Genomic DNA, 144,179 nt, shown 5'->3' with positions numbered 1-144,179 from the left:
TTTCCTACCAAACAACCTACTATAAAAGGCAGTTATGCTTTTTTTTATTTTACTCCCAGGTGTTTGATACCACAGCCCCCGCCCCCCCATTCCTCTAGTATCTCAATACCCCCCAAACAGTAAAAAAATAATCTTCTCCACAACTCATTCAACAACACAACACTGCTAGCCATAAGTTACAGATACAGAAACAGGAGACATAGAAGTCTAGGTCCAAACTGTCCCAAGTACTCTTTAGTTCCACACACCTGATGTAAGTTTTAGGGTTCAATTTTTCAGGACACTCAGGACTCTTAACAGTAAACAGCTGACTTTCACATGGTTTTAGCTCTACTGGTCATGTCAGAACACTGGAAAATTTGGCTACATGTGTCTCACAAATGTTAAAAAATGAACAGCCATCTATGAACCCTTGACCTATATTACCTACCCAGCATAAAATAGTCATTTAGCATCCAAGATGGGCAGAAACTAGTCCTCCAAGGTGGCATTCAACTTCCCTAAGCTGACGTCATTCTTTGTCTTCCTGCATTCCTCTGCACCCATTCTCCACTCTACTGCAGACAACTCCTACTGATAAATCCCCAAAGACTTTACAAATGTGCAGTGAATAAGGGGGTGCTGGGAAGAAAGCATTTTAAGAACAGTACTGAAGAGCACTACAATGGATAAATTATGGTCACACCAACAGCCTAAAATAAGAAATGTCCTAACATTTTAGTCCTTTAGCCTTAAAATAGCTACATTAGAACAGTCTAATTTTTATACTTAACCATGCCCAAAACGCAGAAATTCTACTGCAGAGTCAGTATGACTGTGCAGTGTGAGTTGTCAGCAGTTTGACTTCTGCACCTACCAAACAGACCTCACATGTAGGAATAAACAGAATCAATACCAAACCAGCAAGCACTGAAGGGAAGAGACGTTCTCTGCCTGTTGTTCTGTCTGCTATTTGCTGACAGCAGAGGAAAGAAGAGGCTTAGAAGTATGCTCTCTACTGGTTTTGGACCCCCTACCCTCCCCCAAGCAGGGGAACCTTCCAGATCACTCAACATACATCTCCACATTCCCCTACGCATAGGCCTTCCTAAGGGCTTTCTAACTTCCTTTACCCTCTGGTACTTGCAACAGAAGCCATTTGCAATTCTCACTCTGCAGAGCAGTCACCTCTTTCTCCTTCATGATGCCTTGTGCTTCTAACAGCCAAAGCAGAGCTAATCTCCTCCTTTTTAATACTTGTATTGGAGTCCACCTTGGGATTCAAGGAGGAACGATGACAGGGAAAGTTCTACTCAACCACTTGGCTGCGGATGCTGCCTTTGGAAAATGTTGCTGCCAAACTCTCACCAGCCTTTTCTAAGAACATACATAAACTTAGATTTTTTTTTTCCAAAGGCTTATACTTAGATCAAACACTGTTCTATTTTCACAAGAACAGGAAAAAATACATTCATAATACTAGGGCAATAATTAATCCAAATTTGAAGTCCTGGCTTAATGAAAAAGTTACAAAAATTTGTTTAACTGGGCAAAATAACAACTTTTCCCTAATCTTGTTCTTGGAATTATTTAATAACTGACAATTTTATATGCAATTCAAGGCAAGGTCTATGGCAATTTAACTATAGTAAGTACAAGCAGTACTTGTGGTTAGGCTTTCCTCTATCTACTGGCATATTCCATATTGGCATAAAGTCATATGGCTCAACTGAAGTTTAAGTTAAAGCAGTTTTCATCAGCTAAGGTAAAAGTTCTAAATTATTTGTATTTTTATGGATTCTACCTTGGATTCATGAGACCCAAGACACTTCCTTTGAAAACATACTGTAAAAATGACATGGTAAGCAGCTATCATGACTGGTAGGAAATATAGGAAATTTCTTTTCAGTCAGCACATTACTTGTCAATGTTATCACATACTACCCCCCAAAAGACGGAAACTGTAAATCCAAAGGCCCAATGTTCAGCAGATCTTTGCAAATATTCTTTATATATCACAGGTGCTTGAGAAATCTAGCTATAGGACAGCCAGATGAGGGAAACAGGGAGGGTTCTCCATTGCCAAGAAAGAAGTCAGATGTAGAATCTGCACCTAGTAGTCCAGAACCAGAGAACATCAAACTTGCCCCAGAAACTCATGTCCATGTGACCCAAACCACTTCTAGTGCAGCAGCCTAGTTAGTATGCAAGAAAGGAAGACCAGAGATTACCTTAAGTAAATATTAAGAACTGTTTTCTTAAGGTACACTGTTCTACTCATGCTATTCTTCTGTCAAGGTAATTACACACATATTAACAAGACTCCTAGGTGCCAGAATGAATTCCATGAGAATATTTTTCATCAGAAAATGCCACCTCTCACTTCTCAGTCCTGATCACCAAGTCAAACCTGGAAAGGAGGATTCACAGATCTTCTAGATATCAAAAATGATACACTTACTGGAGATACTGTCTCTACTGCATGACACTCCAGCTAAAGCCTTCGGTGTTCTGGTCGTAATGACCCTTTTTCTTTCTGCCCATAATGCAGCACTACCTCACAATTTCTCCCTATGCTAATATCCCCTTTGTTTTACAGGTGGTAACCACACTTTTCCCTTAGATTAGCTACTTGATTGCCACAATTACAATAAACTCAAAGCAACTATTCCCAACTTGTCCTAAATCTACAGTTAACTGAACAGCAGAGCTGATCTAATAGACCAGTTGTAGCAAAAAAGGGAAGCACCGCTCTGGACCTTGCCGATCCATCTGTAAGTCCATTTAACACACTAGCCCAGCAGAAAACTTGTTTTTATTAGTTTCTTGCTGGGTTAAACTTAATGTTTTGGGGGGTTCAATGACTGCCAGGGCTCAGACAGCATAAGAGATAGTAGCAGCACTTCCCTCATTCAACAGCAGTGTCTATAGATGTCTTCTGAAACCGCACCCTTAGTTTGAGGTTTGCTGCTATTGTTTGAGACCTGATGAAGGGCTTGTGTGCCCGATAGTTGGTGTGTTTTTCCCTGTTGCATTAGTTGATGTAGAAAGAGCTATTATAACTTGAGAAGCCAGATGTTATAGGAAAGCTCCGCTGTTACAAGTTTGTCACTGGTTTTATCCAGATTCACACTGCATTCACTGGAAAAGCTCCTCTGCAATTAATGGAAATTTTGAATTGTAGATTAATCCCGTGTAAATTTACATTCTAAATTTTCAGCAATGAATACACAAAAGTTACACATCGACAGTAGATTTTAAACATTTGCTGTGTGAGGCACAAACTGTCACTGAGTACATTATTTCAAATAAATCCATTTGCATTCTGTGATCACTGTCCGCACAAAACACTTGCAAATTTTGGTAAATATGTATTTGGGATGAAAGCATGAAAATTTACTTTAACTATGATATATCAAAGGAGTTACAATGGAAAGCTGAAAAATATTGGTTTGATTAAGCAGCTCTTCAAAAACACTTTGTATGCAGGGAAATTCTACAGCCAGAATCAACCAAGAGTACTTAGTCAAAATATCATTTATATCATATAAAGGATCTTTTGTCTCTGCAGCTAGTACTGATGATTATTCAAAAAAGTAAATAACAATTTTATAAAACCATGAAAGAAAGAAACATCTTTAACTTCATTCAATCCACACATTGGCTATTTAAGAGCTGATCTTCCATCTGAAAAAAGAACTGTGTTTTCATTACGAAATTAATCAAGAGCCTGGTTTCTTACATATTACATTCTTCTTCTTGAGGGAGGAAATAAATATAATTGCACTCACGTTAATTAGTGGTAATGCTTCTCTAAGAATCACTCAAGACTTTTATCTCAAGATCAACTACTTTTTTGTGGCAGAGAGAATTTATCTGTCTGTCAGATCTGATCAGTAGTAACTAGCACTGAATTCTATCTTCAGAATATTTAATTTTTGGATTCTATTACTTTAGTGTGCTTTGTTAGTACACAAAGATCTTAACAGATATAACATAATGCAAAAAGTAATCTGGAAAATTCTATCTAAGAAATTTAGGTAAACAGATAATCCCAGCATATTTTACACCCCAAAGAAAAGTGTTGATTTATCTTTTGGGGACCTTGAACACATACTGGAATAATCTAATAAACAGACTTTCCAATCCAAATTAAATTAATAAGGCAACAATATTTTTACTAGTACCGTTAAAATGAAGAACCAGAACTAGGAAGCACAATGCAAAGTCTTCTGCTATTGCAAGGAACTCCAGTGCTTTTTCTTTCTTCTATGCAAAGCTTAAGATTCAGGAAATTAATATCTTGTTATAGGTCATGTCATCAGTTTTACATTGTATTATTACATCAGCAACTGCTGAGAAGACTCAGTGTTAAGCCTTGGAGAAGCTGCTTTTATGAATGAAGCCCTGCTATTGATCAAGGCCAGTAAGCACTATCACTGTACTGACAGAGCTAGAATAGGAATTATGATCATAGAAGTAATTTCAATCCACAGGTACTTCCTTTCTGCATCACAAATTCACAGACTATGAAAAATGCAGCCATTAGGAGAATGCCAAGACTGGAAATTGAGACTGTTCCCTAACAGGAACTTTTTCATGGCATAGGACACTCAGTGAAAGCTACAAAACAAATGGGGCAGAATACACGTTACAGGCTGTGTTTTTGTCTTATATTACATGGGGGTTTTTTTAAAAAGCTCTTATTTACATAAATTATCCCCATTTTCAAATGACTGAAAACAAAAGTTAAATGCTTATAGGCAGATGAAAACATAAGAATTAATCCAAGTGTGTTCTCACACATCCACTCTATCTGTATGAATACATATTAAAATACCTTGATTTCTTATATGATGGTAGAAACTCTTTTTAAAAATGTAAATATTAATGCATATTAGAATGTTCCATTTTATAGTTCTAAAGAGAAATCTTGGATATTCTACTTCTGCAAATTAGTTTGTCAGCTGCAGTCACTGGGAAATATGTTACCGTCTCATAACAAGCCATAAAATCATCTATATAATCATACAACTACTAGTTCACAGTTATGGCAAACTAATTTGGGTATTTTCTTCTTTTGTTCGGTAAAATGGAATTCATTAGTACTGACTGAAACTGCTACAGAACAATTTTATTAGTCCTGAAAAAGCCATGAACATTAATACTTTTAAAGACCACTGCAAAGAGAAATTAATATAAATGTACCAGGTAACACTACATTGAAAATCCATATATTTCCTATACTCTGCTACAGTGCCAATGTGAAATCACCCTTGTAATTACAAGGTGAAGATAAATTGCCTCACTGTCATCAAGTTATAACCACAGCGTTTGGTTCCTCATAGAAGTCAATTGTAGCAATTTCATCTGTCTATAATCTGTGTAAGCAGTCCCAAACTCCACATCTCTGTGAAGGGAACCAGGATAGCTCAGGTACAAAAAGAACTGTGTGATTCCAAGTCCACAACTGAACAAAACTCTACTCAGGGTACCAGAGGGTGTTTTGGCTACACAAGAAAAATCACTAATTAATTAATTAATTATTTTTTAAGAAGGACCAGAACAGAAGATACTATGAAAATTACACCCAATCTGTCCCTTACAGAATGTCGTGGTTTAGCCCCGACTCCATCCGAGCCAAAACCAGGACACAGAAGTTCATCACTTTTGAGAATTCCTGAGATTTTTTCTGCTGAACTATGTTAAAACAAATCTGAAGTCTTATTTTTCTTAGGGCTAAATTTTCATCTTGGTGGTATTCATGGTCTCCCTCACTGGAGCTTCACATGAGTCACAAAAATGTGAATTTAGATTTGCTACTCTCCTTCATTTGTACTGTTGTCTATTTGGAATCATATTTTACTTATTGTGTTGGTCTTTGGACAAATGTTCTATTAAAACTGCAGAAGAAATGTTTTGTTTTTTCTTTGCACTGGGATAGAAACACAGTAAAGATTCAGGAAAAAACATCTAAAATGAAAGCTAGTACTTATTACTTATTTCCATAGAGACCAGAAGCCAAATCGGCCAGGATACTGAAGTGCTGCAAATTTTACCAATACAGAACGAATGACAAAGTGTTTCCCAAGAGCTCATAATATAAAAACTAGGCTGAAACAGGTGAACTAAAGTGTGCAGGGTGGAGCTTGGAAGATGGGAATAATAAACTGGATGCAAGCAATTCTACGGCAATTACAAACTACGACCCTCCCTGCTGGTGTCAGATTGTGCTCACTGATTCAGCGGCCTGCTATCCATATGCACAGAGCCATAGATTTTCCTGAGGGGGCGGATAACTGCCAGAAAGTTGCCAGAAACAATATATCTTGGTCAGAAAATAATTTTGCAAGGCTGCCATCAATAAAATGCACAGAATGAATCATACCCATGAATCAGGAAAAAAACACAGCTTCACCATTTAGGTCCCAACACTATTTCTTGGTACGTCTCCATTAGCGATTCAGTGTGCAGGAAAGGTTCTTTTCGACAAGAATTTGCTTTGAGAAGAAGTGGTTTTCCTCCTTGTGCAAGAACCACTACTGGAGCCATGCACAAGGGGTCACGAAAGGCACCCCATTTGCAGCGTGGCTACCTGGTTCTTCAGCAGTCACTGCGCAATGCCCACGCGGTACACTCTTTGATAGTGCAAACTCAACTACCAGTGGGAACTGGCAACGTGGGAAAACAGTTCTTGAACCATAATTACAGACTGCAACAACTGGAGGCCCGGTGCCTCCCTCTTTGCGATGCATCAGTCAGTAATATAACAGTATCTTAAGGAAGTGAAGATCTTCCCAATAACTTCTACTCTCACCTTTAACCTCTTCTGAGAAAGTAGTCATCTTGCTTTTTCCTAGTTAGGTCTTTTATGAAAACAGGATTATTATGGCAAATTAGGAGGCGCTTTTTTTTTTTATTTCAGCCAAACCTCAAAACACATATAAAACAATGGCAAACAAAGGAAGAAAATTATTCTGTAATGGGAAAGAAATGACCAATGCACAGTAGCAAATGAACATTTTGGCCAGCTGTTAGGAAAACTGCTGAAATATGCATGAATTCAACTATTAATATTGGGATAAATGGTTTCACCATTAGGTAACCAGTCAAAATTATTTGTTTCACATGTAAGAACTAATAGTGACAGCTGTTAAGACTATAGTGCTCAAGTAACACTATGTATCTTTCATTCCAGAAGTGTCCTATACTTGGCAGTGGACAATTTTTATTTTATAAACAATAACTAAGATAGAGACAGTAACACTAATATTTCCCACATGCACAGTCTTGTCATAGCATGGTGGAGCTTGCTGCCAGTGCTCAGTGCTACACCTGCTCTGCTCGTTACGGGCTTCGGTCTCAATGTCTGTCAAGCTGTTACTTTTCATGGCACTACATGTAGTGGAAAAATGTAAACAGAAAAACACAATAATCAGGGAAATAAGCTTCATTGTAGGAAAAGTCTAAGGCACTATCCCCCAACATTCAAGAACAGATTAGCTACAACTCTAATCCACAAAGCGATACACCTTGGTATAATATCAACTTTTTCTAACTATTTTCTTAATATTTTAAATATTGAGACTAGTAATAGAAATTAAACTTTGTCCCAGACAACTGCAACAAATGTTTTTAACTGAGGATTTGGGGAGCAAATGACCTCCAGGCCCCCAGTACGCACTTGGTGCAAAGTTATCAATAGTTCAAGAAAAGATTCTCTTTTTCAGCACCAGCAGCATGTCTTTCTACAGGATTAGTTCAAAACTTTGCTTGGGACTGCTACATCTGTCTAGAAAGGGTCTTTAAAGCAAAAACTGCAAAAGGGAAAGACTCTTCCCCCCCCTCCCCCACGTTGGGATGTCAACCATTCATTTCCAGTTGAGATAGCTGGAAGGACATCTGAAGGTGCTGTTGGCACCAGTCTTTCAGAGCACAGAATCTGCAAAGCAGGTGATAACTCGAACTATTTTTTGAGCAAAGTACTATTCATTTCAAATAAACATTATTACATCTCTTTTTTTCTCTTTTTGATAAAAGGCAATGTAAGATTTTATATATATTCATAAATTTATCATGCTAAGAACAAAGCCTACATATCCCAACATAGCAAAAAACAAGATACAAAGTTCAGATGCTCCACTTTTACCTGCATTTCCCTCCACTGTTCTCAAAGTTCTGCTGAGCATCCTACAGTAATCTGCTTATCAATCCTAAAAATGGAGCTGAACAGAAGCAACCTTAAACCAATCCATTATATCTCACTTTATTTTGCACATTCTGCAAGCTTAAAAGTGAAACCTAGAATTTTTTCACTTTTACTTTGAAGCCTAGAGCGCATATAGAGCAGGGCAAAATGGCTAGAGCAGAGTGGTGAGTCCACTTTCAGTATTATTTGCTTTACTGCTTTGAGCTGAGGTCTGGGCACACAGAAACATACAGTGTGTATGGCATTCTATCTTCTTTGTAAGAAATTAAATAAAAAGGGATGAATGCTATTTGACTGTTGATTTAAATGCACAAATGAAATAGTATTTTTTTCCTGTTTGTTAACCTGACTACCCAATATACTTAAGAGAATCTCTATTACAGTGTGTTCACAGTCACGTGCAGTCTTAACTTGGTTAACATCGGAATCTTCCGATAGCGAGGTGTTAAAAGCCGCACAATGAACCCTGAAGTAATAGTTTTCCCAGACTTAGCTACTCCAATCTTGTAATTAATGCTATAAAATTGTTTTTGAAGTGCCAGTGCACTCAGTTCTAGACAAACAAAAATGGTAACATGCACTTTCTCCCCAACAGTAACAAACACCCAAAACAACCCTTTCCATGTCTGATTTATTCCTCCGTTCCCACTTGGAGAATGACTAGAGGTACAAAACACGAGCAGCAAAATAAAGGATGCCTGCTGCCAAAGGAGACAGAATGGTTTATCAGTAAGACATACACAGATCTTCACATACTTTTATACTGTAAAGCCAAATGCTTGTATATGTAAAGCACTACCTCCCTGTTGTAAGCAGTGACTTCATTTCTCAACAGTGGCAGGTATGCTGAGAAAAAGAGATTAATCTATCTTGTAAAATTCATAGTTGTGCCTCTGTACAGGGAGAGACAGACATGTCAAGAAAACACAGAAAATGGAAATTCCACTTTGGAACAGAGTCAGAGTTGAAAGAAAAACTCTATGTAGGACCCAGCCTCAATCCCATTTAAAAGAGCAACTGGCAAGAGAATCAGGAACAGAAGTCTATCTAGGTACAACCCTAACGTGTTTATTAAATAAACTGGCTTAATTTGTTTTCCAAATACATATTTATATATTCTTACCCTAACACGACTACCTATTTTTGCTTAACAAAACTAAGCAAAACAAATCCCACATTAAAAGCATCTGGGATCTCTCTCTGGCTTCAGGTTATGGACATAGTGCAATACCGTTTAGGGTTTTTTAAAATTTTATTTTAAATTAATACAGTTTGAATAACACAGTTACCTAAATCTTACCATTAACACCCCCCTTCTGAGAATTTGGCTAAAATAAAGGGTAGCAAGCTGATATAGAAGAGGTTACCGTTCAACCAGTGAACCAGAAAAAACTGCAGTTGAGCGTTGCAAAACTTTCAGAGCTCACAAACTAGCCCCAGGAAACCTGGTGGGTTTCTGAACCCTGAATATACTTCTTCCATCCCATTGCCTGTCCGAAACTGACACCAACCTTTCACTAGCTACAGAAACAACTATGCTCCCTCACAGATGTGTGTGTGTGTATGAGAGATGATTCACTTGCTTTTATTCCATGGAACTGATGATTCATTCAATCGTCTCCAGATCATGTTAATGTAACTAAACATGCACACAAAGGAAGGAGAAATCAAGTTCTCAAACTTTGTTATGTCCAAATGTTTTGGGGTTTTTTTTGAGAGAGAGAGGAAAGAAGAAATCAAACGTGCGGAGAGGAACGAGAACAGGTTATGTTTCTGCTCAAAGGCAAGGTGTGGGAAACACACCCAACCCACGTGTAAAACGAGCTGCCGTATTTCAGGGGCGGACTGCGAGGTGAGCTCCCCGCTCTGCCCGGGCCGCCCGCGCCGGGCCAGGGCTGCTCCCCCTGCTCCGGTACCCGGTGCGGGGAAGGCACGGCGGACCGCGGTGTCCCCCCCCGCCGCCACACAGAGGACTTCTGCCTCTCCTCCTCCGGTGACATCTTATATAATAAGCCAAGCTAATCACGGCGGAAGCGAGCCAAACTGCCACGGAGCGTTAGCCAGGGATAATTACCCGCAGGAACAGATGCTTTGGACCAGAACCTACTCCTCGCTAACTAGCCGCCCAGGCGCCTTGCTAGAAAAATCCTCGCAGGGGTGGAAACGGCTCCGGCAGCAGCCAGACGCGAAGCTCGTCACCCAGCCGCGCTGCGCGCCGGCCCCCTCAGGAAGCTACAAGCATCGCGAACGGCACCGGCCTCCCCCGAGCGCATTCCGCGGTCCCCGCCGGCAGCCAGCACCGCCGCCCCTGCCCGCGCCGCAGCCGGCTCCCTCCTCAGCGGCGAATTTGAGGAGAAAGTTACTCGGCGGCCCCTGCCCCCGGCGGCCCCGCTCCCCGCCGCCGCAGCGCAGTTCAAGAGCAATGTCACGTTCAACAACTTGTTATGACACATGATCGCTCCCCCCCCCTCCCGCGCGCATCCACACCCCGCCGCCGCCTGCCTGCCCGGTGGCCCCCGGCTGCCCCTGCCGCCGGCCGGCGCGGCGGGACCCTTACCTTCCCCCTCGAGAGGCCACGGACACCCGCGGGCGTGTGCGGGAGTGGGGTGCGTGTGGCAGCGCGGGCGGCGCCGGCTGGGCGGGCGGGCGGGCGGGGGGAGGGGAGGGCGGTTGAGGCGGTTGGGTGGCGGGAGCGCGCGCCTCGCCGGAGTTGTTGGCGGGCGGCGGGGGAGGCTGCGGGGCGGCACGGGGAGCGGGCGGGAGCGGCGTGGAGGGGAGAGCGGGGGGCGGAGGAGTTTCCCGGGGCTTGTTTACGCATTGCCGCCCCGCTCGGTGCACGCACTTCACTCTCTGATTGGACACAAACTGGGGCACAGCCTGGCTCGGGCGCTGCCGGCCCGGCCGCGCGGCGGCCCCCGCCGCCGCTCGGCCGCCGTTGGAGCCCCCGCCGGGCTGCGCCGCGACGGGGCACAGGAGGCACGGCCGCCCGCCCGCCGCCCCGCGGGCTCCGCCAGCTCCCGCCGCCTCCAACCGCCCTCCCTCAGACGCTGCCCGGCCGCCGCCTCTGCGCATGCTCAGCGCTCCGGCGGGGGCCCGGGAGGCGCATGCGCCCCCGCCGCTGCGCATGCCCATCGAGGCGGCGAGGCCGGCGGCGAGTCGCAGCCCGTTCTCTGCCCTCACCGCCCGCCGGAGGCCGGTGGCGGGGATCCTGTGGGAGAGTGGGGCGGCGCGTTACTTTCGGGAAGCTCGGCTCAGCGGCCTGGAAGGGCCGCAAGAGCGTCGTCCGCCCCCTTCTGACAGCGGGGAGACGTGACCGAGTGGGGACTGGCGGAGTTGTCCGCCGCGGCCCCGCTCTCTGGCACTGCCCCCGCAGGTGTTATGTAACCGGTGGCTTCTGCCGCGGCCCCGCGCTGCGGGCTGGGGGGCTGCTGTCGGGACGCGTCGCCCGTGCGCGTCCTTTGCAGGGAGAAGGCGTTAGTGCTAACCGCGTCTGACCATAGAAACGGGTGGGAAGGAGGGGCCTCCCCTCGGGGCTGCTCCCCGCGTTGTTTATGTGGCGGCGTTTCCCCACCGGGGAGGTGGAGTTGCTCTCTACGGGCTCCTGCCCGAGGATCGGCCCCCGCCATGTAACGGGAGCGGCGGGGGAGGGCCGCTGCCCCTCTCTCGCCTCTCCCCGGGCAGGTCCGTCCCCGGCCTGGGGGGTCGGTTCGTGACAAGAGCACACCATTGCCAATCCGCGAGGAAAGGGCCCTTTCTCCTTGTGCTGTTAGCGCATCGGATCAGGAAATCTGCGAAGTTTGGGTGGTACGCACGCCCAGCGCGTCAGGCGCGGAGCGTGCGTCTGCAGACATCAAGGTTTACTGTTCTGTGAACAACTGCACAGAAATACCATGTTATTCCTGTTTGTGTGGGCAAAAGGCCATTGCAGCCATGGGTATTTTCCCCTTAGTTTATTTCTGCTGTGCTGATTGTGACTCATATCTTACCCTTGGAAATTTCTAGTGAAAGAAATAATTTTAACCAAGGAATTAATGAGAACATGACATGATTGTATGACATTAGTCATGTATTCATTAATTCTAATTAAGCAACTCTTTACTGTTCCTTTTACTCCCATCCCACAGTCAACAATGGCAATAAATGTAATATCAAAATATATGCCATGAGAGCTCTTTGCAATAGGAATCCCCAATTTGCACTCTCAGTATGTGCTACAGGAATTTCCCTGACTCATTTTCAAATGAGTAAGCTTCTCAATCAAGTTTTCCTGAGATCTAATAGTAAAGCACTCAACTTCCTCACACTGGTAACAAATAATACTCCCTGTAACCTGTTTTATGTTGCTTCTTGCATGAAGTTGGGATAAGGCCCCTTGCTAGAACCATTTTCCTGCAAGCCAGCAGAGCAGTTGGCCAGCAGTCAGGACTCCTGATGCTAACTTATAGTTGAGCATTCACCTGCCAGTTAGCACCTTTCACAAGTTCAACTTTCATTCTTAGATGGGAAGTCAGAGAGAGGTTTTGAAGTGTTCACTTTCGTCTATCCATGATGCTTTCCAAGTAGCATTGCATTAAAAAAGAACATTATCTAGGGAAGAGTTCTCTTGTGCCTGCTTACTTACATCTTTTTCCCTTTTAGCCACTTCAAGCCTTCTTGGGAGCGCTCACCAGGACATCTGAGTTTAAGATGCTTTAGCGTCATCTGACCAGGTCACAGCATCACATTTATTTAGACATCAATGTGCACTGTCAGTAAGTGGATATTCTGAGGCTTTGCTGGTCGGACTAGTGTTGATCTTGACTGTCAGGTCAGCTGTTGGTTATAATTGGGTTTGTGATAATCAGCCAGATTTGTGATATCAGAGCAATGCATTCAACTCATTTGAGTTTATACTCAATGGGGGTCACACAATTAAAAGAATTAGTTAAATGAAACTTCACTGAAAATAAACTGGGCTGTCTATACTTTATGCTGTTTCATCAGGCTCACTGAAAACTCAGGCATAGCTGAATTGTTTTATCCGAGTCCTATCCTTAAAAGGCTTGGGGGGTTTTTTTGGTTTTGTTTTGGGGAATTAAAAGGGGGTTGGTAAGTAAACCTTCTGACTATAAGCTTTCATTTGCAGAAAACAGAGACATTCTGGATCATGAAAGAACAGTTCCAGAGACTGTAATTCTCACTGGGGTCTTTGTTTATCTGAAAAACAGGCAGAAAAAGAATAAATTCCTTCCTAGTCCTTCCTGTACATGAAGGTACTTGAGCACTCAATGATTTTACTGGAAAATGAATCCTGCATTAAAACATCTGAGAGCTCCCCTGTTTCTTGGAGGCATGATAGTACCAAATTCTAACAGCTAGAGAGAGGGCTGTCAGTGAGGAACAACTGATGCCTGCACTGGAGTCACGGAAGAAACCACACCAGAAGATAAAGATATTCAAGGTATTGTTACAAGTAGAAAATGTAGCTACTAGTGATGGTCTAGACACGGCAGGACAGAGCGCAGAGCAGATTAACTTTCTTTACTAAGCAAGGAAGGCATACAATAAAACCAATACGAAACATGATTCAGTACCAAGATGGTTATCTCACTAAATGTTCTGTCTACCTAAGTGATGGACATGGGTTTCCCCTTTCAAGGTTTTCTTCACAGTCAAGAGGGCCACAGCTTTAAATATAAGTACATACATATATAATTATAAAGTGAGATGAAAGCTTATCTTCTCACATGTTTTCCTGGCTCCTAGGAGACACCAAATAGCAAGAGACTAATAATCAAAGCACAAGAGTTGGCACCACTTGCTGTATTTGTTGCAATGTAAGACATAAAGGTCTAAATCCATTAAGTGGCTGTGAAAACTTCAACTAGAGATTCCAGTTTTATTTTATATCTTAGATGATACTGAATTTTTAGTGTAATCAGCCTTTACAGCTTCACAGTAGACTTTGCATACAGGAGAAAAGGGTTTGTCTGGTTCAAGACTCAGTTTTCTAATTATATTTCTTTCACTTGTGAGTAGCCTTAAACTGCTCCCTGGAGCTCTCTTCTTGATCCCAAGCTTTTTTACATATAGGTGTTTCCTTAAGATAATGGCTTTTATAAGCCGTCAGTTAATTGTGGTTAGAGCAACAGTCACATCTGGATATCCTTATGCATCTTTGGAGAACTGGCATGAACATGGTTCTCAATTATAAAATATGTAGTTGGGAAATATTTTTTTAAACCAAAAAAGCAAAATCAAAGTGTTTAACTTGGTTCTCCGCAGTTGCTACATTTAGGGTTGTAAGTTAACTTACAAGTCACTAGCAGGTTCTGCCTTTCAAATAAGCGCACATAATTTCCACTGAAGGACAAGCCATAACCTTTTGGTATACGTTTATCTTTCAGATCCCTGGCTTTCAATTTCTGACTTAATATACGTAAGTCTCAGCGGGTGCCCTCCCTACCTCCTCAGGACTATTGCCCGGGTACCTTTTTCCACTTCCAAAGCTTACATAGGAATTGCAATTCATAGCTTTGAAATACCTAGCATTAATTGTGCATCTTTCTTATGAGCTGGGACTTCTTGTCAGTGAGTGATGAACCCCACTCTCCCTTTCATCCAGAATTTGACTACTAAGCTATCTTGTTTAGCAGAGTACTAGGGCACTCCATGACTACTTCCATTTGAAAAGAGAGCATCTTCACTCCTAACTCCCTCTTTAGAATCATTATGCTATTTATAATATATTAATTATAATTATATATAATATTATTTTACACTATAATTTTGCATTTCAGTTTCATTCGTTGTATACGATACTGTGTCATATGCAATAGGCTTTCCAAGCAAGGTTATCCATTGTTTACTGGTCAGCTACAGGCACCCTGGGGTTTTAGTTTTACTGAGCACAGCTTAGTTGTACTCTAAGTCCAGAGGATCTTATACCAACAGTGAGACTCAGTTGTGAATTCTGCTTTTTGGTGGATATTTTAAACTTGAGCATTGTTTTATTTCTACTGTATAAATACTGAAACACTGACATATGAATTACGTGGGAGAAAACCAGTGCTCTCTTGCCTTTGGAGTAGACTGAGAGAGTTTTCACTCAGTTGCAGAGGGGGAGGAAGAGGTGAGAAACACCTGCTCAGCCTGGCTTCAGCTCCAGCAGGAGGAAGGAGCTGCCAGATGATCTCTCGTCTTCTGTCAGTTGCAATAGCTTCCTAATTACAAAGCTGGTACAGAGCCTACCACAAGTAAGAGTTTACGATCTCCTTAGGACAAAGATGTTGAGATCAGTGGGTAAATGGTATGTTTGGTATCATTTATTGTTGCGTTGTAAATATGTAAATAAATGACAACATCTAGCTACCAGCCAGCATCTGGTACTAAAGACAAACATCTCCATTGTTGGAGCAGATCATAAGCACAGCTACAGCAACATCAGGGATAGACCTTCAAGTGGGCATTCTGCACTCCTGCAAAGGCAGCAGGAGTCTCCACAGACCTGCTCTAGTGCTTTGAGGCAACTCATATCTCATGTCCAGTCACACCATTCCAGAAACTTTCTCTACTTCCTTCCATTTCACTAGTTTTTTTTTTTAATCAACCATGCTCTATAGCCTAGTATTATTGTGAAGCATTTTAGTTTTAACGTCAGAGAAAGGTGTTTCCCAGCAGTAGTTTAAATTTCAGCATTTTATGCAATATGAACTAAGGTATAATTAGATTATATAAGAGACTATTACAACATGTCATTTTGTAAGCGGGATAAAATACCTGTGAATGACTATGGGCAATCTCCCTCCAAAATGGAGAAGGGTACAGACAGGTTGTCTCCTAGTAATGAGCTGTATTGTTTCACACACTAGGGAGTTCTGCTCATAGAGAATTGCGAGAGTAGATTTTAATAGACTAAACTATTAACGTTCTGTTTGAGTGGGTTGGCAGGACAGGACAGATACCTGTGCTCAATAATCACAGCAGCTGGGTCAGAGGAAGTCTCCCTCCTGTCAGTGATGAGACAATCCCTTATCAATCCCTTATTCCTTATTTTTATTCAGAGTATAATTACTGAATGGAGTCAATCCTTTAGCAGCCCAGAGACCATGCTAGACAGTCACTTTTATGCTGCCAAATGGAATGAATGAAGGAAAGGAGAATGGAAAAGTCTCCAGGAACACTTTTGCTCTTCATTTATGGCAGACAACTGGTCTCTTGTGCTTCCCTTCTGTAGCCTGTGGTGTGCAAAACATTTCACAAGTCAATTGAGAGAAGTAGCTGCTCAGCAGGAGGAGGTGAAGCTAGATACCTAAATTTGGATCATGTGCATACCCTATCATGTAAATATTTTTGGATTATCCTAAAGGAAAATATTTCCTGCATTGAGTCTTTATTTTCTTTTGATAATGTTGATTTGTTGAAGTGAAAGAAAGTAGGATGAGACTTCCTTTTTTTTTTTTCTGAGATCCCTAGAAGTTAGTTTTTTAAATTTGTAGAGTTTCTACTAAAACATCTGCAGTAAGATAAATTACATCCAGTCACGTTCATTTATCACACCAATATCTAAATTAGAATTCAAAATCCATAAGGTCACAAGTGTGTCATCCGGTATGTTTTGTCACAGTCCTTGCTGGGGTATCTGAACATGTTAGTACTAAAAGGGCAAATATATTTTTAAGTTTTATTTGCATGTCATAATGTAGGAATAAAGATTTTTAAAAGGTAGAGAGGAAAAAAGCTTTTTTTTTTTGTTCTAGTAGTATTTATTTTCAGTCTAGCCTGTGGAACCTGCTGAAAACAAGCAAGTTATAAGCAGTTTATATATTTAGGGTGGAGCAGTTGAGGTCTCCATGTAGATAACTAGAGCTGTGGATACTGAAGATTTCCTTTATGATGGGATACAACAGTACAAGGAGAAAAGGAAAAAGAAAGATTTGTGTAGCAAATCCATCCCAGAGATCAGAGATCTTCCTTGAATTTCTTTTAAAAGAAGCAGCTGCTAAGACCTCTTCCCACAGGATAGACTGAAAAGTTCCTATATGAGAAGGAGCTTTTCTAATTATTAAGGCTCAACCTGTTCCTTAGTGAATGCTTAGGATGACACAGCATACACAATATTGTATAAAAATCGATCTTTTAGCATATACTAAAATGCACAGTAAAAAAATGCATTATTTCTGCCCCATAACATGAATATATTTTATAAACTTTTTATCACCTCTGCATGTACCTGATGGCACCATCACTTGGAACACAGCAACATTCCTTCTAAACTTCCTCCCAGACAGCAGGGATCCAACAGTTTTTAATCATGAATTATTTTTAAAACTATTATAAAAACATATGTGAGCAGTCAAAACAGTTACTATTGAGAGCTTAAATTATTACTAGGCAATATATATATTTCAAAAATGAGTCAGTGAAAGATTTACTTATCAGGTGGTAGTATACTAGTATATTTTTTTGGCAAACATAGAAAAGATTTTCAACCAAGAGATAAGGAAGAAGAATTTGACAGACTGCTCTTTATAATTCTAATCAGAATGGTTACCAGGATATTTTGGTTTATCAAATGAATAAAAATTCTCCCACTATGTGAAAATTTTCACTCGTTAAAACATGAAGAGTCTATAGCTGCAAATCCATGCAGAAAAAATAGAGTGCTGTCATAATTTGATTTGTCATATTCAAAAGCAGGTACTGCATAGTTCCATAATGGTATATTGAGCATTATTTATTTTAATCTCATTTTATTTAATGAGGTGCATGATCTCTTTCTTTTTGAGTTCTGCTATTGACACATGAGTTTATAGCAAACTGAAAATGTTTTAGTCACATGTCCAACTGTTATTTCTCCTGACTTCACTCTGCTTAGGCAGAGCTGCCTCCATCTTGGCAGCTAGGCTACAGCTTCATAGTAGGCAAAGAAAGTTATCACAGGTGGCTTTTATTTGATCAAGGCAGACATGTCAACACCTTGGACTGCTATATTGAATACTTTAAAGAAAGCCTTAAATATCCTGTCCTTTCAATTAATTTTCAACTTTGCATATGAAAAGCTGGTGCAAGTATGGCTGCTGGGAAACATGGGGACACCCTGACATTCCTCAAAAAAACGCACACAGACAATGGCCTGGAAGGTAGTCAGAGAGAGACCACAGAATTGCAGAAACACTCTGTCCGTCAGATTAATGAAAAGAAATTTCTTGCCAGAGGAATGTGCCTGAGACAACCATCTCTCACCTCTGGGTAATTAGTCTGTAAAGACTAGGGGAGGGGGGCCACGCAAAAGAACTTCTCTCAGCTTATACCCCCTTCCTGCTGTTTTTAAAGGTGAATTACTTTCTTTGTAAGCCAACAAGTTGTTTTCTGAGCAGCGGGACTGTGGCCACCTGTTCTGTACCCATTTTTGTCCTACAGACTAATGGTGGATATTTCCCTTTTCCCAGTGCTCCCAGATGCCTGTTTCCCATTCCAACCACAGCACACAAAGCATCAGCCACTGCCCTTCTGCATCCCTTACAGCTCTCCACCGAGGAGCTAAGCACGTGTCAGGGACTAGCTGGACTAGGGGCCATTAGTTGGGGTGGCATTAATCTGGGTTGTTCTCCTCTGAGCAGTTGCTGCTTCTGGGACCTTCATGTTCTCAAAGTCTCTCTGTCAAGTATAGCTAGAACTTGTCAGTAAATTCAAACCATTAGGGAAGGGAAGCCAGCAGATGGACAAACTGCATACCCAGCTGAACTCCAGTTAGATCTAGCCTTCACAGAAGTTCTCTTCATACTAACCAAACAGTTTCCCATAATGCTGGCTTTAGCCCAAACTATGTTTTCAGTAACCTTATGATAAACATAGCGGTGTTTTTAACTGAAATTCAAAGTTTTGAGAAAGAGCTTTAAGCAACCAAATTTACAGACATCCTTAGTGACAAATCAATGGAAGCAGGTGGACATCTAAACTTAATGTTGTGTTGAATCTGCTTTCACACAGCCAAAACTGTAAATAGGAAGAATCTACCAGATGAATTGGTGAAACTGAAAAACTTTACACCCCCAAATTTTATGTCATGGAAATTTCAAGATCACATCTAAATTCCTGCCAAATTCAGGATCCATATGCACTGTTGTGGAGTTAATTTGAATTTGGAATTTAAGGTGTTACTTCTTCACTGGTGTATAGCATGTTCGATAAAGACAGATTCATAGTTGAAGAGATGAAATGAGAAAGAGCAGCAGAGCGTGAGGAAACAAAGACTGGAAAAAGAAGAGCAGTAGAGAGAAAGAGTATGCATATCAGGTGCCTGTACAATTTAAGTTCTCAGCTGCACTGGCAGCTCCTCTGCCTGTTGGTGAGCTGGCTGCAGGTACAGTGTCAGCAGCAGGCTTTTTCGTGCTGCTAGGGGATTTCATTCACAATCTCTGGAGGGGGAAGTCAAGAAAAATCAATGCCACTTTTTCCATCTGGTTGCCTACAAAATCATGTGAATGAAATCTGCCAATGATGCTAAATGGCTCGCCAGGCTGGATGACTGTATAATTACTGCAATTTTCTTCTTCCTCCCTCCATGTTTAGTTTATGTTTTCTCTGCTACATTCTGTCCAGCCCCATGGACAGATGGAGGTGAGCAAATTTAATTTTGCTGTCACTGCAGCACTTTGGACTTCAGGTTTCAAAACTCAGACATACCTAACTGGACTCTTATTCAGAATGAAAATCTCGTAGGATACAACCAAATTTTAGTTTCTATTGGAGATGAATTCTTTCAGTTGTCAAGTCCCAGGCTCAAAAATGAGTCACAGTATCTGGTGAAATGAATAATGAAATAGGATGGCTGTCTAAATGAGAGCACACCCTGACCAGTAGTAGTATTTAGTGAAATCTGACTGCTTATCATTCAATATCTCCAAAGCATCACAAACCTGAGCAAGGCTGGCCTGAGGCCCCTCTCTTATTTTTTTGTTTGTAACAGGAGTTCTTGAACCATTAGATGGAGCCCCTCGGTGATGCACTTCCAGTGTGACCCCTGCTGCACCACACTGAGGGACTAGGAGAACCTGGCAGACTTTGAATGCAAAATACACCTTCTTTCTTATAAAAAGCAGTACTGATCTTCTGTTTATTTTCACTTTGACTCAGGAGGTTGTTTGGGCTGCAAAGCCACTTAAGAGTGACAACTGAAGCTAGGTGTGTCCTTGCTGCGGTATCATAGCTGCCTCACTCGGCGAGGTGAAGAAAGAGGCATACTGATATGACAGGATATACTTAGGCTGGTATTAGCTATGCTAAGCCGTCTGGTAGATAGAAGACTTCTGTCTCCAGCACAGATTTTAGGCACATTTCATCAGCCCAAGTTTAATCCCTCCTGACAGCATGCCTACTTTAATATCATCTTTCTTTTCGGAAAATTTCACCCATCTTTCCTCAACAGCTTTTACCTCGTTGTTCCTGGGTAAGTAGACCTAGGGGCATGAAGGCTGCTGGATTGTTAGTAAGAGAGGTCAGATTCCTTTATCCAACAGATTTGATGCTGGTCCCACAGGAGATTCAGCTAGAGGAGTGGCTTCATGACTAGTGCTGATTAGGTGATGCAGTTGATGCATGCTTTATGTTTAGCCATACTCGAGGCTGATAGTAACTCCTTGTAGCCATTACTGATGATTTGTCTTCAACATCCATCCAGTATCAAACTTCTCAGTTGCAAGAGAGACAACAAATGAGAACTTTTAATATTTTGTTCTCCTATTAGCAGTGTAGTCCACATAGCTAACAGCTTAGAGTTGAGTTTGGGGTGGTTTTTTTTGTTTTTTGGTTTTTGGTTTTTTTAATGGCTTATATAATAGCTCTGGCAATTTCAGTAAGCTCCTGCATCTTGCTTCCTTCTCTCACAATCCCCAAATAAGCATCACTGCAGCACACACTGCTGGTAGCCCACACCTCTCTTCAATCCCTGCAGCAACTCCTGATTTGTTCATCTTTACTCTCTGCAGGGAAGGTACCTTGGCTGCCTTGCAGTCATTCTTCATTCAGTAAAACGTGGAACAAATGTTGAGTGACACTCTGTTGCACACTAGTTTAATAGTGCATAAAACAAAAAGGCTACTGATAGCAGCTTTTGGAAATTCAGCATTTTGTATTTAAAGCTATTCAGCTTTACAGTAATGTGATGGTTCATTCTGCAGTTAGATTTCCAGAGATGTGTGGCTTTATGTAAACCAGTATTACTGTATTTTTAAAACACTTTTGGATTTTCAGTAGAGTTCTTTGTAAACTCCTAAAGTTTGTTCCAGATATTGCAACAGGAGAGGTTAATAATGCAAATATCCCACTGACCTCAACAGACTACTTCAAGCTCCACGTTCTCCAAAAAGTCACTAAAAGATTTTTGAAGATGCAAAAACACACAGCAATTAAATCAATAATAATGATACATTTCTCTGGCGGATATGTATTTCTACCTAATGGAAAATCTTAAATGCTGCTTAAGCAGTTCATTACCAGACCATGTATCTTCTGACCACGAGTGAAGCTGTGTTGCTGCATTAAGTAAAGGAGTGTTTGTAACAGAGGGGAAAACCACAACCAATTTTTCAAACTTCAGATGCAAACTTGGAGATATGTTGTCCCAAATTTCCTCTGTCTTTCCAGCCTCTCCTTCTGCTCTTTGTTTACTTTCTTTCCCTTTTAGGACCCTAAGCAGCCCCATTTTTTCAGATTTCTCTGTCCCCAACACAGGTCTCACTACACCGTCAGTTACTTTTCTCCTATATTTCTGTTGTCCTGCTATACCTCAGAGGGATTATATGATTTCTTTCCGTCACACCCATAGTAGCTGCATGGAGGAAATCCCTCCATCTCTTCCCAGGTGACTGGTGCATAGTTCAGTGTGGTGTGAAGGGGAGTAGAAGTGGAAGTGCCTTTCCTGTGAGGATCTTTGGCATCCCCATGCTTTAGTTTCCACCCTGGCTGCTGTAAGCAGACCATGGGGTACCCCGTATAGCCACGTGCTTTGCTTACTACATCAAGGAGCTCCATTTTTTCCTGGGGCTGAAGATGGCAGTGCCAACCTTTTCCTACCCCTTTCTCTTAAACAGCCTTCAGAGCTTTTTTGGTAGCTCACAGGACAGCTGCTTTCCCAGCAGACTGTGCTGAAGGCTGCAGCATGCAGGCCCCTCTCCCTGCTTTTAAAGAGCATCTCTGGGATTGCAGGAGAACGCATCAGGTTTTTCTAGTTGTTCTCCCTCCTGTTGCATATACTCCCATTGGCAGCCGGCTCTTCTGAGACAGCCAGGAGACATTCGTGTAAACGGAACAGAAGGTAAAGAGCTACAGAAGCCAAGAGCATCCTTTTACATGTAGTACTTAATTTTATAAGAGTATGTGGGGGTCAGACATCATTGCCTGCCTTCATTCAATTCCTGTGAAAGTTTTTAAGTATCTTTGAAGGCAGCTCTTAGCAGAGCCTTCCTTTTCAAATCATACATTAGACGTAAGAAATTACATTTGAAGAAATACTTTTGTATATGGTTAGTCTCTAATCTTCTAAAAATAAGCCAATCAGATGCAAATCTATTTCCCAACAGCATATAATATGTCATCTTAATATAGACATCTTTCCAGGCAGCATGGTTTCCCTAGTAGCAAAAAATAGAAGGCTGTCCTCATGAAGTGGGGTGGAAATAATACAACGCTGATGAAGTAATGCTATTGCAACACAGTCGAGAAGCCTTCAGATTGTAACTTGCCATTGAATCCTGATTGTCACCTGCAGTTGGTAGCAAAGCTAACAGTGCATCTCTGAAGAGCGGCCTGCTTCAGTGGTTCACCTCCATTTCCCTCTGGCACACTGGCAGCGTTGCCAGAGGAGCGCAAGTCGTGATATCTCCAGTCCTCATGAACACGAAGTAACTATACACAGAACAAAAACCAGTCTCGGCTCAACTTTCATCCATGCCCAGAGATTTAAGTGAAGCAAGAGATAGGTGACAGATCTTTAAAGAGTCACCTCCTGCTAAAGAAAACCAGAAGAACCCAAATGACTGCCAGCTGGATGTTCTTACCTTCCATCAGTACCGTAACTAGGAGGTGAGCAACATGAAAGGGAAGTATTTTCTGTGTGGAAGCTTTCTTACAGTGGTAGGCGAGAATGGCGGTTTTGTTTCAGGTATAAAATACTGTAAGTATAAAACTGAATATATTCTCAGTTTTCCCTTTTAAGACTTTTCCTCAACAAGAAAGTAATAGTAGAAACACTAATTTTGCGTATAGAAAAGAAGAGGAAAACTTCACAATTATGAGCTCTGTAACACAGTAAGGCATTAAACAATGTTTTATAAGAAATATTCATCTTTTCTTTGATTTATGTCTTGAAAATGCACTTAACATCTTAGGAAAATAAAACCCAGTAGCTCAACATAAAATAAGTACTGGATCACTGTGATTAATTTTCTTCAGAGCTATTGAAGTGCTGAACAACTGAATGAGAATTCAAACAGCAATAACATGCCAAAAGGATGATTTCATTCACAGTTTCGTGTATGCAAAAATGAAGCAACAAATTACCCCGATCACGACAAAACCGATGCACAAAGTGCAGCAAGGAGTCCATATTTCTACCTTTGTTCATCCAAGAGCAAGGGAAGGTTTGCAAAGTGCATTCTGCTCTGTCACAAGCACTCACTTAAAAATGTTTGAGTCGCCACAATGCCTGCGACCTGGAACGCCTACCACTTTTCTTGTGTTGATTAAACCTCATTAGAGGTGGAAAAGCTGCATGCCGTTGCGAGGGAGGGGAGGAGGAGGCACTAACAGGCCACTTTCCAAACAGATTTCCCAGAAACAGAGCAATTAATAAAGGGCCCTAGAAATGCTTTTTGTGCACTTCTATTTGTTATGTCACAAAGTGTCAACTGAAAGTTTAATGAATCATAAAGTGCAGCATTTTTATGATTATTTCTTCATGCCTAATCCAAATAGTTCTAAATACACAGGGTATTAGTAATGCACAGGCAGCATTGGGATCTAGCTTCCCCTTGACCAAGGTCACATACACAAAATACATAGTTGTGTGAGCAGAGGAGCTAATGGAGCCTGGTTTGCCATGGATTTTGTCTGGGAGCCGAGTTCACGGGTAGCAAACTGGGTGTGAATTTTAAGTGACCTGTTGCCTGGATTTGGGATACTCATAACTCTGCTTGTGTGGAATTTCTTGTGTCTTGTATGAACTGAGTCCTAAGTAGAGAGGGTGCCCCCTTGTTAGGGACACTCTAAAGCCTCTCTCCCCTCTGTAACAGGCTCTTGTTTTTCCTGAATTTATAAGAATATAAATTGCTTGGAGACTGCTGCTGCTCTCTAATATGGTTAAAATTTGCTGGTAGCTTAAAAAGCTGCCACAGCAGGACAGACAGATGCATGAGCACATCCAAATCACATGATTGTATAAGCCTTGTTTCCTTAGAAAACCAGACCAAAAATTGCCAGACCCACAAAAAGGAAATTACAGAGAAAGAAAAGAGCAATTTAAACAATACATTGACAACAGCCAAAAAGCACCTCCTACTCTACAGCAAATCTACACACATGAAAGGAAGTTCTTGAGGAAAATATTGTTCACTGATTAAAAAAATCTTAACGACGCTCATTTACCACAATATTTTCACACAGTAAACACAACTGAGCTTCATCATCATAAGGCAATACATTGAAAGAAATGTTACCTAGTGAATATTTCTTATTGTATAAGCAAAAAGACATCAATAGATATCCAGCTTAATTTCTACGTTTTTTTTTTTCCAGGGAGAACTAAGTCAGGTACAAGTATTTCTGTTCAGATAAATAGGAGAATGAGGATTCAATCTCTTTAAGGATTTTTGTTTGTTTGTTTCTTGTAAGCCATACAGTTTTCTTTTAGACACTATTTTTTATTATAAACAGGATCAAAGCAAGCTTTCAGAAAACACGTCCTTGGTTCTGCAGAAGCTCTGCTTTGGAAAATTGTGTCCTTTGATGCCCACCCTTTTCCCTCCCCGTAAGCTTTTTTCAGTATCTCCAACAAGTTGTTAGTCATAACCAGTTACCGAACCTGGAGGGTATTAGCTCTGCAGTAAAGCAGAAGGAAGTCATAGATGAGGTTCTCTCCAGATAGCTTCATCATATGAGTGGCACAGGAATCACAGCACCCTGGGTATACTGATGCAACCTACTTTGAACCAACAGTTAGATCATATTTTTAAACAAGTATATATTTCTGATGCAAACTAAACGGGCATCTCTTCCACAAGAGAGCTTTACGTTGCTCTAGGAACATTTACACAGGTGATAGAGGACAAGGTTGTATGGCACCAGGAAGGCACGTTTGCCTTAAATTAAGATCTGTAATGCTAATTGTGGCGTGACAGCAACACTTGTAGCCCTCTCCCATCCTTACACACACCTCCCATACCTTCTTTTATCATTGCTCCTAGCTGTACTTCTTGCTCGGGTTCTTTCCCCCCTTTTCTTCACTTCCTTCTCAGCCACCTCCGTGGAGCGGAATGGCAACTCGGACACTGGCAGCTGGTGCAGATGCTCCGTTCATCCCCGCGCCGGAGCAGCAGCGCTGCGCGCCGTCGTCCGAGCCGCTGCCCGTTCTACCGAAAGAGTGACGCTGGGCCTCCGCGTACGTGCCAGGAGTTCGCGCGGGCTGAAAAAAGCTCACTCGTGTTTCCGCTGAAGTGCGCTCAGGTGGGTGATGCGCAAGGTAAACAAGCCTGCAGCTGGGGAAGCCATCCCTGCCAGCTTTCGCAGCTTTTTCCGCCGCAGCTGCTGACGTGACTGCCCGTGCCGCCCCGGCGTCGCCGGCCTGCGTGCAGCACCGCCGGGGCGGCTCCGCCTGGGGCGGCGGTGCCAAGCCCCGGCGCGGCGCCGCGAGCCGGAGGCAGCGCGCTTGTGGGTACTCGAGTTGGCGGGTAGATTAGGTTTGGTCCTGGGAGAAGAGACTGCAAAACCAAAGGTTAAGCAATCTGTATTGTCACTCAAAGGAGCAACTTAGATTATTCTTTCCTTGCGGAATTAGCGGCAGTCTCGGTACTAATTTTTAACGCTTTTAAACTTTGCTCCTTGCAATATATGCTGGTTAAATGCAAGTCAAGACTTTGGTATTTTTTCTGTTTAATAGAACACTCTTTACCTTACAAGCAACACAGACCTCCACAAACGAACGTATTTGGAGTCTCGTTTTTTCGGGGGGGGGGGGGTGTGGGGTGTGGGGTGAACAGCACAATTTTTCTCACCAACTGTCCAGGGACGTGTAAATAGTCGGTTGTGAAGTTTGTATGTTCAGAGAAGAGCTAGTGAAGCGCCGAGTTCCAGGAGTAACGTAAGTGCTCATTGTAAAGGTGGCATTTTTCGCAACAATCGAGCATTGTCTTTTTAGCAGACAAGCTGTACTGGTTGCCACGGGTTTGTTTTTCTGATGGCCTCCTCTCCCAGGGAAACAAAATCCCCAGCAAGCAGCAGTGACTGCTAGAATTGCCGAGAGCAGAAATAAATGCACTTTCAGGACGGATCTACTAATAGCATTTACCCTCCTTGCCCCCAGCCCATTATCTGTGTTTTGCACCAGTTGCATGGAAGCCTAAAAGTAACCAGAAGATTCTGAAACGTGAGCGGCTGAAATTGTTTCAGCCCTTCCCCACCACCAAGGAGCTCGATCCATCCCTGGCATTACACCACGGTTAAAACCCAAACTTTTTCATTCAGCTGAACATGTACATTTTTCAGAATATACACACTGGATTTGACGTAACCCAGAAATAGCAAGGTATTAATGCAGACAAGAATTTTACTGCTTTCATATACAGAGTATTTGTAACTTTCTTATCACATTTGAATTATTATTTTCTCATCTCTAAATGGCAGTCTGCCAGTTGCCTCTATCTCTTGAACTGCTCCTTTGTATGCTAGATCCAATACAAGCATCAGCATGCATTAATTTTTCTATTTTTGCACCGAGCACCAGCTCATAAGATGACAAATATGATAGCAAAACCCCAGAATTTAATAGAGGCTGCTGATGATCAGAATCACATTTTTCCTGGTGAGAAGTGGAAAGATTCTGATGAGATCTAAATGGAGAAAAGTTCTTTGTCATGTGCAGCTTTGGGGCTTTGGATGAGCACTGATTGGAATTTGCCCTTTTTTTCTTAATTTGAGGTATTAAATATCTCTGCTCAGGACTCATCTTGTTTTCTTGCTAGAGGAGCATATGCTCTCGAGAGACTTGCCATCTTCCCCACCTCCCCGCCCCCTCCCTTGTGGTTTTATCTCAAGTTCACATACAAATAGTTGTCTACCATTATTCTACAATGAAACATTCAGATTTGGCACTTAGGTCTCCTTCAAGATGGGAGGATACAAATCCACACCCCTTTTAAAAACAAAAAAAGGCTCCTTCATTTATACTTTATAGTTTGAACACTTCACAGTGCAAAGGGCTTATTCCTAGCTCAAGATCCCCCTCGGGAGACCTTTTTTTCCACAACATTTTTCTGTTTCCATTCAGCCATAAGAAGTTAGGATTCAAATCCTTCCTTTCCCTATTTTTCTCCTTCATTATACGGCAGCAGAGCTCGCAGTATAATCTGCATCAAGTCTTCCTCTTCATTCTGCCTTCATAAGAGGGATTTTAAGAGACATGTGAAAGAAAGTATAGTTTATACTGCTTACTGTAATGGAGCTAAGAGGATGATAGGCAAGAGAGACAGCAGCCATGCAAAGCAAGATTTCTGCAGGAATAGATCTTATTATAAGTATTAAGCATTGGATCCTCTTTCATGCTACATGATCACTAGCAGGGGTGTATCATCAAAACTGGTCAGGTATGCAACTGTATTTTGGGACAGTAGAGCCCAATTTCTAATTGTAAGAAATTAATGTTTCAATCAGTTATTTATTTTATTTTAAACCAGAGTCAGAGCAGGTAAGATGACAATATTAATTCCTGCCGCTCTCACCAAAAGCTGAGATTGTCAGGCAGGACTGACGAGCTCTTTAAATAACAGTGGGGTTGGCTCTCCTTGGGAAGATCCACCCAGTGAACAAACTCAAATCTAAGAAAGGCGTATTCAATTTAAAGCCCAAACGTAGTCCCAAAAGGAATACATATACAATTATCTACATAAAAATTAAAATTAAAAAATACATATATATATAAAAACATATACCTATAAAAGGATAGTTAAAACAGCCTTGCACTTCCCTCTGCCCTTATTTAGCTGTCCTTATCAAAAATACTTCAGCATTATGAACAGCACAACTTTGGATAGCCTGCATTTGTCTTTAGTTTGTCAATTGTTAAAGAAATTGGACACGAAGAGGCACTTGGTTGTGTGACTTCCCCCACTATTCAGGGGTAGATAACCCTAAATAATGACACAACAAGAAGCAGGCTGGATTTTACCGTCCCAAATATCTGGCTCAGATTTCGTTCTCACTCCTCCTCACCTTTCAGGCAGGCATTGCTGATATCGGAGTTCCTTCTTTTCCTTTTGGAGGGGGCTTTCAGAAGGGATTGTTTTGGCTGGTGTTAGGCAGGCAGCCATACGACCTGCTGCAAGTCCTAAAGCAGAACTTCAAGAAAATATTTCTTACTGCAGCAAGAGCTACAACTTCACCATTTTTCAGAAGGCAAACGGCATAACTTCTGGAGATGTCTCATGTCCAGAACATGTACCACTGCCATCTGCAGGAATATCAAGATGTGATCCAGCTGCGGTGCCAGAACTTCTCTGTAAGTACACAGACACGCAGTCACACCGTTGCTTCCTACTAAGATTTCAAGTCTGGCACTTATGGCCCTGATATCAAGGTAATGCCAGAAAATGTTGCTAGCACTGCGAGACCTGCAGTCACAGTTACCCTAGGGAGAAGGGTGACCTTAGCCAGTTGTAAGAGCTGGTGTTGATAAAGCCATTTACTTGCCAGCTATCTTAGATAATTTCCTGCCAAGTAAGGAAATATCCTCTCTATGTACCAAGGGTAACTGAAGCGCTGAAGATGTGGTGTGTTGGTATCACACTAGAAGTCTGCTACCAAAGCAGCTTTTCTGAGTCCCAGGGAGTCACCTCAATAGGGCCATTCTCCTTTCTTTTCCATCACAACTGGTCACTCTGGTGAGTTTGGTTTACGGTCACTTCATGACTTGAAGCTCCTGCTGATTTCAATAGGAGTTAGGCCAATATATGTCTGATGCTTTTCAAAATTAATGTCTGAAATGCACCTCAAAATTAAAAAAAGAAAAAACATTTTCAAAATCAGGCAGATGAGAACAAAGCCATATCAATGTCTATTCCACGCAGTTAGAAAGCTCACACAGAGAGCATTGAAGCGTACTTCAGTTATGATCTGGCTTGGTTTTGTGGTTTTTAGCTTAGTGGATATGTCCCCTCTTCAGTCAACAAGGCTGAATCCAAGTTCTGTACAGAATTTTCTGCTAGCTTCAGAATTTTAATTGCCTTCCTAGAATCTGAAAATGGGGGGCAAGGAACCCAAACTCTCACCTTTGAATTTTTTTGGGAACCAGAAAGTGCTGAACTTGTTGATCACTATTGTTTAAGAAGCTTTTCACTGTCATCATGATGTGCAGGAAACAAACTTTCACTGAGACTTAAAGTAGTGGAAGTAAAGCTCTAATTAATTTCAGGAGAGCACAGACAGTCAAGTCAGACAATCATTCTTCAGGTTCAAAAGAGAAGAGACTGAAGAAGGCTTTGACTCATCTGTCATTTATGCTGCCCTGATATACGTGGACTACAGAACTCCTTCTGAGAGCAAACTCAGACTAAAGAGGAATTCTCAAAGCTCATTATACGGTACTTGCAAATGAGTCGAACTGCAAGTCTCTGATTTCTGGAGTTGGCAAACACTGGCTCAAATCTCGACCCCCTTGCACCCAGCCTGCATAACTAGGACATACACTGAGGAAATCAACAGGAGAGAGTTTTATTCCTCCTTAAGAGTTCAGGGCAACAACAGAGCCACTTTGCACTTAACTATTCAGTAATTGCATCTCCGACAACTCTCAGACATGTCTTTTCTCCACTGCAATGGCAAGCATGGTCATGTATCTGCAGTGTCCTACCCTTTTCTTTCCCTGGCCCTGAGAAGACCCTGTTAGTTACCCTCCAGGATGCCTGGTGTGGGTCTCCCCACGCCTGCATGGCTCTGCCCGGGCGTTCAGAGGGACTGTCAGACCTGGGAAGCTGTACAGGATATTGCATCTATCTGCAAAGATTAACGTTGCATTGTCTTATTTCTGTCTCTGACTTAAAGAGCCCCCAAACCCTCACCTCCCTGCTGCAACACTGTAGGTCAGCCCAATCCCAACAGGCATGTTCTGCACCACCGGCCGGGGGGCAGGAGCATTTCAACAGGAGCAGGTTCTCTAGCCAGGCCACGTTCTGGGCCAGTGCCAGAGCTCTGCGTCATGGTCAAAAGGCAGTTCTTACGCACCTTGAATTCGGCGGGGTGGGGGGACAGCCAGCTAACGTTGTCATTCCTTTCTTATTACTGTTTAAAGGTGGGTGGGGAGGAGAGGGAGAAAAGAAACGCTTTTCATCCTCTTCGCTGGGTGAGGAACTGGCTGGATGGCCGAGCCCAGAGAGTTGTGGTGAACGGCGTTAAATCCGGCTGGCGGCCGGTCACGAGTGGTGTTCCCCAGGGCTCGGTTCTGGGGCCGATCTTGTTCAATATCTTTATAGATGATCTGGATGAGAGGATCGAGTGCTCCCTCAGTAAGTTTGCAGATGACACTATGTTGGGTGGTAGTGTTGATCTGCTGGAGAGTAGGAGGGCTCTGCAGAGGGATCTGGAAAGGCTGGATCAATGGGCAGAGGTCAACTGTATGAGGTTTAATAAGGCCAAGTGCAGGGTCCTGCACTTCGGCCACAACAACCCCATGCAACACTACAGGCTTGGGGAGGAGTGGCTGGAGAGCAGCCCAGCAGAAAGGGACCTGGGGGTGCTGGTTGACAGATGGCTGAACATGAGCCGGCAGTGTGCCCAGGTGGCCAAGAAGGCCGACAGCGTCCTGGCCTGTATCAGGAATAGTGTGGCCAGCAGGAGTAGGGAAGTGATCGTGCCCCTGTACTCGGCACTGGTGAGGCCGCACCTTGAATCCTGTGCTCAGTTTTGGGCCCCTCACTACAAGAAGGATGTTGAAGTGCTGGAGCGTGTCCAGAGAAGGGCAACGAAGCTGGTGAGGGGACTGGAGCACAAGTCTTATGAGGAGCGGCTGAGGGAACTGGGGTTGTTCAGTCTGGAGAAGAGGAGGCTGAGGGGAGACCTTATCGCTCTCTACAACTACCTGAAAGGGGGTTGTGGCGACGAGGGTGTTGGTCTCTTCTCCCAAGTAACTAGTGATAGGACGAGAGGAAATGGCCTCAAGTTGCGCCAGGGGAGGTTTAGATTGGATATTAGGAAAAATTTCTTCACTGAGAGAGTGGTCAGGCATTGGAACAGGCTGCCCAGGGAGGTGGTGGAGTCGCCATCTCTGGAAGTGTTCAAAAAACGTGTGGATGTGGCGCTTCAGGACATGGTTTAGGGGACATGGTGGCGCTGGATTAATGATTGGACTTGATGATCTTGAAGGTCCTTTCCAACCTTAGTGATTCTGTGATTCTGTGTCTGATCTAGAAGTGCTTTTCCAAAGTAATGTTATCTGAACATGGAGGATTAAATCCTCTGCTAACATAGACTGACATGAGTCAATTGCCTTAAGGCATTGTAGCTACATTAGATCTGGCCCAGAGCTTCTCCAGTCTTCTTTTGGTCATCAGATAATGTATCACTAGTTACTTTTGGCATCACTAGGACGCCTTCATTTCATCCCCAGGAGGCAAAAACTGATACGGAGTTACACGACTGAATAGGCATCCTCCATGTGATTTACTTTGTGATCACTGAACATTTGACGTATGAGCTCTGTCAGACTGAGCTGCCATAAAAATCAATAGCTGAGTCAAATTTTATAATCATGCAGTTAAAATCAGGAGGGAAACCTTCCACAGTTTCAACAGGGAAGAGTCTAAGGTAATAGCGTTGGTGTTTTTCTGTATGTACCTCAACTACATGGTTCTTCTACTATTTGGGTGTGATTTTTTTTTTTTTTCCCAGCCAAATAGACCCATACTGCGTGGGCTTTTTACAGAGTGCTGGTAACCTCATCAAGGCTGTGTCTGATCACTATGCTGGCAGCATACTGGATGGGAAGGGGTGTATGCATCTCAAAATGCCCCAGAGGAACTGGCAATTTACAGCCCAAAGGGGCAGAAATCATCCTTTTAGTAAAGCTCTGCAGTTCTATAGACACCACAGGGGATCCCCATCACCAGGGGTTTCCAAGAGGAGAGGAAGGGAGAGGGAGAGTGCGAGCACCAGCAAGCATATCGTCAGTAAGGGGTTAAGAATATAGTCTCTCCTGCTTTTTGGAGGAAGAATGGTCTAGATTTCCTGTGATCCTTTCTGTCTCAGTTGTGTGATTTTTTTATTTTTATTTTTTTAATGGATAAGGCCTAATTTATTCCTTTAATCCATGTCTGAGGAGCTACAGGCTCCTCAAAGGTAAATCACAATTCATTTTATGGTCGTTTTCTGGATTAGTAATTACACGTGGAATAAAAACAAGCCTCTCATGAATTATACGTAGTTATTGGTTTGACTTGAAAAGCTCTTGACATTGAGGGTATAAGTAATCGAATTAGTCTTTTGTACAACAAACCTTTCCTTTCTTCTAACAAGGATGGCACATTTTAATTATTATTGTGTTACCAAACCATGCCACAGATTAAGTAAAACCTGATGCAGTTGATTGGCAACGTTAACATTGGTATTTCCATGTAACGTAAGCACATTAATGTTTAAGTTTGGGGAACATACTCCTGCACAATTTCTGCCTCCTCTTCCACAGCCAGAGCCATGGAACAAAGTGCCTTTCTGTTGAGCAGGGCAGCGAGCATCCAGGAGACCTCGTGTACTTACAGGGTGTCGTTACAAACTTGTCTCCAAAGAACCTTTTTTCTGTAGTTCCCTAGAGGGAAAATAGCGGTCATGTATTGGGCTGATCTTCATCCTACTGGTCACCTGTCTTTCCTGCCTGTGAAGAAGGGTATACACCAGCAGACAGGATTGTGGTCACAAAGAGAAGTTGGCAACATCTCACTGACCTTTGACTGTAGTTCTTGCATCCTTTTCTGAGATAAGTAGTTCGCTATAGTAGTTGGTTGCCAGGTTTTTCTTCCCTTAAATATATAGCAGAACAAGGAACCACCCTCCCCTTGTCTTTACAGTTAGCACTTTCATGGCTTCTCTTATTTTCCTTTCATGTCATAACTTATTAATAGTCTAAAAATACACATTTTATTTCTGCCACCTACAGCAGGGAATGCACCTTGTGTCGTCCTCAGCCTTGGAGCTCCCATGTGTCCCACCAGGTGCAAAGCAACTTCAAGTTTGTTTCCTACTGCTAAGTAGAAAGGAAAATAGATTCATTGGCAATCATTTATAAATGCAGCTCTCTAATAAGAGGAGCCCAGGGACTATTCTTTCACAAAATTAGGGAGCTGTGAAGTTAAGGGCTGGTCTAGCAAGAGATAAGATCTGTGCTATGGGTTTACAACTCTAAACCATGGGTTTCAAAGCCTCTTACTCAGAGTCCTAAATTTTAAAAGACCTTATGCAGTTTGGCACAGTCCAGAGTGCTTGAGCAAACTTGCATCTCAAGTGCTTTCAGTCTAAGTGAGCAAAGGAGAGGGGGTCAAAGCTGAACAAAGGAAGAAGCTATGTTTTGAGCTTGGTGGATCAGGAAGGCTGTGGGGGCAGGACAGACTCCCAGGCAGACCAGAGCAGGCAGAGGAGATGACAGCTTAGCGTGCAGCTGGGTATGCTGTGAGCCCAAGGACAGAGCTGGTGATGTAGTCAGGGTTTAAGTTACTGAGAACAGTGAAGTGAACAGTGAAGTTATTTTATTTGACTCTATCCATGCTGCTTTGCCACAGTTCCGTATGGCAGCTTAGCATCACCCTCCCTTTAACATCAATGGTAAGCCACTGCTGAGGGGCCTTACATAAATACCGAGTGCATTTTAGAACCTTAAAAGATACATCTAAACAGCAGACCTTCATACAAAGCTGTTCATTTTGGGCTTTATAGAACAGAAAATCTGTTCAAAAGTTTCCTCTTTCTGCTTTATCCATTTTTTTAGTAAGTGCTAAAATATTCTGACATAATAATATAATTCATAGTATTCCTGACTAAAATTCGGTGTCAGACCAAGTTGTGATTTTAACCTTCCTCTTGAATGAGCAAGGCTCAAAATGAAGTACTTTCTATAAAGTCAAATATTCTCTATCTACAATTCAACATTTAAAGAAGTCTGCACTTTTCCCGCATTACCTTGTTTCACAATAATTATCAGAACACGAGAAGAATTACGGAATCACTCCGTTTACGAATTTGTGAATTCGCCACACCAATCAATGCATAAAGCCTTGTTGTTAAATAAAAGTTAGCACCGATTAAAGCAAACAACCCTCTTCACCACTGAAAACTACATATGCATCAACTCTCACGTACACATACATCTCTGTTGTCCTAAAAGCAGCGTGAGAGGAGTGCTTTAGGAAGCACATAGCAAGTGAGCTGGGACTGCTTTAGGGGTGGCACGGTTGGGCAAGCTGGCGATTAAGGCTGCGCACGTCCATGAGATACCAAACACTCCTGTGCCACTGTATAAAAACCGGAGTAAACTATGACTTGGATTCCTGTGCACAAAAATTTCAAGGAACCAACATTTGACCTGAATCCGGTACCTGGGACACATCTCCAGCCAGAACCAGGGCAAAAAATCCAGAACAGGGCTCCATATGCTTGATCCTGCTGTCCCCCAGATCCAGAATGGATACACATTCAAGCCACAAAGAAATCTGATTTATTTGACTGGCATCTCTTTGGGCATTCATCGTAGCACACTGGCAGAAAGGAGATGGTTTGAATTTCTGACCTTTCCCTTCTTCCAGGGCCCCACAACCACTAGAAAACTGGTTCTGGACCACAGTCAGCACCGATGCTGCGCACAGTTACTTTTGTGTTTGTTTTTCCTCATCTAACCCGCAGCCTTTGTTCAGTTTTCCTACACAACAGGATGGCTTGATCGGCTACGGTGATGGGCATAAAGGGTGTGGAGAGAGCAGGGAGAAAGGCTGTCCTGCCCGCAGAACGGCACCGTCAGCCTTCGTTGCCCACTGGAAGTTTCAAACAGGCTTTTCTATCCCTGCCGTTCCGTCCTGCAGGCTAGAGGAGAGACGGTTGTGCCAGTGTTTACAGGAAGTGCCTCATCCCCTTTCGAATCCTTCCTTCAAGCCTCTCTTTTGCTTTAGCAGCAAACAAAGTGACAGCTGTTTGGCACCTGGATATCACTGCCATTGCCCCCCATGCAGTGGCGGCTGCCCACGATCCTGGGGGCCTTGGCTGCTCATCTCCCTCACCATCACCCATCTGCATGCCAGAGAGGCAATTCCACCTCCCTGCAGCAGGGACCGGCTTTATCCTCTGGACCGGCACAGTCCCTGGTGCAGCAGGACCCCAGGTAGCAACACCAGCTCTGGGATCAGTAAATCCAGCCCCATCCAAGGGAAATCAGAGCCTCTCATGGGACCAGGCTCTTAACATGCAGAAAAAGAGCTATCTAAATCTTTAATCAAGTGGGGTCACTAGAGGTTGTTTGAATTCATCATCCTTTGGACAAAGATTCCAATGCCCAACATGTTCAAAGGCTACAAGACCTACTTCTGACTGGAGTTCTGCAACTGAAGTTGGAGTTGAAGTTATAAATACACTTCAATAAACATTTTGTTGAAAAATTCCTCCCTCAGGAAGAGGAAATTGGTAGAGAAAGCTTCTGTGAATTCAGTCCAGATTTAGGATGCAATGGTGACCAAAGAGGGGGAAAAAAAAAGGGAAAATGAAAATACTTTGATATTTAGCTGACATTTGTTTTGAAAATTGCCAAATGAATGCTAAACCAAAGTAAACTTTCTGCTTTGGAGTCAAGTGAAACAGCTGCAGGTAAGGAGATCTCATCCTTATTTTATTAAGAAAACAAATCCAGGAGAATTCCACTTTGAGTCTCCGATATTCCAGCTTAGCAACTGGTCTGGAAGCCCCTGCTTATTTAGGCAGCTCCAATTGCAACCCACTCCCCCGGCTTGTTTCTAGAAGCAGAGCTCTGAGGAGGTTTTTGTTGATGCTCAAAGGGGAATGTTTCATAGGCTCAATTATAGGAGAAACTGCAAAAAACACCTCCATGTGCAATGTAAGAATGTAAATTTAAATTATCCTTTAGGTCTGTCATGGTTTAGCCCCAGCCAGCAACCAAGCCCCATGCAGCTGCTCGCTCACTGCCCCACGGTGGGACGGGGGAGAGAATCGGAAGAGTAAAAGTGAGGAAATTCATGGTTTGAGATAAAGACAGTTTAGGAAGTAAAGCAAAAGCCGCGCACGCAAGCAAAGCAGAACAAGGAATTCATTCACCACTTTCCATGGGCAGGGGTTCAGCCATCCCCAGGGAAGCAGGGCTCCATCATGCGTAATGGTTTCTTGGGAAGACAGACGCCATAACTCCAAATGTCCCTCCACCCCTTCCTTCTTCTTCGTCCCAGCTTTATATACTGAGCATGACGTTATATGGTATGGAATATCTCTTTGGCCAGCCTGGGTCAGCTGTCCCAGCTGTGTCCCCTCCCAGCTTCCCGTGCACCCCCAGCCTGCTCGCTGGCAGGCCAGCATGAGAAGCTGGACTGTCCTTGACTGCTCAGCAACAACTCAAAACATCAGCACGTTATCAACATTTTCTCATCCTGAATCCAAAACATAGCCTCACACTAGCTTCTGTGAAGAAAATTAACTCTACCCTGGCTGAAACCAGGACAAGGTTCTACAACTAGGATAACTTATCTCAGCTGCATGGGCCTTCAGGAAAGCAGATATTCCTCCACTGCCAGTGACATTCGTAGAGCTGAAGGAGGATTAAATGTTTGAATAATCACTTATCAACAACAGAAGAGAGGAACTTTCCAAGTAGGGCTGACACCTTTCTCACACAAAATATTATTTTTCTATAATTAATGAAAAGGGAGGTAAATAATTGTTTCCACAACATAAATTCCACTGGCAGAAACAATATTTATCAAGGAATTGTACGAAATCCCATATCCTTGAAAGTCCATCCTTTCAGAATTAAGATGCTAATTTAAGTAAACTCAAAAATTTATTGGCTTGTCTGAATTTTACCCTGCTACCTTAATGAAGGCTATTTGTATAAACCATGCACTAGTTCAAATGTAAGGCTACAAGAATGATTTCTGGAATAGCAAACGCTGCCTGACATTAAAAAGAAGTTTGGAGAGAAAGAAAATTTATCAGTCACCATGAGAAGAAATGGTGCTGGTGCTCTCATGCATTATTGAGGCTTTTTACTGCGGATTAAATTGGGATGAGTGGTAGTTATTCTGACTTTGGAAAACAAAGAAGATGCTTTTAACAGCTGATTCAGATCCTGTTCTCACTCCAACTTGTAGGACTAGTAAGAATTTGACAATAATTCAATAGTCCTACATAGATGAGGCACCTGTTGAATTGGTAATTTTATTGCAGCTTCTATATCATCTGACCCTAATCCTCTTTCATGGTTTTTTGCCAGCAGTAAACAAATACACTAATTAGCATCAATAAAGAAAAGTTCACCTTTGACTGGTGGTCCAACAGCAAGTAACTGCAGTGACTATATGACAATTTTCAGACAAATAAAAAACAACCCTTGGAATGGATAAATCAATTCTTCTATTTCTACCTCTTACGAAATATTTTTACTTGTGCATCTAGTGCTGGATTGTGTGGAAGAATAAAAGAAATTTGGCTTTGGAAATTAAAAAAAGGGAGGAAATGCTTGCAAAGCTCAGATCTAGAAGAATACTGGAGCGACCATTACCGAAGCTTCTTCCTCTCTTCCCCCTCCTACCACAGAAGTTCACTGCACACACTTGTGCCCTGTAGCTGTTTTCTTGTACTCTCAGCTATATCAGCTGGTGCCTGGGAGAGCAAACATATCATTTTGAGGTGGCAGCTTTCCTGATTTCTACTGAAGTTAGCATGGTTTTGGAACACATTCCCTTTCCCTCTACAGCCTGTGGTGCTGGTTTTTGGGGGGGGGGGAGGAGGAGGAAGGGGGCATCAGTTGGGCTGCTGTGAATTGATTTAAAAAGTTACCTGAAGTATTGCTCCTTTCTCCCCTTTCACTTGTTTTGCTTCAGGTTCAAACATGATATTAAAAAATAGAAGACACATGACAACGCAAGTTATATTTTGTATTAGATATTACCAGCAGATGAACTCCCAGCTGTCACAAACAAGTAACACTTACCATCATCTTTCCCAACGAAACTACTCATGATTACACTCCTAGTATTTGTTTTCTAGCCAGATTCTGAAATATCTGCATAAGAGTCACTGTTTTGGTGACCATTCCTGGCATTAAGCGTAGATGGAAGGATAGCTGCAGAAAAACAAGAGCAATGTAGACCCGAATTTACGTGGCAGTGAGTTTTAGAAGCGAAACGACTGGCCGCAGAAGCCTTCTTTGCACCTTCCCTCGCGCTTCAGGTGCAGGGGGGACACACAAGCCCGCAATGCCCTGATGTACTTTAGAATGAGGTTACAGCCACGTCATTTTTAGGGAATCGCTGTTGAGTATTAAGTGAAAGTTCCCCACTCCAGCCAGTACTGGTTGCTTTATTTAAGGGAAAGGGCTGCTGTGAGCTTCAGTTCCAGTTCTCTGCCCGTGCTGTCCCACTCGCACCCCCAACTGCTGTTCTCTGTTTCGTGCCCCGCAACTTGTTTAGAAATTTGAGGTCTACCTAATTATTCTGAACTACTCAATACGAAGTTTGCATACCTGCCGCAACAGGTGCAGGGGAAAGAGTCTTGGAATGAAAATACAGAATGAAACATGGAAGTGCTGTTGGAGGACACTGAGCTTTTTTTGTAAGGACGGCATGGGAAAAGCAGCAACTATTTCTTTGCTAGCATAGGGGCTCTCTCTTTCAAATAGCTACAGATGCCATGTGTGAAATTTCGTCTTACATGGAACGGGAAGAGAAACTCTGCATCTTCACTGTCAGCATGGGCCATAACCCTGCAAACATGTAAATACTCGTATTCCCAGAGCAGGCAGCGCAGATGAAGCTAGGCAAAGCCGTGGTCCTTCCACGACAAGCTAGCGCTCCTATGGCTCCACTTTCCTGCTTTATCTTGCCGTGGCGGAGGGCCTGGCGCAAATCAGCAGAGTGTTTTTTTCTGGTAGCCTTTATATTACAACCGTCACAGGTAGAAGGCAGAGTAAACTGCCTTCTCAGCAGCCCAGTAACTAGAATTCAGGGGATATAATGATCATACAATCCCATTGCGTGCTTGGAGGCCAGTGTTGCCTGCAGGTAGCTGCATAATTATTAGTATTTTGACAATGTTGCAACGACTGTCCGTTGTGCACTGGAAGACAATCATTTCCCTTGCTGAAGGGGAAGCCCTTTCCTCTCACCCTTTTGCACATTGCCAAACTACCTAAGAACAGTAAGCAACAGAGCTCAGCACAGATCCATTGGAAGAAGTTTACCTCTATAATTTTATGCTTTACTTGTTGTTGACTTACTGGAAGGACTGACTGCTAAAACAATGCTCAGATCACTACGATAAAATGTAGTTAGTTATTTGTATTACTTTCGTACCCAAAAGCCTCAGCCAAGAATTCCTGTTGCAGTGCCCAAGGCCTTATTTGAGGGACTTACCCAGCTGTCAGCTAAGAGTTCCTCCTTCGTGAAAGCAAGCATGGTTATTATGTGCAGCAGGTTCAAGTGAGAGTAAACTCAGCACTCTGGGACTTCCTGCGGCTGTAGCTGTGTTAATGGATTGGTGCAGCAGAAGACTACGAGATCGCACGGGAAAAAAGTGTTTACAGGGAAGCAAAGGGCGGAGTCCAGGGAGTCATCCCAGCAGACAAATGAGATTTAATTACTTTGGCAAAGCGTGCATTTTAGGTGGTTTCTTAGTTTATGCTCACTCTTCTCCACTAAGACATATAATAAGGAATGAGGTAGATGTATGGCGCGGTCATGGCAGGAGGAGATGTAGAAAAATTTTTCATTTTCAGGACTACGTCAAACTCTTCAGTTTTAGTTGTGTCCATTTTCTTTTCATTTACCACTGTGATCATCTTCCTTCTTGCCCGCTCATCTCTGCAAGTTCGTACAGTGTCCAACGTGGAACATCTGCTTATCACTTATCATCTTTGTGCTCATTTATTCAGGATTCTGATGGAAGCAGGGCTCAAAAGAGAAAAAAGTCATTTTGGTTTTAGTTTATGGAAGGAATACCCACATCTGGGAACATCTCACTTCCCTAAGAAGGGATCACTTTGGAGTACACCACCTCAGCAGATAGCCAAGCATGTGCCGATGGAATAAGGTACCTTCCTCATAGTTATCTGTACTGGCTGAAATCTCGTATCAACGTTTAAACAAAGAATGAAAGCCAAATATCACATGTGAATAACATTAAATGCTTTACATCTCTTGTCTTATCTCTTTAGAAGTATTTTTAATTGATAGAAGTACTTCCTATTGTTCATATTTTTGTATTTTATGTTTACTGCAATACTTTTGCAGTGGAATGAAAGCAACTGTTGTTTGCACAGAAAGACAAAGCTATTAAAAGCTATTTATCCACATGAGCATTTATCTAGGTATTTGTATGGCCCCTGGCTACATGAATGTGCTCTTATACAATAGGATTTAGTAATCTGCAAACAGATTTAACAAGTGCCAACGAAGAGCTCCCTAAGCAAACCTCCACACATGACAAATCAAATATACAATTCAAAAATAGAAACTCAGTATAAGGTTAATAGAGTTTTACGGAAAAGAGATTCCTCTGTTTTGTTATATAAATCCCTGAAGAGTGAAGGAACAGAGGAAACTGCTTGATAAATGACCATAAAATTTCTACCCTGGAGTAATTCAGTGACTCAAGAACTCACCTGAGACACCACATACCCAGGTTCACAACCTTACCATGTCCTATTCTGACAAGAGCTTTGAACCTGTGTCTTTGGCCAGGGAAGCCCTAATCACTAGCTATTTGCTGCTCTGCTTTTGTATTCTGGTAGTGGCAAGAATTTAAGGAAGTTTCATGGAAACTTGCTCTATGAGAGGAGTCTGTTTTTGGTGAATCAATATTTTTGTATGGAAACCTGATATATCAAAAAAATCCTTATCAGTTCTACTCCCAAAGACACTAAGGAACCTTGGAGCCAGAGTGTGCAGAAGGAGGCTCTTCCAGGCATCCTGCAGCGGCCTGAGGCTGGCAGTGCAGCCCCCTCCTGCAGGAAACAGAAAACCAGCATAAAGAGAACTGTAACCAGTAAGATGGGCTGTAAGACTCCATCCTAGTGGATATTTAATGTCTGAGGGAGCACAGGAGAGAAAAAAGTACCTAGTTCTTTAGTTGTAGGTAATAGATGCAGGTTACTTGAGATTCTGTGATTTGGGTTTAGGTTTGAGAGAAACAGGGGTGGAGAGAAGATAATATTAAAACTCTGAATCACAGCAGAGCAAGGATCAAAAAATGGATGAATAGCTGGGTGGGTGCTATATGAAATTTACTGTAGGCGGAGGGGAAAATGGAAAGCATTCAAAGTGAAATTGCCACATGTGCAGCAGCAGAACCTAAAGCATGAGCGGCAGAGGCACAAGGAGGAGAATGAGCTTATGTTGAGTGAACTTGGAGTTATTGGAAATTGGAAAACTAGAGTCTTCAGGGAAGGCTTAGCCTCAGAGTTTTGAAACGAGAGCAGAAAAAAAAGAGAAATTATTTGGAATAGGAGGAGAGAAATTGCAGCACCTTCTCTTTTATATTGGAGAAATAAACAAGAAAAGGAGTAGGAAAAGCCAAGGAGTAACACTTACACGTTTACATTAATGATAAAGTTGTCTTAAAGAAAAAAAAAAGAGCATCAAAACAGGACAAGAGCATCTTGCAGATCATTTTCTATGGAAATCTTAAGACCTGACATGACCTCTCACTCTTCGCTTTGGACTGAAGGTGATTCCCAAGCTTCTGCCTGCCTTGAATTGGGCGTTTTGATAGCTCCATGTCATTACCATAAAAATTACTTTTCACTTGACTCGAAAACAAACAGGACTGGCTTTTACTGTAATAGGAAATACTGGGATTGGTCTTGCAGCGCCTCAAAGGTTGGCAGCAAGAAGGTTTACCCCATCTTACTTAGGGGCCAACAACTTGGGACAAGTGCATAAAAATTTTTATCTCCCTGACGACTGTCACAATTTTCATACCACATCTCCTCCTCCGCAGGGGAAGCACACCGCTGCGGAGACTTGTTACCTCTCGTTACTCACAAGGATCTCTGCCTAGACCAGTTACATTATTATTTCTGCAGCTTATCGCATTCATTTCTCCCCCCCCACCCCTGCTTTGCACGCCCCCACGGGAGGCGCGCCCCCACGGGAGGCACGCCCCCACGGGAGGCGCGCCCGCACCGTCACGGAAGCACCGCACCTCCTTGCCCATCTCCTAGGCGCTGCCAGTTCGATCCCCTGCTCATTCACTCCGTCTACTCCAGTGCCTTGGAAACAGCTTTTTGCCAGCTTGTTTGAGGTAAAAGCACATCATCGTCCCGTTCTGACGGAGCTCCTGCAGATGTGCAACGCTTGGAGAAGATGATAGAGAAGTAGCTGAATGAAAATGGGATGGGGCGGGGGGGGGGGGTGTCTCCATTTCCTGAAGTCATTTGCTGTGACAGCATTCAACATCGCACTCTGCTACAGCGCTTGGCCTTGCAAGAGCTCAAAACTGGGGTTTTGACTTAGAAAGAGCTGTGAGAGGCAAGCGACAGCGAGCCTCCGCTTCCCCTTTCTGCCACAGCCTCGCCCCGCACCCTTTGGCACGACTCCGAACTTTTCCTTGTTCGCTTGCTCGGCTCCATTTTGCACCTGCCTGCCTGGGACGACGGCAGCCGGAGGCAGTGGTAGCAGCAGGGGCTGCTGCTTTTCACCGAGCGTGCTAAAGCCTGAGCGCACTGAAGGCAGATCCTCCTCCTCACACCTATTTCGGCAGCCAATAGCTGATCCACCCAAGGCTGTATTTAATGTGCGTTTTTCCTCTAACAAAACAACTCTAAAGCCATCCACCACTTGTTACCGGTGCTGTCAAGCTGAGTCACTTTTATTATTGTCTTAAAGGGTAGGTGGAAGATCATGGGGATCTTTACTGCTTTCAATAAAAGGAATTTTATTACAAGCTGCTGTTGCCTTTTTGTTCCCTGTTCAGCATATGTGGTGGTGCCATCTGATGTACTCACAATTAATTTATTCATTTCTGGAGAAAGACGTATTTTATTTTACAGCCTTGACACAGACACGTTGCATTTCCATGAAGAAAACGGATGCGTGGGATAAAACAAAACAGCTTCCAGCACTGGTCCTCTGAAATCATTGATTTTAATTGGAACTCCCTTCCACAGAGCTGCCTTCAGAGGCACCAGCGAGAGATCTCTGTGCTGGAACCGCACATGCTCTTCCTCTGCAATGTTTGCTGGGCAGGCACCAAAATGTGGGTCCACAACTTCCGTATCTTAAACCCGCCAGCAGAGCTGGCACGTGAGAAGAGCAGGCATAACGAGTAAATGAAAAGAAGTTGTGCTTTCTTCGCAGAGAAGGAAGAGTGAGGAGAAGGCGCTCGTGCCTCATGTTGGGACCCCCTGCCCCCAGCATGAAGCTTGCTGCTTACACCAGTCTGGCCCTGGTTGTCATCCCACTCCCGTCCAGACTCTCAACCTCCTTTGCTTTGCCACAGGTCAGCCTGGAATAAGCAACCTTATGAACAAGGACGCGTTCAGATGGTCGCACTGTGTTTGTCATTACCTGTCTGTGTATGACAATCATATATAGAAGAGAGAATGGAAGATGACAAAGAGGGAGGACGGAAAGATTCCTGCGGAGGGAGATGGCACTGAACGCCTAATAGTTCCTGCCCAATTCTTTTCAGAGAGAAACACATCCCTCAGTATAATGCTTGCATCCGTGCATGCAGTATTCCAGCTCATCTTTTGCCCATTTTGAATTCAAGTTAGCAGGTAAATACGTGCTTACAGGCCAATAACCTGATCCCAAACCAAGGCAGCCTGTGTTATGGCTGGATTCAGCCACATGGCACCTGCCAAGGTGCCCCCATAGCCATGCTCCCCACATGCCAGGATCAAGGGGGTGAGGATGCCTGGGGCAGACAGGGAGTCTAGACTCTCCTGCCCTGGGGTATGTGCAACCCTGCCAAGGTCATGCTGAGACTGTTTAATCCTATTAAAGCATAAGCTGGGAGTACATGATACTCATTAGAGGAAAATAGCTTCCTTTGTTCCCGAGATCCAAACCCCACAGCAGCAGGTGCTGGGGGATAACCCACCGTTACTGATCGCTGCAGGCAGGGCTTGCCATCCCCTCTTTCACTGCCTGAAGAAATCCCACAGCCCAGCTCTTCCCTCCCATATGAAGACACAGGTCTAGGATCCCTCCTCACCACAAGTGCCAGAGCTAAAGTACACGTATTTCCAAAGAAGATTTGCAAATGAGAGGACCCAGCTAGTCCTCCAGCTGCTGCTTTACAGGCAGACCCCTGCACACAGAGCCAACAGCCAGTCATCACTGGCCCCACACAGGACCTCTCACTGTTGCAGTACCAAACAGACAAAAAATGGGCATGTCATCTTTTACCCACCATGCTGGATGTTCCCAAATCTCTCACTCTTGCTGCTAGCTTTTGCATGAACACATGAAAATGGCAAGATGTAATCTTCAGGCTGGGGAGGGGCCAGGCAGGGGAAGAAAAAAATTGGGTAGTGTGCAAGTCAGCAAATACATCTAGCCAGGAACAGTAACCATTTATCAATGGTAGAAAAAAATGTGTAAGAAGATGGGCTGTGCAAACTCAATCCAGATATTTTGTTTTGTGGAAGGTGCGGGAATTCCATAGCACATGGAATTTTGCAGCATACAGCTCAAATATGGGATTCAAGATTTCCAATGGTTTTAGCTGACCTGAACATTAATAAGTTTAAGAGATTAAGTCAAATATCTGAAAAATGAAGAAATTTTCCCCTTCCAAACCTGCTTATTTTTAAGATACTCGTGCTGCAGTGCAGCACAGAGGGTTGATTAGATATCACCTTACTAAGGAAGTGGTGAAATCAGCATTGTTACTTTTGTTCATTCCACCTATAATGAGCTGAAGCAATTCCTCCCACTCTCATGCCATTCAGAAAGACGCAGCCGTGCGTCTCCAGGTAACCAGTGCCGGCACCGCAGAGCTCGCTGCAGAGGTGTGCCCAGGGACACATCTCCCAGGAGCTCACGAGAGGACCAAGAAGGAAGGGGCCAAGCCTCCTGAAGTGGTAACACCTGAACCTACAGCAGCCAACGTGCTTGTTTGCCCGCCTTCCCCCGAGAAGCCTGGTGAGGATGACCAGACACTGGACTGCTTGCTCTGTGTGTACGTGGGGCTATGTAAAGCAGAACACCACAACAAAACGGAAGGAGAAGCAGGAGGACAACAGCAGCAAGGGGAAGACAGACACATGCATGTAACCAAGAACTAAATGGTTTTCATTCCTTCATGCGTATTTCCAGTCTTGTTTCTCTGCATACCCAAGTACTACAGCATTGCCTCCTTGTCCTGGAACCGCAAAAAGCCTGCACCCCAGTAATAACCATAAAACCTGTTCTTTAAGGAGACTGCCAGCTGACCCTGCTCCCCCCCCATCAACAGAGCTGTCACTCTCCCCTCCCCCTTGATGCTTGCCCCAGGTAGCCCCCTCTAGGTCTTCACTAAGAGTATCAGTTCACTGAGCTGCTGAAGGCGCATCCACAGATCTTTCCATACTATAACAGTCTACATAAACAAAGCAGAAGTCCCCCATTCTCTATACCCAGGAATTCGTTTTTAAAAAAAGTGGGGTTGTCTGAAACAAAACCTGGATATAATGTTGGAGGGGGGGGGGGTGTGCCACAAAAATTAACATTACACAACACTTCATCCACGCAGCCAATTGTGAGTGTTTTTTTCAGAGCCTGCGTAGCCAGTTATTTCTTAAGAAGGTGCTTTATGCGCTCTCCAAGGCAGTATTCATACTATCCTACATATCCCTGCTGTTGCTATGGAAATCATTCCTCCGTAAGCCGGCGCGCAGATGCAGGTCCCGCTGCCGAGCACAGAGGCTAAAGGTGCGCATGAGTCAAACCGCTGGCGGGGCGATACCCCCCGCAGCCGGGCGGGGGCCGGGGCCGGGGCCGGGGCCGGGGCCGGGGCCGTCCCCGTTTGCAAGGGGCGCGCCTGCAGGAGGGAGCTCCGGCGGGAGCTGGCGGGGTGTCAGCGGCGCCGGAGGGTGACGGAAGGCTCTGGCTGAGACCTGCAGCCCCGGGTGCCGCAGAAGGGGCAGGATCCAGGCACGCGCCGTGCAAAGCATCATTCACCGCGTTTTTAAAGGGGAAAAGTTAAGTCACGATGCACCGCCACAGATGCAAGGCAGAGCATCTGACCGTAGACCTGTAGCCACCCGGAAAGGTGGGGGATAAAATCAGGCTTTTGCGAAGGACCTGCTGTTGGCTACACAGCTGCCTGGGGAGCCATCCGACTCCGGTGAAGCAGCAAGGCCAGGAGGGAAAAACTCCCACAAAAATCAAGCTCCTTCACATCTGCCGTGTTTGGCAGCTCTTTTTAACACGGTTTTCTTGCTCCTTGAGACCCAAGGATAAGAACTAAGGTGGATATTGGAGCATTCTCAGTTAAAACACAGCTTGATGCCAGCGGGCACTTTTCGGTACCAACCTCTGCCCTCTCACAACGTCATGGAAGCAGAGGAACCTGCTGCCTCGGGGACTCGCTGACCCTTTATCTTCGGTGGGGATGACACCCTCGGCGCAGAGGCCACGCGCGGCCGGCGCAGAGCCGCCCCACGCCCCGCTCCAGCGCCTCTCCGTGTGCGGGGGCTTGGGCGAACGTTTCAGCTTCCAGAGCGGACGAGAACACCCCACATAACGTTTCTTTCTCCCGTCCCTGGAGTGCTTGGTAATACTTCTTACTGCAGTACATCTACGCAGAGCGTGTCCTAGCGCAGCTCCCGTGCCTTGGCGGTTCCCTGGTTCAGTGTCCTACATCCTTTCTGCAGCCTGGGGGGAAGCTGGGATCCGGGAGGGAACAAGGGGTATAAGGCATTCAGATTTACAATAGGTTTTTAAGAGGACTGGGTTTTTTTTTTTTACAAATATTAGGGTGATCATCTGAGTGTTCAGGGTTTTTGTTGGGTTTTTTTATTTTGTTTTGTTTTTCTTCAAATGAGGAATTAGACGGCTGCAGCAGAGAAGGGCAGATTCATCCAAAAAAAAAAAAAAAAAAAAAGCAGACACGGGATTTTTTCCTCCACCCCACTGAAAGAACTGTTCCTGCACAAGATCAGCAAGTGGTCCATCACACAAACTGAAGGTTTCTTTTCGCATCTTATCCCCTTTCTTACTGCTTCTGAAGAAACACAGGTGTCATATCCATCCTCTATTCTTATTTATCTTCTGTCCTAGGCATTAGGGAACTCTTAAAAGCATAGCAAGTAGCTTAGAGTCACAGATTCACAAAAGTTAGTGAAGTTTTTACCTGACTCTTTTTTTTTTTTTTTTTGGTGTCAGTCGCCTTGGGTGAAAAGGCAGCTAGAAGAACAGAATCCAAGCACCCAAACAAAATCTGAACATCTGCACAACATCTCAGATCACACAGGCAATAATCTCAAAGCACAACTCCTTTGAGGCACCGTTATATATGACAACTAAATGCAAACACAATAAACACGCTACAGCATATTACTGTAAACAAAGCAGGCAGATCTCCCTCAACCACAGCCCGGAATAAAGGCAGCACTTACTTCAGCTCAGGGATAGCAAGGAGACCGCTTCCACCCGAAGCCGCCCTGCTCCGCTCCAGCTTGCTTTCCCATGTCTCCTCTCTCACTAGCCACCTGCCAGGAGGTCAGACGGCCAGTGGTCCTTAGTAGAAACAGCTGCCAGCTCAGCACAGCTTGCCAGCAGCGCGCGGGGACGGCTGGGATGGAAAACGAAAGAATAGAGTTAATGATTCTTTATAAAGTTTGTTGTAATTCTGACTATCCATGAGCTGTAATGGGCTTTTTTATGTTACCTTTCTGGTTAAAACCAGCTGCATTCAGACTTGATCAGTACCATCTTAGTATTCTAATAAACTGTTACACCATTTTATGAAAATACAATAATATGCAAATAGTGGTGTTTCCAATTGCTTTAAGGAGATATGGTATGAATGTGAATAAATTACATTAAGTCATGCTGTCATAGAGAAGTATCTTGTGATTTATAAGTATCTACCTTATGTAAAATAGTAAATAAATGATAAAATTCTGCAGCCCTGTGGATAGGTGCCTTTTGTGTCATGGTGTGAACACATATACTACTGCTCAACTGCGTCTGAACATGTGGGTGGGAGCTGAAGAATACAAATGACGTAAGAAACTGAAGGGGTTTATTCCAGGAGCATCTTAGTATGCCAGAATATGGTATGAGAGATTAGAGGTCATGGATTAGAGATTCGCTTTCACTGTCTTAGAAAGGGTGTAAAAGAAACAGCGGAGGAATAGTAGAGGAATAGCAGAGAGCAGTGTATACATTTGCATTTATTATAATTAATCACCATTCCTTTTATTTTTAGTGTAATGGTATTCATGATGAATCATGTTGTGAGTGAACATTTAAGAAATGCAATTGTGAATGGATTTGGTATGATCTGGTTCTGACATTCACACATGCAGACACAATGCCACCATCAGAGGGACTGGGAAGGATTCTTCTCATGTGCATGAAAGCCAAAACCTCAGATCCTCTATAAATATAAACTCTGAACAGGTTCCTGAATTTGCTAATCCATTAGGGTCATTTCTTCCTTCCAGCTGCATCATTTCATGTAAACTGCTCGTTTGCTGGCATCCAATTCAGAGGGTCAGTTTGAGCTAAAACACTCCTTTAAAATATTTGATACTCTTCTTTAAAAGGTGTACGTGAATTTAGAAATCTAGATGAATCAAGTGATAGACTGGCTTCAATAGTTTTCAAAGATCATTTCTTCAACAACAGAAACCCAAACCAAAACCCCAGTCAAACTCAGAGACAAAAATCTTGCAAATGTTAAGAAACCTTACCCTTTGCAGGGATTGCTTAATTGTGAAATGAAAGATTAAATTAGTGCATGAAGAGACGATGCACATCTAAGAAGAGCATCAGAGAGAGGGGAAGAGGCGTTACTGACTCAAAGTTGTGCTATCTTTTAGCTTTCCCTTGGGACAGCCACTATTTTTCTGCTTTGCATCAGAAAAGGCTCATTCAGCTATGGCAAAATTACTCAAAAAAGGACTTTTACCTCTCATCTCTCAATTGCACCTTAATTTATGTGTGTGACTACCGGGGCACAGAAGAGATACATGCCAGTGCCAAATTCTAGAATTGAACTGCAGGGAAGAGGGAGGGTTTGTCAGCATTTGAGAAGCAGGATCCTGTACATCACCCCCCTCATGGGGTGCACCCTAAGGTAGCAAAAGCTCTCAGCTCCGATCGCAGTGCCTCGTCACCCTGATTCTGTACACATAAATACACCCTAGTAAACCTCATCATCAACACCTCAGGCCAAAATCGCTGCTCTCTTGGCTGAGCATCATGCAACTTGGCTTCACTTAACCAGCACCGTAGCCTGAGATGCAGATATAGGAAGGGTATTTTCATCTGACTAGACTGTTAGTGAAACCAAATGCTATTCAGCTTTCCCTGCCACTCCCCTGTGTTGCTGGATTTATTTTGTAAGAACATTTGTCCTGTAAACAAGAAAGAAATCATATGGTTGTTCTTGTCATTTAAAAAAAAATCCCAGAAGCTTTTAAGGGTTGGTAGTGTATAATGCAGCGTGTCCTGTCCTTCCACAGGAGCAGAACTGGGATCTAGTGTTTTTTCTGTTACAAAGCAGAGGAAGCAAGTGATGTTTCCTTCTCTTCTGTACATGCCTTGGGCCCTGAGCTCAAATCTCTGACCACCAAATACAGATTTAAAGCTTGAGAAAGACAGACAACATGCACCAATTCTACTGATTTTGGAGGGCAATATGCAACCCACCACTTCAAGAGGAAACCTCCCAATTATTTGGCTGCTGAACATCAGGAAATCCCAGCCAAGCTGTTGCTGTGCACACAATGGAGTTGTTCCAAATATTTTCACAAAGAAAATATCCAGGATGTGTCTGAACATGATACATGGTCAGGTCAACTGTGCCACCCACTTGGGTTTGGACTGAAGTGACCTGAAGGCGCTGGGGCCCACGTAGCATTTGAGAAGCAGGATCCTGTACATCACCCCCCTCACGGGGTGCACCCTAAGGCAGCAAAAGCTCTCAGCTCCGATCGCAGTGCCTCGTCACCCTGATTCTGTACACATAAATACACCCTAGTAAACCTCATCATCAACACCTCAGGCCAAAATCGGTGCTACGAGGGCCCACGCATTCGCTGGTGCAGCGTGTGCGTCCCTGACGGGGCCGATGGCCGATGGGTGGGTACATTGCACTTTCTGGTCACCGGTCTGCACTGGCACCCCGACACGCTGTAGTAGTTTCTCCACGTGCCTTACAGCTCCTCAGGCTGGCTGTAGCATCTCACCGTATCTTAACAAAACTATTTATAATAAAAATCAGATTTTTGTAAGATTTTCAAATTCTGGGATTTGGAAAATCGAGTGGTTCGTGGAAATACTTTTCAGCTCAGTTGTACAATGTTAATCAGTAGAAAGGCATGTTCTTCCCAGAAGACTGATTCAGGATTACTTGAAGAAAGGCATTTCAGAGCAATCCCGCAGAAACTTCACTTTGGTCAGCAGCACCTCAGCTCCCTTCAACAGAATAAATCCTCCTTGCGTTTTCTCCGGATGATCCCAAACATCAGCACAAAAGGCATGCTGCCTTAGGGAGCACAGACCTGCAGGGACTCTGGAACGGGACATACCTGTCCCTTGTCCTGCCATAACCTGGAATCGAACCTGATTTAAACGCAAGTCATAGACAGGGCTATTACAGTTACACTTCCTCTCTTGCAACTACCTGGTTCTGGTATATCTATAATGTTAGAAAACAGTAGCTGCGTACGAAGGAGGCATCAGCAGGAGTCAGGACTTACTGCTCAGCAGCAGCAGCTCCTGCTCTAGGAGTACAGCTCCAGACGATGCTGGGATGACAGCTCAGTATCCCAACCGCAGTGCGGAAGGCACAGTTGTCCCCGTGTGACATGAAAGATGACACTGTCCACGGCACACAAGTTTAGCCATGAGACATTTGTTATGAATACCTAGCAGCTGCGGCTGGGAATAGTTTCTGGTGTGAAGGGCTTGCGTTCCTTGTATAGAGTAGAAGGGAGAGTCAGCAGCTGCTGAGGTTATTAGTCCTCAGCCAAAACTCCGCAAGCTTCTGACCCCACATGTTTTCCCTGGGCTCAGCGGCTCCATGAACCGCAGCAGAGGCTACAGAGGTGGTGTTGCACTTGCTCTGATAGAGAAGGGTGTTTGCAGCTCCACGTTCAGCTCCTCGGAGTAGCTGAGTCTGTCCACTTCTGAGTGATGCTTCTAACGGTTACTTGACTCCTCTTTCTCCCTTGGGACTATTATGACTAATAAATACCTCATGTCATTTTTTTTAAAGACACTATTAGCAGCTATTCCCTTTCATCCCTCATGCTCAAGCCATCTTAATGAGGTAGGAAGTACGCTAAGCTCCAGGAGTTCGCTGCGCTAGTTCAGCCCAGCAATAATCTTGCCGATAGCTGTCCTCGCAGGCTGGGAAGAGATGATTGTGGAAACTCGCCCATGTTTAGAACGTGCAGCACTTGACAAATTTTTCAGAGAAGCTGTTTCCATTTCTCTCCTGTGAGCAGAACTGGTATTAATAACTTGTTCTTGTCAGCTGGGAAGCCTTATGGTTGAATTTTTGTGTTTAGTTGAATTGTGACAAATATTGTCCTGAAAGAGAGTTGAAAAGCCTTGACACAGAGGCAAGCCATGCACTCCAACATGGTGATGTTTGTGGTCTTTTTCTTGCATCTAGCAACGCCTTTCACACAGATGCTGTGATTCGTGTGACAGTTCTTCATGAGCCACCTCACTGGCTGACAACACACAGCCGGCAGGACATAAGTGAGATAAACGTGCTGTGTGCTGGTCATAGAGAGGGTAAAATGGTCGTTTGTCATCTTAAGTGAATTGGGGCAACCAGGATCAAGTCCAGTATAACTATGGCACAACCTTCTGCAAAGGTGCTGAAGGTAGCACCTATTTTGTGGTTAGTGGGCTTTCAAAAGGCATTGCAGGCTGATTTACGGTTTTGGGATTTCTGCTTTTAACTGATGGTGCTCTTACGTAGCAACAGAATAGCTCAAGGGCTGCTTCTGTTATCATCAGCTCTGTTTTGGACATATTAGCTTCAGCCAGCTGGTTTTTAGCCAGTCTGAGGTAAGAGCTGATTATGGGGGAAGCTTTAAACTCATCTATGGCATCTCAGGAGGCTATATGGCTTTTTAGGCCATAACCTTCAACTCATATAGTTTATGAACTGAAGAGCTTACTACCTGGAAAGAGAAATAGAGAGAATTTCCTGAAATACAGATAATCCTTGCGTAAAACTTACTAGTTCATTACAAAAGCATTGAATTATTTGCTTGAATGAAATGCTGGATGTATGACAATTTAAAATGAGTTGAAATGTCCGATCAAATACGTTTGTAAGTTCTGGGTTTGAAGTAACTTTTAAACAAGATATTTTTGACTACTCTGAGAAGTATAGAACTGTAACTCCTAATAGGTCTAAAGCCATTAGACATTCAGTATGTGTAGCATAAATTGCAAAGTAAAACACAGGTTATGCCTGGGATAACACTTCTCTCCGCGGTGAATGCTTCATTAGGTCTTGTTGTGTTTCAATAACCTATACCCATCAATTCACTTATATTTTATAGACTTTATACATAGATTGCATTTATGTAATTTGCGCTCATGGCTATTTCTGTTAAGATGAGATTGGCAGATCCTTACGCTGTGATTAGCGCTCTGTATTTCAAACGTCTGTCAGCGGGTGGTCAAAACCATCAGCTCATAAAGGAACCGGTTTGCCTCTCTTACTGGCTCTTGCACAAGGACGTGACTTGTGATTTGCAACACAAAGCTCACGATAACCGTAGAAACCAAGCAGCTCCTAGGTTTTCCCATACCTACGTCTGTCAGCTAGCGGGAAGGGCGTATGTCCTACCCTGACATGTTCTCGAGGCCGCCCGGGGTACGGTTACGCTGCCCACTGGCGCAGCAAGCGTGGGGAACGATTTGCTGCCATGTGTTATGGCTCTGGGTGTAACGGTATGTGAGTCCAGATTTGAGTTCAGCACAGAAGTAAACATATGATCATTTAATGTTGAAGAGTGCATGTTTTCACATCAAAAGTCAACAGAACATAGTATAAGCTGTATTAGTCCCCAGTCTGGTGTCAAGAAATGCTGTGATCACGTGAAGCAACTGCTTTAAAGAGAATGCATGCCTAAGAGAAACTATTAATTAAGCTATTCATTGTTGTGGGTTTTTTTCCAATAAAAGATTATTTCTGCTGAGGTCAGATCTTCCACCCACTACCTCACTCTATTTTCTCACCAGCCATGTCCTGGATTGCCTGCTTCCATATGTATAGAAAAGTCAGCTGGTCATGCTCACTTTCTCAAACAAGTGCCTGTGCTGAAAGAACAGGACGAGCCTGTGCTGAAGGAACAGGGTGAGGTTGATAACCCAGAATACGTGGAGTGGCACTTGCCTTTAAATCCGAAAAGGCACTCTCTACCACAAAGCAAATAAGTGAACTTTCTGCAAGCCTTGAAGTACACCTTTTCCTCTGGCTCTTAAACTGACAACGTGATATGAAGCCCCACGTAAGTGCCTTCCATGGAGAAGCCACCTGAGTTTGAAAAGCAGGTGAACAAGGTGAGTCACCGGTTCTCACATGTTCCAGTCTTGACTAAGCCTCCACTCTCTAGCACCGATAAGAAACAGGAACAATCATATGAGATAAAAAAAGATAAAAGGTGAAACAGAAGTTCAAATGCTACTTTTTTACAATATCTGGACACCACCACCTATTTTTTGAAGTTTTTATTGATTCACCTGCAATGATGCAGTAAGGTTTAAATAACTTCCTAAGGGTAAATGCTGACTTATCACTAGGATAGCAAGGAGACTTGTCTGAATTTTAAAATCTACTGTGTACACTTTGTCAGTCACCTGTATGTCGTATCTCTGGAAAGAATCTGTGTTACCATGGAAAGGGTGAAGTAAGAAAAACTCCTGCAGTGCTGCTTTAAGCTAAGCCAACGTGCACATCTTTGTATGGTGATTCACTGTGGGGACCTGAGAAGCAAGGAGAGGTCACAGCCCAAAACAACACACTGGTCTGCCGAGCACTGGTGTCCTAGGGATAGCTATGCCCATCATGACTTGATTAACATGGTGCAGTAATTTAGCTTAGTCATAGAATTACTTGAATATTCATCTGTTCAGTTTTTTATCTGTAGGTTTATGCTTTAAAAAAAAAATCTATAGACACCATATGGACTGATTCCACCCAACTGTAACTTTGTTATGAACATGAAGGTGCACTCAGGCCAAAAACCTGCAAGTTACCTGATTCTGTTTCCAAGTTGACACCTAAGTCCCTCGTGATTTCTGATGGCTAAGCAATTGCTACAATCCACTGTGCTTGGTTTTATTTTCAGTAAGAAATGGGTACATTAGCCTCTGAATGTATTACATACTGTTTTCAGAAGTGTACATTTCACTGGAGTACTTCTGTGCCAAGTCAATGGCTTTGGGACAGTCCATCAATCCAAAATGCCTTATGTGTGTAAGGAAGACCGGCACTTCACTGCAAATACAGAACGACTACGGGATTGCTTCAAAGTTGCCCAGCCCACTTGCATTGGCATTTAGAGGTGGCAGAGGTTACACCATTTTCCAGCCCTTAGTCTGGAAAGATTCAAAACTTTCCCTTTTAATCTTTTTTTTTTAATAAAAATGTCATATAGATGTCAATGAAATACTGTCTACTCTGTGAAAGCTGCTACCACATGTCCCTGCCATTATTCTTAGACAATAAGCATGAAAATGTTTATCTGTTCCGCACAATTCTGAAGGCTCCATTAATATAGACAACTGAGATCTTCCTGGGTAACAATTAATCATATTAATTAACGAATGTGTGAAACAAAATCCAAAGAAAGTGTACACTTGAAGGGACTATTCTTGTGTATGTGAGTGCCTGTAACTCCAACGGAGACAAATGGGAGATGCACATACAAACAAAAGGGAGAATACGTTCACCATGCTGGATGTAAAAAGGCCATCCTGGAACAGAGTGGAATGCATAGAGGGATTTAAAGCAGGATTACAGATGCCTGTGGCAACTGCTCTCAATAAATTATAGTTAGATCAAAGAAAAATAGAAAGCTTTGATAAGAGATTAACAAGTGTCGTTCTCAGATGTACAGTTTTAATTAAAAAAAACTACATTTTAACCCCTTACTCAAGGTATTATGTTTTTTTCTAGTTTTATTCATGAATGACCTCTGGCACTCAGGGATAAAGACAGCTTCTCCAATGTCTTCATTCTGTTACAACCAGCCACCAAATAAATACACATTCATTATTTTTATGCATGCACCAAGAGTTCTGATATAAGACATGGGCTCGGTGGTGTGGTGGCGTCAATTTTAGAAAGATTAAGTGACATCCTGCAGCAAAATGGCAAAGAGATAATCAGCCAGCAAGGCTGCTGCCTTCCTTGAGTTGTTAGCTAAGTATTTACCAACTTGTAATAAAGAAGAGAAAAGCAAAACTGGATTTGCTTTCATCTATTTTCTAGAACAACTTCTTGCTCTATGACGTAATCAACACATGCACACTACTGCTTATGCAGCTCAGTAAAAAAAAGTAGTTCTTTGAAAGGTCGGTGGAAAATTAAACAGTAAAGTCATAAGTTAATACAAATGTGAATATCCTTCCATCATCTTATATTAAATGTGAAGGTTGCTTTTTTTTTTGTTCTTGTTAACTTATAGCTAATGTGGGAGGATGCATATTGACCGTTCCCTTTCAACGTGAGAAAAGTGGGCAGCCCAACACACGTTCTTCAGTGGCTCTGGGACTGCAGAAGTATTTGCAAGGGCTTGAATCTGCTTCAGAGCAGAAAGGATAGCACTTCTCCAAATCTGAGCATTTTAATGCTGCAGTTGTCTAGAAACCCTGTCTTTGGAAAAATCACCTTCATATGACTATTCCACATGTCTGAAAAAATTGTTCAGAGAGTAAAAGTAAAATCTGGCATTACAGCCTTATAATTTCATATCCAGGAACTGCTTCATCTACACGTTTTTCATCTGAAGGTAAAAATCTACCATTTTCTCCCACTAGTTTCTGGTTGCGCAACTCATAAGTAGAAAGTCCTCTGCACTTGCAAGGTGCATTTAGTAGCTGACTTGACTTTCCCAGTCAACAGGCACTGACAGTTCGAATATTTTACTTGGAATTAACTCATGTGGTTCAAGAGGCTGGAGGTCTGCTTCATAGCTATATGTGTTCCTGTGAATGATATTGTAATGCCTTGAGAGCTCATTCTACCAACATTCATTTCCCATTAGAAGATGCTTTGTCCTTTCATCAGCAATTTATGATTGATAGAGAATGTGGAGCTCTTCCTCCTTTAGAAACCCCTAGTGAAAGCAGCATCATTTCCAACCTCATCAGCGCTAAGCTATACAATTTTCCATGAAACCTGAGGCACTAAGCTGAGGGAAGCATGGATGCAGACTCTTGAGATTCTTTTCCTCAAGTTTTGCTAGAGGTGGTATCACAAATTCAGTGCTTGAAGTCCCCGTGTTTGTGCTTCTGGGATAGAGGCTGCACGCGGCAGTAGCCCTCAAAAATCAAATGACCACTGTAGGACATAGCATACACCAACAGCGTTCTTATTGCTGGGTAGATGTTCAAAGCAGTTAAAGCAGTGCTTTATTTTGCTTTTCATTTTGCTTTATTTTATATCTCAGTCTATTTTTTTTCTCCAGTTGTTGATTTATTGACTGACTTTTGATCAAAGCAACAATTCTTATATCTTCCTATATCTGTGCAGGTCTCTCTCAGCTAATCGGGATTTCTGATAAGAGGTGACAAACGGCATATACCTGTCAAGTGAATCTTTTTTTTTTCCCCCTCAAAAGAGAGGGAATAATTCCTCATGGTTTCTATGATCAAACACTAAAAGAGGAAAGCCGAATAGGAAATTGCAAGGATAACCACAAATTCATCTGTACCTGGCTACAAACGTGGGAGTCTGGCATGCCAAGCAAGCATGTGCAAACGTAAGAGCTTGACTATGACCATGAGTTTGGCCTCTGACAAATAAGGTTCAATAACATTGAAAAGGAAAGGAAAAGGTTTTTCTAGACCTATTAGGGCTGGAAATTAGACAAAGTTGGTTGTCAGTCCGAGATGTCCTATCCTTCCTTGCTTCAGGAAAGCTGGGAGCCCAGGGGAAGTTAGACAAACATGCAATATTTCAGTATTTCTCTTCCACTTTCTGCCAAAATGAAGAATTGCAGAGAGACTACGAGAAAACAAAATAACTAGCCAAAACTGTCCTATGCTCCACATGCTGCAGTTTCTCGGCAAATATCGGGGTGATTTCTTATTTCCTCCAGACCGGTTCTCCCGCTCGTGCTGCTAGGCAGGAAAGCAATGCCCTTTTCCCTGCTCATCATGCAACGTGAGATGAAAGCATGAGGTTACTCAACAGAGTCGAATGGCCACTCGCACGAAATGAAGACAACACGGTGGTCTGAATCAGAGTGTCAGAGAAGGCAGTGGCCTCTTCTTTCCATGCAGGTGGGAACAGCACTGACTGTATTCACTGCTGCAGTCACCCCGCAAGAGCCCATGGCCGTCTGAAAAGATGGGCATAGCCAAATGAGAATGCCCTTCGGTGCTCTCCGTTTCTTGATATTTTTCTTGTATCTACCAGAAAAAGGAAAGAACGTGTCTGCTTTTACATTTCTTCACCATGAAATGCAGTGTTTCATTTGGATTAATGCTGTCCCGTGTCCTCCCCCTCGATGCCCTGAGGGAAGGAGAAAGAAGGCTCTCCCTGGTGCTTCTATCATGTTACAGTGAGAACAGCCTCCCCCGACACCAGCTTTGCCACACAGATGGCCTAAAAAGACATGCAAAAAGCAAAGCTCGTAGAAAATTTCTTTCGGGGTATGTAAGTTCGATACGGGCAGAGTACGGGCTCAGCGCAGCCTCGGCAAGGACTGACTAGTCACAGCATAGTGACATTTCTAGCTCCTTAATTTGTGTAACAACAGATTTTTGGGGGAAAAGGCCTACCCCATGGTCTTCTTATCCAACTGGCTCTGGTGTGAAGATGCCTTTGCTGAGAGAAAATAGCTATGGGGGAAATTTTTGGTATTTTCTCTTGCAAAATAACAACTTACTAAAAATAGTGCCTGCAGATGAATACATTGCAGTTTGCAGGCTCAGAGAAACCAATTTGGATCATTCACTCCTCTTTCCTCCTTTTTCATGCATTCCCTACATTTTCTCCTGAAATAAAACAGAATACAGAAATCCCATACCAAGGTGTTGTAATGGACCCCTGTAAAGCTTCTGTGTGTTACAGAAGGACGCAAGGTTTTTACCAAGTTCATCATCTGCCATAAATTTGCCTCTGGTTATGACACTTTAGAGGAAAAGGTGGGCTTGGGTGGTTTTGTTGGGGGTTTTTTGTGTTGGTTTTTAATTACTCTCTTCTCTAAAATTAAACTCAAATTGCATTTTTACTGTATGCACTGTACCTGTAACAAATTCCTAAAAGAGAGAAAATTAATTTTTCCATCTGTGTTTGTAGTCACAGAAATACTTACCCTCTAGCCCCAAGAGGTTGACCAACATAATATGATGCAACGTAATTCCAAAGTTGTATCAATACTTTTCCACCCTCACTGGTATTGTGGCAATCAAAGGAGATATTTGTTAAAAATAGCTTGGATACAAATCCAATAGTATCTCACTGCCAATGAAACCTCATCTTATGAAAGGGGGAAAAAGCCTTTCAGCCTAAATGTAATGTGAAGCAGATTTATGCAATTACATTTTAATCGCAATATGTTAAAAGCATTAAAAAAAAAAACCCAGCCATAAAAGGGTTGTTTTTTCCAGGTAATAGCAATTTTCAAAATCTCCTCAACCTGTTTCTAACATTATAGAGGATATGGTTTCCATAAATGAGAAAGAGAGGATGTTGTGTTTGAGTGCAGGTATTACAACAGAGTTGTGACATACTATTGTTTTGCTAAGAGATTACAAAATCAATGTTCTGTGAAAACATTCTCATATTTTTAAGCAAAATCCATCCAGTTCTTTCTCACCTTGGTTCCCTGACCTCCCTTTTATTCACAAGAAGCAGGAACCTCCCTGAGGTAGAGCATCCGCTTGGGTTGCATCCAAAGATCTCTCAGGCCAGGCTCAGTGCCAGTAAAGCAGAGAAGCTCCTTTTTGTTTTTCCTTAGCTCCCAAGATATTTCGACTGGCTGAAAACGATGAAAGAGAACAGCAGGCATGCTGACCTGACTCGGTTCCAGGAAAACAGGGGGAAGGGTTAACCAAAGCTTTATCAAGAAAGAATTGGACACGTGACATGCAACAAATGCCAACCCATGCGGCTGGATGCAAGGCAGATCTTTTTAAACAAGTGTCTTTCCGCAGGATGAAAGGTCTGCTTGAGAGTAGCATTCATGTTAATGCAGTTTACTCGGGTCTTGCCAAAGCATTTCATTCCATGGCATATGTTGGTATGATTAAAAAGCACGCATTATATGGAATTAAAAGGATGTACTTTGGAAGAACTAAAAGCTGGCTCAGTGACAGATTGCAAAGTGGTGAGAGTAGCGAGTGGAACTATTTCCAGCAGATTCCCACAAGGATCAGTTCCTGGTACAACATCGTTTAGTATTTTCATCACGTGTCCAAACAATGATGTAAAATCAGTCCCAAGATGGTCGGGGGCTAGGGCACTTACTGTGTAAGAAACGGCTGGGTGAACGGGACTTGTTCAGCCTGGAGGAGATCTCAGGGAAACTAAGAGCATCCTATGAGGAGGTTACAAAGAAAGCAGAGCCAGGCTGCTTGCAGAGTTTTACGAGAAGAGAATGAGAGACCATGATCATAAATTGAAACAGTGAAAGTTTCAACTGTATGTAAGGGGGAAAAAAAAAAAATCACAATGAGGATACTCAGGCATTGAATCAGGATGTCAAGGGAGGTTATGAAATCTCTGTCCTTAGAGATTTTCAAGATCTGACTGGATGAAACCCTGAGCAACCTTTCCTGAATTCGATTTTGACCTTGTTTTGAGCAGAAGCTTGGACTAGATGACCTCCCAAGGTCCCCTCTGTTATCGCATTTGGTCGATTCTGCCTGGAGAGCGATTTGGGAATCCTGTCAGATAACTACTTCAACACGTTCTGTAATGTAACGCCACAGGGAAAAGCAGCGGCTGGATGTGATTTGGCCACTGCTGGTTAGCAGCCCTGCACAAAACTTGCCACCTTTGCAGAGCGGAGTTCCCAAAATTGAAGGAGCCAGTTACAGGTGACCATCGCTCCCCGAGGAACAGCCCATGAAGTCTGGCACTGCTGCCTGACAGAACCCTCCTGTGTCTCCTGAGCTGCTACTTTCACTCTGTAAGCGGAGAGAAGGACAGCTAGGACCTGGATTTTTTCTGTATAAACAAGGAAGAGTTCTGCACATGCTATGCAGCAATTCAGGGGTATGTTTGTATCACCCAAAACTATGGCATCCCCTTACATTTACACAGCAAAAAGGCCTTGCACTACTGGGATGAGAGGGCACACGTAGAAGCTTTCAGGTAAAGGTACAGCAAGATTCAATAACTGGAGGCTTTAAGTTGGACATTGTGAAATTCAAAATAAAAATCAAGTTAAAAAATGTCGCAGCTTCTCTGGAGTGAAGCTGAATTCTCCCTTGCTGCCAGTCAGAAGCACTGGCCGTGCTTTACTGCAGAGCAGTTGGGCAGCGTAGGTACCTGTTGGATCATGACTCAAGTGACCGGGATTTGCCGTCATGCTCTCACTGTAAGGATAACAACTTCTTCTGCAGTTCTCTATTTTAAGCTATTTTCCTTTCCTGACTGGCTTGGAGTTGTTCTGGAGTATTTATGAACGGCAGAAACCTTTTAGACCACCCCACATTGATACAGAAAAGCCTTTTTCCAGCAGCTGAGGGAATACTGTACTGCCTTGACGACACAAAAAAGTAGCCGGAGGTTATGTGAACAGAGTGTCGGCACAGGGTTGCTGTAGCAGCAGGACCTTGACATGTATATGGCCGACTAGGAAGGCCAAGTGGCCAGCAGATAAATCCATCTGACCACAGATAACAACCCTTCTGGTGTGTTCTGCTGCACTTGCTTGTTAACCGAGACCCATTAAGGTCAATTAGCCAGATTCATACAAATGCCATCACGATAAAGCTCAAGGCCTCAGATAAATTCAAATCCCTTGTTTTTAAATAGAAATCACAGGGGTTTTTTTCTTATTACGTGAAATCCCCAACCCTAATGTTATTTGAGGAGCGTTTTTCTTAAGCCCTACAGTAAGTGAGGCAACTATTGACTCATTGCTGGTTTGGGTTTTGACACCAGAGGACTGTGCTGGCCAGACCAGCAACCTGCCAGAGTATTACTTCTTTATTTCTTTGAGAACAACTGATCTGAAGTAATGGAATTATAGCCTCATCCTTTAATTTAATAATTCTTCGTATTCTAATTTCTTACTTAAAACTAACTTTATGTTCCTAGGTGAAATAGTTTTGGTTTTTTTTTTTCCCCCCTAAAGAGACAATGTGTTTCTCTTTAGCAGTTTTATACACAAAAATATACATTGATAAGAAATGTCTGAGTTGTTTTAAAGAGATGATGTAGCAATTCCCTGATTACTTTAGAAAAAGCAGACAGACACATATATATTGCTGTGTTGAAAAAGTTAGAGCATGAGTGGTCTAATTTGCATATTAGAGTTAACTCATACCCCAAAGGCTTTTTGACAATAAATATCAAAGAGTATATGTTAGACAAATAATAAATAATTGATATTTATACAATACAGAAAATTAAATATATATAATTTATAAATTACTGTACTAATATATAAGAATATATTATAAATGATATAATATAGAAATAGAATTTATATAATATTAACAATAAATATGATCCTTCCTTTTATGGAAAACAAACAGCTAAAAAAAAGAGAAGGGAACAAATACAGTTCTTGCAATATATTATTATTTACTGGTATGTGGATATATGTAAGGCATGCTGGATGCTCACACATACGGAGAAATAAACAAGCCATTACACACCCACAGATCACTAATGCAGCAGGAGTAAGCTATGGGTTACTGCCTCTTACACGTACCTCGGGTACGAATTTCTCCTTGACTGCACACATATGGAACATAGTTTGCTGGATTAATACCCCCTTAGGTGCATAACCATTCCCCGGCAACTGATATTTTCATACCCTTACTTATTTAGCAGCAGGAGACGGACAGAGACAGCCAGGCACAATGGCATTCCAAAGGGCAACATCTTCGGATGCAAGGACAGAGCCAAGGGCAGAGTGCTGGAAAAATGTGAGAAAGATAGCCGCGCACAGCAGTGACGGCATTGAAAACATGATGGCAATACACCTGACAGGAGGTGGCAATATCATCTGTAGCACACATAAAGTTTTCACTCCACCATTAACCTCTTTAAAAAATTAATTACAAAAATTCTTTACACGATTCAGACAACTTCTCTTTTGATAGCAGGGAACAGGGTGTGCCATATAGTTTTCTCTCTGTCACGCTGAGCCTAGTGCCCTTTTGTGTTTTCCTCTGTGAAGTTTTTTTGTGACAGTATCTGATTGCCTTACACCTTGCAGGTCATTGCTCTGCCCTTACCCTTTAGCAGGGTGGCAAGAGTTTTTCAGATTCCTGCTACACATCTCCCACTCACCATCTGCTATTACCACCTTAACGAGAAATCACTCGTTGAGAGGCGATTAAGCGGTTACACACAAGGTTGCAAGCTCATTATACTACTTCCCCTTCCAATTTTAAGCAATAGCGATAAGCATCCAGCCGAGAGTCTTAGCTGATATGAATCAGTGCGCTTCTGCTGTTTCAATAGGGTTACCTTGGTTTACATGACATTTTATTTCACAGCATTTACCATTAGGTTAATTTAGATTCCAGCCTTTGGTTAAAGTGGGTTTCTGTGTGCCATCCTTTTCACACCAACTCAGGATAATCAAGGAAGATTCTTTTCCGTTCTTTGTATTATTTTAGTCACCAGGGACAGGATGTTTTAAAGATAATTACTGAATTATCTCTAAATAAACTGGGGTTTTTTGGTAGCACTCATGATGTGAGAAGTGGGTCTGTGTTTCCCCTCAGAGCACTGAGGTTTACTGTAAAACTGCTCTGGCTCTGGATTTACGTACCATTTGCAGAGGAAGATCTATCCACTTAAACTTTCCAGCTTACGTTTGGCTGAGTCAGTTTTATATATCAGGCTGTTTAAAAAAAAAAAAAAAAGGGAAAGCAAAAAAAAAAGCTTCAGATACAATGGGGCCAGAGGTAGTTCACAGCTTCTTAAACAGTTTTTGTTCTTAAAGCAAACCCCTCCATTTCTCTTCCTGCATCAGGTCTGCGCTGTGATCTGTTTCCACTAGACCAGAAGCAGTCTTTGCAGCCAGGCTGTTAGGGCTGTGGATTTCAAGACAATCTCCCAAATAACTGTCACAGAACAAAACAGTCCGAGATAAGCTGTTGTAGCACATCTGTAAACAAGAAAAAGCGAGACCGAGCTGCCTCTTATCATGAGGACATATAGCAGGGGTACAAAACTGCGGGGGAAAAAAGCCTGGCAGTGCGATTCAGGACGTACCACTCGAGGGGGAATGATAGCGTGGCTGTACTTAGGTTTGGAAAAAAATGTTCTGAAAGGTTCTCTTGCTGCCACATACTCTATTTTAGTTCTGGGGCTCATCCTCTAATGTCATATATATTCTCAGTAGTAAAGGAACCACCTGATGTCCAGCTTCATTTCAGGGAAAGGGAGGGCATAGGTATGATGGGCACTAGCAGACAAGTTTGGATGTACTCAGATTACTGGGAGATAGTTCAGAGGAGAGACACCTTGAAAGGTCAGTGTCAGGAACGCAGCATGCTAATGATGCTAATGATATAAACAACACCCAAGATAGTTAGGTCTTGATTTGGTGAAGCACTTATGTACATGTTGTACTTGAAGCACCTGAGCAGTTGTATTCATTTCAGCCAGGTGACCTGGATGCCTACAGCCAGGCTTATACCTCACCAGACAGGAGCTCCAAGCCTCACAGAATGACAGAACTGATTTTTCTTGGCATTTATCCACACTCTAAATGCAAAGATTAGTGCATCTTCCGTTTTTAAAATTGCCTTCTGCTGGTGTTCATTCTCCTGCTTCCAGGCTACTCTGATTCATGGCACAAGAAAAGCTTTTCCAAAGGACTCAATAACTCCCTTTACCCAAAACACACACATCATCTATATATATGTCTGTAATCCCATCTTATCTCCAAAAATTAACAAATCACTTCTGTGCCCCTATTCTCTCATATCCAAAAGGAAAATACTGCCTGAGAAAACAGTATTAGTTTTGATTTTTTGGGGCATAATAGGACATAATTTATTATTCTGCTTATGACCACTGACAAAGTCCCAGAAAAATGCAAAGCTTGCTGTTTTGAGATCTTACACTGATTGTAGCTTATCACGTCATAGGCCCTTTTAGCACCAGAGACATCATTCTGGTTTAGTAATCCCTTCAGAGAATTCCTTCCAACAAATATAGAAGACTGCCATCATGATGAGAAAAATCCTTTCCCCTTAAACTGTTTATCATCCAAGAATAAATAGCAATGAAAAGAATGGCTTTCCGACACTTACGGGGTCATAATCCATTTTATCAGGAAGATATTACTACAAGTATTGTACATAAGTCACTTACCCTTTCCAGTGTCTTACAGACATCTGAATGTCAGTTTAAAAAAAAAAAAAAAAGAAGATGAAGTTATCGTGCTATATCAACAGACAGCTGTCCTAGTGGGCACTGGGAACGCAGAATGTCTCGCATTGCTGAGCCGTGCAGTCACTGCCAAAGGAATGATGAGCTCACATTTCATTCCGATTCACATACTTGGTGTGGTCAGACTGTGAGGCTCACCCTTCCTCGCCCAACTGACGCCCCCCTCCCTGCCTCGACACCAGATCCGGCTCGTTAACATGTCTGGAATGAGCGCGAGCCTACCTCTCCGCTGGCAAGCCCGCGGGGCGTACTTGGATTCCCAGGTTGGAAGATTATCTCATTCAAGCACAGTTCTCCCGAAGATATATAAGCAAAGCTAGTGTAGTGGTCCCTGCAGAGCTGGCGTGAGCACTTGGGAGTTCCAGCCATACAGGAGTACCCCCTTCAGATGCTGGCAAATATGATGATGATGAAAGTCGAAGAGCTGGTAGGTACAACCTTCTTCCATTTATTCATAATTACTTTTCTTTCTAGATTGTCGTTATACCAGGCAGAGAGAGACAACCTTTGTGGATCATTGAGGAGATCTGGCAGGTCACCAGTACTGCTGTGCTCTGGATGCAAAACCTGTATATACATAACTATAGGTCATCCTACTACATTGTCACTTTAACTTTTCCTTGGGAAGGGGGCTCACCACTGATACAACTACATAGCTGTTTGGATTTTGCATCAGAACATAGTTCACCAGGAAAAGGAGACCGACCAAAATTTAGCTGTGTATTTTCCTTTGACCTTGATTTTTATTTTTTTAGAAGCTATTAAGTTTATGATCACACTGAGTAATTTCAATCCAGTAAGGGACTGGGAGGAGGTATCAATGAAGGGAAACCAAAGTATTTTGTACGACTAAACTAACAGTTTAGTAATAGTGTTATTTTCTAATAATAAACTATCAGTTCATACACCCACTGCTGTTCATGGTGTAACAAGCCTTTGAAAAATAATGTCTAAACCAGACCACAAGTAATGGGACATTCTGCGGCAGGGTTCAGACTAGGAATACTTGATTTGATCAATAAACTGAGAAAACAGGAATGATCCACTAAAACATGGGAACATCATGTGGGAACTGCTTTTTTCCCAGACGGCTACATAAAGATGCAACTGTCAAACAGCCTAACTAGTTACTGCCGACTTAAATTCTTTGGCAAGGCCCTGACAGTTTCTCTACTGTTAAACTCTGCGACAAACACAATTTTACAAGGTGATTGAATGGAAGGCCAGTCCAGAACACATGAATATACTGAACCACTCTCAAAACACACAACAGCCTCTACTAAGTTTAACAAGTTATCTCTGCACATACTTAATCGAGCATCGGAAGTATTTCCAAAAGCTATTGAAAGCTGTGCTGCTGCACAGCGTCACGCAGCTTCCGACGGGAGCTACCTTCTGCTATTTCGCCACGTGCTATAAATGGGGACGTTGGTACTGACAGCGACGGGTAAAACAAGCCTTCAAATTACTCAGTAACCCGGTTTAACTGCATTGGATGTGTTTCAATAAACCTGGAAGGTCCCAAGGGAGAAAGCCTCTCCTCCCACTCTACCTGCTTAGTTCCCCCGCCCAACACTTGCGGGGTGCTGGTGGCTGCTCGGGGTGGCTCTTTCCACCACAGCCTCTTAGAGCCTTCTGACGAGTCTGACACACGCCGGTGAGTGCACGAGCAGGAAAACCCTGAACAAACAAGATGCTATTCCCAACTCACGGGCTTTTGTCAGTACAGCAGCACCTCGGCCTCAGCCAAGCAGGGACCTAGACTGTGAGTTGCCATCATGGGTCTTGACCCAAGCCCTGAAGATGCCAAGGGGGGGTTGCTGTGTGGATGCCGGAGATCTGCCTGCAAGCGAGACTGTTCCAGCCATTCACCTACACAGTTAATCCAGGCACAGGCTGGGTGAGGTCTGCACTCTGTCTCTGCCACGCTCGAGAGCGGGACAGGAATGACATGCAGTTAGCCTCCAGGTAACCCGTGTTCCTGGGGGTGGCTACTGCCGTCATGCTGCTTTTATGATACCACGTTTGCTTTTACAGGTGACTGGGAAGAAAGCAGACAATAAGGAGACCGGCAGCTTCCTCCCTGAGGACTTCAAAAATGGAGAGTATGAAGCTGCTGTAAGATTAGAGAAGCAGGAGGACCTAAAGACAGTCTCCGAACACTCACTGACCCGAGGTGATCTGGCTTATGAGAAGGAGAAAAAACTAGAAGCAGAGGTAGGTTCATGGGTTTTGTGCTTGGCTTTTCATCATCCTGCGTGCACTTTCTGCTGCAGCCGCTGAAGTTTTGCCTCTTTCTAAGTTAGAAATACATGCATGGTGAACTAGATAAACCCTTGGGAGATCACCACCAAAGGAGCTTGGTCTAAAGTCCATTGAAGGCCATGGAGATCTGACTCCTGTAGCCTATGGATGCAGGCAGTAATGCTGTGAAGCAGAACCCAAAACTCCCTCTGTAACGTCTGACTGAAACCCTGGGGGGTCCCTCCTGCCCAGAGTCACCTGCTGCTACCTGGCAGTAAGGGGGGAGCAATCATAGCCAGTAAGACACCTTCAGCTTGCACGCCTAATGACTGCCTCCCAAAATAACTAACCCGAGAAAAATGTAAGAGTGTATTTCCGAAGCCAGAAGCCTTACCTACCGTGAAAATGTTCTTTTTATGAAAACACTGCATTACGCTTACTAGTACATTTAGGAAAAACAATTACAAATGAAAGTGATACTGGTCTATAGAAAAGTACCATTTTGTATTACTGGAGCGTGACAGTTCTCCCTATATCCCTAAGAACTGATGCTTTTTTCTCCCAAAATACAGTAGCTGAAACATCTTAAATTCTTTGGTGAATAAGCAACTAACTGGCCTAAAAATGTAATGTGATTTGGGAACGAAAAAATTTAACTAACAGGGGGCTAGTTTTCAGACCTTGTCCTGAAAAAAGAAGGGTGGGAAAGTGAGCCTCAGAAATATTAAAATAACACTATTGACCTTCACCTTCAACAGAGAGATCATTACTTGCTACAGGGGTTTTTTTGAGTTCCACCCAAACAGGGTCCTGACAACTTTTTGTGTTTCCACAGTTGATCCACAGTCCACTCAGCCAACATAGTTATTTTCCACTAAGTCAATGATCTGCAGATCAAACCCTAAATGCAGAGAACAATAAAAAGAAGAGGTGGAAATAGCTTGAATAAGAATTCAGTTGAAAAAGGTGTTTACCATACAACAGGATCTCACCAATGTGTTTACCCTTAACAATACCATGGGACAGGATCTGCCATCTGTATTCACCCAGAGTTACCCCTTGTTTGTGAATCCTCCTTCTGAAGTCAAGGACACCTCGTGGTACATGCGATCTCAGTTCAGGCGACACATTTGCCCTTGATGTTAGCGCTGCCCCGCACTGACTTCATGCAGGGATGCTTTTTACAAGCGGGCTTGAAGAAGTCTTAAACATTTATTGAACTGCCCCTTCAAGGATACTGGGGACATTCTTTGTAGCGTACCAAAATGTAACACTTGCTGACTGAAATGCTGAGATTGGTATAAACCTTGCTCTTCTCTTATGGGTATATTTTTCATCAAAGAGGATTAAGTTACAATAAATCAGGGGCTGCATCATAAAAGTGGTTGAAGAAAAACACTTGTGTTGTGGGGGTTTTTTTTCCCACCACTTGAGTTGGTGGAAGTCAGCTAAAACTGCAGGGGCTTCCCAGCTCTCTTAAGCTGCACATGAGGGTTTTTAAATTGTTGGGCCAGAAGGGATTGCAGTGCTGCTCTGACTCCTGGCCTAACACAGACCAAAAATCCATGCTATATATCCCAAAACATATGGCTGAAGCAGCACCTAGGTAGTGTATGAAAGACTACAGATGATGTAGAATTTCTTGCACATTTAGTAACTTATTTCAAAGTTCACCCAGTCTTAACTGAACTCAGGTCAATAATATCATACACTGTCCTGCCACTCTGAAAGGGAGAGGTGGTCACGCTCAGCTCAACTTGCGGGCTTCCCTGATTTGTTTCAGCTGAAAAAGAAGAAATTAGAGGAGAGGTCAAAACTTGAAAACTTGGAGGATCTTGAAAAAATTATTCAGCTGAAAAAGAAGAAAAAATGCAAGAAAGTGAAAGTGCCCGTTTTAAAGGAACCTGAACCAGAAGTTATTGTAAGTTATTTCAAAGTACCTCTTCTGGGGAAGCATTGATGGGGTTTTGTGCCACACCCATTTACACCCTGTGTGTTTCCTTCCATCAGACAGGACCTGTGGATATACCCACATTCTTTAGAGCTGCATTGGAGAATAAGTTGCCAGTAATTGAAAAATACCTGTCAGACAAAGGGGATCCAAATGTCTGTGATGAGGTACAATCTTCTTTCTTACTGCAAAGCCTGCTACAGAGTAGAGATTATTATTACAGAGCAAAAATAACTTTTACCACTAGGTTTTGTAGCTCCCACACTTTTAAGGAGCAAAACGGGTGGAGGGAAAGTAAGTGAACGCTGGGAGTTCGGTACATCAAGTCTTCTAGTGAGAAAGGGGCCACTGGCACCCTCCAAAGTAACATTACCTCAAAAGAATCTTTACATTTAAAAGCAAACTGTTGGTGACCAGGAAACCCTGATTTTTTTGTAACAGGTGGTCTTCCAACGCTGCGCATGAACAGACAAGAAATTTGTCTGTGGAACAACAAAAGCAGCGATGCTGCCCGCCCTTCTACTCCATAGTGCATAAGATGCATTTGCAAAACGCAGCGTAGCATGTTGGATGGGGGAACTGAAGAGACAACACTTTAAATTTGAACGCCATACTGCAGATATTTCCCATACCCTTTAAAATGCTGGGTAGGCAGCTCTCAGCTATCAGGATGCTATTAAAATTTAGCAGATTTCAGGTCTCGAAAGTATTAGCTCTTGAAAGTGAATCAGCATAATGTATTTGGCATCATCCGAGGGAGGTGGGGAGGAAAGATTTAAAGATATCTCTTTGTGCCATATTTAATATCTGACTTTGCGCTGTTTTAATTGCCAGTACAAACGCACTGCATTGCACAGGGCATGCTCTGAAGGACATCTAGAGGTGGTGAAAAAATTGGTGGAAGCTGGAGCCCGGCTTGAACAGAAAGACATGGTAAGCACATCAACTCACACTTCCTTCAAAAAACTGCCCGTTGTTTCCCCTCCCGGCAGAGCTGAGCGCAGAGAAACTCAATCTTGTAGAGGAAAAGGGCTCGACCTAATTCACTTTGTGGACCTGCATAAGTTTGTGTTGTGTTTTGGGTTTTTTTTTTAAAAAAAGAGAACTATTCTTTCCCTTGAGCTTCATTTTCTATGCATTTTAGAACCCAAAAGGCATCGAATAAAAAATATTAGCTAGCACATACCAGCCACATACCTGGCTAAAGATAACTTCTAAATTCACAGAATAGACAAAACACGTCCTCTTTCACAGTGTTGCCAAGATCTCAGTCTTTAAGAGCAATATGCAGCGAGTGCGAAGAGTGAGAAACTCACAGTACTAAAGAAATTCGGGCAAAATAACAAAAGCTGTTACTAGAAACAACCCAGTGATCACAGTGAAGTGCTTTAGGTTAAATTGCATGAAAATAATTTTGGATTAATTTAGAAATTTGATCAAAATGGTTTAATTTATTTTAAAATATAATGATGGATTAAATTACTTTCCATTTGTTTTTCCTGCTGCAGCTTGAATCTACAGCCCTGCACTGGGCATGCCGGGGGGGGAACCTGGATGTGCTGAAGTTCTTACTGGACAAAGGGATAAACAGAAACGCAAGAGACAAGGTACGTGCTTCTGGGACGCAGCAGCTTTCTAAAGCGGAGAGGAAAAGCTGGCCCTTACTCCAAGCAGATCATTTTCAGCGGCCGTTCTTGAAGCGGCCCTTACCTGTTCCATGCCACTGACCGCCTCCTCCTCCCACCCCTCAGCTGCTCAGCACCCCTTTGCACGTGGCTGTGAGGACGGGTCAGTACGACTGCGGGGAGCACCTCATCGCCTGCGAGGCCGATCTCAACGCCAGGGACAGGGTAAGCCCGACAGCTCCTTACCTGTCAGCTACCAGGTAGCATCAGGCCGCTGTCTGCCTTGATAGTTCTTCTCTGGAAGAAACCCTGGCTACGCGGTCGGGTCTGGACCGCGGCGCCGGCGCGGCGGGACTGACGCTGCGGTCCGTGTCTCCTGCCTCTAGGAAGGAGACACACCGATGCACGACGCTGTGCGGCTGAACCGCTACAAAATGATCAGGCTGCTGATTCTGTACGGAGCGGACCTAACTATAAAGAACTGTGTAAGTAACAGCAAAAAATGCAGTCATTCAAAAAGCTTTAGAATAAGTTTCCCTTCAGACCAGTTTCACGGGTTTCAAGGCTGGGAGAGACTATTGCGAACAGACGTAATTAGATCATTTCCGAGTTAATTAAAGAAGAGCCGACACAGGGAAAGTATAACTTGGGGGAGGTCAGGGAGAAGAGGGAAAACCAGCACCTCTTCTAAACCCAGAACCCATCAGCTGCAACTTAAAACATCACATCTTCCCGTGATTTATTTTAATTTCACGTATCACATATTGAAAATATCTAAACATACAGACACTTGCTCTCTGCACAACTCCTGGGCTTCAACCGCTACCGAGACAACAAAGATCTTAGCTTGTTGGAGAAATCTCCTTTCTGTTAAGCCCAGAGCTGATGGCAAGCCCAAGTGCTACATCTGGATGACTGGCTGTTAACCTGACCACTGGGCAACAAACCCCCGTGGCTCAGCAAAGCTTCAGTTTAAGAAGCCCCACGCCTGACTTTCTGCTCAATACCCCCACAGCAGCAGCAGACACATTGCCAGATCTGTGAGCACTTCTTAAAAACACAGCACATGACAGCCCCCTCCCCAAACTGAGCAGCAGCAGGATGGACAGTGGGTTTTACTAATGCCAGTTAATGTGTTTGATTGGCAACCAACGTAACCTAAGGGGGCAAGGAAGAAAGCAGTCACTGCAGCCTTTGCAGGCTCCCTGCTCTCTGCCCACACTCTCTGAAGCAGGACCGCTCCTGGCATTATCCCTCATCAGGGCATGGAATCATCGAAAGATACAGCCCCAAAGGCCAAAGACCTGCTCTCCCAGGCTTTGTCGGCACACAAAAGTTGCTCCTGTTTAATTTAGATGCGGTTCATAACCTAATTAAGCCAGTACAAACTCTTATCTGAATCCTCAGTTAAACAGAAGAGCAGCTTATTGAGGTTTCATCTAAATGTATTTCTAATCAGTTTAAACTAGATCAAAAGAAACACCTACGTGCTCTGCTAGTCATGGTATTTGCTAATACGGCTTAGACCCACTGAAATGTAGGGAAATTTCTTCACGAGTCTGACCAGGACTGGGACTAGATCTGCAGAGCAAAAGGACTCTGACCTCAGGGAGGCGAGAGCAAGTCTGACCCTGTGCGTGCAGAAGGGTCTCACACCAGGCAGACGCACTGTGCAGGTATTTAGGGAGGAACAAAGGTCTCGATAATCACTGGCTGCAATTAAGTCTCGCTTCCTCTGCTCTTTTAACCAGCAAGGGAAAACCCCTATGGATCTTGTTCTTCAGTGGCAGAACGGCACCAAAGAGATATTCAACAGCCTGAAAGACAATTCCTATAAGAGCGTCCATCTAGCCAAGTTCTGAAGAGAGAAACCAGACCACTCTCTCTCTGCCGCTTTTAAATGCTTCAAAGGAACCTGCAGGAAAATAGCCTTGAACATAGTATTTTTTATTGAAAATATTTTTGGTACTGGATTTTTTGAGGTACCTTCACTGAAAATTGCAAAACAAACATGCAGAGAAATTATTTCCAAAGGCAGGTTGAGTGTTCAAATTCCACTGGTTCTAAAATGGCTTTATTTATTACTATTTATTATTTATTTATTTTAAAAGTAATTTTAAATGATTCTCAATATTATTGTAGCTTTTTTTAATAGAGCTTTACATCCTAATGCAATCTTTGCCAGCAATATACATCCTATTGTCTTAGATGGCAGTATTTCCAACTCCATTAGCAACTTCCCTCAAGCCTTCCAATAGCTCTAAATAGGGAATACTTGCAACTGTTGCCCTGTCTCTGCCAAATTCTATTAAAATATGTTAAATGACTGGTGTTATGTGGAAAAGCAATGGAAGAAGATGTACTGAGGTGCCAAGTGGATTTAAAGAAGCAGTTGAGTCATGGGGTTTACGCAGGGTTTGGCAACTGTGGTCGATAAAGAGCTCAAGGACAGAGATCCAATCATCGCGTGACTGTACTGCGGGATTCAGATGCAATGTTACGAAGGTGAGAGGAAACAGTACCAGGAATGTGAATTTTTTTTTTAAGCTAGACTACTATGAAGTCTGATGATTGAAGAATGCAAAAACGGGTTATGTATATTTGTAAATTTGTACTGCTTTTTCTGTACATTTTGTACTGATCTATTTCAGATTAAATAAACAGAGTGGTTCTTTTTATTTGCTGCAGTGGATTATGGAGTGGTCAGCACGTACAGGGTACTTTTCTCTCTCTTTAAAGAAAGTTCACATCTTGGCCTCTGTAAAATTCTTAAAACCTCAAAAAAAAGGTCTCAGCTGCCTGGAGCAGCCAGCCCTCCCTGCCACTGTTAGATAAATGCCATTTCTCTCTTATTTGGTTAAATGGAAACACATATACAAAAGCAGAAAGACAATACTTGAGTAGCTAGTAAAAAAAAGTTAACAGTTTTATTACTTAGCTTGACTTAAAAATCTCAGTTTCTCAGCCAGTCGGTACTTACTGTGTGGAGCATGAGACAGCTTCAGCTATCCAAGCCAAGGGAGATGCAGAGTCCTGCTAGGAAAGGCCGGCACCTTCCCTTTGCTTCAGCAGAAGCAGAACAATCTTCACAGTGCCACCCACCAGCAGGGGCATCAACATCCAATGTTCTGGGGACATTATACGCTGCATTCGGTTAGAATCCTAAGAGCCTGCAGTGCAGCCTCCCAGCCAAACACACCACAGGCTCCCACACACCTTCACCGACCCGCGTCTGTTGGCTTCTAGCCAGCAGGCTGTACAGTCTGGCCAAAGCAATGTCCTGGGCACTGAGGTGGGATCAGGAGTGGGCAGCGATGAATAGTTCTTACTGGAGTGCCCGTTTTGGAAAGTTAAGTGAATTTACAGAAAGCCCACAGAGGAGCGAGCAGAAGAAATGCCTATTCTGTCTGCAGCCAGCTACCCTCGGCTGAGGCCAACAGCTTTAGACAGATGAGACTTTTCTCACACAAGCACCGTAACTCACGAGTCACCTTCCCAGCAATAGGCTTTATTTGTGGACACACTCTTCTCCATAAAAATTATGTCACACCCTTCTCTGCAAGCCACTACTTCACTACTTGCTTCTGCACAATTACCTGGACACGGGGAGCATGCCTTGCAGGAAATAGAAATGACATCAGTGCTGGCTAACTCAGTTTATCATCTGAACCGAGAAGCAGTTCAATTGTTCAGGCGCCGAAGTGGCCAGAGCAACGTGTGTCAGGAAACTGGGGGAGAAGAAACTTTTAAATCAGTTCCTGAAGCACTGTATCTACTTAAGGGGCAAAGATGCAGAACTGTAAATTTTTTAAATCAAGTCAAACAAGTAGCAAGAAGGATCTCTGATATTCAAAAGCCTCTTTCCATATGCTAGTTACCAAACCACTTCTGTGAAGCTCAAGGTAGGTGATTCTCTGGCCAAGGCAATATAATATGTCATGCAGAAAATTGTACCTGACAAACACATTTTGCTTCTGCTCTGGTTAGAGCAACACTTTGGAGGTAAGTCCATAAATAACAAACTACTCAGCGTGTGTGTGTGTGTATATATATATATATATATATTACACCCCAGTATCTATAATAAAACAGACTCAAATCACAACATCAACAAAATAACAACATAAAGGAAAAATACTTCATTATTTGTTGAATGAAGCAAAAAGCTGTTGTGACTTACACCAGCATTATATAGAATTGTTAGTCTATTGAGAACTTCATCCACTCTGCTCAGTCCAGTTACTAAGAGCTCAAAGATGACCCACTGCAAGACTTCTGCAATATTTTATGTGCTATAACTTCCACTTCTTAACTTGTCGTCATATGCAAATAGAGAACTGGAATATTCACAGTAAAGCTGGCTCAAGAGTATCTTCAGTACAGTAGCTTGCATAATTTTTATATTGGTCTAATCAAAAGAAAAACTTCAGTCAACATTTGGAAGAGGTCTGAAAATGCTCTGCTGATTATAAATCTGTTATGATTGCTTTTTTGGCAGCCAGATTAGGTTTACCAAGGCATTAGCAGGAAGGAAAACAGAAAGGCAGGAGGCAGCAAAATGAACACTCTCATAGACAACACTGCCAGACCAGGACGTAAAGAAAGAAATGATGCAGTAAAAAAGATGTGACGTGGAGACTGCTCAGGCCTAGGTGAGACAGCTGTTATGCTGCGACTGCAACATACCACGCCGAGCACACATTCAGTGTAACCTTGGGCTCTTCCTTCCCATCTGCGGTAACCACCTCATGTTACTGTTTGGTTCCAAGAGCTGCAAGACAGGGATGGCCTTTGCGATATGGGTCTGGCAGATCAGGTCAGTCAGTCTTACTGCAACACAAAACCAAGATACCTCCTAGCAAGTAACAGATCCTGGGATCTTCTTTATAGCCATTGATTGTGAAAGAGAATGGGAAGCAGATTTTTTTTTTTTTAATTTTTTTACTGCACTATTATTCTTCACAGGCTTGCAAAGTAGACCTCATCTACTGGTTTGTGGTTGTAAGGTTTAGCACAGAGATGTGTTTAAAACTTGAGAAACCGTAAGAGCTACACTTTGAAGGCATGCATTCTTAGAAAGATTTTTAATAAAAAAGGAGTGCACTTGTACAACTGAAAATTTACGTATGTTAGAAAAGTTGTGTTGAGTTTACAGTAGCTCCAGAAGACCTAAGACAGGGCGGGAGATAGCCTCCTGACCTTGGCTAGATCCCAGCATGACCTTTCAGATGTGATGAACTACCATTCAGCAGTCTCATTCCCACAGCCTTCCTCACTTGAACACCAGAAGAATAAGTTTTCTCCAGGCTAAATAAAAGTAGTAAGGGAGGAACTGGGCTGGCTGGAGGGTGGGGGAAGACTCAACACAGGGTAAAGATGGGATGGAGGCTCCTGTTGACAACTGGTTCACTCCTCAAGCTTGAGTCTTAGCTTTTTTGCAGGCTGGCAGTGTTGTTTCTTCCTCCTCAACCTTGCGAGGCTTCTTCACTGTGTACACTACCCCACAGGCACTCTTTCGAGTTTCTGGAATATACAAGCAGAAGCTGCAGTACCTCAGATAAAATTACACTAATGCATTTAATGCATACTCATTTCACACCCCAAAGCACAGTTCAACATGTTTAACAACCAGCCAGTCAGCACACACAGCAGGTAAGCAACCTGCATGGGCAGGGTCTGGGGATACGCTGCATTATGGAGTGGGGAAACTAAAGGGGGAAATCCAACGGTGGGTGTAGAATTACAGCAAACATAAGGGAAAACTAGGTCTGCGGGGGTTGAGAGGCTGCAGAGACACAAAACCATAGGAAACCAGACTTAATCAGTTCAATAGTCACAGAAGGACACATTCTTGAAGCATTGTCAAAAGCGTTCCTGCATTTCTGAGGAAAACATACTGTTCTTAAAAAAAAAAATATATAAAAAATGTATTCACATACCACAGGATTCTTAAACAGACTATGCTGGCACAGCTACATTGGCAGAGGCTCCCCTCTACATATCAAGTAAGTGGCTTTATGGTATTCAAGAATATTTTATTTACAGAATCCTCAGCTTTACCACAAAATACTACTGTGTGGTGTTATCAAACTCCTCACATGTCTGCCAAACAACCCAGTGAGCCAAATCCAATTTCGTAACTATTGGTGGGAGGCTTCTCTGCAAAATCTGAGGTAGAAGAGATTCCCTACAAATACTCAGTTAGCAAAGAGACTGCAAGAATCTTGCCAAAATATATTGACTTATTCTGGGCTAGTATTCTTTGGGGGACAGGGAAATGACATCTGCTATTTAATTTCACAGATAAGACAGATGACTGTCTTGAGAAATTCCACAAAAACTTGACAAAAATTCTTCCAACACACTGTCTCTATGCAGATGAGTAGCTGGCCAGAGACGGACCCTGTTCACAGAAATGCCCTCTCCAAGATATCAAAGCTACCTGCTGTGAATTACAGCAGGTTCAAGCCCCACCTCTACTGAAACAAGAGATGCAAACTAAATCCAACCGTGCGTTTGAAACTTAGAGCAACTCAAGTTGCTGGGAAGGTGACTAGAAATCATACCTACCAAACCTTGACAGAGGGCAGAAATTAAGAGCTAGATGTGACTACTCAGTCACAAAGTTAAACTGCCATCAGAATAAACAACAAAAATCAAGAAACACTAAAAGCCAATACATAAGCATGTGGAAGGGTGGGCAGAGATGGAGAAATTCATGCCACAGTGGAAAGCAAGGGTCTAAATTGATTGCTGGAATATAAACTGTGGCACCTCTTTGCTGCACTGACACCTGGACACAAAATACAACTGGAAACTTTTTGATTTCCAGTGCAGGGGCCCACAAGCTAAATTTCTAATTTCTTAATATTAAAAATGGGCAAGTAGAAGACAGCTACTGTGAGCTGCCTCTGCTGAGAGCATAAGGAAGCAAGTTTTGTTTCACCAAAACACTTCAAGCCACTGTACACTATATGAAACTTTTTTTTTCTAAGCAGCAAGCACTTGGGGTATTTGATTTTACATCAAGTTTGAAATGGTCCACACTGAAGAGTGAGTCAGAAATAGACCCCATAATGAAGCATCAGAAAGGGACATGGCAAAGGTTGCTTCTGCACTCAGGCTGCAAGAGGGTAAAGGCAAAACACATGCATCCTGATTTTATTGAAGTCAATGACGTAGTTTCTGCCAGTGTCACCAAGATCAGCATTCAACCACTTCTGAAACAAGGGATAGCTTCACTACGAAGCAGAACAGGAAGATCTGTTTCGGCTAAACAGTTTATGACTCATTAATGTGGTTAAACGAGTACTCCAGTACAGACAGCACCATCAGTTCAGCCACTGATTTGCTAACATGGCAACAAGGGAAAACACAACACCCTTGCAACACAAGGTCCCCTTCAAGCATTGGACAAGGGAGCTAAAACCCCAAGCTGACTTGCTCTATAAAGTCTCGAATCTTTTGGAAAATATGCATTGTTAAACAAAGTTTGTGTTAAAGGCATGTGTTACTTAGACGAGCTTGCACGTGCTTTTCACGTACCTCCATGAAGCATGGTGGCTCTGCAGTTGGTAGACACGGCTGCCTTGGCTTCGCTTTCTGACAGGCCAAACAGCAAACCTCTGTCACCTTTGTTCAGGATCAAAATGCACAGAAAGGAACAAACAGAATAGGAAAGTCTGTCTGCATGATAGGTTTGCTTACTCTACAAATAACTGGGAATTAGCAAAGCTGTAACTCAAAGTGACATTTTGCATAAGGTTATCCAGAGGCAGGGAACTGCGGCACCCAATTCTCCTGGCTGCAGTTCCCCAGCAGCCCTCCTGGAAAGCTCCTGGCAACGTTTCTTTCTTCCAGACAAAGCTGTACTTTTGAAAATAGAAGTCTGTCAATACAGGAACATTTTTATATGCATAATCAAGTAAAAAAAATGACCCCATTGAAAATTTCAGTTTTGTGGAAGGGCACTGTGTGATACAAAAGCATTATACTGAAAAGCTCCCAGCCACCTTGAGCAGGGATGACACCAGATTAGGTATGTTAATTTGGGTTGAGCCTGACTGCTCTTTTTAAGAGGGAAGGAAAAGCTGCATATAAAATCCTTCCAGGCTGCACACCCTCCCACACGGTTCTCACGACTCAGAGCATGCTCCTCCCCTCCAAGGGACAGTCCAGATATGCACTTGTGGGGTGGGGAGTGGGAAGTAGTAAAAATTCCTAGAAGAAGGGAAGAAAAGACACTTTCCTTGGTTTCTAGAACACAAGTGTTAAACACTTGTTTAACAGCACGTATGTACCTAAGGAGTGGAAAATTCAGAACAGAAGTAGCCAGCACTCAGATAGGAACTTTTTCTTTCTTAATATATACATATGATTTTGTAGCTTCTTCTACCAAGTGGCACCTTGGAGATCATAAGTAATAGTTTTTGGTTTGGTTCACAGTGTCCATAGATTTTGATGGTTTTTATTCATTTCTCCACTTAACACTTGCACAATATCAACGCATATCACAACAAAACATACATGTAGCTGAACACAGACATTACTATTTACAGTGACTGCTTGTGCCACCCCACGACTAAGATCTGTTGCTCCTTCCACACCCACTCAGAGCCCTGATTCATTGAATTGGTCACCAACAAGCATCACTGTGTAAAGTTCAAGGAGCGTAAAGGATGGAGGTATTTCAAAACCACTTCGAACTTTCACATGCTACTACTAACTGCTGTCTTTGACTTGGAAAAAGGATACAGATTAGCCACATCGTAAGGACCTCGTAGTTCTAGAGGCTAAAACAAAACACAGAAGGTTCGATATGTGCATGCACTGCCTTGCAGGCTGACAGAGTGTGAGCAAACAGGACAGGGCTATCAGGAAGGCAAGATTAAATACTATGTAATAGCAAGCTGCTGAAGATGCACTAGGAAATCAAGCAAATACTATTATTTTGTTGTTGTAACAGAGTTGCCATCTGGGAGAAAACTGTCATTGAAAGTACCACAGCAGCAAACCCCAACCCATCCAAACAAAAAAAAACCCCAAACCTCACAATACAACTTCTTTGGTAAAACAGACTGATTTTAAAAAACACAAGATGGCAATCATTTAAAATTACAATTTTTGCATGTTTACTGTAGAATTAAAGCTGTATTTTCAGCCACAGATAAATCCTCAATTTGTTCTGACTTCAACAAAAATATGGGACTTACCCTTTCAGCTGCACTAGAAATAACAATGTTCTGGAAAACAAAAGAGAACAAACGCTCACCTGTCACACATCAAGAAATGAAGAAAATCAGCAAGCAACAAAGACTTCATGAGCACTAGCTAATTCAGGCTCAGAGCCCAATTAAACATCAGAGTATCTGATGCCCTCAAATGAAGTGAACTCTAGCAGGCTGTGAATCTTACTTTGGGGACACGAATAAACCCAGGTTATCTCCCTGTCCCCTACAGAGAGAGGGGCACAGGGACTCCCTTGCAGTTACAAACCTCTCACAGACAGATGCGGGTTGAACAAACACCACACCTTTTAGAGGGATAGGCTAAGCAGTGTAATGTCAGAGTGATGGGATTAAGCAAGCACCTATCAGCCCGTATCCCTCATAGTGGACTTCAAAGGGACCTTAAGGGTAAAGAAGAAATGCAGAGTTCCACACACTGGGTTAAGAAGTGCCCCCTTTATTTACACTAGCTGAAAGAGGTCTCACACAAATGACAGCTCAGCCTGAGCTGGTAACAGAAATGGACTAACGAGTCCAGGATCCCCCAGAAGCAGTTTACAGATAGTGCCTTTGGACAGATGGGTGCTCCCAGATTTTCAGCCTACTCTGTGTTGAGGTACCACTCAATTCCAACCACAGCATTCACACTGAAGTTAATCAAACTCACACTGGTTCACGAAACCTGTCTGCAGCTACGCAGTGGCTGCCGGTTCATGCCATACACTCATTTCCCTCAACACTGGCCCCCCATGAAAAGCATCAGGCAGAGAGATATCCTTCTTCCTTCTCTCCCAAAGGGTTTCTGCAGAACAGGTATGTGGCTGCTTGGGGCCTGGCAGATAACACAGCTCAGCTGCCAGAGCGCTTCTGATGTTAAACCTCCAAGGATGCTCACCCAGGGGGAGACTGTTTTGCACAGGTAGAAACTTTGCATTAGCAAAAAAATTCCTTGCACTTTTTACTATACCAAATAAAAAACTTTGGGAATTCCTGCTTGAGTGGGTGGGAATGAGAATCATACTGAGGCAGCAAAAGACTTTCCCTCTCTGACGTCAGTACCACCAACATATCACACCACCTCCGGTTACAAGGTGGGGCTTTTGATCCCTTCCTCCCACTGCTTGGCTTGTCCTGCCCCTTTCCCAGCACAAAGAGCAGGGCAGACAATGGAAGAAAATGCTCTCTGTGCAGCTGGAACTCAAAATGAAAAAGAGCTATTTGCATGGACACAACCGCATGTTCACACTGTGCCCAAGGTTTTGTGTGCTGAGGAGGAAAGGATGGGACAGACAACTCTGCCTTAGCAAAAGGAAAGCCAGAAGTGGAAGCAACACATATGTCAAAGTGACTTAACAGCACACCATGATGGAGCCTAGGACATTTCTTTCTCTGTAGTTCACCTTTAAAAATGACTGCACTATGGATCCCAAAGGTGCTTTTGAGCTTCAGTGGTGCTGACTGCAAGAGTTTGCTGGGAAAATTCGTCTCCTGCTCTGAGCTGTAGCAACCAACACTTGTCTCCCAGGCTAAGAGAAACTCCCAGAGCAGCTGTGTGAGCCATCTTGAACCAGCACGGGATCATGGTTCACTGCTGTGCACTGGAGATGTGCTCCACCTGGTTCAAAGGCAACTGGCTTCCAGTTAGGGGATGGGTAAGATGGGAGGAGGAGACAAGAGCAGACAAGAAAAGCACCGCTAGCAAGTGAAGGAGAGGCAGGCAAAGGCAAATCCAAGGGAAGGGCTAAAGGGAAGAACTCAAAGGCAAAACATTATCTCCCCAGGTGAAGGAGACAGCAGCTGTTCAGCACACTGCTCCAGGCACAGTACCCGCACTCAGTTACCAAAACATGGGAGGTGAGGGACTGTGGCTATGTACACCTTCTGTCTGGCAAGGCAGGCGAGTCCCTCCCTCATTCCCTGCACATTTTAACATGTTTTAAGGACTCTGCTCAATGCCAGCTCTGAGGACACCAGTAAACTTCTGGAAGTTCCTCTGCCCTACTATAACAGAGGAGGAACGAAAGGATCCAAAAGCTGCTACAGGTTCAGCAACTACAGGTTACAGAAGGTAAGAGCTCCGTGCCAGGTGCCAATGCAAGTAACCTGTGGACAAGCCATCCCACATCTCTTTAAAAAAAGGCCTTTACATAACCAATGGAGACAAACTCCCAGCGAGGGCTAATAACCATTTCTGCTGACCCACCAGGTACTGAGCCTGGAGGCAAAAAATGAAGGCAAGAAATGAAGGCAAAAAATACAGACAAGCACGCAATCCCCTCCCATCTCTTCCAGTGCCTAACAACAACTTGTCATGCCCAGCTCCAGCTGATTTACCTTCCAGGTAAATGGAATGACGCACTAGATTGACAGATGCAGAAACAAAGGGCACTGTGCACAGACTAACCACCTGAACGTCTCACTTGCTCTGTCTGTGACACCAGCTCAACCGGTGCTCTCCAACAACCATGAGAGGCACATCTTCAACTGCACAGAGTAAAGAGGAGCACTGGCAAAAAGGAATCCCAAAGGAAAGGGGTTTTGCATGTACGACGCATCTCCAAGCCAGTATTTTGTGCAATTAAGTCCCAGAGCTGGGCTTCTCAGGAAAGGCCACGCAAATACTCACTTTCTTCTGTAGCAAGGGAATTAATCTGTTTGACCCATTCTGCTGTCCTATAAAATGCCATGCTTGAGGGAAACTGAGATACCGACAGATCTACTTTTAATTGGCCTTCCAAGCTGTGTATCCCACTTCAGACTAGATCTGCAGGGTAATGCCAATTTTGGCTTCTCTAGACTAGCTAAGTGCAGCAAAGGCTATTTTCAATGAAGGTGGTGGGAGGTACGATCTCTTTTAACTTGGATATGTATTATGATATGCTTCCCTGTTAAAAAAGACATGGCCTGAGAGGACCCAGCATGACAGGCAGCTTAGCTTGGTAGCCTGGGAGGAGGTAAGGTATGAAAGTAATGGATTACAGGCATCTCAGATGTAACCATTACTTCTTCCTTGGGTTTCAGTAGCAGGGAAGAATGCAGTTGATCTGACTGCTGCAAAGCCCTGGCTGATAGCCAGCTAGCTGTTGGGTCTGTTTTGTATGCTAAGGATTTACTAACCATTTAACAAAACAAGATTTCTACTTTTTTCTTATTACTTTCTACCCCACATCTTCAAGGTATACTATCAAAAAAGAGCTTTTGGTCAATCAGAAATACGAAATGGAGGATTTTAAAGAGATGCATGGATTTCAGTTCTAGTCCAAAACTTAGATCTGTGGCACTTCCCCCATGCCCCCTTTTGTTTCGGGTATTGCATAGCATAACAACAGACAAGTTGTCCTGAAAAAAGAATCTAACGTTTTGACAACTTAAGAAGAAAGCATGCAGTGATGCATGGCTGGAAGTATCTGGGGCTAGAATAATTGTGTCCTTGTATTAGTAGGCAAAGATTCAGTCACAGCTTCAGAAACCCCAGCATCAAACTCATTTAAAATGGCCCAGTCTGTACAACTCCAGAAGAATTGGAACTGAATTAATTAGCTTGCTTTCACTTTGAGAGCTTACCTTTCCTTTGCAGATCTGCATCAGGCTGATCGCATTTGAAATTGTGTATCTTCTCATTGTGGAGTCTTTGATGGCAGGCGTGTAAAGAAGTTCAAAGTAAATGCCTCGATCTATTGCCTTCACATGAAAGAGAGTGATCAAAAATCAAAAGGCGAGAAGCATAACAATCTAACAACTGCTGTCTATTATTGATGTAGCTTATTCTCAGTTTAACTGTGTTATATATGAAAAAATTAAGGTGGAATCGTTCCAGCAAGAGCACAGCATAGCATGAAAGGAGTGGAGAGGAAGTTTCACTGTACACCAGATACGTGTAGTTGAACCTTGGGATGACACATTAATAAGGTTTAACAAACAAAGAAATACCAGCCATTTTTTAGTTGTAATTGGCTTTCCACTATCACAGAATTGAGGAGACATGTAGCCACTGCTAGTCAGAAACAAGTCTTGACATTTTAAGGACCCTCCTCCTCTAGCCCCACAGCCTGCTGTAAGGAAGGCCACTGCTTCCCACAGTACCCCTGTCTTGCAGACGAGGAATTTGTCCCTTCTCTCCTGTCTCACAGCACACTCTGGTATTTGTGACAATGTTAAATAACAGTGAGTCACAGGAGCGGTTCCAAATAGTAATACTGATTATATTTTCATCTGCTTTAAAATTCTTTGTTATCTGTCAAAGTATCTCACCAAAAGCCTAGTATTCTTGTTTTTGTGAAAACACAGAGAAAGGTTAATCAACTTGCTATAGGACACAGTGAGTTAGTGATAAAGACCATTCAAAGCTAGTTCTTTGTCCCATGGCCTACACTACCTTTGCCTAAAATGTTACTCTATGCTTTATACTCCTATTATTAAAACATGCTGCAATAATCACAGAATCACAGAATCACTAGGTTGGAAAGGACCTTTAAGATCATCAAGTCCAACCATTAATCCAGAACCACCATGTCCCCTAAACCATGTCCTGAAGTGCCACATCCACACGTTTTTTGAACACTTCCAGGGATGGCGACTCCACCACCTCCCTGGGCAGCCTGTTCCAATGCCTGACCACCCTCTGACCACTGAAAACAGATGGAATTAATCCAGCTCCCATCCATGTATGAATTCCACATGCAAGCACAACAGAAGCTATATACACACCAAATGTTTTACACAGAACTGGTCCAACCTCTGCAAACAAGAAGAGAAGCCTGAATTTACCAAAACCAAAACAGGTGATGGCAATACACCAATTTCTAGTCAAACAGATTTTTAACCTCATCCCCACCACTTCAGCTGCCTGCTAGTCTGTCTGCCTGGCATCGCAACAACCAAAACGGACTGCCCCAGGATGCACAAAACCAGTCTGACAGACAGACTGCCTTGAAGCCAGGAGTGTGGAAGCTGAGAAATAGCTTGTAAGGAAAATGTCTCCAAACACAGGGCTCCAAGAGCCACTCAGTTCCTCACCTGGGTCAGCTGCTGGAGTTTCAGGCAGCTAGGGTACTTTCAAACAACATTTAGTACAAAATTGTTATTCCAAATGGAATGTTGAAATTCCCAGTCTATAGTAAATTCCAAAGCATTACTTCTGTTCTGTTTCAGGATTAATTCTAGTTAATTTTTAATTTTTATTCTAGGTGAAACTTTCTGTAGAATAACAAGTACGATTTCTAGCCAATTCCAAATTTAAATTTTTAAGCACTAAGGACTACATCAGCCAAGAATGCCCATGTGGAATGAAGCTTGACATATACCCAAAGGAAAAAACTAGTTCACCTAAGAGCATGTTCAGATTAAGCCTTCTGGCAAACCACCAACAGTAGGCAGAATTGTATTAACAAAATATTTGATCCATGCTAGTCGTCATCTTGTGTCCCACAGCAGATATTTAGCAATTCCACATTTGGTTCATTTGCCAAGACATTCTTTTGCCTAAATACGGATTCAATACAGTTGTCCTCCAAATAACTGGCACAGCATCCTTCTCCCAGATTAACACCGTCATTCACATTCTCCTGTCTTTTAAATCACAAGGTTGTTTATCTATTCTGACACAGCTGTAGCACTTTTGGTTTAGGAAGCAGCTTAGTCAGCAATTGCACCACATCTCACTGCTTAGCACAGTAGTGGCCTTAAGGCTCCGTTTCCATTCCTTCGGAATGCCACTTCTGCCTTCTTAACTGGGGGACAGGAAGGAGAAAAGAAAGAACACACATCACTGTGTATTAAATGCTGCAGTGGAGGCCTTGAAGTGAAGGACATCTGAAACAACACTATACATTATGCAAGAAAATAAAAGAACCATTTGGATGGGAATGGTGGGAGGGAAATGGTAGGGAATTTAACTCAGACTGACATGAAATACAGAATTTAACAGCAAGAAAACAATTTAGATGTAAATTTACCATATTCACAGGGGGCCTTCGGAAGTAGAATGGCAGTTTTTCTGTTACATTTATGCATACCAGATCCACATCTAGAGTTGTGCAAGCAATCTACAGCAAAGAAACAGGAACAGACCATTAGACTTATTGCTTTGTTTTTATCTGACACAAGACACACAGAAGCAATGCTGGCTTCTGGCAAAAGAACTCGCAGCTAATGAAGGACAACCCTTGTTTACAGAGGGAACAGCCCAGGAACTGTCCCTTACCCCATCACTCTCTAATTCCAATGTAGCAACTGTTTGTTTTCAGGATTAATTATTTTTACCAGAAGCAACTGAGAAAAGGCTGAAAGAAAAGCAGAATTTTAGATAGTGACTGGTGGTGCCCCATGCCCTGTACTGGAGGCTGATCCACAGGGCCTCACTGTCCTAGCTGGGTGGGGAATGTGCAGCCCTTCCTGAAAGCCATGTCTCTGGAGGAGTCTGAAGATGGCACTGAAGGTCATCGTTTAAAAGCGTAGCTTTGAACTCACACCACAATTTACAGCCTGTACTGAAAGAGGGAAGGAACAAACAAAGGGCAGAGAATCTCCACATTGACAGACAGAGAAAATCAAGGGCACATAAAAGGGAGCCCTTGATTTACATATAATCTCATGCACACAAGACATATAGGAATTATATATACCTACCCCATAAAGATGATTACACAGGGCCATATTAATGTCTGTAAGCAGCATTGTAACAAAGATAAAAATCGGCTGAAGATGGTGAAAAGGACATTTCTACGTGTAGGGGAACTCTGCTTTCAGAAACCTGCCAGCAACTGCTCCAAGTGCACCTGGGCCAGGCGCCAACCATTCATCCCTCCTCATGCTGGCACGAAAACAGTGGGGGTTGCAGGGAGTCCCAGGGTTGGGCTGCAGGGTAGCCGCACTCTGCTCTAACGCACTAGTCTTCTACCAGTTTGTTCACAGGAAATTTGGATGGAGAGCAGTGGCACAGCTTTAGGAACATTTCTTAGCTGTTGATAGCACTCCCTCCTAGACAAGACAGCCACAGCACACATGCAGGCAATTCAAAGACCCAGCAGACCACAAGGTTTTTGATGTTAAAATGTCTCTACCAGGCTAAGAGACATTTGTAAGGAAAGAGAGAGAGACTAAACTTTATCTTCATACTGATTCTGTTAGGCAAGACACAGTTGGAATCTACTGCATCAAATTAAACTTGCGTGTGTAAGTTTAGCCCTACTACAGCCAGTTTTCATCTTTTTCTTACGTGCAGTACAAACTACCATCTAGACAGAGTGATTTATGGGAACATGCACAGAGCAAATAGCTCTGAATCTTGTCCTAGAATATCTGTCAGTGAGGCCATAGGAAATTCAGGAAGAGAAAGCGGAAAATGAAAGAAAGCAAGAATACACATCAGAAGCATGCAAATTGCCCTATGTGATGAGAAAACAAGCCTTCCTAATCAGCTCCAGGAACACTGGAAAACCCTTTTCCATTTTGAGAATTAAGCACAGTGGGAAAGGGAGTGACCCAAATGCCAGGATATCTACAGGATTCCAGTGACAAGAACATTTCAGCAGACACCACCAAGGAAAAACAAAATTACTCATACTTCCTCATAAGGACGAATTCCTGCACTGCATGGAAAGTTGGAGAGATTTCTCCAAACACTCCAATGTTCAGCCTAACTTTGGCTCCTGGACAAGTAACACATGCAGGCAAGTTAAGGTTACCCTGCCTGCTGAAAGGATCTGAAGTGCAAAAACTTCATTCAGAAAATGATATGCAGCAGTTGCACAGACCAGCTCCTGTCTGGCTGCACCATGGGCAAGAGCCCCATCTGCTGGGAAACTCCAGACAGCCAGAAATAAATAAGTTTGCCACTGCTTGGATGGCCTGAAGAAAGTCCCGTCAAACATTTTAGGAACAAACATTGAAATTTGGCTTTGCACTACATCCTCAGCCTTATATAAGCATTTTTTTTCAGATACTGGTGATCTGCTAATTGCTTACAAACAGCAGGCAGAACTAACTAATATTAAAATAGTCAGAAATCTTAACAAGCAAAGTTTCTGAAAAGCAACAGGCACAGACCTTATTACTGGCATGGAGTAGGCATTCCTGTTGCAGCCCAAAACAACCCTCTTGGGAGACTTAATGAAGGAGCATGTTCTACAATTATCCTGGCAAACACTGCTCCCTCATACCCCTGAGGATATAAATTATTTGGAGAATTTGAGCACATCTTTCAGTGCATATCACTGCCACACAGTCACAGAAAAGCTTCCCTGGCTCATGACAAGAGGGCACAGGCTAGTTTTGGGCCATGCTAAAATTAGAGCTCATCTCCAATGGTCATGTATTTCTTTTACAAAAGCACGAAAAAATCTTGTTCTGTGGAGAATAATCCAAGTGCCAAACTGTGGGCAAGAAAGATGACGCTCTTGAGGTAATGTTGAGTTACCAACAGCCAATTTTAAAATATAAAGTTAATTCATGGTGCAATTATGGTGCAACCCTAGAAGGCTTCATCCTTAACAGTGAAAGATCCACGAGTCTTAACAGACAGAGGTATACGCTGAAACTCCATGTATAACGTTACTTGCACCAGACTCTCTGTTGGTACCTCTACAAAACTGACACAGGTCTCCACAGAGAGTCAGAAAACCTAAAATCTTTAAGCAAAAGACAAACATCCGAACCTGCCTTGAATGTAAACATGTAAGGATGAAGTCCTTCACCTCATATAGTTTGCAAGAAACATTCTTGGGTTCCCTCACCAGCTCAAAGTGCTGCCAGCATGGAAGCAATGAAGACTATTTCATTGACAGTCCTGCTTCCTTCCTAAAACACTGCCCATCACCTGTGAGAGTGTCAGCTTAAACAGTGGCTATCTGCATTGCCCTGCCTAGAGCACAGCCATCCTCTTTGTGCCGACAGGATTATCCACATGGCTGAATGCTGAATCAGAGCAGGACAGTGGATCTGACTGCAAAATAACTTGGCAAAAACTCTGGTTACTTTACAAAAGCATGTTCCTCAAACTAAACTGCCATGCAGCTAAGCAAGCAGCTTCACCAGCAGAGCAGACAGGGACCTGCAGAAATGAGTGGCTGTTTATGCCATCTTAAACAGTGCTGTAGCTGGACGTCCAACTGCAGCAGAACTCACGATAGAGCTGAAAATAAAAAAATACCCATCCTTAAATAAGAGAGAGCCCTTTCCCCCCAAAACAACACAGTATGCCCCTGCTGATTACCTGTCTTCATGTGCTTTTTTAAACATGTGATAAATTGATTGAGCTCACTTGAGAAGTGAGACTTTACATTGTTGCCAGAGACCAAAAGAAAGAGGTGGAGAGTGGCCCTCAGAAGCATTTTACAACTATTCACCTCCCTCACACTCCCATGAGTCCTAAAATCTTACAAGGGAAATAAAAAGTCAGAAATGAGTCTCATTAAGCTGTAATTGTTATAATTAATGCTTGAATTCTTCTGCTGAAACATTCTTTAAAGTTCACCTTCTTCTACAGCCTCTTGCTTTGTACTTTACTTGGAGAAGTTTTCAAAAAGGAGGACAAATAATTTAGAAAAACAGAACAGAAGAACACAATTTTCATGTACCAAAACAGGTACTCAGCAGTACTAGAAAGTAGCTTTAACCTATTTAAAACAAAACCAAAGCAAAAAACCAGACTCAGTTTTATACTGACAAGCTCTCTTTGAAAGTAAATTCTGGCACTTCTCCAAAGAGGCTCACATTTGCTTTTGGTGTCCTTGTGCCGTCTTCACACTGCTTTAAACTGCACGCCTGCTTGCTGCCTGCCAAGGCTAACAGAGACGGGACGCTTCCACCTACTCTTACAGTTCAGAGTTAATGTTATTATTTATGAGCTTGCAACAGGTCAGATGCCACAATTTTGGGTTTTGCAACAAAAAACATTCTCACAAAAAGATGACTAGCTTCTGGACGTTCCACTCGATTAGACCACTCACATCAGCTGTTACCAAGTATTTGAGAACAATTTAATTAAAAATATGAGAGAGACGGAGTTAACGAACACCTATCACCCAACCAGCCAAGCTGAGATCATTCTGCCTCGGATGGTGTTTTAAAACTAGGAATGTAGGAAGGGTCTATTGAAGATATAGCAACTATGGATAAAAGTTAGAAGACAATATGATGCTTTGTGCTGTTAGTAATGGCTGAAGAATTACTGCCCATCACTATACTTAGGTATCACCTCTAAACAACAAATGTCTTCAGTCAAACATCAGAAATGGATGGAACCAGCTGATGGTCAAACACACCTGCAATACCTTGTTTTCCTAAAATCATAGAAGTACCAGAGTACTGGGTTTTTTGTGCAAAACATTTGCAATTCTATTAACATAAACCGATGTGAGAAACAACAGGATTGGGCTAAGGTCATAAATTAGTCCCAACTAAGGTTTTGAAAATTATTCACACACACTATTTTCTCTCACTAGCACACTTGAAGAGCTACCACTGCTACAAATGTCAGCATCTGTTTGGTAACACTGATACAGCAACATCTTCAAAGACAAATTTTGTGGAGGCAGTTTTCAGTTGCAACCTTGCTCTGAACAGCCAGTATAAAATCTGAGCGAGAAAATGACCATCTGCCCTTCAACTATTTCCCCCAAGGCTGCTCTACTTTTGTACAGCCTGCATGGTTTTCTCAGCAGGCAAAGTAACAAACATATCATGAAGTCACAGGAGTGTAGCTTCTCTCACTCAGCTTGAGCATCCAAAACACTCGAAACAAACCCAGAAATCTCAGCCTGGCAATGGAGCAAGGGCTGTTAATGTTTAGTCAGGTGTGTTTACTTTTGGAAATTTTATTTTATCTGTTCATAAGATGCTATAACAACCAGAGATAGCTCTGTCTTGCAAAGTCTTGCTCCCGTTTTGATTTAAAATAAAGAAATAAAAGGAAAAATTAAAGAAAAAGAGATCAGCTATTCATCTGGACGAACTTCCAAGAGAAGACCTAAGACTAAAAAGAAGATGGTAACTCGCAGAACCGCGTTAGTCCCACTTAAAAGTCCTCCCACTTTCCCTGGCATTTCAGAGACCAGGAACAATTAGTGCTAACAGAAGATAGTAAATGTGTTTTGGGGAAGCTGTCAGAGTTTGAGAAGTTAAAGGTCAAGACAGAAGTTTTCTACATGCTGATAGAATATATATATGGAAAAAAAAGAAGCATGTTTTCTCTCCTCACTAGAGAGTACTCCTCAGTAGAGTAAAAGACACACAAAGGAAAGCACAGTATAGGGGCATACAACCCCATTCATCAGGTAGACGTTTCAGACTTTAACCAGTAACCTCAAAGCCTTGCAGCCTCCTGCAACCCCTCCCAACCTTCTCAGTCTGTCAACTGATGAGGCAGCCTATGTTGCTTAAATAGGCCCATGACATACAGGCCTATATAAAATAGGAAATAAAATCAAAACAAAGCAGGTACTCAATCTAGCCCAAGGCACTTAAAGTTAGTGAATGAGCATTACCAATCAGATTATTGTACTTACATGGAACAGTTTCTCTGTCTTCGGAAATACTGCTATGATGTCATATAACCTTATATTTGCAGATGTTGATCTCTACAAAAGAGGAAACAATTACTACCCTGAATTCTGGCAGATGTCAAAGCTATGCACAATGATTACAAACTAATGAAAGTGAAAAAGGGATTTTCTTCTCAAGTATTAAAACAAAACCAACAATCATCCCATTACATACTAGGTCTCTGCTGTAAGCCATACTGTGAAGTCATTCATTCTCATTTTGAGGCTTGTCCCACCCACCTAGTAAGGCACTTAGACATTTTGCTTCAATCATGTAGCACTAAAGCATAAACAGACACAAGGCTCGCTAAAGGTCTTCTAGTTTACGCACAGAAGTCCAGGAATCAAAGAAAAGATCCGAGGGATAGAACTGTTGTCCCACATTGACAAATGATCAACAGAAGCCATATGCAGTCTTGTAAGTCTGCATCTCTTCATGATCACATTATTTGCTAAAAATGTAATCTGACACATCACTGCTGAGTGTCCTATAAAATCCATTAAGTTCTCCCCATACAATTTCCAAAGTTTCATTCATTCATTGAGAAAAGGAAATAAAACTGGACAATTAATGTACTAAATATACTTGCCAAGAGATTGCAGTGGGAAGGATCAGAAACAACAAGTGTTAGCCGGGTTAAGATTCTAATTCTTTTAGATGTCCCCTACAAAAAAGAAATAATAGACAATGAACAGATAACGAATAGAGCCGACTAACGTGACTGTACCGTTCCTCCAGTGCTAGGAGTTTTTAACAATCGAGCAATGGACAAATTTCTCTTTTTTGATTAATATGTAATACACAAAATCAAATATACAAACACACCAACGTAAAAAACACAACTGAGAATAATAATACATAGATAGAATATAACTAGACATACTTGCACAATAGGCAAAGATGGAAACAACTCTGAAGGAGACACTGGCTTGACAATTTCCTTAAAAGAGAACAAAATAAAGTTATTCAAAATGTCATGTATTAAGTTTATAGTGTAAACAACAGCTGTGTTCCAATCCTGAAAAGAAATTTGCCATGCTAACAAAACCATTTCCCAGGGACAATACACTGACCATATTAAAAGTTAACTCCAGGGCAATTATACTGAATTAAAAAATGGGAGTTCTGTCACAAATGCAGACATTTATACTTGCGTCCAGATGTGCATTCTGCAGAAAAAGCTATTTGAGAACATGTAATAAGGCATGTAGGTTTACAAGAGGAAAAAACACTAAGAACAAATAACCGCCACAAAAATTACCTGTTTCTTTTCTTTAAAATCGATGACATGATTAAGAGCAACTGCAGAATATCCCACTGAAAAAGTAAACACATAGGTTTAGCAAAAAAAAAAAAGAAAAAAAAGAGTATTTTGTCCAGTAAACTAATGGAAACAAATCCAAGCATAAACCTGTTAAACACTCATCACTTAGATGTCTCAAAATTAATAATCACATGCATATTTAGCTTTCACTTTTTTTTTCCTGAAGATTAATTCACCCAAAAAGTTCCTTAAAATAAATAATAAAAAAATCTGTTTGCCTTTTAATACACCCCAGCCCTGACAACACTTACTTAATGTGAGAGCTTTGTGAACATGAATACTTGCGGTGGGGGTCCCCAAAGACTTTGCCCTAGTTTGGTCGTGTTGATGACTTTCTTTAGGGAAAAAGGTTAAGAACATTCAGGGTACTTGTTAAAACAACGCAGAGCTGGGAGAGATACAGCTAGAAGAGAGGAATTCAAAATGATGCTGACAAAAATTGACGAAAAGGTCTCGTTCAGTGGGGATCAGAGGAAGATGGTACGCTTGCCAAGACAAATGACCCCCCAAACACTGGACAGGCAGCCCCGGCAGCAAACAGTTCTGCAGGGAAAAGATTCAGACCGTAAGAAACTGCAGGTGGAAAAATGTGTCCACGTTGGGAAAAAACCAACTGTTACACTGGGATAAACGGGCAGAGACAGAGCCTGTAAGAGACAACACGAGCTCTCCTTGCTACTCCGCACTGGGAAGACCTCAGCCCCAGACACTTGAGCGGGGTGAGCGGAGAGGAGCGCCAGGGAAGCAGATGGCGAGCTAGAGACTCACGCTGCGCTCACACCAGCCTGGCAGAGCCGCCCCTCGCGTCCGCCTGCCCTCCCGGCCGGGCCCAGCCCTCCCCAGCTCGGGCCCACCGGCTCTCCGCACGGCAGCCCAAGCGCCAGGCCGGCCCCGCCGCCCTGCCCGCTCCCGCCGTGCCCGGGGCCCTGACTCACAGTGCGCCGCGGCCTCCAGCAGGCTCTGCAGGGACTTCTTGTCCGGCCCCTGCGCGAGGTTCAGGTCGGCGAAGCCAGCCATGCTGTGCGCAGCGGCGGGGCGGGCCGCAGCCGGGCAAGGCACCCGGCACCGCCCCTCGGCGGCCCGCTGCAGCCTGGGGCTTGTAGTCACCGCCAGCGCCGGGCAGGCAGGGCCCCGCGCCCGGCGGGAGGGGTGTCAGCCGGGCGGCATTCGCCTCCTGCATTTGCAAAAGCGCAGCAGCAAACGAAGAGGGTGTTTCGCGTGATCGCGGGCGCTCTTCGGTCGGAGGTGCTCCGCCAAAGGGCTGCGGTGACCCAGTGGAAAGCCTGTGTGGGGAGTATCTCAGATCTCAGGCGGGGCTCTGAGGAAGATCAAAGCCGGCTCTGAGGAAGGTCAAAGCTGGCGCTGAAGGGGGTCACACCCGGCTCGTTGCCAGCCTACCCGGCCGCAGCAGAGCAGGCCGAGGCGCAGCGCTCGCCTCTGAGCCCCGTCTTGTACCCACCAGGTGGAGCAGTAATCTTGCGCGACTGGAGTGGTACCCGTCAAACTAGTTGAGCTCCATCTGAAAACTGTCAATTTAAAAAAAAAGGATCCTTTCTAGAAGGTCTTCTCTTTCCTATGTTAGCTAAAAAAAGGTGAAATGAAGTCCCAGGCTGCCATGTCAAGAGATACCGCCTAACAGGCAAAAGGACTGGGGAATTGCAATAGACCAGTAATCAAATACACACTCACTATGCAGCACTGTTACAAAAAGCACAAATATGGTCCTGCTATTGATAAATAGCACAGGATATGTAACATATAGGTGGTAATTAGCACTAGGTTTTTTTTGTTTGTTCGTTTGGGAACTTGTAGCAGCTGCTGATGACAGCAGGTCTGCGACTCCCGTCCGACTTGAGGTGGCACTCCGGGCCTCGGCCGGGCTGGGAGTCCTTGGCTTTCTCCTTCAAACCGGGCTAAATGCTCACGGGGGTATCTGGAGCTCTGAATTCTTAACGAGGCAAAAATGCTTCTAAGCAAGGCCAAGGCGACGGTGCTGCCGACTCCTGGTACGTCCCTGCTTACGGGTCTGTCCTTGGTGCAGCCTGTGCCAGCTGTGCCTGGGGACTTGTGGCTGGGCCACAGAGATCACGAGGTTTACAAAGGGTGACTGGGAAACCATAGTGCCTGCTTGGCACGCGGCTGGCCTTGCTGTCTGATGAGTTACAAAGGCCTGGGATGGTGGCAGTGGAGAAGCTACTTGTGGGCTGCAGGTATGATACTAGGAGCTCAGGGCAGCTTTCAGAGTCGGCAGACAACCGCCTGCCACACCTCTGTGACAGGGAAAAGACACATCACTCTGAAAGCTGATAAACTGTCTTTGTTCTTCCCACATCTGTGGCAACGTTTTATTCTTGACAATATTAGGTCAAGATATTTCGGTAAAGGAGCTCTGTTTTGGCCTATCTGCGTCTGTAAGGTGCTTGCGTATTATATTAGATCAGCTAGTACTGCTTCTCTGCCAGTCATTCGAACAAGCAGCATAGCCTGAATGGTATGTCATATTTTCTTTGACATGTGTGAAAGTGGAAGAGCTTGAGGTATTATTCCAGGTTTTCTTCCACTGAGTGGATGATGGAACTTGTTTAATTTGTCTTAAGGAATGTAAGAAGCAATCCATAAACATGTATCAATTATTTTTGAATCGCCCTACTGCAGCAGTGTTCAGCGACATCAAACAGGATTAAGCAGCTTTTGTGTCTGGCAATATACAAGCAAAACAAGCCTTTCTTTGAGGCACTTAAAATTGAGCAGATTTAAACAGATCTTTGTGCAGAAGATCTGTGGAATCCTATTTGTTGTAATGGTATAAGAATATGAGGATGAAGCACTTTCAGCCTCAGGTATCATGAATCATGTACTCAGACCAGTGTACAACCTTATTTCCTACAGTAATTATTCAGATCTTACTACTTATGTTTTGGCCAGCCCCAATGATCTACTTAAAAGATCTTTGTGGTCCTCACTGTTAAGCCACAAGCTTCGACCTTGCTTTGTTTCATCGGTGTCCTGAAGTCCTCCTGGTGGAGCCAAATCTCCTCCCTCCAGGTGTTTTCTTTCTCAATACACTTAGATCTCAAGGCAGTCCTTTCAGTAAATTTTTATGCAGAAACCCTAACAGTTCTTCTAATATGTTTTCAAAGGGCAGCCCATGGTAGCAAATGTTAAGATTTTTTTTTTGCTTTAGTTCTGCCTTTAGCATTTTTAGGGAGCGAAGATATTATTTGGTACTATCTGTCTCAGCAACTCAGTAACATGAATGTCACAGTCATAACATTATCATAACCTCAATAACCTCCTTTATAAATGTACAGACTGCATTTTCAGGGATGGGAGCTCTGTTCTTCTGAGTGGTACAGCATGTTTAGCATAAATTTCACCTTAAATTGTTTGTTTTCTTTTCAGATGACAGCTTGCTGTTGTTAGTATTTGCTGGCTCCAAAAAGGGAAGACATCATTTCACATTTGAGTTGCACAGATGCAAGTATTTATTTTGACAATGATAAGAAATGCCAAAGATTAAAATGGTTACCTCTCTGTTTTCCTGCCATAGAGCGGTGATGATTTATTTTCACAAAGACAAGAAAAGGCCAAAAAGAAAACTGCAGCTGCAACATCTTTGCTAGAAGTTGGACAAGAGTGTTATTTGCTAAACAGTACATGCTGGGAATAAAAATCGAGGTGTCAGTAATATTTGTCTATGGAATTCTAACTAGTCTCTGATAAAATATTCTAAACATTTTGACAACATATTTCCCCAAAGCAGAAGAAACATATACCTATACTTCATTTATTGTTCCCAACAGCATGTCCTCACCAGTCTTATATTGCTTTCTAAGAAAAGAAGATGAAAACAAAAGGAAAGAAAAAAAATTACAACAGACAAATGAAAGCAACAGTTTATGAAGACAGACTGGCTCAGGCAAGGAAGGACAAAAAAGGGGATGATAAGAAAGGAAAGAGAGCAAGAAAAAAATCTTCTCTGTTTATTACATTGCATAGTCATGTTGTGTTACCTTCCTGCCATGCATCCAAAATTGAATTGTTCAAGAAGGGGAATGTAGCAGTGCCTTTAAGCTTTTATGCTAAGATGAGCATGGCTGTTGTTTTCTAGATGTGGCTGTGTGGGGAAAAGAGTTACCGTGCTGGGCTTTCAGTGCTTTCTCCTCCACTGGTGAAGTTCTTGTGCTGCACTCCTTGACCCATTTCAGTCAGGGTGCTCCAAGTTAGCAAAGAACTGCTGTGTCAACAGACTCTGCAAGCATTAAATCCTCCGGAGAGGGTCAAAAGATCTAGGATTTAGTGCAAGTTCTTTCAACTCAAACATTTTCATAGATACAATCTGGACTCACTAAATCAACACTGTGCTGGGGAAATTTTATTTCCTTAGCTAGCTCTGATGATGTCTATCTTACCTTACTTCACTAAAACGGGGGCAAAGAATTGATACCAATACCCACTGTTACACACTTAGTATGAATCACAAATGCAGAAGTCATGTGATTAACACTATTCCAGGGGTGGGGGGGCGGATCAAAGGATTTTATTATTTTTGGAGAGGAAAAAAAAATCAAAGAAAAAGGTTCCCTTGCCTTTTTTTTTAAATCTGGAACATGTCTATATAGCAAAAATGAAATTTCAAAGATGAGATGAGCAAATAAAGTGCATTATCAGGTGTGAACAAAATAATTTAACTTCAATAAGTGCATGAAGAATGAGGAACGAGGGCCTTGGCACAGTGTCAGACGTATACAGAAATATAGAGAGGCTTTTATACTTAGAGAGCACAAATTACTCAAAGGACAGGACGTTACTAATCTTAGACAGAAAACTGATCTGATGATATTTATTGAAGCCTAATCGTAGGTGAAAAAGTAGTATCTTGGAGAATGGTGGTGAACAAATGTCAAATTGTTATTCTTGAGACTCAGTCAGCCATTTCTTTCGTTTCTGTATGCTGTCTGGAACAGCATGTTAGGATTTGTAAATAGGGTCACTGAAGATAAAAGCGGGATGTACACTTGGAAGGATCAACTCCTAACTTCATGTATCATTTATTTTAAATACATAGAATAGATATAGTCTCATGGAGTGATGGATGCTCTCTGCTTTCCCATACACCGGATATGTGAAAGCCTCTGAAGCCCTCAAGTAAAACACCTCACCAGATTCAGCCCAGCCCTGGAAACTGGAATGTTATTCTAGGTGTGCCCTAGTGAAAAGCTTTCAAGGGAAAGATTTGAGAGATATATCTGCTGCTTCATCTTGCCAAGGTTTCATGTTTTCTCTGCAAGAGTATGTAAACCCCTTTCTGTAAATTGACTTAAATTGGTTCGTCTCTTTAAAGATAAGATTATGAGAGTAAATACAAAGAATGGTAACATGACCTTTGAGAAGGAAAGAAATCAGGTGATGTAACTTCTAATGAACTGTATGGGAATATAAGGTACAGAACAAAAGATGAGGCTAAAATCTTCCTTTCAGGTAGAAATGGGTAAGAGTAACAGGCAAATGATCCTGCATATATAATCCACAGAGTACACTTAGAGAGTCACGTTCCAGAAATGTATTGAAAAGCTGTCAAGAAGAATGATTGATTTAATGAACTGTGTCAACACATTTGCAGGAAGCACCAGATTATAATTTGCTCTGCCTTAGTGACATTTTAAGCAACTGAAAAATTGCTTTTACAATGCGTATTAGACTGTACAATGTTATCAGCTTTTATGATATGAATCTATTTTGAACAAAATTTACACAGTTCCTATCTCCTTAGCTGTACTTTAGGCACTATTTTTAAAAAATATATTCACACAATGAGGAAATATTCTCCTTTCTGCATGTTTTGTCTTAATGCTTTAACTTATTTTGATGTACCCTTGCCATTTCTAAAAATCTTTTTCTTCCTAATGTTTGCTTAGCTGTGGAGGAGGGAACAAAGGACTTGCTTTATGACCCTGGAGGGGTAAGTCAGCTGAAGCTCAAGGCTCATGAACACATTCTGGGTGGTTAAAAGTTTTTATTGTGAGTGGACACAGCAGGGCAACTAATGTGAAATACTATGAAAGTACGTGACTGAATAGGAGAACACTTTCAGCTTGATAATGGTCAAAGAGCTGCCCATCTAGATCTCATAGTTACCATGCGAAACTAGCTTATTTTATTATCTTAGTCAAATCAAGGTGTGTGGGTGGAAGGGAAAGCAAGCAACGGAACTCCCAACCCCTTCTCACTGCCTGCTGCATGATCTGACCACAGGAGACTCTGCCCATGCTCAGACTGTCAGGCACATCTGACCCCAACCCCTCAGTCCTGTGCATGCTCACAGGGTAGCTGGGCCAATGCAGAGTCACATACGATGGAAAGCCTGCTTTCAAGAACAGGTGATGCTGACAGAATGGAAAATTTCATTAAAAACAAGAAATTCCATAAGCCTCAATTGCTATAGATTTACATTTCAGTAGTGCCTACGAGTGTCAGATGAGGGTTTTTGTGATAGCTGAGTGCTTATCAGGTCTCTCTTCAAAACAGATTTTTATGTCTGTATGATGTGAGCTCATACTGCAGTCTCTCTTGCTGCTGGGCCACACACACAATTCTTCCCTCTATCTGGTGCATACTGAAATAAAACTCCTTACAGTATTGCTACCTGCAAGACCTCCCTTCATTCAGGTATCGCTGACCTGAATCAGTCAGTACATCCTGGTCCATCAGGGGCCTTCTTTCATTTCCTCTCTTTCTCTAGTTCGTCTGGCTTCTGCCTCTTGTTGGAAGTAGCAAGTGTTTCTTGTTTTCAATCCCTGCTGTCTGGCATGTCACCATACCAAGAGGTGTAATCTTCTGCTGGCATCCCATGGGTAACTGACAATTCAAACCATTAGTTTTCACCTTGCCTCACTTGGAGGCAAGAATATCACTTAAAGAATGGAGAAAGTTAGTTGAGTCCCAGAAAAATGGGCTGGTATCCAAGAGTTCAAGGATTCTCTGCAGGAAAAGCAGATACTTCAAAGCAGTGGGGTTTTGTTGTTGGTGGTAGTGGTGTGTTAAACTGAAGGGGTACACATGGAATGGTGAATAAATTTAAAACAATGTAGTAGCGGGATCCGTATTCATTTAGTAGGAAGAAATCTTAATACTGAAAACCTGTAAGCTTGGTGATACAAAGAAATACTCCAGAGCTGACCATGTTGTTGCGGGTAGACCGTACAAGATCGGCCGCTATTAACTCTCCAAGCAGCAGCCAGCCTCCTGCCGGACCCGCACCTTCCAGCACGCACATGTCGGTAGCCGAGGCAGAGGCACTTCTGTACCAGCCGGTCTCGATGCAGGGCTGCATCGGAGCAAGCGCGCCGAGAGGCTGTCACCCACCGGAGCAGCTCAGCCTGCCGTCGCTTCTGCTCGAGGCGCGTCCACCCGCCCGCAGCTTTTATAGGTGTATATATGTGTGTATATATATACATATAAAAGCCGGAGGAGCCGCCGGGCTCCGGTGAAGGGAAGGGGCGCTCCCCGCCCGCCGCTCGGAGGAGGAGGGAGCAGGGGGGCGGAGCGGCTCCCACCCCGTCCCCCGCCGCCGCCGTCGGAGCACAGCAGCCGCGGGTGGGAGCGGGCGGTGGGCGCGGGTGGGCGGGGAGCGGCCGCCACCCCCGCCCGCCCGCCCCCCTCCCCGCGGGCCGGGGGCGATGGCGCCGTGCCCACCTGCCGGCCGCCCGGGAAGCGCAGTGGGCGAGCCCGGCGGCTCCGGGGGAGGCTGAGGGCTGGGTCCCCCGGCGGGCCGCTCCGCCGGCTGCGAGGGGGCGGGCGGCGCCGGGTGCCCGAGGAGGAGCCCGAGCATCCCGGGCAGCGGGGAGAGCCGGGAGCGGGCGGCGGGGCTTCATGGGCAGCTCACGCCAACATGGTGCTCGCCCTCAACGGCAGTCACCTCTACGGTAACCTCCGGCCCTTGGTCCCGGAGGGACCGCGGGCGCTGAGCGGCGGTAGGATGATCGCCGGCTCCTGGCCGCCGTGCAGCCTGGCGAAGCTCGGCCCGTCGCCCCCCTCGTCGGCGCTGCCCACGGCGAGCCCGCTCCCTGCCAACGACTCCCAGTGCGGGGAGCAGATCCTCAGCTACGGCAACGTGGAGAAAGTTGTCATCGGGGCCGTCCTATCCCTCATCACCCTGCTGACCATCGCCGGCAACTGCCTGGTGGTCATCTCCGTCTGCTTCGTGAAGAAGCTGCGGCAGCCCTCCAACTATCTTATCGTCTCGCTGGCCCTGGCCGACCTCTCGGTGGCCCTGGCCGTCATGCCCTTCGTCAGCGTGACCGACCTCATCGGCGGCGAGTGGATCTTCGGGCGCCTCTTCTGCAACGTCTTCATCGCCATGGATGTCATGTGCTGCACGGCCTCCATCATGACGCTCTGCGTGATAAGCATCGACAGGTGAGACCCCCGGCGACCCGCGGCCCGCTCTGCCCTCCCGCCGCTCCCCGCGCTCCGGGGGGCACCGGCACCGCGCCGCTGCCCGCCGCCCCGGGCACCGAGGATGGCCGCCGGCGCTGGGGACCTGCCCTGAGCCATGCCATCCCGCGTCTCTTCTGCCGCCTCCGGATCCCTTGGAAATGAGCTGTAGGGAAGCTAAAAGCACAGAGGGAGGCGAGAGCAAGCCATGAGCCTCTCCTGTTGGAAGGAGCCGGCGGAGCGGTGCGTGCTGGCCCCCGCTAGCCCAGCCCGGGTGCCTGGTAATCCCTCTGGGTAACTTCCCTGCTATCATTACAGAGTCAAAGTGTCAGAAAAAACCTGGAGCTGAACTGTATACGTGTACTGTGGCTCTTTACAAGTAATGGGGCATTTGTAGCCACTTTAAAATTTGCAACGTTATGTCTTTAAACTGCTTTATACGACGGCTAGGTTGGAGCCGCTTCTTCAGAAGCTGGTGACAGGGTAACCCCTCTGAGTTCAGTCGAGTTTTACCAGATCAGAGAAGGCTCAGGAGTTACAGCTGATTAGAGTTGGATCATTGTTCTAGTACAATCCCAGAATAGCTCCATTTCAACAGATAGAACCATTTTTTACAGATAACCTTTTGTCTGAAGGAAAAATTACTTTAAAATACTTGCCTTTTTAAAAATTTCTTCTGCCCTTTTAAAACCCAAGCTGTGCTCATTGACATGGCTTTTTCCAAAAGATGCAGGCACTGGGGCAATAAGAGGTGTATACAGACTACAAAAGAGGATCTTAGGCATTCGTTTCTAATGTTAAGGCCATACCTAAGATCTCACATGTGGCCATGTCTAAGCTCTCCTCTGCAGAGGGAGGCTAACAGATGCCTTTATTCCGTTCAGGTCCCATTCTAAAATAAGTTGCAGCCTGTAACTTCCCTCTTCCGCAGCCTAAACCCTATGCTGAGAAGTTTAGCATCTGGAAGGGAGACTTCATTATAACTCAAAACAGTTAGCAGAAATCAAAGAACTTCCTAACTAGATTGTAGAATTAGTTTATCAAGTCTGATATCCAACAGCAGCCCTGACCATCTGCTTCAGAAAGTTTTGGGAAAGCACGCTGTATTAGGTTTCTGCAAAGAAACAGTCTTTCAAAAGAGTTTCCCACAATAGCCGGAGGTTGTTTCATGCCAAGGAGTATCACAGTTTATTTTAATTTCAAAACTTTGATTTCTGTACAAGCATCCCTTGCTCCAATGCCCTCTACTTTGTGACTTCTGTAATGGCTAGCAGTTAGCTGAATGCTGTAAAGCACCTTGTGGCAATGAAATCCACACACAGGCTTTGAGTATCAAAGAGTGTGGGTTTTTTTTTTGCTGTTGTTGCCTTGAAATTTGCTGTCTTTTAACTTAATTCCAGTATTGTAAGAAAATACGAATAGGCTTATCTACCTTCCCAACATTATTTTCTGTTTTTCTATCCTAACTGTTTACATATAAGGTACTTCCATTCTTCGATTGCTCCTGATGTCCATGTCTGAGCTCTTCACCTCCGTTTCTTGTAACCTTTGGAAGACGGGTTAACATAATTAATCTTTCTTACCCAAGTAAGGATGTGTGACCGATTCACGTACTAGCACTGAAGTAATTCAGTTTTACTCTTTTTCATTCCTTAGCTTAGCGTTTGAGGTCACTCCTGTATGCTGAACAGGGGCTTTGATTGAACTGGTCACGATGATGATAGGGTCTCTTGCTGTCTTCTTTCCATCCTTCCTCCACCCCCCTCTTTCCCCAAAATCCCAACAAGAGATATAGCTATCTATTTAGACCAGAATATACCCTATTATGAATGACTGATTTTCATTAACAAGTGCTGGTTTAAGCCAGAATTATTCTCCTCTCATCTTTGCATTCCTTCTTCTATTGCTGAATGTTTATTGAACATGGTCTCTTCATAATTCATTATACCATTGTCTACTCCCTACTTGAAAACAAAATTCTGTGAATCATGATGCTTTAACCTGTCACCCAAATCCATTATATGGTTAAGGCAGGCGATATCATAAATAAGACGAGTCAAGCCAGCAATTCATTAGCAAAATGTCTCTACCACTTGGCACTAAAGAATTAAAAAATCACCATGATTTGTAATCCTATTTAAAAATAAATAATCTTATACTGTTGTAACACTGCTCAGTCAGGCCAAAGATTAGCTTGGAATGTTAACTAATCTTTGAATAGCGAGTATGTACAAAATATGCAAACCAGGGAGAAATGATGAAATGTCACCAGTGTAGCATTGATTTTAATGGTGCTATCTTACTTGCAGTTGTTCTTACACTTAGGTAGTTAGGAAAGCCTTGAATGATCAGTGAGGGACATCTATCTCTGAAAAAATGAGTGCCTCAGATAAAGTACTGTATGTGGTACAGGAACTTGCAAATCACAACGTATATAGTGCATTAGAGGGTCAGACCATTTTCACAAGGACCATTTTTCCATGGGTTTGGTGGAAGCACTTGCATGTTTTATATTATCTAGGAGGAGATCTACAATGATACAGCCCTTATTATCTCAGTGCAAAGAATACAAACACAAGATGAACCAGGAAACCCAGAAGCAGGGGGGAGTGAATGAAATTCAGCGTTCTTCAGCTTGGCCGCTGCCCTCGCTGCCATTTAGATACACTTAAACCTTGTAGCACAATTATGTGGTCCTGGGGTCATGCGGGAGACATTTGTTTAGGGTGAAGGGTTAAGGTAGGGCACAAAGGAACATTTTTGAAGAATAATTATGAATTGCACTGCCACCTGGCTCTTTAGGACAGTTTAGGAAGCTTTTGTTATAATTCAGTGAAGTCTTTCCTGAAAAGAAAGATGAGGCTGTTGCAGGCGGTGCAGAGACAGCAAATAAGATAGGTATTTAAAAATTTTCATTGTTAAACCTCTAGGTTCTTCCTGAAGCAGATATGAGAATCGGTTGAAGTTAAATAGCTGAAAGAATGTTACTGTTGAATTAATCTTTCAAAAAAAAAAATATTGTTACAAACTGTTAGGCAAGGTTTGTAGGGAGAGGTAATATCTTTTATTAGACAAACAAATATAGCTTGTAAAAAAGAGGCTTTAAGGCCCTTCCAAACAGAATAAAATTAGTAAATTGAAGAGGCATTTTGATTTGTTTCCCTTGCACAAATATGTGCTACTCAGCTCATGCCACTGGGAGCCCTGAAATGCCAGCAGCTGGCAGGCCTATTGCACACAGTTGTTTTGCTGCACAGCTCTTAGTGGTGGATGCATTTTGCAGCTGAATTTATCAGTTGGAAAGCTCTGAAAGATGCAGATTAGCACAGAGTCTACAAATGGACTGGTTTCATTCTGTTGAAAAAAATCCCCATCTTTTTTTCCTAGTCAGACACATCAAGTACTGCTCATACTTTTAAAGTTGCTGCTACTCTAAGTTGTATAAACATTAAGACTGCACAGTATATGTTAGTATGGTATTATGGGGATCTCTAACTTTGTATAGGGTGGACAAGAAAGAAGCTAGTCTGAAAAGGTCATTTTATTATCCACAAAGAACTAAATTTGTGGAGATTGTGAGATAGCATCTGTAATGATACCAAGATTTGGACTATTATACTTTTCTTCAGATCCTATCTTTCCTTTTATTTCACAACAAGAAAACCTCCACGGATCTTTATCAGGGTGACCCAAGAGGAGCACGTTATTTTTGAGGTATGTCTATCTTATGTAAGTCCCTGCGTTGGAAGAAGGCTAACTGCCTTCAGGCAGGTCTGTCAGAACTAAACAGACGTGACAGAGAGATAAGAGTATTTCTCCCGTTTCAAATTTCATAAGGATTAAACAGGCAAGACAGCTTGATACCTAAACAATCAATATTACCTTTGCTGTAATCTCTCTATCCATGGTATCAGGGGTAGCTCTGGAGAAAGGTAGGAGTTACAGAGACTTTGGCAGGATAATTGTGCCTCAATGAATAGTAGTCTCCTTTAAATGTTTCTTATTAGTGGTGTTTTTTTGTTTGTTGTTTGGGGGGTGTGTGTGTGTTTTGGTTTTTTTTCCTCTTAAGGCTCCACTTTTCTGTCTCTGAATTAAATAAATTATACCACTTTTAGATTCCTTTACATTCAAGAGTGAGCAAACATCAGGAGTGAATTATGAGGGATGCAAACCACATCTTAGTGGGTGAATGAACTTATAGAGGGAATTAATTGAATTTAAACTGGTGGTGGTTGCCTGCTGATTCATCATGTTATTCTGACCCAAGATAGATACAGAAATCCTGTTTTGGAGAATATCCACTGGATAACTGCATAAGTAGCAATTTTTAATTCAATTTAAAAATAACTCTTTGGCTTAGAAAGTGATAAAGTAACATAACTACTCAGATACAGTTAATGAATTATAACACTTTCCCCACACCCACACAAGTAATGAAACACTTTTTGGGGAACTTTTCCAGTCTGCATCTTAGCCAACAATTCATGAGTATTCCAGACTTCCATTAAATTGATGAGGATTTAGAATTTGTATGCAAATGATACCAAAGCGGGCCTTTTTGTTGTTCCTGAGATTCTTATACACAAGGATCAGTTTTCTCCCTCCCTGTTTGATATCTTTTGCCATATGCCAAGTAAGTATGAGTACTTATGCTTCACCTTAGAATATGTCAATCCCTAAAAGCTCACCCATTTTCAGTGTCCTTGGTGCATGCCTGGGAACTGAGGAGCCCAGTGTATCAAAGGAATAACTTGGGACTAAATTTAAGTAAAGACTTAAAAGCTTTAAATAGAATCCAAGTCTCTAAATTCTGCCTACATCCAAAACTGATAGCACAGCCTGAAAATCCTGTCAGCAATTTCCTAAGCCTAATGGCACCGAGGAACCCTGTGTGGCTTCCCTTTCTGTATGAAACTCTTCTTTTGCCTTCAGGCCATGGGTGGAAAAGGCTGCAGTCTGTTCTGCCAGCCCAGCTCAGTTCCTTCAGGAAATACATGTAGAATATATATGTAGAGATAGATATAAAAAAATACTGTATGTAATATATTTTGGATCTAGAATAAATATTGGCAACCAGTGCCCACCATGAGATTTTGTTTAGTATATATATTTACACAGAAATAACGGAGGAATCGGGAAAAACCTAAAAGGAACTATAGGAAAAGTGTGTGGTGGAGTTACTGCAATTAAGTTCTATGTTACAGAAGAAAGTTTTGGGATCAATATGGCAGCTAATTTCTAACCACCACCACGTTCACAAGAGCCATTCTTTTCATTGTTCAGCCTCATAAACAGCTGTACTCTTTCTAAGTCTGTAAATAACTTGTCTAGCTTACAAAAGATAGACAGCATTGATACACTAAAGTGGGGAGAGGGAAAAAGGTGGTTTTATTCCTTTTCATGTAGTTTTTCTAATTTAGTCCATTTAAAGAATGTTCCTCAAATTGTTGTAGTTTCTTTTTGCAGAGAATTTCTTGCTGAACACATCTGCAGTCTCCTGTTTTATTATTTGTGTTGAAAACAGGTACAACATACATTTTTGCTCCCAAATCCTAAGCTGAAGAAGTTGAATTGGAAGTTGAATGTATTAAGTAGCATGAGGCAATGCAATGTGTGTCTCTCACTGAGAGCCAGCTCCAAAAGGGTAAATGAAACTGGGATATTTTGCTGTACTTACATCATCACACACACTTCTTTAGGTGCCTTTCTGTGGCATCTTCAGGTATCTTTCTCCATGTCATGTAGGCAGCCTGCAAGAGATGCAGTTACTTACACTGTAACCTGTTCTTGGCCATGCGAATTGTTTTGTTATGTCTTTGCAGAGACATTATGCTTCATGACTAGACTGCCAGATGCACAGTTAGTAAGATGGGAGGTAAGAAATAAAAGATATTTTATCAAACAGATGGACCATTTTGTGAAGACTTAACAACTCAGGAGTGAAGGGGGTTCTTTTACGGCCAAAAGGAGTGGAAGCTTTGTCCTTCTGTATGAGAACAGGCATAAGATCTGACGTTTGGTAGGTGTGTCTTGTGGCTGCACAGTAGAGGCTGACCAAGTTTGGGAAGGTGTTATAGCAAAAGATGGATGCGGTTAAGTAGTGTTACTGAAAGGGAGTCACAAAGTGTGGAGATGCAAGATAATCTAGAGCTGGCAGTGAAAAGGTGACTGCAATCGGTAATGTTCCAAGGTATGCATGAATGGGGAATTACAGTTCAGTCAGTATTAGGGGATTTGCCATTGCACCACATTTACATGAATGCCTTTTCTTGAAATTGGATGTTGCATTTTCCCCCCTGTTTGCTCCTACCAGGGTTTAACACTGGATGAGTTTTCAGAAGTGATTTTTGGGTCTCTAATTCTTGGGGGTTCATCCAGACATTTCAAAGGAGCCTGATAGTCAGAGGTAAGGGAACATTAGTTGACATTTTTGCCAAGCAGGGCATTCTGGAGCTATTTAAAAAGTTTTTTTAAAGATTTTTTTTCCTGTCACGGTCACAGTAATAGTTTCCATAAGTGAAATTGGATTTGCTTCAAGATTCACAGGAAAAATACAATTCTAGAACACTCCTCTTAGTTTTTGAAGGGAACTTGCAGAAATATCTCCTAATATAAATCACAAAAATGCAAACACATATCACACTGGCGTGATGGTGTAGTGTAATCTGTGTACACTGGTATATTTTACTAGAGTGTTTTTCTTGAACTGAATGAGTATCATAGAATGAAACATCAACGCATTTGTAGTCATTATGCCGTGTTTGAAGCAAGGTAACTACGTCACTGGTAGCATGCTCTCACAACCTTCTAGAGGAACAGAAATTAATCAAGGAACGTTCTTTGTCTTTTCTGGAATAAATTTCTCTGAAACTAATTAAAAAAATCCCTGTAAATTATATAAGGAAAACATCTTACTTCTTTAAAAGAAATCCTGTATTATTTTAATCTTCTTGTTGAGTTTGAAACATTTGATCAGGAACATTTGTGTTGGCTTTTGAAACAGAACATCCCATTTCATCTGCAGTTGCTGTTGTACCTATGGGACCCTCTTTCAGCTACAAACATGTCCTTTTTTTTCTCTTTCAGTATATCACACAAAGATCTGGTCTGTCCTCCGTGGACTAGGAAATCTGAAGAAAGAGCTTGCCATTGTAGGTCTTGCATGAACATGAAAGAGCTCGAGAAACAATTGAGTCTGCCAAGGTGCAGTAGTCATACAAGAAAGACTGGGGACCAAAATTACAGTTCTGATGTAAGAGTGTACAAAGCACAAGCATCATAAAGCAATGCTCACTGCAGTTTTGTTCTAGTGATCACTACTATTTGTTAAGGAGAGGATAATTTCTTTCACCTGGAAAGCTTACAAGTCTTAGTTTTTCGTGTTTTACTGGATAGCCAACTATTTCTGAAGGATTGGTTCATAATATATCTATTCCTCTGTATAATGAAGATAGAACAGATTAATTTTTTTGAGCAAACCCTTACTACAAATATTAAGTTTTCCCTTCCAAAAGACTCCAGTAATTAAATGTCATAGGGAAAATTTGTTTCTATTCTGTTTGAACTAATATAACAAAGAGTACAGCAGCTTTGGTTTTCTTCTTGTACCTTGCTGTTTACTCAGGAGGCTTTATATAGAAGATCTAGATTATCTGATATATAAGATATGGGGTGCTTCCATACATATTAGCATGTATGCAAATCAAGTAATGATTCACCTCTAACAGTAAACAAGTATTTTAGGTAATGCACAGACAAGAAAGAAATTTCTAATAGTGCCATCTGTTCTAATAACATGCAGAACTGAGATGTGCGGGGAAATCAAGTCAATACTGAGTATATTCCTTCTGTCCTTATTCCGGCCGCTGCTACCATATTGTGAGCTAGCATAAGAGACCCCTGAGGGGGGCTAATATCATCGTGGACAGCTATTTCACTGCAAAATGGTCATGATTGTTTTAAAACAACCACCCAAAACACAAAGACAAGGAGGGACATTACAAAAATACCTTTTTTTAAAGTAAGGAGAAACCAGGGTGAAGTCTATTCTTAGAGGTACATTGTGTCTTGATGAAAAAGCTGGCAGCAAAGTTTTTTCCTGAGATATATCAAGGAAATGGGTGTTTTTTTGGTACTGTCAAAAACTTGAAACCAAGTTTTTTAGCTTGTGGAAGCCTAAGTTAAAAATATAACCACAAGGAAAGCTGGTTATCCATTTTTGTTTACAGTTTTTTATGTTCCTTTAAGGAGACTGTGGGAAGTGGAGGTAGAGCCATATGAAAGATAACACTTTTCTCACATTGGGAGCTATTTGTCCTGTAGGTTGTAGCAGGTTGAGGAACAAGCAGCAGCTTGCCACATGTTAACAGTGGTGGAAAAACTGCTCAGGGACCAAGGGAGACTGGGCAGAGTTTGCTGTATCTCAGACACCGAGTCGGGTAAAACCAGAACTGGAAGCAAAAGCTTGCCTGCAAGGGCACCATTTTTGTCAGAGAATTGTGTACAAACCTTTTTACTTCTCACTCACCACGTGATGAATTTTCTTTATCTGAACAGATTAAATTTCTAGTTTTCATTTAAATAAACTTTGACTTTTTTGAGTCAAAAACTCTCCAGTCTTTTGGGGAGAGCTTGTTATTGGAGATCTAGGCAGACACATCATGAATTCTCCTCCCAATTACCTGGTATGCAGCTGTGCCCCCTTCATTCCTGCTGAAGAATGCTGATCAATAACCTTGCTGGCATTGGAATCATCATTTCTCATCAGCTATACAAGTACCTGCAATCAGAGATAAGGCCTATTGCTGCTGCAAGTTAAATTGATACAGAACTTTTTTTAAGTGCGTTGTTTACAAACTGTTCACTTTTCATGAGAGGTGTGTAAGAGACTAGGGACAACGTATTTCAACATATGGCTTGCAGATCTCCAGAGAGGGACACAAAAGGTAACTGCAAAAAAACCAAGTCTCTTGTCCATAGTGTGTGTTTACTAGTTAGAGGACTGTTCCTGTACTAGAAAATGTAGGGAGTTTTGAATCAAAGCAACTAGTGACCTAGAAAATTTACTCTGATAACAGGTATTTAGAAATTGGCAACCGGCATAAAAATTAGAAGGTGGGAATGGAAGGCATGAGCACAGATAACAGAAGTATATGCTATTATCTAAATTTATTTGCAACATAACTGTCATCATAAATACAAACCATGAAAATATGTTGTGATTGTCATGAAATATTTCAGATACACAGTACCATTTGCCTGAATAATTTTCTGTAAACAGTTTTCCATGTGCATTGTTAAGTTTTGTTTATTTGTTGTAAAAGTCGACATTTAACAAATAGTTGCAATACTAAATCCCTGAACAAAGTCGGAGTGTGTTGTCTTGCTAAAAATTACTTGGAAATATTTCTACCCACGACCCAAAACAGCTGCTGACAAGATGCAAAGCTTTTCTTTAATAGTCTAATAAGATGTTTTGAAGCTATAAATAGTACAGCTTTGGCTCTAAAGACTCAGTTTTTGCATTGTTATGTACTAGAGTTTCCCTTTCACCTTGAGAGTTTGCATTCAGAGACCCACTTCTTAGCAAGTAGTTTTAGCAACAATACCAACTGTAATCTCTCAAGAGTCTATTGTCCCAAATTAAAAAGCTATTTTTGCTAAATGGGTTTGGTCATTAGCAGAACACAAACTTCATTTTTTCAAAAATAACTGAAATTAAAGTATCATAGTGGACTGTTTTCCTGCGAATTAAACAACACAAGAAAGAGCTTAACATTTCCAAAGCCTGTTACTCAACACAAAGCTCTGAAGCATTGCAATGAAGGGAGCATCTTATCAAATATCCCAAACACCTGCAGTTTGCAGTGAGCTCCCCGAGATGTCCGTAGGCTAGGTGTGATTCATTCCATGCTGATGCCAAAGTTCTGCTCCTAAATTCAAATGCATGTTTGAAGTTGTTATCCTGGCAATGAGAACTGATATTATTGGAAACTGTAGGCACAGCAATAAACCTTAGGTATTTTAGTCTTTATCCACAGAAAGTTGATGCCACCACATCTCAGAAGAACCTTAGAGTTGCCAATTTGCTGCCGACAAAAGCAAAGGAAAGACATACTTACCGAGAGATGATAAGGGCGACTTCCTTCTACTGATCCAACTTATTTCACTGCTTTTGCGTGTGGTGTAGCATCTGTGAAACGAACAGAGAAGAGAGGTCTGGGATCCTTGATAATCTCCAATTCCTGTTATCTTTAAAGACTTTGGGGGAGGTGATGGTCTATCACCAGCTGCATCTGTTTCTGTTTTAGCGTAAAGGTATAACTCTAAATTCAGGGGAACATGAAAAGGCATTTTAAAAGAATTGTGACACCACCACCTCTCCCCATCTGAGCTGGACAAACGGTCATTCGTGAATAACCAGTAGTTGAATCTGGCCTCAAATTTTGTCATTCTGGACAGAAAGCTGAGGGGAAGAGGGCCTTTCTTGACAGGAGAAAAGCAAAAGGTTTATTCTGTAGATTGAATGTACTATGATTTCAAGCCTGTGGAGTTGACGGAGCAGTTTGTGTTGTGTTGAAATTTGTTCTATATTTTAAATATGTCTAGTGTTGCAGATTTTGCATGATTTTAAAAAGGATAAAAATTAGGAAAGATATTGCTGAAGGAAAAGGAAATATTGTAGTGGAAGCCTGTTGTGGGCAGGCCCTTGTTCAGCAAGACAAAGAGGACACATTATCCTGGCTAATCTCCTTTATTCAGGTTTCCTGTCCAGAGATCTCTAAGCTTACTTGGAGCCGCCTTGGCAAAAATAGACCTGATGAGGGGAGTACGAATTTCTGCATTTGGATTTTTACTGGAGCAGAAAGCTGGAAACAGCCAGCTATGTGGAACCACAACCTAGCATGACTGAGGAAGACCCAGGAGGTTCGAAGTTCTTTAGAGTGGAGGATTCGTTAGCTAGAACGAAGTAGTGCCCATGTGGCCGTTACTTTCTTCACTCCCAAACCTGCTGGTAAAAATGAATAAATATTATGATAAATGAGTTATTAAATACTGTGGTTGTGAAGGGCTGAACATACAGTTTTACCCACCACAATTTGGGTCTTACTGCAGGTATTTTTCATCACTAGATGTTTCTCCCCTTCAACTTTGTCCTCAGTTAAAGGGCAGCTGGGGCTGTGTATTTAAGGATTCTGAGTGATTGCAAGGGGAAGAAATATTTGTAAAGTAATACTAAATTCGTACAAATTTTCTATTTCCAGTTTATAGAGAAGAGCTTGATCTGACTAGTTTATTTATTGAAATTAAATTCCAAAATATCACCGAATGAGACATTTTCTGAGGAAAATGATAGCAGACAGGAGGATTACAGGTGAAGGGAGAACTTGGGATCTGGTGTATAAGCATGCTGTAGATAAATACGTTAGTTAAAATGAGTGCTAAGGAAATAAATGACATATGGTTGAGAGATGTGGTAGGTACAGTAGACCTCACATTCATTGACAGGAAAGATGATGAAACATGATAACCTCATTCTGTGCCACATACTGAAGCAGACAATATAATGCTAAAATATCAAGAAATTGCAAATAAATATCTGTTTGTATAAACTGCAGGTGAGGAATCACCTCATTATTTTCTGATAAGTTCCCGTTCCAGAAGTTTGTGTTGGAAAGAACTGTGAATAGCAGTTTTCTAAAAGATTCTTGAATGCAGGCACACAGTTTGATCTAACCTCCTGCCTGCATGCCTTTGTTACTTTGCCCTCATGCTGTGCTCTCCCCAACCCACCATCTCCCCTTGCAAAAACAGGTTATGATTTCTTCCTATGATAGGACCTATTCATATCAGGAAGTGAAATGTGCTTTTACTGCTGTAGAGGACAAACAATTCCAGATTCTGCATCTTTAAAAAACTACTGGTATTATAGAGGATCAGAATGGGATGTTCTGTTATCAAAATTTTTTATGAAATTGGGATTATTTTGCTAGAATTTAATTTTTAAAGTAACACAATTAAAGTGATTTTCTGGTGATGTCCTCTTTTGATATTTCAGAACAAGCTAGTTCAGTTCATTTGCTTGTAAAAAGTAGAAGTGTAAAAAGTAAAAATGTAAAAAGCAGGGTTCGGTGCACCATTGTGTTTCTAATCAGTCAATGCAAGATAAAAAAAAACTTTGGATTTTTCCTTCATAAAATAAAGAATGAAGGCCAATCTTAAAGCTTTCCTGAAACGCAGCATGGCTCTTTTCATTCTTCACACAGCACTGCTAGATGCCTGTCAGTACGTGACTGAGCAGAGGTAGCTTGTTCTTCTAGGGCTTTGAGTAGAGTTGTACTTAGTTACTTGTACTCTGGAAATTTATCATAAACTCCCTTCCTCATGTTTTGCGTTGTTTGGCTGTTGGGCTTTTTTGTTCCGTTGTTCTTTTTAATTGACTCGGTTTTACAAGAATTCTTTGCTTTCTTTGCTACTATTGTCAAGTAAAGCATCACCGATGTAAGTTAGTCAGAATATATTGGTGTTTGAGGAGCTACAATGTCCTTTTTCATCTTGGACTTTTTTATGAAACAGAATTAGTCAGATGCTTTGTCTGCTTCAGTACCTCGGTTACAATCCCAAAGTTGCCTTTTTTCACTTTTATTCTGTCAGTGGGTTTTCTTCTTGCTTTCAGACCTATTTGCATTGACAGTTCCTTTGTGGGAGGATTACATTACTGAGAGGTGTATTTTATGCTGAACTACAATGACAATATTTTGAGAATATTTTTCAGGAAAGGAGTGAAATTAAAACCCATGGTGCCCACTTCCTAGGAACAGTAGGTACCTCTGGCTGACATTTCTGCAGGTAATGCTATAGACCCAGAGTCTATACAAGATGTTTTGCACATCCCAAAGTTTTAGAAATAAGACTCCTAGTTAAACTTGCTTTAGACTTGGATTTTCCTGTACCTAACACAGTTCATTGATATACTGTGGTTTCCTTTCCTTCTGAGCTTGGGTAAACAAGTTAAACTTGAGGTGAACATTTACAATCTTTACATATCTGACCCAACGGAACATAGCAAAATCTTTGTGTGATTTTTGACAAACTCAGATCTGCCTTCAAGCCAATGCAGCTATGGACAAAGCCAAAAATGTCCAAGCAGATTAGGTCTGTATTGAGATTCACCCATAATCACTATATAGGTGTTTGTTAGGGGTCTTGCGAAGTTACTGCCACGGAGAAGCAAAGAGGAGAATTTGAACCAGGTCCTCCCAGTATTTTTCCTGTCTCTTCAGAGAGAGGAAGAGAAAGAAGGGGGAGGAGGGAAGAAGTATTATAGAGGAGGTTGTTCCTTAAATGCTTTGTCTGGAGATATTATGTTTAAACTGTTTGTATTCAAGGAAGGAAGAGAGGGGACGTAAATATCAGCACATTTAAATAGCTATTCCCTGAAGATACTTTGTTTTAATATAGTGATATTATCGGTTCAATGGGCTGTGATTTTTCATTTCATTCATCACCGTGGAAGTTTCTGAAATGCTGCATTTAATTGTGCTAAAGACATCAGTCATGATTTTCTAGTTAAAGTTGTAGGAGGCTTTCATTTTGAAACACCGTGATAACTTTCAACATAATTCTTTTTAAGCTGATGCTTAGTGTCAATCCAAGCATGACTTACGTAGCGAAGTTGGAGAAAATCACCTTAGCCATTTCTCCTTTATGGGAGTCTGACGAGGGTTTTCTTTTTAGAAAAGACAGTTTTGCATAGCTCTGAAATCAAGCATCCACACATTTTAGTTTAAGGTATTTGTTAGCTTACACCAAAAAAACAGTTATGCAACTGAAGCACCGACCTTGTCTTGTGACGACCCAGTGACCAGGGTCCATAGGCTTATTCTGCGGTTCGGGGCAGGCCGCCTAAGCGACAGCCTGGCATGCTCAGGGCAAACCCCGGCGTGCCGGTTCCCTGATCGCCCGGAGCAGAGCTCTCCGCGGCTCCCTGGGCGCGTCAGCTCTCGGCTGTGGAGAGCGAGGGGCAGGGGAGGCCAGGGCCTTAGGCCGGTGTGGTGGCAGGGAACAGCCAGAGCGCTCAGCTGAGCACAGGGACTGGCGAGTTCTGCGTTTTTGTGTGGTTGTGGACATCTGTACCGTTTTGGCAACCTCCTCCTCGTGAGAACCACCTAAAGGCCTGCTGTCCCATTCCCAACCCTCGTCTCCACCACCCGTCCTGAGAAGCTCTCCAGGCTGCCCCAGCTGCATCCACGCAGGCACCCGCCTGCGTGCGTCTGTGGGCACATCAGCACCCTCTCTGACGGGCCTCCTCGAGTTTGCTCGGGTTTCAGCTTGTTTGTAGCACGTACATCCTGGGACCCACCTTGCTGCCAGATACAAAGGGGTCATCTGCTCCCTGCGTGTGTGCGCATATACCTGCAAACACGCAGGGGGACAAGATGGTAGATCGGTATGTTGGCCAAAATATAGACACAGATCCTGTGGGCTATCAGCCTGCCTCATTGCTCACCTAAGGCATGTTTGTGCTGGTGTCTGGCAGAGTACAGAACTGAGAGAAGACACGTTGCCATTTTTATTACAGCCTACTTGAATGCTTGCACAGAACAGGATAGTCTCAAGACTGAGGTGTGTCTGGTGGTTGTCTCCTGGCACGTCTCCTCTGGCCCGGCTGAAGCCAGCAGGCTGGCCTGGAATGATGAGGGCCCATCGTTGCCACAGAGCACCACCACTCAGCATATGGGAGGGTGAGAGATCTGAGCTCTGTTAACAAGTTGTGAGTTTGAGAACTAAAAGCCTTTCTGAAGCCAGTAAGTGTGTGTGTGTGGGAAGAATAATATGTTAGAAGAACCACAGACCCTGGTAAAAACTTGGTATCTTCATTGGCTTTGATAATACCCCTGGGTATGAGGGATGAGAGGGGTAAGATGGGGGAAGCCTGAAAGAGGAAAATGAAGATTTGGCATCTTTTGCATTTCCTGATCTGCCAAATGTATTCTTTTTCATTCCTTTATTATTTTTTTTTTTGCTCGGGAACTGCCTCTGTATAGCAGAGAAGGGATTTAATCTGAGCTGGTGCTTCAAGAAACCACATCTTTGCTTAGACTTACTCTCTCCCACCACAAGGGCAAAGCAGCAAATAAACCTCTTCCTATCAGCAAATATCAACTGTATGGAGTGCTTTTGCCTATCAGTTGGCCAACTTGGGTTACCCTGATGACATCCAACTCTTACGTTTTTCTATACTGCTTAGCCCATAGGCTCAAATTAAGCCCAGGCACTTGAACCTTATCTTCAGTTATGTAGTGGCTCAGGCCAATGAGCAAACGGATCATCTAAGGCTGTAAATCCTCTAATCAGGAAGGCATTCAGCAAAAGATCATGGTTAATGCCCGTCTTCTGACAGACTGTGTAATTGCCAGAAGGACAGCAAGGTTTATTGTGCAGGAGGTAGAAATGTAATGTTTGGGAGTAAGAATCAGAACATGAGATTAACTCCTCAGGAACTAAGGCCATCATAAAAATGAATTCCAGTACATTCCTCCCCAATTTCTTTATTATAATGAAGAAAGAATAGAGCTATGTCATTTCTCCTCCAGTGCCTTACCACCATCCAGTGGTCCTGTCCTTCCTCCCATCAATTCACTTGCTGTTTCAGATTCTCTAGACTGATAAAAGGAGAACAAACATAAGTAACTCCCAGTACATCCCTGTCTTTTTCCTCTTAAGTCCCATGTTACACCATTAAGCAATATTGCAAGTCAAGCCTCATCCCTCCTCAGTAGCTTTTGAACTCTATGCGTTCACAGAATCACAGAATGGTAGGGGTTGGAAGGGACCTCTGAAGATCATCTGGTCCAACCCCCTGCCAAGGCAGGATCACCTATGGCATTCGTACTCAATATTTCCTCTGCTGCTTCTCAAGCTCACTGCCAGAGATGCCTCCCTCCAGTCATGGCAAATCATTTACTTGTCATCCTCATATTAATTTTCTCTTTTCCAATTTAACCAGTTCTCCTCTGCCATACAGAAGACCTATGAGATAAAACCTCTTTCCCTTTCTTTCTTCCAACCTGAACTTCTTTACTGCACACGCAGTCTGAAACGAAAATTGCAATCAGACAGGAGTAAATGAAAAAGGAGTTTCTCTTTAATTCTTCTCTAGGACAAAGCTTCCCCCAGCCTAGTCTTCTCACATAGTATTGGAGGGCTAAAGTAACCTCTTTTCCCTCTCAAAAAGGGGCCAGGCATCTTGTAGTAATAAAATGAGATACAACATCATACACGTAAAGATGAAAAAAGTCACCTAAGACAGACATCAGTCTACATGTAATTAGATACTTAGGTACAACCATTGACATGATGCAGATGCACTGCTGTTTCTATGATTCTAAATTATTTTGAAATAATAAAAAGGCACTTAATGTGGGATAAACTGAAATGTGATTTTAAACAAAATGTGTTTTCTGATATAAATCACTTTATTGAATACAGCAATAAACAGCCATGTTTGAAGGTGTTTTTCTTTTCTTTTTTCTCCTTGATTGATAAAATGACTTAACAACTAGTGTAAATTATACCATAAGGGATGAAGCTGTAACAGTGTAGGAGGGCCTGGCCTTCAGGACTTGTGAAGCGGTTTGTGTGTATACTATGATGAAGTCCGCGAAGATTTTTTCAGTGAAGTGAGGCATTGCTTAAAAAGCCTGAGAAACACTTCTGTAAGGAATATTCTTGAAATGTTAGTGATATGTATTGTGAATTGTACTTTATTGTATATTTTGATGAATACAATTTTTCACTTACGAAAAGAAAGAAAAACTTAGGAAGAGCCTTTTGACTCTCTTCTTACTTCTTCTTCCACTACTGCTTGCTTGTTATCACTGGGAAAAAAATAGAACATTATTAAATACAGGGAACTAGCAAATCTGGGGTGGGGGACAAAAGGGAAGAAGTGGGTAGTGTATCCCCTGACACAGTTATGCATTTTCTTTTAGAAAAGCATGAAATTCTTTTTATTTTCCCTCAACATTGCACATGGTTGAACACTGTAAAGAAAAATGGATTCTTCATATGCGTGACTTGCCCAGATCTAGAGAGGTTTTGAAGTATTACAGATTATCTATCAAGAAGGGAGGTGAGAAGCACTTTTGAGCTCTGTATATAATTAAACCTATTACACTCTAAGTGAACCACACTTATAGACAGGAAGACAGAGACGATGAAAGCCACAAAGTTGGGAGTTCAGACATTTTGAAAAAGTTTAAAAATAGAAAGTCTTCCATTACAGCATGCAGCTTCATTCTAAATATTTCTTTGCCAAAGCCTTTTCAGTTTTCAAATGCATCTAGGTTCTAAGAGTCTGGTGAAGGATGGAATGGTCTGAAACCCATTTCCCTTCTTATGTCTCCTACCTTCATGTCATTAGTGAAAACACAAGAAAGGAAAATATACATGTACTGTTTTCTTGAAAGATAGTTACCAAGAGTGTTTAGTCTATAATATAAAATATTTCTCTGGGTAATTGCAGAATATTGGCTATGAAATACATATCATCTAACATTCAGGCAGTGTTGCAAGATAAACATCAGCAACTACGTGTTGGGGCCTTCTCTTCCAAGCAGTATATCTTCTGCAGTGGAAAATGAAAGGTTTCCGAACTGCTTCTTACCGAAGCCAAGAACAAGGCAGTTACTGGTGACAAGTACTTCGACAGTCATGCAGAGGGAAAATGAAAGGCAAAGAGTGAGGACAGGTAGAAGAAATTTGCTGAGGTCTGAAAGGAGAGAGGAATATGATTTCAGAAATTACGACCAGGATAACAGAAGTTGCATGGAAAGACATTGCACACCTCTTTCTGGCAAGAGAGTTGTTACGTATTTCTTAGAATGAGAGCAGAATACATCCCCCCATCTATGGGATGGAGGTCTTACATCAGTAGGTAAAAATGAACAGGGAAAAATACAGAGCTAAGAGAGAAACAGAAATAAGGCAGGGCAAGAAAGTGAAGTAAAAATAGAATGAATGAAATAAAAGAATGAAAAATGAGCTGAAATAAAGAAGATAAATATGAAGCTGTAAAGTTATGCAACATGGGAGGAAGAAAGTCCATAGAAGTATAGAAAAACTGAAAGAAACATAAGAGAGGAGAACATGATCTTCTACTATGGAAATTACATTCCTTTAGAATGAACAGATATTTAATTTTGATTGACTTAATCCTCCCCCACTGCCAGGAAAGCCTACACTTCTTGAGTTCCATCAAAAATAAACCCCTACAATGATTCTTGATAAAAAGAAAAATCAAGTCAGAACATTTACTATGTACAATAAAAGTATAATACTGTATTCAATATGTACCTGCTCTAACAGTGGGAACGAATGTCTTCCCTTTGTAAAGAGAATTTAAAGAAATACACTTAATTCAGAGCAAGAAGGGCAATAATGGGGAGTGTTAACCTTGCTGAAAACAAACCAAATATTTCATTCGCATTCTTCCAAGTATCAAAATTGAAGTACCACTGTTTCAATAATAAGAATAATTTTGAAATTGTATGAAACACGAAGCGTAAGCATCTAAAACAGTAGATACCAAAACATACATTTAAGATCTTTCTGCGTTCGTGTTACTGCATTCAACATTGACTGAGAAGGATGAAGTAGAGCTTTAGCCATTACTAGCAAATACAATTAAGATGTGGAAGCTAGCCACTGCGCTAAGATTTTTTTATAACTATGTACTAATTCACTACATAGAAAAGATGCAACATTTGACTAGATGGAGCACACAACTAGTTGAACAAAATCTTTTTTTGCCACTGAGTAATAGTTTGATTTTGTTAATTCTGCTGTCTCACTCTAACATTGCACATTATTTAACGTTTCGGTTTTAAAGTGATCTAATTCATATTCTGAAAGCTGTCATATATGCAATGAAATCAGTCACTTTGTTCACTTCTGGGAAGGAGAAAAGTATTTTACTGCCTCCGAAATATCCTCTTCTTCCCAGACAATAAACTGGCAATTATCATGATGTTATTATGAGACCAGCCTGTATTGCAGAAAGGCAGGTAGCAATGCTGTCATACAATAATTAACAAGGTTACTTTGCACATTATAATACCATAGTCGTGCAGCGTAGTGTTTATGTCTCAGCACTTAAGTCTTTTTATGTTTCTACCCCTCTACTTCCAACTTAATTTAAGTTACTTAAATATGTGATGGGAATAGTATTTTCCCAAGTTTGTATATCTTATTCTTTTTAAAAGTAGGTCTGTGGGACACAGCATCTCTTGCTTAGTGTAAACACAGTATCTTTAAAAAGAAGAGAACAATTTCTGTTAGGCGGTTTGACGCAGCCGTAACAGAAATAATGGATTTGATCATTGTTTCAACTTGTTACATTTACACTTAATTTACTGTTTAATGTATTAAAGTACAAGAAAAAAATCTAGATCGATCACTATACTAGGGTGAATATTTCTGAACGCTGGATAGCTTTTAGGAATAGCATCATGCTCCTATTCTTGTAAAGTGTCTTTTAATGTCACACTGAATTTAACAGAAAAATTATGAAAGATCATGAGAGAATCACAGCCACTGAAGGAGGATCAATAGATCAGTATCATTCTTCAGAATAAGTTATTATTGCAGGTGAATCATTAGACAGGATTCTATAGCTGTGGATTGGCAGAGAAACTAATACAAGGAGATATGTATTGAAGCTGGAAAGCTGCTGTACTAGAAAAAGAGCACAAAAGCAAAGCAGTAAACATTTTTGTGTCTTTGAAATAAAACAGTTTTATGACTCTCTTAAAATACAAAAACGGGAAGAACTGAAAGTACCTCAGGTTAAGGGCAACTCCTAGTGAAATGGTAAGTGATAAGAGAACAATAGTGAAGATTCCTGGTAGAAATAGCCGTAGTACACATCTACATAATTTCCAGTACAATGTTTCTAGTTCTATTCCATAGTAATCCGATCTGCTTTATAAAAGAGAAGTCAGACAGTGAAAGGTGCTAATCTCATTCTGGAATAATTGTCTGTTAGATCAGGTCAGTGAATTCTGAGAAACGAATGTGGACTAATTAAAATGGAATTCTATCTGCCTATAAAGTACACGGAGACCAGAGGCATTGTGTGTGCTTCAAAAGTGGCATCAGTGATCCTGATGTCACAGTGCATTCAATTTATTATTGAGTTAGGCAGGAGGCTTCAAAACCGTTTTAATGCTTTTAGCTGTTAGATTTTCCATTACCCTGTGACTTTGCTCGCAGCGAGAAGCAAGTCCTTGTATTTTTTTCTTTATTTTTCAGCCATATAGCAGATGTAGTAAAAATTCTGGACACAGGATCCCAAATTGGACCATCCTATTACTATTTTCTTTCTATTGTTGGTTGAAGTTGATGTAGCTGTTAAGTCTCCGTTTGCTTTCTAGATATTTCAAAAGGTGTGAGGACTAGACCCATCTCAAAGTTTCCAATGTAGCTATGAACAAGTCACCATTTTTACAGCTTAAATATTACAGCTATGTTTAGCTTTTCCAAGAAAAAACACAAAGAAAAGGAAATGAACTTTTCTACTGCTGAAAAAAATGAGGTTCATGCCATTAAAAAAAAAAAAGGTCCTGCCTGGTTAACCAGAAATGCTGCCATGCCTGGCTTTTTTTTTCTTCTTAGAGGAATAACTGGCATTTTCCACGTCTATAGAATTACTAATCAATTCAACCACAAATGGAGAGTTATTCATGTAAAGGTGATGAGAAAGATCTTCCTGAAAAGTTCTAGCAGCTGCTAAGTAGACGGCTATGTGAACTCACAGCACGGTAGTGCAGATAAAGCAAACTGCTTTTCACAATTTCCTAGATTAGAGAACGAAATATATATATTTACAGAAAAAGAGACCGTATCAAACCTTTCATATTTTTAAATACAATAACATCTAGTGGGACACAGTGGTGGTCCAGTTTCCAGTTTGATAACCACTGCGCAAGCAGTCACATGTAACAGCCATCACAACAAGCACATAGCTAAGACAAACGTTAAGTGGGAAGAAGGAATACAAAGAGTCGCAGAAAGATAAAATGATGCGCCAGAAACGGACACCAGGGTCTGTGGATGCCTGTTCCCTCTGCTATATACCACTGCCCTTTCCATATACGTTACGTCTTAACACTTGCTGTAACATTTAATATATTGAGCACACTGCAGTAAGAAGTGCCTGGGTGATAGACAGTTCAAGTGACAACGGACACTTTTTGCCCTGTAGGATAAAAACTGTTCTGTGTGGTCATTGTAACGTATCAGCATCAAAAAAGCCGTAATGAAAAAACCCACAAACTGAATGATCTCGGGAGCAGTCCTACACCTTTATAATGGTTTTACACTAAATTGTCCATAACAATTGCCTGTCATTAAATGGTAACAATTTAGAGTTACTGGGAAAGAATACAGGGAGCCAGATTTTTATTAAGCTGAAGAAAGGACTTACTCATTTACCTTTTCCATTGTTGGTGTTCATTGGGTGAACGTGGCAAATAGCACTCCATGAAGGAGGGAGCCCTTCAGCCACCACCTGCGTTTGAACACAGCTCCAGAAAGAGGATGGCAAGGGATAATTTTTCCTCCCTGGAGCTGGGAACCCTGCGTGTGCCCCACACCTGAATGGGACTGCGGCACGGGAGTGGGTTAGTCAGACGAACAAGACCGAGACCCTTCCTTCTCGTGGAGGGTAGCTGAGATACATGAAATGGGCTTCTTAGGCTTTTTCATTCTCTCCCAGCAGGAAGGCCTCAAGCTGTTACATATTTTTGAATAATATCTTAAGTTCAACTCAGTTACCTTTAGTGATTTCTTTTTTTTTATTTTGGAAGGTAGTAATTGAAGATTAAGCGTTATGAAGCATATTTTTGCAATTAATTTGACCCAATATTTTGAAGTTCATGAATCTATTAAATCTTGGACACTCTCTAGTGTATTAGACAACAAGTGATTTATATTATTTTAAAGTTGCAAGTAAGTTTTCAAGGGTAATGGTTTTCATCTATAGAGATAAAAAGATAATATTTGTTCATTTATGCCTGCTTTTCCCTGTCACACTGCATTTAGCAAAAGGATAAGGCAAAAAGGATGCTGGTGTATTTTTATGTTAATTAACGTTTTTTAATTTCAAATAGCATTTCTGAAGCTCAGATAGCTTCTAAAAAAGTGGTACCAGGGCAAAAGTAATGAATTTAAATTCTTTTCAGTATACTTCTGCTTTCATGAATTCTTTTTGTTATATTCTGATGCATGAGAATGCATCAGTAGGCATTCAGAACATGCAGCCCACAGATCTAATTTTTACAGAAATCCAGTTTAACTTCTTTAGCTACATAATAAAGCTCACCTCATAAACGTGTTATTTTTAATGACCAATTGTGTAACAGCTGGAAGAATACATACTTCAGGAAAGTAGACTGACCTTTAAAAGATTTTTTTTCTAACAAGCGACAAGTAACTTTTCTTGCACAAAGGATGTGTTTAACTGTTTTGTAGCTAAATCATGCTATTCTCAGACAAATTTTAAGGGTGTGCCAGTGTTGTCCCAAGAAGGGCTGCAGCCAATAACTTACCCTTGCTACAATTACATTACTTAGAGCAGGACGATGTACCCCTCAGACAGTTAAACCCTGGAACTTCACCGCATTAGCCCTTCTCTTACACATCTTGAAGCTCCTCAGAAGACTCTCAGCTCCTTGGGAGCGCAGTTTTGGCCGGGGTACTGTAAAACCGAAATCTCCGTGGGCTCTGCGGTACGCCCACGGCCGCCGGAACTGGTGCGGCGGCTGTGTTCTAACGCTGACGGTGAGGTGCGCAAGAAACAGCCCGTTTTAATAACATGGCCCACGCATCTAATCCCGGCCAACTTTAATAACTGTTTTTAGCTCCCAGCCCCACCAGGCACAGCTTCATTGGCACAATACCGGCCTGCTGTAATATACTGGTGCATGCTGTCGAGAACAGGGCACAATAAACCAGTTCTGTCTTTTGTGTAGCACTTGCCGTAGCAGTAATATAAAATCAATGATGTTGCTGAGGGATTTTTGTTACTCATCAGAACAGATCATGAAATGATGTTTCTTTTTACTTCCAGAACTGTAGCATACCTGGGTGCTTGTATAAAGCAGGAGCACTGGCCATAATTTACTGCATTGCAGTAAAATCAACAATGCAGCATTCTGCAGAGCCAGGAAAACAGTCATATCTGATTTGCTAAGTGAATAGGGAGAGAAAAAATGCTCCCAAAAAAATATTTTTCATCAAGTTACTATATTTCTTGTTTGTAACCTTCAAAAATCTTCACTGTGTAACTAAACACTGGTACCTGTTGAAATTAAAATGTTGTTCTGAAACCCTATTTAACTATTTCTTTTATGAGTAACAAAGTGAATTGCATTGATTTTTCTCAAAATTCTTTCTTTTGGGGGAGGAAAAAAAGTACAATTTGAGAGGTTAACAGTAAGTCATAGGTAAGTTCCAGCTGAGCAGAAACCCAATTTCAATGTAAAAATGTTAGGCGTAAAAAAAAGCATCCAATTTCATCTAAGAGAAACTTCCCATAGTTAAAGTGGAAATACAGAAATCTGCAGTTGAGAGTAAACACAAGCTTAGGATATTGCTCTCCAGCTATATAGGGCAGTATTAGGAAAAAATACATGGTTTAAGCTGTCACAGCTTAAGAAATGTAGAAGTTGCCAACAGACTTCATTTTTTTTCTATTAAAATGTGACACATCGTAAATACTTTTCGTGTCTGTTTACAATTTACCACCCTAAATTTAGCTTCTGGTAAAGCTATGTTTTTTTCTGCAGGTCTTTTTCCACTTGAACTGACACTGTGATAGATTGTGATTTTGTTCACTAAAAGTTTGAATGTTGAATAAATGTAATTTCTTTCTAATTAAATGATGATAAAAAGAATTATTGTAATACTGAATTAATCTACTCTTGGCATAAGTTTGCAGTTTGTTATTCCCATCTGAAACATGAAGGTAAGAAAGATAACTAATCATCTCAGTTTAGTGGCGAGGATCTTTGTAACTTATGAATATGTAAAATGAATGAAAATAAAGATGAACGCATGCTTGTTTTAACTGAAACATGCGCTCAGTACGAGAAGTGGTATGCTTTGTGGAGTGAGCACTCATCTCTACACCAAGATTTCATAAGTTAGCCAAATGAAAGTTAGGTTTCAGAATTTCATTAATGACCAAAAAATGAGTTATCTGCATGAAGAGTGCACAAATTCATTAAAATCACAGTCCATTATGGCCAATGAGAGATTTTCTTCCAGAATAAAAGACCTTTTATACAGTCTATCAGCACTATAAATTTTCAAGTGAAAGACACAAGAATGTACAAGTTTGAAACATGCAAAGAGAGGATTGAAAAATGTAAGAGAGAAACCTTAGCTAAAGATGTTTGATTTTAGGGCAGACTATGTGAAATAACTTTTGTCAGTTAACCACTGCACTATGTAGTAACTGTATGTTGTTGTTCTAGGTACCTGGGAATAACGAGACCTCTTACATATCCTGTAAGGCAGAATGGGAAATGTATGGCCAAAATGATCCTGTGTGTATGGCTCTTATCTGCCTCTATCACTATACCCCCGCTCTTCGGTTGGGCTCAAAATGTAAATGATGAAAAGGTTTGTTTGATCAGTCAAGACTTCGGCTACACCATTTACTCCACGGCAGTTGCATTTTATATTCCAATGTCAGTGATGCTTTTCATGTACTATCAGATTTACAAAGCTGCCAGGAGGAGTGCTGCTAAACACAAGTTTGCTGGTTTTCCCCGGCCAGAAGAAGTGGAAGGGATTTCTATGAACGGAGTCGTAAAGCTGCACAAGGAATCTGATGAATGTACTAATTTTTCACGACTCCTAAAGCACGACAAGAAAAATATATCCATCTTTAAAAGAGAACAGAAAGCTGCCACTACGCTTGGGATTATTGTTGGGGCTTTCACCGTCTGCTGGCTGCCCTTCTTCCTCCTCTCAACTGCCAGGCCCTTCATCTGCGGTACAGCGTGCAGCTGTATCCCGCTGTGGGTTGAGAGAACATTTCTATGGTTGGGTTATGCAAACTCTCTCATAAACCCTTTTATATATGCCTTCTTCAATCGGGACCTGAGGACAACTTATCGCAACCTCCTGCAATGCAGATATAGGAATATCAATCGGAAACTATCAGCTGCAGGGATGCATGAGGCTCTGAAGCTTGCAGAAAAGCCAGAGTTTGTTCTGTAAGGTCACTCATCCTTTACTATGATAATTTATCGCTTTATCACAGTAGTTTTTTTCCCCTCCACAGATTTGAAAGAAGAGTTATGGAAAGAACCAGGCTTCTTGAGCACAGTTAACGCAGTCATCAAGAAACTGGAAGGTAGTGAGGTTTATTCCTGTACAGCCCACCAGTCCTAGCGGGTCTGGAGAAACACAAAGACCATGTAAAGAATATGGGTGTAGGAGGAATACCAGAAAGGGGGAGGGTAAAAGGTAGTGCAGGATGTTTGAGTTGCTATTGAGGAAAGAGCAAAGTTGGCCTAACCCATTTGTTTGGCCCTTGGGCCCAAACAACTTTTAGTAGATTTGAACGTTGGATGCATCTTGTATCCTAGAGATTTTTTTCTGTAATAAAGATCTCAAAATGGTGAAAAGTTCAGTATAATTCATTTCTTTGCACTTATTATAAAAATAAACCATTTAAGATGAAGCTGGATCAAAGAACTTATATTGCTTAGAAATATTCTTTATTATAAAAAAATATGTCCATTAAATGTTCATTTCCTGGACTGCCTGGAAATAAACTACTTTGTGAAATTTAATGTTGCCTTTGCACAGCGACTATGGCACTGAAAGAACATGTTACAATTCTAGTGTGAATATGAGAGTTTGAGTAAAGACACACGGACCTGCATCTACTGCTGCATATGGTCATGCAGCACAATTAGCTGCAGCGCTGCTATGCCAAATACACAGGTAAAGGTCTTATCCTATATTGCTAACATAACAAATATGTCCTATTCCAGTTTATTTCAGGAGATGTCTGGTCTTTATCCATCTTCTCTTTCTTTAATTCTCTTGCATTTATCAGTTGAGCACTTCTCTAATCTAGATAAAGACTCCGTCTACACTCAAGTCTTGGTTTCTTTTGATGTACAGCTAGTCCTTGTTCCACTTCAGTAGTTAATTTATTGTCTATTTGAAAGCTTTCCTAGCTTCTTAGGATTTCTTTCTTTTCTGAAGTCAGTAAGGAAAAAATAAACTGAGGACTCAGTGACATTCAGAGGCATCTGGACTTTATCCTTACAAATTGATTTTGGTCATCGCTTCTGCTTATAAGGTCTTGCATTGTGTAAGAATCAAGATCATTTACTGTTTCTAGTTCTAGTTGTTTCCCTCCACCACTGCAGCTCACCCAAGTATGTGATTCTGCTTTTCCTGGCTTTGGTAACAAAGCTCTTCCCTCAGTGGAGCAGGGTCAAATGTTATAACACTAGTTTTCTTTATCACTTAATAAATGCATTGATGCTGTTAATATATTAGTAATAATTTATTAATATAAAATGCACTAAATATGTACTATATTACTATAATAACATAAAATAATAATAAACTTAAAACAACTCATAAGAACAAGATGCTTTCTCTGGACCTAGTTTGCACTGCACACCATGTTCCAAATGAAGCACAGGGTACATTAGTGAGCTAAGATGTTTCAGAGCTCAGTTTACTTTTCAGATATTGGGTCATCGATGAGGAGACAACGTACTTATTATCAAATTACCTCAAGTGGCAAATCACACTTTAGGTGAACTTGTGTCCCCACTTTCTCAAGTATGAAGCCAACATGACCTAAACGAAGTCAGTGATGTTAATTTGGCCTAAGTAGTGAGAAGCTTGTGCCAGATGCCGTGTTCACAGTGTACAGAGATCATTGCAAACACTAGAGCTTCTAAGTGGCAGATACACAAGACCTGGGTTGGTGTGCGGAGCAATGCATACTGAACCAAGCTTAAGCCACTTTAGATGGATTCATACACTAGGAAGTACATTTTGGCCTCATTTTGAGAGAAGGGTCATAGTTTTGTAGTTCTAAGAGGCTACATCCCAGCTTCAAAAAGGTTTTCTAAAGAAGTTTCAAATTGATTTGGAAGAGTCTGATTTCTTTTAAATGTTCCAAAAGTATTATGTGCAGAAGGACAGGATGAGATTTTGCCCAGAATTCCCACAAGCTCTGTAGTGCAGAGTTCATATTTTCCATATTCTGTGTGAAATAAATGATGTTTCTGACTTTGTTACATATCAGAGTAGCTTTTTTTTTGTTTTTTGAGATCCTAGCATAGTTGGGGAGTTCACAGGTCTTTTGCGATTTTTTTTCCCCCTTATGTGAGGATATATAGGAAAATATACAAATAAAAGTATCTGTGAAGATTCCAAGTGGGACTATAAAACTCTGAAGCTGATTTCAGAATTCTGGGCAGAAGTTTCAGCCATTTTTATTCTGCAGGAAAGTTGTGTTTCCTCCAAATAAGATTTTTTTAATTTAAATGAAATATATCTCTTACGAGTCAGCAATTGACATTTGCCCGACTGTCACTTAAGGCAATGGCTTTCCTTGGGGAAAGCATCCTGCAGGACTGTACCTCTCCTCTACCATCTGTTTCAGGTAATGAGTGCCCAGGAAAAAACAAGAGTTGTTATAAGCTGTATGTCAATCCTTGAATTTTTTGGAGATAAATAGCCTCATCTCATCTCTGGATATGTTTGGAAAAAAGAAAAGAAGAGGAGAAAAAAAAAAGTTTCTTCATATAGCCAGAACAAAACAGAGCTATGTGGCAAATGGAAGCTGCTGTTAGGTGGAGCTGTATTTGAGGGGAAAAGTAAAGAAGTTGAGAAGATTAGAAGAACGTCCCATTAGCCAAGCACACGGGTAACACAGTGTTGAGAAGAGGAGGAAGCTTTCAGATAGAATTCTAACTGAAAGAGGCTTAGATAAGAAGCATAGGGAAATAATTCCTTGGATTCAGGAACAGGACTTTTTACTTTTTCGAAAGATATATAAATAGAATGGAATCAAAATACCTAACTGCAGCTGTAGTATTTTTTTTTAATTAGATAATTCACTACTCATCTGACAAAGAGGTAATATGTGAATGGGTGAATGAGAAGTCTACATCATCACATGTGCAGCCTCGTATGTGCTAGTACCAAACCCTAGAAGGGATCGCACTTTTGGTCTGTGTGTCCTTTCACATGTTTCTAGGAGAAAGCAAAGGGGGAGAATCAGATAGATGGGGTTGTGAAAAAAGAGGTAATAAAAAACGCCCAGAACAAGTCAGAGCATGGGGAGGCCAGCATAACACTAACTGAATGAAGACAGAGAAAGAGAAAGGCAAGGTATCGGAAGCAAGACATAGAAGCAGTTACAAGTTTCAGACATGACTGGATAGTTACTGTTGGGAAAACATGCAAAAATGTATAGGCAACAAGGGTACATACCCAAGATTTTGAGGACAAAGACACAAACCTTTCTAAAATATGCATGTACAATCCCAGTGAAAAGACTGTTGCTACCTCACTGCTTAAAGGGGAGCTGGGTTCTGCATGTCAGCACTGCTCTGGATTTAACAAAAGTCTATTTAATTTTATTTATTTATTTATTTTTAAATAGCAGCACAAAGTGAATATTGACATTAGGTAAGACCTGTTGAGATGTAAAAGCAATGAAATCTAAGCCAATCTTTCTTTTTTAAGAAACAGTGCCTCTTGTCTAAATCCACAAGCTGTAGTCATAGAAAGATGTGGACGATGGTGACGGCTAACTCTGTAACCCCACTCCTGGGAGGTTTGGAAGATTTCAGCTATCTCATCCTTAAGTCACAGTCTGAGATGTGACAAGTCCCACATTAACTACAGAGTGTGAAAGACTTGAAATATTGCACAATCTCGGGTTTTCTATGAAGGTAGCTACCACCTTGTGTAACATCTGAGTGTTTGACAGGAAAGGTTGGAGTAGGTCCTTGGGTGCACAGGGCAGCACAGTCTGGAAAACAGGACAGACTGGAACAAAGTTATCCTAGAGAGTAGGTTTGCCCATTAACTATAGTGCAGAACTGGCCTCGCCCCATCTGGAATTTTTGTCTGAGGAAACTCAATGCAGCATTTGTTATTAGCGACAAATGTACCCACATGCAGCATTTCCAACTAGGAAGTTTAGTCTCATTACTGTATGTCCTAGACCATCTTTCTACCAACCACTAGTTCTGAAATTTGTTTCTAGACACTATGTGATTTCTGGATGGTGATGGTGTCAGGAAAACGGGACCAGATTTTGCTTCTGTTTACTAGACTGACAAATTTTTTTAAACAGTTGTGCTTAGTTCATGCACACGTTTGTACTTGTCTTTGCTTTCCAGGATCTCACAAGGCTGTTTAGCTTTTTTTCTTCCTCTCTATCTGTCGAGTGGGAATTTACCTCATCTTATTCAGGGAGGGAAGGAGTTACCACAATGAACTTTTAGGTTAGGGCTTTTTTTGCTTTTATTGTTGGCGTTTTGGGGGAAATGTAGCCAACTATACTGGCAAGGGGCTGATCACTCAGATATACCATGCCTAAACACTGGGAAAGACAAGGTGATACTGGGAAATGCTCAGGCGGCGGTTTCGGAGTGATTACCGTAGCCTGTGCGAGGAGCTGAGGGAACGAGGAAGCAGCTGTGCAGCTGCTGACAGCATCTAGACCACCTCTTCATCCAGCACAAGCAGCCACTCGGTCTTCAGCTGCAGCCTGAGAGCTTCAGTTGCTGCCAGAATTATCTAGACATCAACACAGGGAAATGCCAGCCCAGCCTTCTTTACTTTATACGTCTCTCGTCACCCTCTGAAGCATATGCAAAGGTCCTCCAGAGCAGCTACTGAGTGAGGCATTTCCCGCAAAGGAGTCTTAGTCACAGCTGTGCCAGAGATCCTTCCCTGAGCCCACCTTTCAGGATCACAAACATATTTTATCTAAGATAAACATCAGATGTGGCCAAAATAAAAGCCAAAGAGCAAAGCTCTGAAAGGGGCAAAAAACCCCCAAACAAACCACCCCAAACAGCCCTTACACAGCAATACCCTATCTATAATTTATCCATAAAGGTAACGCTAGCTCTCAATGAATCCCAGGTGAGGGGGTCCTGGATGAGCATCCTTTACTTTAAACAGTCCTGCCATAGCATGCCACACACCAGTAATATAGCACTCAATGTACTGGTTGTACTTTACCAGTAAGGGAAGGATGTCCCTTACATCCTTCTAGTCTCATCCTGCTCAGATGCACCATATTTAGGTAATTTTTCCCCAATGAACAGGGCACAAAGCAGCTTACAGTAAGGGCTTTAGATGAATAGATTTAGACTGAACAATTCTCCTCAGTGTAAGCAATGCCCTTGGAGCAGAATTTGATAATGATTTTGTGAAGAGTTCGGTGTGGCTAGTTTTGCTACCTTCCCTGCCCACCCTGCACCCTCCCATCTCTGTTTCTTTCCATTGAGTTAATTACCCAGTGTCAAATCAGAACTCAGAGGTTCTCAAGTGTCACATATGACCATATTTCTTCATTGCCATTCCTACTGACAACTGCCTTTGTGAATATACTTCTAGCCTAGTGTAAACCACTCTCCCATTTCACAGTAGCCATTAATCCGCAGTAGAACCAGGCAGTAACAACATACAACGTTCCCCATTGTATTTTTCCTCCTCATTCGAATATAACTTCGAGGTTTTGTTGCAGTATTAACACATCATGAACACCGTACTCCCCTTGTTCACTTGGTGCTGCTTTTTTGAGAGAGCCTATCTGTGGTAGAAGCCTCATTCCTAACGTTTTCTTCCAGCTCCAGCAGTCTGCCAGCCTGTAGGTTTAATACTGCAGCACAGTATTGGCACTTACGAAACTCCTCTGTTTCGCAAGAGTTTTACTGAGTGATAATAGAAATAGCAGAGTAGTAAAACATGTGAATTTATGATAACATCTCATTATTATATGTCTGTTCGTTCACACTTCAGTTTCATGAAAAGCAAAGCAAGGTTTTTCATGCTCTGTTCAGATGATTTGCTAGCTAGCACCACCTGCAGAAAGAAATGTCAAGCAGTGGGAAATAAATCTACTGCAATGAGACATGGAGAAGGGAATTATTTATCAAATTAGTACTATAAATAATGCAGACAGAGTCCATTCACTCCCTCCCCACTGCTTTATGGCAGGAAAATGAATTTCCAGACAGCCCTTGCTCCAAATGCTGGAGTCAGCGCAGCATCGTTAGAAGAACATTATTGAGTAAGTTTTGGGATCACTGACCAAGATGGTGTAGGTACAGGACAGGAAAGTGTTTTGAAGCAATGTCATTTGTTTTGTTGCTTTCCTCTAACTATCAACTTAGCCTTCCATACCATTTTTCTTATCTTTCAGGAAAACCTGTTCAAAGTATAATATTCTCAGAAAGCATGCAATATCAATGTATCATCAAATCAAAACTGTTCACAGTTTACTTAAGAATCAGTTCTTGTCTTTTAAAACAATGCTTTTCAGGAAGACATAGGGGCAGAGAAGGGAGAAAATTCAGAGACATGGTGAATAATCTTAATGTGCAAAATTATTAATATCCCAGAATAGAAGACACTCATCCCTGATTTCAAAGGGTGAGGAGGCAGGAACATTGAGGACTGGAAATTTTTATTTAAGAGGAGGGCTCAAGCAAATAAAAAAAAGAAAGAAATCATCTAAGCAACACTGCATTAGAAGAACAATCTTTGCAACATGCAAGAAATACAAACATATATCCGTCTTTACTGATTTTAAGCCTTAAGTAGCTATTGCCACTAAAGTGGGTTCAGCATGAATCTGAAGTGAATTAATACTGTCTTCTATACCAGCTTTCTAAACATTTTGCCAGGTAGGCCTGTCATGCCCCACGCTCTCTATTCCTGCACACCTCTTAGCTGCCCGGCTACATTGCCAAACCCTTTGTCACGCAGCAATATTTCCAAGAGGGCAGAATGGCTCTTACTGCTGAAAACTGAAAGGTGCTGAGGGATATGGTGTAGCGGTGGACTTGGCCGTGCTAGGTTTACAGTTGGACTTGATGATCTTAAAGGTCTTTTCCAACCTAAATGATTCTATGCCTATAGTTCCCAGATTTAGTTTTCTCTGCTGCAAGCAAAAAAAACCCACTGAGATATTGTGTTTTCTTAAAGTTATTAATATACAATTACTGGAGGGGATAGTATTTTGACGATTTGTATCTTTGTGATTTTACTGATTAAAATTACTATTTGTGATCTTTCACATAGAATTAGTCAAGTTACTTCAGAAAAAAACCACGTACAGATGTATCAGTTTCCAGAAGAGACCAATGTGCTCTTATAAACCAATATACCAGACTGAATAAATATTTTGCTTTTAGTTTTCTATCTACTCAGTCAAAACCAACAATCTTTCATTAATTCAGTAGTTCTGTGGTCTTTGCTAGTTCCAGAAAATTGCATTTACAGTATACTTATTTTTAGTTTCTGTGAGAGAAGAGAAAGCAAACCACTGTAATATACTTGTTCAGCCCTTCTAGAAAACCTATGTTTCAAAGCATGGAAGACTATAGCAGAGCACATCTGGATACACTCTCTAATGTCTCAGAAAACTCTGCACCTTTGGCTAATCTGGGCAGGATTTCTGCAGGTCTTGGATAAAGCAGCAGAGACTCATCAGTCAAATCTACTATCCTGAAGACGGTTGCAAGGAAAAGATAAAATTAGACAAAGTGAATGAATATTTCCTTCACAACAATAGTTGCAAAAACAAAACAGGCTCACCCAATAAGTAAACCCAATTATTATATTTTGGTAATCTCAATACTTTAAACAGCACAATGACAAAATATTACAGCTGCTTGATAGAAATGCAGAAACCAAGATCTTCACGGTATGTGCTTCCAAACTGAGTAAGAGCTACTTCCCCAAAATTTTAGAGACTGTTTTCCTTACATATTTAATTAATGGAGACTTTCACTAAGGAATGCTGGAACAAATTGCTGTGGTTTTGTGGTCCAGTAAAATTATTTGACCTTAGCACATGTTCGCTGTAAGGAGGATGTACACATTCTGTGTGCTGATATACTATTCAGGACCTATTCAAGGTGTCTACTGCCTCTCCAAGCTCAGGCGTTAAAGAAGCCCAAATTTTATCTTGATAGAGGAGAAATAACAGAAATTTAAAGATAACATGGGGACCAAACAAGCACAGAGAACTTGAAAACTTTTTGATATTTGATTGCAAACGGGCAGAAAGCCTATCTGTTCCTTACAGAATTCTTATAGTGTGTCTTAGCTTGTAAACACTAAGTATTTTTGACAAATCCATAAATTTCTCCCTTAAAAAAAGTCAATAAATACAGCAAGTAATGTGAAAAACATGCTAAGGACCTTTAACTCGCAATTATAAAAACCCCAAAAGAATAAAATGTTAAATTAGACAGATAAAGTTAATACTGTAAAATAACCATTAAAAAAAGTCATCTTTTTCCACAATAATCACCAGTCAGCCCAGAAAACAACAAAGATCACCAGCACCAAAACAGTTTAGAATTACAAAGATTTATAAAAGCAAACCTTTAGCCATAGAATGAAATAACTCATCATCTTTTGTCCATATATTTTCTTTAAAGTTGTTCCTCCAGTGAATGCAATACATGAACAGAAAATAACAATTCCTAAGGCAAATTATATAAAATCCAGACTTTTACTCTGGCTGCAAAACACACCCACAATTAGCTAAAACATAACATTTAGAAAAATCCTTGCTTTTGTTTATATCTAGCTTTGAACTTGGATATAATTATCTGGTCAGTTCTCAAAACTTCCTACCTACTTGTGTTCCTTTAGTTTGGATCTATTTTTACCAAGATGCATTTTCATGTAATAAAATATTTGAACTGAGTGAGACTGCAGTTTTTTCTGTAAAAATGCCTGCTCCCGATACATTTACTGATGGGAATATTTCAATGATTTCGATACAGAGGCTGTGAGACACAGGAGTACCTTGCTGCGTGCTACAGCCAGGCAGAACTGGAGTTGGGATGCCCTGAAAACCTGCCTTGTAATCTCACAGATGTTTCTGTTACGACATTTCAGCCTGGCTGCTGTAGAAGATTGGTTCTTCCCTTCTCCAAGCTTGAGAAGAGAGGCAGGGAGTTGCCCTAATTATACTTAGAGTGATGGTGTTATAGGTAGAATAAAGTATAATGTCATTGCAGCTAAGATGTATATTCCGTACAAAGCTTTTGCAGTAATTATTTGTCTGTAGACTATTTTCTGTAACTGAGGGAGAAGTCTTCGATATCACTCTGGCTCCTTTCTCCCTCTCTTGCAAGGGTGAGGTCTCCACGAGCAGTGGCACACGCGTAGGCTTGTGCTGCCTCCCGAGGCTGGAAGGCTGGGCCAGATGTGGGGCTCTCAGTAAAATCAGCTACATTTTCTGAAGTCATTTTGGGCTTCTGCCACCGAATAGCATAAAAAGAACTGGGAACTTCCTCAGTTCTCACAGCAACCCAAAACGTGATGAGTACAAAGGACTTGAAAACCACCAGAACCCTCCACTTTCCCCTAGCTTCCTCCTTTGTATGGGAGCTCTGAGAATTATCTCATTAGCCATGATCTAATTGCCTCTCAAGAAATGTTTCCATTTATTTCAGTAGTATCTGGATCAGGACTTTTAGTTGCTCCAGGACATTTCTCATCTAATTCATCCACTTTTTTAAAAGCAGGAGAAGTTCAGATTTCTCCAGGGAAAGAGTCATGACCAAATGTACATCAAAGCAGCCAGAAAAAGCCAAGCCAGAACTGGAAGAAGACAAATGAAGAGTTGGTTTCTGAAGAACTAGATAGATTTGTGAAATGTACTTCATCTTCTTTTAATGGTATTTTCTAAAAATACTCAATGGACTCAATACATTACATGAAATACGTTTCTATCGGAAGAAGTCACATCTTGTTTGTTACAGAGAAAAGTGCTGTTATATACAAATGAAAATAATTTTCTGCCTGAGGAAGCCAAATCTTTTCAGCAATAACAGTTTGGCACATAGGGTGGGGGAAAAAAACCACAACTAAAACTCAAAGATAAAGCACTGTACAGATTTCCACCACGTTAAACAATGTAGAAGAGCATTCATTTATGTTTACCATGCTTGTGGATCGTAATATCGGTATTAATATTCAGGGACTATCAGTGATACTGAATGTATTTTGTTGTACTACAAAAAGAGGTTTTCAACAAATGGTAGCTCTGCAGATGCTTTCAGGGCTTGTGTTACAGAGATGCTATGCACCTGGAATGCGATCCGGAAAGGCAACAATAAAAGACGGATTTTTGTAAAAGCATTGTGTTGTACGAAGTAAACGTCTATTCGCTTTGTTAACATACACATGGTTTGCTCCCTCTAACCTTTTTAAAACAGCTGCCTTCAGTTATGTTCCGACAAAAGTTAAGGGACAGAATTAGAATGTGCACATATTACACCACAGGTAATTTACAAATATGATTGCTTTCCTTTAATGTGATTTTCATGCTCTGCCAAAATATATTTTAAAAATTCTTTCATTTTAACTCAAACAACTATAAAAGGCTGGAGAATTTCCATAGCACTTTGCTTTTTGTCTTGCTGGCTAGCCAGACTACACTGAGAATTACAACTTTTTTTTTTGTTTTGTTATTTTAAAAATGCGTCTCTCCAAATATTTATTCTGCAATTCATACAGGATCCCAGATAGATCACATAAGTTACCATTTCTTTATTGCCACAAAATGAATAGTCAGAGTATTTGCCTCTATCCAAGTACAGAACACAGAGAAATAGAACAACAATAGTTTAAGAAGTGTTATTTCTGCCAATGTTTTCTTTGTAATTAAAATAAATCCCTTGGACTTGACACAAATTAAATTGGCAAGTGTTGATGACCATTTGTCCCAGGGAAAATTGATTCATGGGATCATTCCTTAAACATGCCTTGGAACACTTTATGCTTTTTTTTTTTTAGCTTCTCATATCCATTTCCTCTCAGAGTTTCTAAACTATGCATAGTTGATACAATCCACTATGCAGGGGGATATACCATTCCTAAAAGCTATCTTCTTTAAAGGTTTATCTTGATGAGCACTTGTCTTATTTCCATAGTCCTATGTTTTGTCATAACTTAGTCTCCTACCTGCAGTTTAAGGAAAACACTGCTGGCAAATCTTTCACTGACTACACATGCCATTACACCTTTGATTTCCCTGCTTAAATTAATATACAAGTTCACAATAGTTATCTGAATAAGGATCCAGGCATACCAGCACGGGCCAGTTAATTACTCATCAGCAAGAGGTAAATATAGAATGTAAATCAATCCATGTTAAGCCTATGTAAAACCTAGGACAGAGAGCTTAACCCATCTTCTTCCCACTATCCTGACACCCTCAGCTAACTCCTGTAGTGGCACAAGAGAGCACTGGGGTAGCGTATTTTCACCGTACTAGGTCAGCAAGACGCCTTTCAGTACTTTGCCGATACAACTAATCACTGCGAACGCCGCATGTGAAACTAAATGTGTCTTACAATTTGCTTTATTTCCCAAAGGGAATGACACAGCAAAGCTTTTTACTTGCTTAGCCTCAAGTATTTAACAGGAAGCATTGACGTTATTGTCAATGGCCAATGGACCAGTTCTGGCTGATTTACATGAGGATACTTTCAGAGAAACTCAGCTGAAGTCAAAATTACACTGGAAATAATATAACTGGACCTAATGAGAAAGTCAGATTATAGATCCATAAATATAATAGTAAAAAGAAACCCCAGTCTGTTTCTTCTTTAAAAAAAAAACAAACCTTAAAATAAAGGGCAGTGGTAATACCCTGAAACTCTTTTTTTAAGCTTTATGGTCTCACTTGCATGTCCATTTCAAAAAGGCAGTAAAACAATTTTACTTAGACAAATTAGATAAATTAGAGTGTCTAGATAGTGTCTTAGATAAATTAGCGTCACTTTCCTTGCTCATGATATGACAAAACCTTAACTTCAAGTGAAATGGAAAACTTACGAATAATTTAATACGAATAATTTAAATTCATACGAATAATTTAAATGATTTAAAAAAAAATCCAAATAAACAAACCCTACCAGTGACGCCTTTCTGTGAAATTCCATGGGTTTTTTTAATGCTGTTATTTTACACTTAAGTGAAAAATTATGTTTCAGGAGAAATATAATGGAGGGTAAAAGAGTCAGAAATAGCTTTTAGCTGTTAGGGATCTACAATTCTAGACAGATATATGTATACATATATGTAACGCACATCCATCCCACACATTTTAGAATGGTACTGCCTCATGAAAAGAAGGCAACAAATATATTTTTGCCTAATAAAAATTTGTTTCTTTTAATATATATTAAACTGACAGAATCTTGCAGAAATTATGAGAGTATTTTAGAGTAAGTTGTGACACCATGAACCTATGAAGTTGCAGTTCTGACTTTTTCATAAAGAGTTTTTCATCCAGGAGTTTTCAGACACATAAACAACACGAAGAATGTTGGGAATTACAGAACACATACTTTGCCACGCAAGACGAAGCTCAATTGTTCCTACTGTAACTGTCAGGTCTGTCACCTCTCTCAAACCAACGCACAAACCCACGCAGTGACTAGAAGAGTCACTCAACGCTAAGTACGTATTCAAGACCAGCAAATAATGCATACGACATTTTAGGGGATTAGAGAAAAAGTAGGGCCGATCAAAAGAAGTAAAGAGATTAGATGCCTTACTGGGATAACAGTTGAGCTTTCGATAGTTTCTGGAGCCAGTAGTACAAAAGCAGCACACGGACCTCTGCCTTACACCGAGATAATCCAAGTCCCCTGGGCTGTAGGTGGAAGTCTAACAGAGAGAATAATGCTGGAAACAAGGCTCAGACTCACAGCTCTGGATCTACAGAAGGTGGCTTTCTGGCTTGGTCACCAAACCTGTTCTGGGCTGTGGCAGTGAGCAGTTTGCATTTTCACAGGACTGCCTTATAGTAGTTATCACAGCATTTGTCAATTTTAATAAATAAAATTTCCCAAAAGTTTTGCAAAACCCTTGATCTCTCACTATGAGCCCCAGCCTGTCGTGTTCTCCATATGCGTTCTTGGGGTCAGAAGGCAGCCGAGATATTTGGTGGACCAGCCTACTACACCCTTATTATACATCCCCTGCCCTTCCCTCACCATCTGTTTTTTGTCCAGGTTGATCTGTCCTTTACAAACTTAAAGCCGTTTCCTAGCTGCTCCCTTGATTCTAGTATAAAGTTCTTGCTAAATTAACTAGTTTTATTCCTATGACAAAGTGATTAATTTGCTTCAGACCTGAGCAAAAAATAAACACAATGATAGAAGGAAGAACGTTTTTCTTATTATCACAAGATGCACTGTTGAAAGTTATGTGAAAGCAAAAAACCCCGTATCGATGTATAATATGAAAAGTCATATGTTCTTGATAATTTTAACAGATAAAAGTGAATTTTATATAATATTTCAGCCAGCTGGGACTTTTAATATGCAAAAGTCACCAGAGGATTGAGCTGTAACGCTGTATATTTTAACTCATATATTTTTCCCTGAGATCTAGTAAAGCATAAAGACAGTTAACTAAGAGATTGTTTCCCACAGATAGCTTACCAAGAAATACAAATACAAAGAAATTAAGGTCAGAAATTGTATATGGCCTGTGCTGAAAATGCTGAATACCTCTGGTTGTAATATGAGTCTTATTGGGGGGGGGGAAGAATTGCTGCCACTTGCATTGCAAATGATTCAAATTTAAACAGTATACTAATTTAGTAGAAAAGGAAACAGGGTTCTTTTCTATTAGGAACTGAGTTATTTTATGCTTTTAAAATGTATAAGCCCAGAGGGATATTAAAATGTTAATTTGGACAGTATTTAAAAGGTAATTACTTTCATATAGTAAAATAAGAAGTCTACTGAATACTAAGCCCTGTGACATGTGCTTTCTTTGAACTAATGCTACAGAAAATAGAGAATCCGTTTGTTTAGGTGGTTTTAATTTAGATTCATGGAAGACATTCTCATCTACAAAAGAGTCTGATCTTTTTCAGCTTGAGTCATTTAAAATCCTTAACGTTAAAGAAAGGTACCTACAGTTGTTGGATAACACTGAACTGAAAGAATGAGACACGGGAAATTTTAACGGCTCTCCTGATGAAAATGTGGTTTGGTTTCTTCAGCAGAAATGCTGCTACAAAGAACACCAGCTCAGGCCCTACTGAGCACCTAAGCAAAAGCCCATGTAATCTATTAAAGACTTTTAATGGAAGAGAAAACACTCAAAAATTTTAGTTGCATTTCAGTTCAGAGAAGATCGCTCTGATCAGAAAGGATATTTTGTCCAATTTCTTGAATAACTTAAACTAAACATGGATTTGGATTTGCTTCTAGTTCTATTTTTAAAATTCATATAGCATATTGTCTAGGAAATCCTCTGACATTAGTCTTATTTATCAAAAATGGATGACCTAACATTTCTTTTAAAAAAAGTCCAAAGATCTTGGCTAGTGTAGTCAAAATTGTTTTCATTTATAAACAAATAATTTTAAATGTTTGTATCTTACTTTCGCTCACACCCATTTTATTTCTTCCCTTGCAGAGGTGCATATATGAATACTATACAGTTGTGTTCTTTTCCTTCAAACATTTTTTCCCATAATTTGCAGATCACTTTCAGGCTTTTTACTGATAGTGATAGTTCAAAGGCCACAGGCTAGGAAACACTGATCTGCAACCTCTCAACGCAAACATGCTTTAGATAAACCAGACCTTTAAAGTACATATTTAACACCTGTATTATGCCTCTGATGATGTATTAAATGCACAGAGGGCATCCAGGGAAAATAATATTCAGGCATTTTATAGTACGTTTTGTTTATGCACATGTTTTCTTCCCTTTTCATCTGTTGTATCAATGCTTATTTCTTTTGCCAACATCTTTTATAGTTGATTACCTATTTGAATTCTTTTGTTAAAAATACCGGGTGTCTAAGTTGGGTATTTACTCAGAACCAGAGATGATTTCCAGCTTAATAAAAACAAACCAATGAGACACATATATGTGCCACATATGATCATTTGATTACTTTTTTTCAGCATATCATAAAAGAGGTTTTTAGAAGAGAGTATTTTGAAACAGCTCTGAAAAAAAAAAAAAAAATCAGTTTCGTGTGTGACCATTTGAGTTCTTCTGAGCAAACCGCATCCCTTACAGTTTCAATTACCAGATTCAGAAAAGATGAAAGACACAAACAGCAACACAAACCACGATGGGAAATCACATCAGGGAGAAGCCAGCGAGAGGAGGGTTCAAGGCAGTAAGCGTTTATACGCAGTTGTCCAGAGCAAATGGAAACCGAACAGGCAGGTTATGCCTCTGCTCTCAGTCTAGGGTTACTTCCCAAAGCCCGAATCCAGACGTACATCCAGGGTGTGTACTAAAAGACTTGAGTGCACGTTTCCTCCTGATGTATCCGCGGGGAGCGGAGCGGGGCGTGTGAGCACGGAGAGAGCTGGGGCACGTGCCAGCATGCCTGCCGCTCCGGCCAGCTCCGGAGCATGCCCAGGGTGCTCTGCCCCTCGAGCAGAAATTACCAAGAGCTCAGTGAGGCTTACCCAGCCTAACCCGAAGTCAGGTCACCAAACTTCTTCCCAGGGTACACCAGGTCATGATTAACCCTCTCTTCTTGGAGAATTGTCCCCTGTGAAAGGTCTGATCCAGCTCTCTCTGAGGAGGTAGTTGGTGGGAATGGAGCAGAGACAAAAAGCCTCCCCTTTCCAGTTCCCATCTTCCTAAGCCTGGCTGTCACGCCATTGAATGGTAAGGAATCTTTGTGATATCCCAGTTCTTAATTTATTCTTGCCAAGCTGGACACCTATTAACAATTACTGTACTTTTCACAAGAATATGAAGCCCTTCTTAAACGATTTCTGATGAACTTGCATCCGGGTCAGATGAACTGTGTAAGCTTCCACACGGTGAAACTTAGGTTGATCTATGCTTAAAATGAGAAATGCCAAGAACCTCTCTGCTCTCCTAGGCCATTTACATATGCCCACTCCATATTTCTTAGTTTGACATTTACTGCTCTTATTCTGTCAGCAGTGTTGATTTGATTTTCACTCTTGCTCTTACAATGTCACAGGTATAACAGCACTATGAATGGTGCAGTAGATTTACAAATTGAATAAAATATGATTTCTGAGGAGTAATTACTGGTAGGAAACTAGCTTACAACTGGCTAGCAATTACCTAAATAAAATTATTTTATTCATTATCATGATTTATAGACGAACTATCGGAGAAAAATGCCCAGCTACAAGCTTATCTCTCATCTGAAACATTATGAATATTAAGATACGGAGAGTGATCGGTTTCTTGAAAAGGGCAGTAAGGGCAAGATGAAAGCAGAGAGAAAAACCGTAGAAAAGCTGCTGCATGTTTCAAATCACTAAGACCTCCCTCCCACACTGGAAAAGCTTGCTTTCAAATTTGACCCTGATATCAAAGTGAAACCAAGCTCTAGTTTTGCCACACATATGACCAACAAACGGCAATTTTTGAACAGGAATAGAGTATATCTAATAAAAATTTACCCTAATGGAAATTTTTGGGGGATTGAATGAAATATTTCTAGACTTGTGATCCAAAAAAACCCCACCTCGCTGCCACCACAGCATGGACATCTCTAAACAGCCAATTCTCTGACTGTAAGCTCCTGCAAGGCAGAGAGGGCTGCTCCCGAGGCAGAGCACTGCAGAGCCAGAGCCAGCCCGAGGTGCCAATCCAACAAGCACAGGCTCAGAACGCGGACTGTGCACCCACCAGAACCAGAGCTCTGCAAGTCACTGATCCGGTCACATCCTTTTAGAGATGGTTGTGACGGTGGTAGCATCTATGTTTCTTATAAAACGGTCAGAGCACTCACTCAACACATGGAAAATCTGGAGCCAAGGCTTACATCAAATCCACAACCTCCGTACTCCCAGGGCGCTCCAGCCAGCAGGCTATTCAGGGTGACCGAAGC

The 144,179-nt window shown here is 42.0% G+C and overlaps 3 protein-coding genes across 3 annotated transcripts; 2 read left to right on the top strand and 1 right to left on the bottom strand.

Moving 5' to 3' along the window:
- Window positions 1-66,038: 66,038 nt before the first annotated feature.
- ANKRD1 (ankyrin repeat domain 1) lies at window positions 66,039-73,320 on the top strand (the record flags this gene model as incomplete). The annotated part of the gene is made up of 9 exons (XM_082002466.1): window positions 66,039-66,065; window positions 67,676-67,855; window positions 69,666-69,803; window positions 69,893-70,000; window positions 70,668-70,766; window positions 71,342-71,440; window positions 71,585-71,683; window positions 71,845-71,943; window positions 73,210-73,320. The coding sequence occupies 9 exons, from the start codon at window positions 66,039-66,041 to the stop codon at window positions 73,318-73,320; spliced, it is 960 nt and encodes a 319-aa protein (XP_081858592.1).
- Window positions 73,321-76,379: 3,059 nt separating this feature from the next.
- RPP30 (ribonuclease P/MRP subunit p30) lies at window positions 76,380-94,567 on the bottom strand (the record flags this gene model as incomplete). The annotated part of the gene is made up of 11 exons (XM_082002358.1): window positions 76,380-76,981; window positions 79,004-79,083; window positions 80,213-80,250; window positions 80,671-80,700; window positions 84,250-84,366; window positions 86,640-86,729; window positions 92,190-92,261; window positions 92,816-92,890; window positions 93,110-93,166; window positions 93,488-93,543; window positions 94,486-94,567. 11 exons carry the CDS (start codon window positions 94,565-94,567, stop codon window positions 76,872-76,874), a joined length of 807 nt encoding a protein of 268 aa, XP_081858484.1. The 3' UTR covers window positions 76,380-76,871.
- A 6,874-nt stretch (window positions 94,568-101,441) lies between these two features.
- HTR7 (5-hydroxytryptamine receptor 7) lies at window positions 101,442-127,415 on the top strand (the record flags this gene model as incomplete). The annotated part of the gene is made up of 2 exons (XM_082002409.1): window positions 101,442-101,968; window positions 126,526-127,415. 2 exons carry the CDS (start codon window positions 101,442-101,444, stop codon window positions 127,274-127,276), a joined length of 1,278 nt encoding a protein of 425 aa, XP_081858535.1. The 3' UTR covers window positions 127,277-127,415.
- Between the last annotated feature and the right edge of the window lie 16,764 nt (window positions 127,416-144,179).

Source organism: Phaethon aethereus (assembly GCF_964289735.1).
Source record: "Phaethon aethereus genome assembly, chromosome: 7".
Taxonomy (NCBI): Eukaryota; Metazoa; Chordata; class Aves; order Phaethontiformes; family Phaethontidae; genus Phaethon; species Phaethon aethereus.
The sequence above is the reverse complement of the archived record's forward strand: the minus strand, read 5'-3'. Positions and strand labels throughout refer to the sequence as shown.